The sequence below is a fragment of the Nilaparvata lugens genome, chromosome 6 (genome assembly GCF_014356525.2).
Source record: "Nilaparvata lugens isolate BPH chromosome 6, ASM1435652v1, whole genome shotgun sequence".
Classification (NCBI taxonomy): Eukaryota; Metazoa; Arthropoda; class Insecta; order Hemiptera; family Delphacidae; genus Nilaparvata; species Nilaparvata lugens.
The window spans coordinates 42,867,801-43,011,979 of NC_052509.1; the positions used below are offsets into that span (position 1 = coordinate 42,867,801).

At 33.3% G+C, this 144,179-nt stretch overlaps 5 protein-coding genes across 11 annotated transcripts in view; 2 read left to right on the plus strand and 3 right to left on the minus strand.

The window, feature by feature from the left end:
• The first annotated feature begins 17,949 nt into the window (after positions 1–17,949).
• On the plus strand, positions 17,950–42,855 carry LOC111056340 (senecionine N-oxygenase). 6 transcript variants are annotated; one of them, XM_039430830.1, is made up of 9 exons: positions 18,073–18,186; positions 21,468–21,518; positions 24,517–24,730; positions 26,794–26,932; positions 27,449–27,570; positions 28,123–28,300; positions 34,531–34,681; positions 35,767–35,930; positions 41,985–42,855. In XM_039430830.1, the coding sequence occupies exons 2-9, from the start codon at positions 21,500–21,502 to the stop codon at positions 42,375–42,377; spliced, it is 1,380 nt and encodes a 459-aa protein (XP_039286764.1). In that variant the 5' UTR covers positions 18,073–18,186; positions 21,468–21,499; the 3' UTR covers positions 42,378–42,855. The 6 variants fall into 6 exon arrangements, with proteins under 6 accessions (XP_039286770.1, XP_039286764.1, XP_039286767.1 ...); XM_039430833.1 differs by having other exon boundaries at positions 18,077–18,366; positions 41,985–42,658; XM_039430832.1 differs by having other exon boundaries at positions 18,077–18,186; positions 20,589–21,518; positions 41,985–42,658.
• Positions 42,856–50,571: 7,716 nt separating this feature from the next.
• On the plus strand, positions 50,572–94,047 carry LOC111054062 (neprilysin-like). Its single transcript, XM_039430829.1, has 19 exons — positions 50,572–50,777; positions 69,199–69,317; positions 73,844–73,894; positions 77,084–77,239; positions 78,747–78,830; positions 79,401–79,603; positions 80,596–80,811; positions 82,302–82,406; positions 84,120–84,267; positions 85,224–85,341; positions 85,766–85,862; positions 86,242–86,418; positions 86,706–86,818; positions 87,958–88,016; positions 88,450–88,498; positions 89,107–89,174; positions 91,560–91,684; positions 92,731–92,895; positions 93,694–94,047. Exons 1-19 carry the CDS (start codon positions 50,701–50,703, stop codon positions 93,865–93,867), a joined length of 2,304 nt encoding a protein of 767 aa, XP_039286763.1. The 5' UTR covers positions 50,572–50,700; the 3' UTR covers positions 93,868–94,047.
• Positions 51,668–65,023, minus strand: LOC120351927. Of its 2 annotated transcripts, XM_039430837.1 has the most exons (6): positions 64,943–65,023; positions 64,484–64,573; positions 61,555–63,482; positions 55,058–55,135; positions 54,154–54,240; positions 51,668–51,926 (listed from the first exon to the last, which is right to left on the minus strand). In XM_039430837.1, the coding sequence occupies exons 3-6, from the start codon at positions 62,548–62,550 to the stop codon at positions 51,810–51,812; spliced, it is 1,278 nt and encodes a 425-aa protein (XP_039286771.1). In that variant the 5' UTR covers positions 62,551–63,482; positions 64,484–64,573; positions 64,943–65,023; the 3' UTR covers positions 51,668–51,809. The 2 variants fall into 2 exon arrangements, with proteins under 2 accessions (XP_039286771.1, XP_039286772.1); XM_039430838.1 differs by lacking the exons at positions 61,555–63,482; positions 64,484–64,573; positions 64,943–65,023 and adding an exon at positions 56,153–56,545.
• A 92-nt stretch (positions 94,048–94,139) lies between the features above and the next one.
• On the minus strand, positions 94,140–108,565 carry LOC111054057. Its single transcript, XM_022341024.2, has 7 exons — positions 108,164–108,565; positions 103,668–103,814; positions 102,308–102,510; positions 99,858–99,993; positions 97,607–97,743; positions 96,477–96,651; positions 94,140–94,387 (listed from the first exon to the last, which is right to left on the minus strand). Exons 2-7 carry the CDS (start codon positions 103,735–103,737, stop codon positions 94,308–94,310), a joined length of 801 nt encoding a protein of 266 aa, XP_022196716.1. The 5' UTR covers positions 103,738–103,814; positions 108,164–108,565; the 3' UTR covers positions 94,140–94,307.
• Positions 108,566–122,137: 13,572 nt separating this feature from the next.
• The window catches only part of LOC111054063 (kelch domain-containing protein 4), a 22,875-nt gene continuing 833 nt past the window's right edge, over positions 122,138–144,179 (minus strand). The window contains exons 2-9 of the mRNA XM_022341030.2: positions 137,524–137,694; positions 136,370–136,605; positions 129,852–130,018; positions 129,169–129,318; positions 128,275–128,493; positions 125,644–125,759; positions 123,877–124,123; positions 122,138–122,412 (exon numbers count right to left, since the gene is read on the minus strand). Of these exons, the coding sequence (XP_022196722.2) occupies positions 122,228–122,412; positions 123,877–124,123; positions 125,644–125,759; positions 128,275–128,493; positions 129,169–129,318; positions 129,852–130,018; positions 136,370–136,605; positions 137,524–137,694 (1,491 nt within the window). The 3' untranslated portion in view covers positions 122,138–122,227. The remainder of the gene's footprint in view (positions 122,413–123,876; positions 124,124–125,643; positions 125,760–128,274; positions 128,494–129,168; positions 129,319–129,851; positions 130,019–136,369; positions 136,606–137,523; positions 137,695–144,179) is intronic.

The window sequence follows — 144,179 nt, forward strand, 5'->3', positions numbered from 1 at the left end:
GTTGAACGGCGCCCGCCACCAGAGCGCACCTCAGTCGAGGTGTGGCGGTGTCAGCATAATTACCCACCGCTAATTAGCGGCGTATTAATTAGATTTTGTCTCAACCGCAACGTTGGTTGAGGGCAGGGGGTGGGCAGAGGACGAGGGAAGGGCTTGTAGCTGCAGCTCAAGTTAACAAACGTAAAGTAATTAGAGAAACGTTGTTGCAGTTTAGTGTTGAGAGTGGGAAGCTAGACTTGAGCTTGACTCTATCATTTGCTCACTCCCTCTCTTCTACACTCATACTTCTATCTCCATCTGTTTATCTTCCTCACCCTTACCATCTCTTTTTCTACTGATCTCTCTCTCCCTCTCTCTCTCAATAAAAATAATGAATCTCCATCTTCGTCTATCCGCATAAAATTCGATATCCTGTACCCTGTAAATGCAGATTTATGAAGTCATACAGAGCAATAAGCATTCTAGTATCTCCCTCTAATATCATAAAACCTCATACTACTGTATTTCCAAATATTGCTTGAAACATTTTTCCTGTCAATCACCATTTTCAGTACACCTCAATCATGTTTGGAATCAGGTTAATAATTGATTACAATATATTGGAAATCAGGAGTAGAAAATTATGCTTCTTCTGTAATGTGCAACAGCGTGAATTCTGCAGAGGAATTTCATATTCATCGTAGGGATCATTTTTACGACTTCCCCTTCATTTTCACCCAGAAGACAGCTAGCTATTCACGCTCATTTTCATCACACTTGGAAAAAAAGGAAAAGGGTGTTGCTAGAATAAAGTAAAAATCAAGTAGAAATTAGTAAAAAATAATATATAGGCTATATTAATAGTCTTGAAAAGCATTAATTTCCACAAAAGCATGACAAGTTCGATAACATGTGGCATGATAAATGTCTAAATGATATAATGATGAAGCAATATTTATTTGGCCATCTTTCTCTCATCCAGTCATTATTACAGTCTCAGGCCTCAGTTTAACAGCCTCAATTACATTGCCAGAAGTATGAATTTCTTCATTTTCACCTCCATCCATTCGGTCTGTAGCACTATGATCAAACAACCGGAACATCTTCATCACTGAAGTCATTTTCTTCAACTGCTGCAGTTAATATTTTTATCAAGTAGAAACTGCTAAATAATTAACTAGTAGACCTACACAATGTTCAATATTATTGGAAAGGGTTTTATTTTTCCCATGTGATGTGATTAAATACTTTCCATACTCCCTTCGTATGATTAATTTGGAAAATCTATAAATTGTTGGAGTCTGTTTTATTGACCTCAGTTGTTAATATCATAGCTAATTGATACCTCTTTTTACTTTCCTTGCCCTATTACCATAGGTAAGAAAAGTATTGCTTTCCGAAAAAAATTAAGGAACCCCAATTTCTAAATTTCTACACGTTTCAAGGTCCCCTGAGTCCAAAAAAGTGGTGTGTGTGTGTGTGTGTGTGTGTGTGTATGAGTGTATGTGCGTCTGTGCGTCTATGTTCACGATATCTCATCTCCCAATCAGCAGAATGACTTGAAATTTGGAACTTAAGGTCCTTACAATATAAGGATCTGACACAAACAATTTCGATGAAATGCAATTGAAGATGGCGGTTTAAATGGAAAAATTTTTATCAAAAACAGGGTTTTTCGCGATTTTTTTGAAAACGGCTCCAACGATTTTGATTAAATTCATACCCAAAATAGTCATTGATAAGCTTTATCAACTGCCATAAGTCCCATATTTGTAAAAATTTCAGGAGCTCCGCCCCATCTATGCAAAGTTTGATTTTAGATTCCCAATTATCAGGCTTCATATACAATTTAAACGAAGAAATTCGAGTGGAAAAGATTGAGCATGAAAATCTCTACAATTGTAGAAATTGTACAATTGTACTGTAACATTTTCACCTAAAATTGAAAATAAGCTCGAAATTCGAGAAAATGTGATTATCCAATTGCAAATGTTGATTCTATTAAATGATTCACTATGAAGAGATAGCAGGTCTCTTATGTCTCCAGCGTTATTGTCCTGTCACCAGTTGGCTCTGATCTTTGTTTATAAGTAGACTTGAGATGCGCGTGAACACTAGCGTCAGGTGATCACGGCAAGGAAAGTTGTGTGAGTGCGCCACACCAGATTTTTAACCTTAGTACCTTATAACTTGAGATCAGCTGACTTGAAGCAGCTGCTGCCAAGTCTCCATGCTTGGGGCAAGTCCACGAGCTCTTATTCCTACGTTTCGAGAAGAGTCGACAGGGGAAGATGCTCTCCCCTGCTGCTGGGATTGGCGTTCGAGAATCAGCTGATGATTAGTTCATTGGAGAGCTTCCTGCCTGCCGACTCGTCTGAAAAACTTTCGTGTGTGTTGGCTCTTATTTTTACCAAAGACCTTGAAGATGCATAGACTCACATGCAGCGCTAGTGTCGTACTTGGAATTGAAATCGGCCATTGAGGGGGCAACATATAAGATTTTCACATACCATCAAACAAATTCCTTTGTAATCTATAATATTACAAATATATTATGTGTAATATCTCGTGCTAAAATACCCCAATGGCGGCCTTCAATTTCAAGTAAGAGCTATCAATGGGAAGGCATAGGCATTGTGGGTCTATATCTCTTTAAGGTCTTTGATTTTTACTATCCAGCATGCTATGCCATGGACTGAGGAATAGACGTAATATAATAATGTAGCAACCAACGTTAAGGCAGCCAGGAAACCAACGCAATAAAGGAAAACATTAGCTGCAACAATGCATCCTGCAAGGGAGCATAGGAGGCAGAAAACTTCCAGGACGATCTAGAAATATCTCAGAAATAGTATGTGGAAAAGTCAACTGTTGTTGTAATGCAGTTATCATGTACTACAGAGTCCTGTTGCAAAGGTCCCACGTCTTTTCCAATTTTGTTGAACAAGAGATAACATTTGCCAACGCTTTGTTGAAACTTTAATATTCGTTTTGCATAGTTCATGGGAGTGATGTCAAGCAAAACAATTTAATTTCTACAGCATTTGAAGAGTCGCGGAAAATTCCAGCTCTGACAACACTTTTTGTTATCGTTCTGCGAGACTTTTCATGTTGGGATTTAAGGGAATTGAAGGCATTTGTTTAAGGTGGAAGAGAGGGGGAAAAGGGTGCAGCGGAAGGGTAGAGATTTGTAGAAGTGATGTGATGGTACTGACGCGGGCCTCCAAAACCCTCTTGATAAATATCGTCGGTTGTGTTGTGATGTCAGTTGGAAGGGGGTTGGGGGATGGTTGAGGGCACTTAGGTATGCTTCAGTGTTTTGTTAATTAAGAGGAGGCGACCCAAAAGGGACGCAGGGAGGAAGGGGGATCTTCGGGAAAGGAGGGTGGTGACTTCGAAGGGGTAATTAAGCTTAACAAGTTATTTCATACAAAGTTCTAAAGGGAAAAGGGTGAGTGATGGCAAGAAAAGGGGGTTTAGGAAGTGCCTAGACAAAGCTTATAGGATGAAAGTCTCTGGCGAGTGAGAGAAGGGGGTGGAAGGGGTGGAAGAAGAACAACGCACTGAAAGGGTTGTGTGAGGATCTAATATGCAAAATAAAAAGTTGCTGCTGTTCCTTTAACAGAGAGAAAGTACGCCGACTTGTTTGGTTGCTTTTGCGGGTTGCCGGAAGAGAATCGGTCTCTCTCACTCACTCCTACATGGGAGGAGTTTGCCTCCGCCAGTAAATGTTGCACAGTTAAGAGAGCCGCCAAATAAACAGCAACTTGTTTAGTGCTGGCAATTATCTTACAACTGTTCTCATGTTCCCCTGCAGCTATTATGTTGCCAATTAGTTCTATGTCAATCAAGTCGCTAGTCGTTCGCCAAATTTTGTCAACCATATCCGCAACTGCACCAAAAAACTTGAATAGCTATGGACAAAATGAAGAGAGATGAAAAAATGAACTGGTCGTTCACTGAATTTATTCAAGTGTGTCTGAACGCTCCACCATGGAAAAAATAAAAATGGCAATACTGAGCAATAAAGAAATGAAAGAGAAAAACGTTCAGGCAGCATTTAAATTATGATTTTCTCAAATTCTACTCATAGAAGACTGAGGTAATCTAAATTGGTATAGCTCAATATTTTACTGGGAGAAATAGTTTATCTTCAATCACTAATAAAATATGCTTCTTAAAAAAAGTTGAATCAGTAGTCATTTCATGTCGTCAATGATAGTTATGATTGTGATCTAGACGTTGCTAAATATGAAAGACCACTCCACTCAGAAACTCTACTCTCTAGTCATTAGGTTTCAATGAATACGAGGAAAACGTTTTTGGAGGCATGAGAATAGTCGATTCCAGAGAGGGAAATGCTTATTTGGAACATCACTTGAAATAATGACAAAATAAAATCAATAAATGAATAATGTGGGTCAGTCAATCTCTCATGTAAATTCAAAATTAATTGGCAAGTTCCAGTTTATCCAACTCTTAACAAACAAAGTGGATACACACAAGAAATTATGTGGACATTGATTTAAATAATCGTTGAGAATCGTTGAAAACATTGTGAAATCAACAATGGTTGGAGAGCTTTCGTTGACAAATCCTCTCACTAATATCATGTAGTAACCTCACCAGTTGCAATCTATTCGAGTCCCTCTAACTCTAATAGGTACATTCAAAGAGAAAACACGCCTGTTACTTTCAATTATAGGGCCAGAAAACTCTGACGGACTAATCATGTCGGCGTATAGGTATAGCCTCTCTGACCTATATTTTTCATAACCTGATGAATGAGAGCCCGCGCATGATTCTGGGTACCACCACTAGCTCATCTACTGAGTTTACTTCTTTTTTCACATTATTTTTATCATTTCTTGCACTGCTTTTTCAATTCGTTTTTTCACTAAATTCACTTGATATTATTATTTCATAGCATGAGACACGTACTTATACCTATGACATTTTTATATGATATCAAACATAATCATCATAATATCTTGTAATTGTCATTATAATAATAATCATTATCATTCATGGTCATTATCAAATATTTTTAAAAGTATTAATCATCAATCGATAATCTCTTACAGTATTATCTATTTACTTCAAAAAAACATTGTAATTTTAATAATGAGAAGTTCTCGAAATTTCTCAAATAATTGACAAAACAAAGCTGAACTCATTTCCACACACAGACCTCAGGTTTATGTGGAGATCATTCCTGAATAAAAGAACTGTCGGTTCACGACTCTTCCCTCGATATTTCGATCCAGAAGAGTTGAAGAATTATGATTAGAATTTTTTTTATAATTTTTTTTCAATATATTATAGCTACTAATTTTGAATGTCAATGTGCAAATGAATTAAGAACTCATTTTTAATCTGATTATTCTAAGCTGTTCATACTCTTTTTTATTTCAAAAATATGTTTGATCCAGAGTATTGAACTGGCAAATTGTGAATTATATTGTTTTTTCATGAGGAATGAAGAACTATTTGAATTTGAATGATTATTGAGCATGACACAAGAGAGTAACAAATGAGTAAGAAGTAAATAATGCAGAATACTATTTGGTCTACAGAAGCCTCATCGAGAACTAACAACGTAATATATTCTATAATCTATTACGAGAGGAGTAAAAGCGAATGACATAACTCCAGAGTTGTTTTGAGTGAATGGCGATTGCTTCGATTGATGAACCTTGAATGCATCCTTCTACTGATCTAGTGTTCTAGTCATCCCGTTCAATATTGACGGAAACTTTGGTAAATATAGTTCCATGATTAGAATCAATAGAACGTAATAGAATTGCGTCTTTCCATTTTAATTATGATTGTCATGTGAACATTCACATAGATGTTTTGAAAAAATTCTTAGTTTATTATGGTTCTGTGTAGCTATCAACTCTTATCTCTGAATAGTCATTAATTGGCTTATAAATGTTTACAATAATTACATAATTATTTTGGAGCAAGTTATTGAATTTGGTCCAATAAACAGAGTAAACTGTGGAGCATGATTTTATCTAGCAGGCTACAAGAAATTCAGTTCAAACAAACTGATCATTTGTACTTTTTATTATCTCTCTTGATTAAGATTTATTGAATGTCATTGTTATAAAAGCGACAACATAAATTTAGTAGTTGTTAATCTATCTAGTTTGTAGATGTACTGTATTACTAATATTTCAGAAGAGGCTATTTTTATAACAATCAATCAGTTGGAGTGTTGGAATTTACTCTGAGATTGACTGTGAACATTTCAGCTCATTACCTCATCTATTCAGTTGTCATGTGGCTGAAAACGAATAATTATTATTAGATATTATTGGAAGATAATTATTATAAGATATTCCAGAAAACTGGAATCAAGATCATTCATTTTATAATCATGTCATTTATAAAGTGATATTTTGTATTTTAATTGTAATTTACTGGATTAATTTAATTAATTTACTTAATAATCCACTACATTTATTTCTATTTTCAAGTTTAATTTCGATTCCTGCAGACAAGAAGGATGTAAATGAAATTATCTCTCAGATCTTGAACAACTGAAGGAGTATTTTGTCAGAGATATGATTTTTCAATAATAATTTATGATTTATTATAATTCAATGAAGCAAAAGTACGCATACACTAATAAAATATTCCATATAAACAGTAGGTTGAATTTATAGTTACTTTCCACATAGGAATGTGTAGGCCTGATTGTTTTTTTACAACTTTGGTTTAAATTTTAAGTGGATATAATGCAGCCGATTATTTGTCATGATTTTCTCAATGCGAGAGAGCCCCATCGTAGAAGAAAAAATAGAAAAATATTGACGACGGAGGAAATTCATTCAAGTAAAATTGTACTTTGGTTCTGGCCGCGAGCCACATGTACTTCCAAGTGGTCGCCTGCGTACGTATATACCGCGAAGTACTACTCTTCAGCGGCATTGCAAACTCGGTATTCAAGTAGAGGAGTGTAGCCTGCATTGCAGAGGAGCCACCCACAGAAACACCTAGTCACCCAGACGTAGGCATTGCCGCAACCCCGGCGATACGTGGGCTGAACGTATCCTCCAACGCATGCCTAAAAGCATGGAAAAATAGCCATGGTCCCAAATTATGTGCGTTTCCATGGTAGGCGCTTGCACGTCCACCATGAAGGTGCCGGGTGCCCAGAAGAAGACGCAAGTCTTTTGGAAAGAGAGACCAATTAGAGGGGGGTTTCGACATACTATGATGCTACCTACTTCCAGAGACAGAAACTTACCCATGAATCCCACAGTCTCTCCTCTCACATGCCTGCTACTTCCAAAGACAGGGTCACCCTTGATTCCCATAGTCTGGATTCCCAGACAAAATTGGACTGAAAAGATGTGTGCTTCATGATGGCAACAATGTCGGAATCAGGAAGCATCTACTGCAGATAAAAACTACTGGACGGATTGCAACAAAACTTGAAATATAGCTTCCTTATAAGTCCTGGGTGCTCACTAAGGAATCTTTTGGAGATATTTTATCTCTCAGGGTGGTTTTTAAGGGTTTAAAGTTCGTCTTTTAGCATGTATATTCTTCTTATTCCAATCTCTTAATTATAATTGAAATGTCCATACCATATGTTAATATATAGAACTATAATCTAGGGAGAGTACCTCTTCGAAACAGTTGTTAACTGGTAACCAAATTAATAATTTTGTCAGGTTGGCATTAAGTTGAGTTGACTTTGTTAGGTTGGCACCAAGTTGAAGATTAAAATGCATTTATCGCGGAAAAATTGATTGGACACTGCTACTTCAATCAGAGCTATTCCTGAGTGAAAAAGATCATAATAGCTGTAGTTGAGTTACCAAATTTAGGGATCTTATTTTAAAACATTGCAGTATCCATGGAACATCTGGAAGAATAGGTACAGAAAGTGACCGGATGATAGCAAAATAAATTTAAAATCGATCTCTCAAAACATATGGTAGTTGAATTGATGTTTATTGTGAGGTGATAAAAATGCGACTAATTTATTCAGCTTCTGTTGTATTGGTTCCTCTGTTTCTCTATGTTCCTACGCAGCCATAGCCTTGAGAGAGCCAGTTGAGAGAGCCTTGAGAGAGCCAGTTGTCCTGTCTGTTAATTCCTGGCTCGGGCTAAATACCACAAGAACCAATCAGAGAAGCCTTCTATTAAAAAACCCTGCTCTGATTAGTTCTCATAAAATTTAATCATGATTGAAATTGAAAAGGCTTTTGAGCTACTGGACCTGATATTTTCATGTTTCAAAATCAGCTAAAAACTATATCGAAAAAAAAAACATAATAATCCATCAGCTGGTCCTATTTCCTTTCATCCTATACTATTAAACGAGCAATTTCTGTTTATATTTTTAGATGTTCATATGTTTGGATGTTTAGATAATAATATATTTATGTTTGTATTTCACCGGATCTCGAAAACGGCTCTAACGATTCTCACGAAATTCAGAGCATAGTAGGTTTATAATATGAAAATTCGATTACACTAGGTCTCATCCCTGGGAAAACTCGCTGAAGGACATTGAAAGGATAATTGTTATTCACCCTTGGAAAAACAGCTGATAATAATTATTTCGTCGTCTGTTGATGATGGAAGTGAGTGAGCGAGTTCATGTGTGTGGGACTGTGTCAAAATTATGACTCAGCTGTTGAACTTTTGTAATCATTCAATCAGGTACTTAGTGCCGGTTGCAAAAAAGCCGGATTATTTTCAATCCTGATAAATTCCAGTAGATCCATCTTTTTTAAATGGTCTTCTCTGATTTGGTTCACGTGAAATTATTCAGGATTAAAATTCAACCGGCTTTTGTGCAACCGGGCCTTTGTGAGGGAAATTTTTGCATTCCTCTGGGAATTGATCTCAATGTACTGTTCAATTTCTGTATGAACTATGAGTGATATTATAATTTCTTCTTTCATAATAAATTTTTTATGCTTTTGTACTCGGTCCCCGATATTGATGTCATTACATGACACAAGACAAACCTATTGATATTTATATCAATGAATCACAAGTAAATACTAAAGTTCTCAATTTAGATAGAAATTAAATTAAGTTACATGTTAATTTTTATTCAAATTTACATCCCTAAGCTTTTTGTTTCAAGCTAAGATTAAAGAAAGAAATCATAAATGGTATAGTCAATCATCAAAGTGATTGAATAAACTCTATTCAGAATTATTCAAATTAACATAAAAATGTCCACTTAAAAATTCCCACTTTAATATTTATGGTAGTAAAGTTTGGGACATGAGAAATCAGCCACATTAAATGTTAGACTAATTATTATGAATGGACTCTTAAGGTGCGTACAGATATACGCGCCGCGAACATGAGCAATTCACTTTTAATAAGCTGATTATATCTGTACTTTAACAGAAACGGTAAGATATAGATATAAAAAGCTTGGCATCAGCTGATTAAAAGTGAATTGCTCATGTTCGCGGCGCGTAAATCTGTACGCACTTTTATTATATAAATGGATTTCCATGGAAGAAAGAATCAGTGGATTAGCTGCTTTTACACTTTTGAATAAGTGAAACGAAGAGTAAAGCTGCCTTTGCACCAAAGTTATTAACAAAATGTAAACATTTGATGAACATATGTGTTATAGTCAAGTTCCGTTCAATCTAATAGAATCCATAAGGATTAAGTTATCAACATTTTGTCAATACTCTGCGTTTAGAGAAAGATTTATTTTCAGGTGTAGTGGATCTATGTATTTGCGCCTTCGGTGTAAACCAGCTTAAGCGATAAGCTATGCCAGAAATTCCAGAATAAGCAGTAGATCCATGGATACAAGAGTCAACCAATTCCAAATAAACTTGATTTGGAATTTTATTTTCAATTGCATCAAGCAAAAGCAAAAATAACATGATCACTGCTAATTTGATAACTGTCAACGAGAAAATTAATTGCCAATGGATAAAGTCGAGGTCGACTCTTAAGCCCCACCCAATATTCCGCAAAGTTCGCTGTAATTAGTCTACTATTCTACAGAGCACTTCCAACACATCAATTATTAATTCAAATGATTGGACTCAATAATTTTCATGCCAAGCTGTGGCCTAATTTCTTCATTTATTACCGATAGAGGGCAGATCATAAGATGCTCCTAGCGAATAGTGGGTCCGTGATACAAACATTTGAGCTGAGTCTTATCTCTGAGATAACTTGAGAGGAAAAATTGATAATACAAGTGGCAGCTTATTGAAACAGAAATTTTCATCGTTTGTTGGAAACTAAAGAGAGGAAGAGAGAAAATTAACAGCTGTGGTTTAACATAAATTGGAAAACATAAATTGAATCTTCATTTTATAACTATTATTTATAATATAAAGGATATCATTTCGTTATTATATCTAATTAAATAAATGTATGTATATTGGTTTAAGTGCAGTAGCATATACTTATATTTATTTTTGTAAAGCTTTTTTGTGTTTTGTTTATGGCAAATAAATTCATTCATTCATTCATTTCTATAATTGGAAACATTTTTCCTTGAAAAAATGAAACATACCTAAATAATTCAAAATAGCTGAAACTTTACACTATTTCCTCTTTTTATTTTGTGTTCAATTTTACAGTTTTTCGAAATTTAATTTAACGTGGTCTACGACTACGCCCCGTTTCGGAAAGCCAATTTCCTGACTCCAGCTGCTTTAAGTCTAGAGCTAGATCCCGAGTTCGTAAACCGGCCCTTGTGTTCGATATTTTTTTCAATTCTGGCAAGCCCAGCCAAATCCCTATTATAAATGTAGGCATATTATTCATAATACTCTTATAATAGTTTCTCGATCAACTCTAAAATAATACACTCCTTCACCACCCACCATCTTACAACAAAACTTCTCAATCCACTACATAATATAGGAGCTCACAACAGCATTATTTAAAGAGGGTTTATTGATGAAGTTCTCCGAGCTGCTTTGATAATTATTATAAACACACTATTTTGTAATTTCAACACTGACATGATGTTGGCAACGACTACATGGCAGTGGCTACATGAAAGAAAAGTGACTCTTCCATATACAGTTTTACGTCCCTACTTCAGCAGAGTATACGATACGATAAAAAATTGTTGATATTATTTGATAACATGACTATGATTTTGTGCAACTTTTGTGTGCAAAACCGGTCATTGTCAAACGAGGTCAAAGCTAAGTTTGGCCATAAATCGAGTTTGAAAAAACGTTTGCACATCACATGCACAAAATATTCTCTAATAAAACAATCAACCACTATCAACTTCATAATTTGATCATAGAAAGTAGTACTGACCTCGATGTAATCGATCAAAAGATGTCTTTTGCACACGGTATGCAGGAATCAGCTCTTTTGCGAACCAATCCCAGTTAAATAATGTCTAGTTTTGAGATGTCTAGTTTGTGGAGTGTTGTGAAAAATAACAGTTTCACTTAATATTGTACCACTTAACAGGCATTAATAGTATTCTTGGACAGAGTAAGAAGGTATAAGATGTAGGTATTTCCTCTATTATTACTTTACAAGCCTATAGGTATTGAATATTATTTATTATATCAATATTCAAATTCTTTCAGAAATAATTGCGTCATAGTTGTGATCTTTCACAATCAACATTGTGACTCACATCTTTTAACATTAACAGAAAAAAGTGATTAAACTCTTTCAACATTAAAATTTCCACATATAGTTGACGAACAAGGGAAACTAATAATTTGTGAAATTTTCCAAGTAATACGATGAAAATAGAATTTTGTTTAAAACGCGACAGCCAAGAGAGTTTGCTCCCATGAATTCATTTCAAATATTGATGATGCAAGATTCTTAGAACATTGCAATTCTTCAGACACTTTAGAGGAATTAGAGTACTATTGTTAATTGCCAATAAAATTTAAGATGTGGCAATAATTTCCCCGATTTATTTGTTGTCAACGACATCGCATTTATCGTAATAGACATTCTTCAAATTGAGTAAAAGGACTACGGTACTAATTCTCGTTTTGAAATGGAAATCCGCAATGCAGCTCATGAATAATCAAGTTAATGCTCTAATCTTTAATGAGAAACGGCTGAAATATAAATTAGATTAAGGGTGAGCGTTTGGACGGTTGGGATTTTCATAAATCCTATAAATCCGTTGCGGGGGAGAAGGTCCAATGGAGATTTTTTTGTGGGACTGTAATGATAGGTGCGGAGCAGAGGAAAAAAGGGAATGATTTAGTGATATCTGTGGTGGCAAATAGAAAACAAAGCTAAGTCGGTAGCAGCAGGTAGGTAACAAAGCATGAAGTACGGCCGAGGGACTTACAGACCGGCAATCCCAATTGATGGGCGGTATTAGAGACGTGCTTAGCGCTGGCAACTGAGCATACATCACTGCTTCTCCCTGATCCGACGGCAGGCAGCGGGCAGCGTTGCTCTTATCTGCAAACTGCACCGGCTGGAGGAGACCTGTTACCGTTTCTAGCATACTACCCTCTCCGCGATTGCTTCATCCCACGTTTACACAGTTTCCCCAGCTGGATAACAAACAATGTGTCAGTAAATTACATAACGTTTACTATCCGAATGAACAATTTAGAACATCTTGTTTTAACGAAAAATAGCTGTTCTATGATTTATAGAACAGACAGATCCAGCTGAAACTGATTGCAATTGATTATTGAATAAGCTGAAAGATACTATTCAATTTTAACGATTCTTTAGAATCACATGACTAAATAGACATTATTATAGTGAATATTGCTTATAGAGCTATACTGCGTTGAAATATGACCCTACTCGTAAATGTATTTTATGATTGAGTTATTTATAAAAAATTATCTTTTCCATGTTTAAATACTTGAACTTTGAGATCACAATCCATTAACATCACTCGCAAATAGACATCAGTCTTTTTAGTTTGAATTCAGACGTTGGAAATTATAATTATGTCTTTCTTGTATTCAAAATAAACCGAAAGAACAAATTTGAATTGCTTCAACAGGAAAACAGTTGGTTGATTGATTCGAGCAGGGTCAATCATACTCGATGTGACAATAAATTTAAGGATACTGGTGTGAATAAAATTCGTTACTGTGACTTATTTGATCAGTACCAAATATTATATATGACTAGAGTGAACATGAAATCGATTTCGTACACACGAGAATAACAGTGAGAGACATTTATTTTCAGATTTTACGAAACCGATGAAGAGCGAAACCATTTTTCAGTATAATAATTTTGCATCGCTTAGGTAGAACCTCTGGTTAGGAGGCATTGCAATGTTGGCGAAATGAGTGGTGTGCAGATGAGTGCAGTGTAGATGAGTGCAGATGAGTGGAGTGCACCTGGCCTGTGATGCGGTCACCGACTCGATTTAAAATTAAACTTTAAAATAATGAAAAGGATAGCGAAATCGACCGCCGAACCCATTAACAGCAGGCGACCGTTATTATAGTGTGGTGACCGTTTTTCGGACATGCGGCTAACATGCTCAGTTGCGGTCATCCGCCGCCCCTCAACCTCCAACTAACTTAAAATGCGTCCATTTGTGATAGAATTTCACAAAATCTGCGCCGAAAATCATATTTTGGACGAATGATGTATCTAGTTAGCAATGAGCTCAATTCAACTCTGCTGACCCTGATAATAAATTAGGGTTTTCGTTATAGTTCCACTGAGTAGTTTTGATGCTTAGTTGCACGAACTGATATTATTCTAATACAGAGGTTTCCGATCAATTTTTCCTACCACCACTCTTCATCTTGCATTTTTATGAAAAATGTTGTAGAATTTATAATGAAAAAATTGGATAGAGACCCTATAACATGAGCCCCACTTTGCAGTATTGAAAAAATATAAATAAGGACCGGTATTGTGAGTTGGCTTACCTACGAGTTTTTACCTTCTCACCTTGTATTTTACTAGTAGAGTGGAACTCCAATTATCCAAATCAATATTGGTACCGGAACCCATTTGGTTAATCAAAGATTTGGAATTTTCACAAGACACCGGGAAATTCTGAAAAAACTACATTTTTAATATATTATAATTTTATTCACTATAATTATAAACGGTTGAATAGGTACCTTGAATAGGTAGGTACTGTAGTCTATACTGTATATTAAACTTTGCTAAAAGCGTGATAATGCTTTTCAAACATAATAACATAACAACATAATTATATCCCGGAAATTTGGCTTACTTTCTTCTGAAAGCAATTCGGATAATCCCAGTTTGGATAGTTGGAGTTCTACTGTACCTGACTTGAAAATTTTAAAATTCGTCTGGTAATGGATTATGTAGTGGAGGGTAAGTTCTCAACTATTCATTATTCATCACAGTATCGATATATCGATATCCCACATGATCAATGAAAAGGCCTACCTTCATGGTTCATTTCTAGATCATTATTCTAAATAGTGATTGGAACAATATTCTATAAGCAATAATTACCTATCTAAAAGAAAAATGATATTCATGCAATTTTTTTTACTGTTAGTGAAACTTGATAAGAAAGAATAATAGAAATATGATTAAGTTTAATGGGATAATCCAACATAAAATCATTTTCTTTCTCTTTGGTTAAGATAAGACTGGATTTCATGATAGTACTCTATGAACGGATGAACCCAATCGCAGCAAAAACGAGACACCATTAGCAAATAATTCTCAAGCCTCTACATCAAACTAGAGACTGTGCAAAGAGATAAGTCCTGTTGAGTATATTGATCTATTTATCTTAATCGCATGTATTTTTCATTCAAATATCAATAAGTCTCTCATTCATACAACTCAAATGCAATCATTTTTCAAATCTTCTTAAACACCACATACTGTATAAATAAGTATTATATGTATTAGTATCTTCATATAAAAGCTTAGCCTAACAGTTGAAGTATATTTTGGTTTCTACTCTTACAATTTCAAACATTTAAATCCCCAGGTCATCATTAGAAAAAATTAATATTTTCCTACTCAACATGTAACGCACACGCTGCGTGGCGCAAAATTCGTTGCTATTATCAAAAGATGACAATGTCTATCGTTTTGACCTTTTTTTGATGATGCTCCGAAGGTGATCATAATTTATGGAGTATGCTGAAATGTCATTGATTATCATTGACAATTTGACTCAAAACAGCTACAGTATTTGCGAATAATTCCAATACTCACACTCACCAAACAGACCAAAAAACAAGCAATTAATCTTTAGCATGTGGAGAATTTTATTATTCGTGCTATTAATTATTTATTATAAAAACAACATAGCCATGATCATTCACTTGAAAAGTGTTCTTATGACTTATTCTCAACCAGATTATGATGACAACATAAACTCATTTTCATTGGAAATGACAAGGAATGAATCATTTGGAAGGAGTGAGATCATAACTTCACTGAATGAATAAGTTCAGAAAACTTATCCTCTAAATATAACTCATCATAATTTATAGATTCTAAAATTTTGATGAATACTGCACCTCTGTGAGAAGAATAGAGTATAGGGAGGCAGAGAAAGGATCCCGAGACCCTATTGTGACCCCAGTGCTGAGTGCAGGTTTGAGGTTTCAAGTTTTCTGATTGCTTGGAAATTTATAAAACAATATCAGTATTATAAGTAGACCTACATGGGACATTGAGCTTCCCCTGGAATGAGAATCAAGCATCTTGGTAATTGTCAGGTTCATATAAAACTTTAATTATTTGAAATTTACGGTATCTATTAGCAAAAAGAAACGAACAAACAGCATGAATATAATAACACAAATTGTATAAACGATGCAGCACACGAGCTGTACTGCAAGTAAAACCTTCTGCACTGCCGACACAAGAACACCTTTAGTGTTGCCAGAGAGTCACTTGAAGTCACTCGAATTATATTGAAATTCCAATAAGTGATATAATGTTGCAAACTTTTCACATAGGCTAATCGGAAACATTTTCTCACATATAGACATAACAAACGCTTTTATTTTCATAATATTTTGACTTATCAACTATATTTCATTGACTTATTTCTTCAATAACAAAGGCGACTTTCTAGAAGTATTTCAAGCCTAGGTGATGATGATGGGATGAATGATAATACAATGAAGGTTAGAGTTATGAACTACACGGTATGTGTTGTAATGTTGGTGATTGGACTTGATCATTATCGACTCAACCAGGAAAATATTCAAGAACTTATCGTAAATTAGAACATCGTAAGTAGGCCTACTTTTACTATTACTATTAACTAATGTTTATTTGCCAATTGCTAAGCTGCAAGACTGCGAGCAGCTCAATATGTGACGCCCTGCTATTTCCTTTGTGGTCTCGGAGGACTCAGGACAAATGTCACTTTTTTGCCCTTCCCCTCTCCTCGGCGGCGCTGGCCACATAAGTTAAATAAGAACTAGTGGCAAAATCATATTAAATCGCAAAAACTTATATTTTTGGTGAACACCTATCTGTAATTTACTATCACCCGCTAAATAGGTTATTTATTAATTTTTGTATTATTTTAATGTTTATACTTTTTACTTATGTTGTATTAAAATTGTTTAGAAGTAACAGAGATGCCGATTTAGGTACTACGCCTAAGTTTGCCCTCCAAAGTGAGATGGAGTCAATCAATCAAGTTTTGAAGATCAAACCATAACAATTGTATAGATATGCGACATTTATATCTCAATTTCAAGTTCAATACCAAGCATACAGAAAAATTTTGCAAATAATGAATGCTAATCAATCACAGATACTTACTGTCATCTCTTACGAAATTGATTGTCTATTTGAGTATATATTTATTTATTTATTTATTTTTCCTATTCATTCTAGAGATTACTAGAGATTGATAATCTGTTCATAAAAAATTACGGTACAGTGGGTAATTAGAATTAATGAGTAATTGATTGTAATCACGGTATTAGAGATTGATGACGGTGTAAAAACTAAAAGTTTACTGAGTTTGTTGATCTATAGTCAATCCATCAAATAAGACCAAGTCTTTCCATTCAATTGGCAATGGATATCATACCTCTGCCATTATACACAGGAGGGAATGGGTTTTGCCATTAGTGAAAAGGCGGTGGAACTGAAATATAATATAATTTTAAGCCCAATTCCATTTTTGTAAAAATACGTACCTTTGTCTAATTTTCCTTTCATAGCATTACCCTACTACCGTAGGTAAGGAAAGTAACCTACTATATTAATCTACTATAATAAGTACTTAACCTACTATAGTAACCTATTATAGCTTTCACAAAAACATCAATGTACCCAAATTCCATGACTTTATAACAAAAACCGTGAGGCACGCTCTAAATGTTTTTGAACTAGCAAATAATAATCAATGTTCACTGATACTAATATAATTTTCTTCATTTAATTATTCACTCAACTTCCAACGTACGGTACCTACAACACCAACAAGGAAAATAACAGTAGAAAACATATACAAGCACTATATTGTTTTCCATCTATATCCAGCAATATCAATTAGTTTATAATAATAGTCAAATGTGGGAGGTGGAATAGTGGAATAATTTGATTACTGCGTGCATAGTTATTGTTGCAGCTTCTTCTCAAGAAGAAGAAAGAAAAAAAACAGCAAAGAGTAGATATTTTATGTTTATTCCACTCATATCTAGTAATTATCACTGTTTACGAAAGATAGTTCACTGAATGAGGTGGGTTGTACAATTTATTAGGTACTTGTTTTGACCAAGAAAGAACGGTATTCAGATAAATTTGTTGAAAATAAAGCAAAAACTTTTTATGAAATTATGTCCAACTGAAGTGACAAATTCCATGCAGATTCCTTTAATAGCAAAACATCCAATTATGAATCAGGAATTCGAAGCCATTTAATTGATCCATCATTTTCTAGATTCCTGCCGTATCACTAACATTAATGTCATTCTATTTTCTCACTCTATTCAGTACAAGTTTGATAAGAATAAATTGATGATTCGCAATATATTCACCCTACATGGCTTTGGTATTGACCCCACTAGCCAATAACTTGCATCTTCTAGAATGAATTTTAGTGATTCAACATCTCAACAGATAAGAGAGAGAGAGGGGAGAGCCATTATATAACTTTCTTTTGATAATTGACCAGAAGTCAATTTGTTCAAACAACTCGTCTGTGAATTATCTTCAGTTACAGTTTTACAGAACGTGAATTTAAATCCACGGATCATTCATTGAGTTCTTCATCTTCTCAACTTACAAGTCAGTTCATTTTTCAATGTCATCACCTGCATGATTCTAAAATATTGGATCATTATTATATTTGCATCAAATTTCAACATTTAAAGTCATATTTAAGATTATGGAGTCACCCAATTCATAGGCACTAGCAATCTCTTCAACCTGCTCATCTCTTTTAAATTGAATTTGGTCCTTTTAGTGGTGTGTTATTTGTTGTTTTTATTACTGTGAAGTTTTTAATAGATGAAATGATTTATTTTATCCTATTTCAGATTGATCATTGAATTTGTCAATGTTACTTCCATTTATTTTTAAAACAGCTTTTCCTTTTATATTGTTTGTGTTTTTTTATTACTGTGAAGCTTCTAATGAATGAAATGATGCATTATTTTTTCCTATTTCTGATAAATTTTTATTTTATATTGATCATTGAACTTTCCAATGCTACTTCCATTTTTTTTTTAATAACTCTTCCTTTGATATTTTTTGTGTTTTTTATTACTATGAAGCTTCTAATGAATGAAATGATGCCTATTTTTTCCCTATTTTTGATAACTTTTTATTTTATATTGATCATTGGAATTTCCAATGCTACTTCCATTTATTTTTGAAATAAATTGTCCTATATTAATTTCAAATAAACTATGCCTATAGTTCTGACTAGTCAAGACTTTAATTATCCCCATCTCTGTTTTTTAGTACCGTAACTGAAAAGTGAAAAGTCTGTCTCTATAAGAAGGCTATTCTTGAAATATATATGAATGATAGTGACTTTCATTTCACTCCAGATTGATCAAACATTTCGAAATGGGTCAGTTTAAAAATAGTAATACAACAAAACTATTTCCTGAGACTTAGAGACTGCATTATTTTTTCAAGAATGAGGATTGATAAAAAAGTAGAAATGTTATTTCGATGAGAGACACATAATATCCGCGCATCCTCATCAACCTTGAATAATTTCTTTGATTTATTCAATGCTTTTTCCCTACTTTTTGTATTCTTATTATTCAAATTATTTTTTTACATATATCAGCTAATTAGAAAATCTGAAACTATAACAGAATAATTTATATATTTAGTACGTTCTGTCTCCTCGTATTCTTTGTACTTGGAATTTTATACCTCAGAGGTGATCCATAAGATACAATTTTCTTCAATTATTATTATCTATTACCGGTATCCTTCAGAATTTTCACATAGAATTCAGGACTTCGATTGATTATTTCGCATATGTAAGTACATGTTTCACTTTCAGACTCAGCCATTCTCCACTTCAGGGTTTATGACATAATTATATTTCTTACTAGCTGGCCCGGCGAACTTCGTACCGCCAAATAGTTTAATGCAAACTTTAGCTGGATGCACACCTGAGAAGGCGCGATGCGGCATTTTATTTATATAGATAATTTTCCAACTGCAAAATAAATAATTCACTAAAATCAATTAATTCTGAACACCAAAGACAGCACAATTATTCGAAACAAAGCAATGTCTTTAGAGCATGTAAGTCTTCAACCTGAGGCCGCACTGCTGGATTGTTACACACAGATCAGTCATTATTTGTTTTTAGTCGGGGCGTTTAGAATAAAATACATGGGAGCTTGGTTATGGAGCAGCACACACTCTTGTCTACTATCTACCGACGGCTATTGTATGACGCAATTATTATAACAGCCGATTTTTATTTCCGTGTGTGGCCAGCTCACAATTTGTTTCCCATAAGGATTACATGTAAACTTTGAAGGACCGTAGGAAAGAGTCCTGAAGTCGGATTATAATAATTTGATAGGCCATAAACTTGGTCCTGAACATAACGAACACAACTAAAATAAAATCATCAAATTCGGTGCACACATAAAAACGTTATTGAATGTCAAAATTTTAGGCTTGATTTTTATTTATATAGATTCTTTAAAGTTAATTTTACTTAGAATTGAGGACTTTCAGTATTAGCTCGAATGTGAATGAAAATTATTGTTAAAAGCACTGCTGTTGGACTCAAGATATTTTGAATCTGCTTGGATTGTATGCAACAGTTATTAATCTTGCAAAAGCTGATCGAGAAATTTTCCCTTTTTCTGTGAATTGAAAAAAAGAAGATAATTTCCTCCAGTTTTTACCTTGTTGAATGTGTTTCTCAATGTCTCGTCAGAGCAATGGTGTAATCACACAGGAAAACTCTACTTCAGAATGGATTTCCACAACAAAACAGTTTTAGCACTGTTATTATAATAAATGAATATTTTAACCCTCTTTGAAGTTTTAATCACCGTACACATCAGAATCATTTCACCAGAATTTGAATACTGTGAGCTCATAATATCAACATATGAATATGTTATGTGTTTAGAATATTATTTTTGTTCAAATATAGCCTATTGTTTTTCAAAGAATAATCTGTGTTTGCTTTTTTCTACCAGGATATGGCTGCTACCAAATTTTCCCTAAGGGAAAAATGGTGTGGCAGAAGGCATGAAAGAGGGGCGAGGGGGAAGGTTTCCAGACAACGGTCATCCAATCGCTTAAACGGATTTTGCAAACGTTCAGGCTTATAGGCCATATTTTATGGTCTTTAGTCTGGAGGCTCACTGTTCTTCAAATTTACTTTTCTTGCTTATTTTTCCATGAATAGATGCTATCAAATTAGGTTACCTATCTTTTTCTATAGAATTGTTTCTAAAAAAAATTTGATCATGCTTGAAAAAGTTGAATTTTCAGATTGGAGCTATCTAGCACCTACCTATCTTCAAAATATTTCAATGTCGTGGAGAGTAGCCTACATATAGATCATATAATATTTCAAATGGAAAATATATCTATGATAATTATTATTGATATAATTTGTATTTTAGAGCTCTATAGCTCTCCATATATGACATTATTGGGAGCTATAAACTTATTTTTAAAATGTCGTTTGTAAACTATATCAGAGGAACATTTCTTTTTTTTTAAGCTGATAGAAAAATTTTGATCAATATCTCAAGCTGATTATTGTCTGTCGCTATACAGTAGATCATTGAATTTGAATTTCATGTGAACAAAGCATGAAAAAGTTACTTGTAGACTTATTACCGTATTGTGATTTTCTGAACTTTAGAAAGTTTATGTGAATTTCACAAAACATTTTTGTAGTGAATCTTCTTGGAAAAAAAAGTAGTCTATCATTTGTAACTGCTTGGAAGTAGTGCTTGAAACATGTTTTCAGCTATGAATCTCCATTGAAAATAGTATAATGCTTATTTAATAACTATGGTATCATAAAATTCTAACCAATAAATGAATATTTTTCTTATACTCAGGTACTTTCATGAAACTCCGCTAGTGAGAGAATATGAACCAGTTACTAGTAGGTAATTATTTGAAAAATCTAGTAAAAGTTATACAGTTCATATATTTCTTCAAATCAAATCAAGCGTTATTTTTTACATCAGTGAAATGGAACAAAATACACTACATCAAAAAATCAGATATAAATCATTGCAATATAAGGATACTATTTCACTTTTGATTTGAATCGATATAATATAATGTGTCATAAATACATTAATAATGAAATTTTATATAGACTACGAAAAATAAATTATTATTATTATAACAAGTGGATCTTGAAATGGATATTCTAGAAAAGGACCACAATCTTATATGTATGTATCCTTTAGTTCCAAGTTAAAGTCGAGTATAGTCCTACTCAGCTCACCATTCTGAAGAAGTTTTCAATTTCCAACGGTGAATGGAGCCATAGCCAACTTTTCGTTTTGCGGATAAATTGTTTGAAAATATTCAGCCTCATTGCTTCCTCAGGAAGGATATTATAAAATGTGGGTCCCAGAAAAATGAAGCATCTTCAGAAGGTGCTAGTTAGGTTTGAGAAGTACCGTATGACAACCTATTTCGGACTATGTGTAATCTTATTTAAATTTGGGAGAGGAATAGCACAAGGTTACCTCATTTTTCTTCTTCGATGATGTACTTAATGAATGAACAACATATTTAGTTTGCCTTCCAACCAAACATTCTTATTCAGTATTTCCCTTTAAATATTTATCCCCACTCATTTTATAAAACTGGGATAAAACCTTCAACACATAACGTACATACGGTACCGTATATCTAAAATGAAGAATATTCTTGTGAAAGCTAAACAAGAATCAGTTTGAATTGAAATCAATAACATAAATAATATTTTCGAGTGTATAAAATGCATAATTTCAAAAGTTCTATATCATAAATATTTTTAATCATAAAAATATAATCATAAAAACTTCAGGTGTTTATATAAATCTCATCAATCGCTGATTTCCTTGAATTCTTCATTATTTTTGAGACTTTCAGTATGTAGCCTATTTATTTCAACTACTTATCTTATCACAACTACAATAATTGATCTCAATGGATAAGTATTTCGTATAGTAATAGTAAACTTTCCTCATATTATGAATGAAATCTTTTCCTGTATAGAGTTAAAAGATAAAACAACAATCTCATCAATCGCTGATTTCCTTGAATTCTTCATTATTTTTGAGACTTTCAGTATGTAGCCTATTTATTTCAACTACTTATCTTATCACAACTACAATAATTGATCTCAATGGATAAGTATTTCGTAGTAATAGTAAACTTTCCTCATATTATGAATGAAATCTTTTCCTGTATAGAGTTAAAAGATAAAACAACTGAATATTTTAGTTTGACCTATCTGTCTTTTGAATAGGTCTATAGGATCATCGAATAAGAATTAAACTATAAAATCACTATATTGTTTACTGGCGTTCTTATCAACAGTGAAACTTCATGAAAATGTCATGAATGTGAATCGAGTAATAATTATTGGGAATTTGTACCCATTATTTTAATATTTTATCGTTGTGTTTACAAAGTAAACGTTGGAGTCATTATAATTATTTTTCTTTGCTGATAACCTGATATTATTTTTCGACTTTGATGCCCAATGAAAAACTTAGATATTGGAATTCTAGTTAATCTTCAGTAGACCTATAAACCTTCGAAACAATAATAATAATCATGATATTTACAGTATTGCTATAAAACATCAAATCTGTAGTTAATAAAAGCGAGAACGATAATATTTCTAGTTCGGTTGTTGTATTTTTGGTGGAATTGAATGATTCCACACAACTGCACCACACAAACTGAAAATGAAACTAAAGTTGAGACTGATAATAATAAAGAACGAGTTTGGAGAAACTCACCTGTGGAATAAAATATATAAGGCATCTATTCAATACTCCAAAATTTATCAAGATTGAATGAAGTTATTCTAGAGCTAGTGATTGAAGATTGATTCACTAATCTTCAAATTAATTTCATTATTCAAGTAGGCTACTAACATTTATATCAGTTATACTTCTGCTACTGAAGTATTCAACATTCCAATCAGATATACATTCTGCTTATTAAAAATCAGGGTACATCCAAATACCTAGTGCGGAAAGGAGTGTTAGCCAATTTTAGCCAAGGTAGTCTCTCTATTTTTGTTTCAAATTTCATGCATGTTGTTAACATATTTAAATCTAAAATTCGTTCAGAGAAAATTATACTTGAATTGCTAATGATTCATACTATTTCTTCTAATATATATATTTCCAATTTTTCTATATTTTTCAATATATTTTCTATATTGGGCCCTTGACTCGTCTGTTAATATTTGAATATTACAGACAGCAACTGTTAGTTCTTTCAAAAAAGAAGTTCCTTCTGGTTAAATATTTCTCATTTCCAAGTGTTGTTTCGATAATGACTAATAATTTCCAATGCAGTATTTTCTATTCTAATGAGTTCTTAATACTCTATGATGGTATTTCCAGTTGACATTAGAATGCATCAGTAACTGTTAACTTGGTTCTATTGAAAAAGAAGTTTCCTCTGGATACCGTAAATATTTCTCATTTCAAAATTGTTTCAATTTTGACTGATAATTTTCAATACAATGTTTCCTATTCCAATGAGTTTTTAATATTCTATGATGATATTTTCCAGTTGACATTAGTAGTAGGTACTATTATTGGTATTCATATTGAAACTACTCGACGCTGTCACTAGCTATCACTATTGGCAATAATAATAAATTTATTATTCTTTATTAATTTATACAATAAGTACATTATCAAAATGATAGGGAGAGGAAAAATAAGGCAACCTTGTGCTATTCTCTTCCAAATTTAGATAACACATATTAACAATAGTTATCAACTTATGATTGTTTAAATTAAAAATGAAATTATCAATCTATGATTGTTTTACAATGTTAACAATAATTATCATAAATAATTTATATTTATTAAATTGCAATAATTATAAATTAATCAATAATAATAATTTGAACTTTAGACAGCAGAATGAAGACGGAGAAGCGCGTTGCAATCATCGGGTCGGGTGTGTCGGGACTGTGCGCTGCCAAGCACTGCTCGGCGGCCGGCAGTGGTGTGACGTGTGTCGTCTACGAGCAGGCGGCCGTCATCGGCGGCACCTGGGTCTACACTGATCAGACTGACGTCGACAACTATGGCCTCCCCGTCCATTCGTCCATGTACAAGAACCTCAGGTCAGTCGATGCTGCTATTCTATTGAATTTGATTTACTAATCGCCATTATTAAGGGCGCAATTGAGACACTATAAGGGTTATAACCATTTGATGGTTGAATTAATCAGTGAATATTCATTATTCAATTTGTAATAATCATTCAATCTTTATAAATGAACTATAGATGTTTGGAAAAACTATTTTGTGGAGTGGAGTTGGAAATTAGTAAAAGTGTGTTTTGTGGTAAGTGAAGACCGCAACCTATTTTAGAATTTTTTTCATATAGGCCTATAACTGAAAATATTTTAAACAGCATCTTCACTCTATATGGTACTGTGTATCTAGCTAGATTCGGGAGGAAAGTAGTATAAGGTTTTGCCTGTTTCCTCCTTCATTGTATTTATCTCCACATTGGGTTATTGTCGACGTATGAATGAATAAATAAATAAATATATGCGTGAAATAATAAAATGATATTCATTCTAAGCATCTTAACTCAATTTATTCACTGTATGACTTTTTTATTCGAAACAACAAATTATTATCATAGAGTCCCATGAAATAGAAGGATGATATATTTTTAAAATATTCTGATTGGAAAAATTTTCCACTCAAGAATGTACCGTACGGTAACTGAAGATATTCAAACGTAATATGAATCAATAAATTGGCGTGGAGTGATTAACTGACATTCATTCTATGCATCTTAACTCAATTTTCTTGTATGAGTACTGTAATCTTACTGTATAAGTTTTTATTCGTATGAGTTACTCATATAGTTAACCAACCTATTCAAAGGAGGAGTAGGCCTGCACTGTGCTTCTTCGAAAGAAATCACGTTTAAAATTGCATATCATACATCAGAGTCCATTTCATGATGTATCATACATCATACAAACTATATAGTTTAATGAAGCCTGAAGGTAATGATATAGGCCTACCTTATTATTTAATAAATATGCATTATCATTAATAATTTCTAATTATTTCGAACTCATAATCTAAATTTGATAGAGGAAGGGCTCCACTGTTTTTGCTCTCCCATTCATATCATTTTTATGATAAGTAATTTTGTACTAATGGATAAATAATTGATAATTCCAGCATATTTTCAGAATATGAATTATTATTATTTATGAAGTTTCATCAAATTTCATAAAATTGATTAATATTATATATTACAAGAATTATCAACTGAAATCTGTGAAGAGTAAGCTACGCAATTAAAATTTATTACGATTGCTCAGACAGTGAACAAGTCAATGTGTGATAGTAGAAGTATTAAGCAATAAGCAAGAGATGGAGCTATAAAGTACACGCGTTAGTAAAAACGATGATTATTTCTATTTATGTAATTTCAACCCACTCATCTACGTTAAAGAATTTCGGGTGATCTCAGCATGATCAATCAATTCAACCTTAATAAGCAATTTATTACAACTTTTGTCAGTTCATTCAATGTAATCTGGCAACAATACAAATGAAAAGCTATAAAAAATGATGAATGTCTAAAACAATAGATTTTTATCATTTTTGAAAATGTATTATTCAACATTATTTTAATAACATTGAGATGACTTTATATGGGCGTTGTTCTTCGTTATAATAAACAGTAAACAAGTTTTATTTATTTGACTTCTTGACGTTTATGTAAAATGAAAAATTGATCGATAGTTGATCATCCTCTAACAGTATTATAGATGTATATATGCCTACTTTGTAGCATGTGGTTGATTTGAAATTTCATTGTTGAAATTTATAAAAAAAAGACAAACCGGTACGAGTCGGTGTCTATTGGAAAGTGTTTATTGTCAACCTTTAGTTACTTGAACAAACATTGACTTACCGTAGAACTGAGATGAATGAATAATTTATGTTTAATTAAGTTTGTAGCGTGAATGTTGATGTTGTGGAACTTTTCCATAATTTATTGAATAGACTTAAAACGTTGACAACGTTTCAAGTCTATTCAATAATTCATGTAATAAGATAATGCAAATTAATTATATTGTGAAGAAAATAATTTCTTACTGAAATCCTTTGGCATATCTGAAGTGAAAATGCAATTTAATCTTTGTTGCAGAACAAACTTACCCAAGGAAGCGATGTCATTTCCTGATTTTCCTCATGCTGAAGGAGAGGTGTCATATTTGCCTGCTACAGGTGTCTTGCAATACCTAAATGATTATGCTGACAAATTTCATCTCAAGGAAATAATCAAGGTAAGACGTTCTCTATGAGAATAAAGTATGGTTATATCCTCAAGAATATTAAGAGAATATTTTTGTGAGAATAAAATCTTGATTCCTTTAGACAAATCAGGTAGAACTAAGATAGAAAAGGTCGAATATATTCAAAAGTTAAATACGGTATCACATATATTAAAAATTTCAAAAATAATGGTGTAATTAAAATCTTAAGTAAATCTAATTCCACCCTAGAAAGCGTTATCAAGTAGTAAATCTGGATGTAAGCAGTTTAGTACCATAGTTTTGATTCTAAGCATCAGTTTTTGAAATATTCAATTCAGATTGATAAATCTATTAATCATGATAATAATAGAAATATTGAAAAAACAGAACATAAATTACTCGACTTGAAAAATACCAGCATCCACCTAAAGAAATATAAATATTCCATAAAAAATAGATGGAATCGAGAGACCAGTTCTAAAAGTATTCTCAAGTTTAATTTTGATTAAAAATATTAACAAGTTGGTACCGGTATTGCTATTCCAGTTCCAGCATCATGTGAAACAAATCAAACCAATCGAAAATGAGCGTTGGGAGGTTTCAGTGGTCGATTTGAAGAATAACTCTGAGACGATACAGGAATTTGATGCTGTCATGTTATGCATAGGGTGAGTAACTGTCAATGTCTTCTTGATTTAGAGGGTACATAGCCTACTCTTGATCACCTCTTGGAAAAACATGAATATGCTGTAATTGTTGGTTCATTACTGATGAATAGAACCCATTGAATTGAACTTGTAGAAATATATTGGAATAATTCTATGAATTAAAAAAGGAATGATGAAACATTAAATTGAGAATTTATTCATTACATTTATGCATGACTACGGTACCTACTGTGTTATTATCAACTCATTTATTTGGTCTTTTGTATTAAGGCTAGGTACCGTACTTATTTCACAAAACTTAATATTGATGCTCACAAATAGAATTTGCATGAATTTATCAACAAATCATAGTCTTTGAACAAAATGATGAGCTAGAGGACACCAATAGAGTTAACCAAAAGTTTGTCCTTGGAAAGATATCCACTCCAAAATTTTAAAAGTGTGGAGAATAGGTAAATATTGAGTTAGGATAATCTTCAGTAGGAGGCATATAAACACACTCATAGACTTTGCTTTTGTTTATGATTCATCATGAGAATATCAAATTTGCAGGCACAACAGTAAACCAAGGTACCCAGAGATTCCAGGCAAAGATAAATTCAAAGGCGTTCAAACCCACAGTCATCATTACAGAGAGCCCTTACCTTTCCAGGGCAAAAGTGTACTGGTTATTGGAGCAGGTCCTTCTGGCTTGGATCTCACTTGTGAAGTGTCAAATGTTGCTAAAAAAGTGAGTAGCCTAACATTATTTCTTTTAAAAATTTGATATTCGATTTGTGATTCGAAATTACTCATTAACTGATCTTGTCATATTATGCATAAAAGTACAGCGAACTAAATTACATATCAGGAGCGTCTCAAATATCATCGAATCAATTAACTATGATATACGGTACGGTACATCTGAATATGGAAATTTGTCCCATCAAACATCAAATGTTGTAAGAATTAATGTCACTATCATATTATTGCACTACCCGTTTGTGTGACGACAAAGACTGTATAGTTTAGTTTAGTTTAGTTAGTTTAGTTCGTTTAGTTAGTTTAGTTTATAATAATTTTCTTTAGATTATTTGAATGAGAATGACTTGAAAACAAAATAATCTTGAAAATATAGGCTAATACGGTATTATTTCTATGAATAAAATTATGACAGACTTTGAAGTAACTTATGCATATTATTTGAGCCACGGTCTATTTTCTTCTTAACTCATCTGGATTTATATCATATTAAACAAATATCTTATACTTCAGACTTTTGACTCATAGGAAAATTATATTTAATTTATTTTCTGTTCTGTTTCTAACTGCTACAGATCAATTAAAAATAATTTTTTAGCCCGAAGATATTCTAGAATGGTTTTTGCACAATTTTTATATATGTAATTCCAGCAATGTCTTAATAATTTGTTTATTTATCATAATTTTATTCATATCGTTTTACATCGGAAAATCTTTAGTAAATTAAATTAAATTATTAGATTAAATTATTATACAGACAGTACCTAACTTATCAGATGGATAGTTTTATTTACTCCAATTTCATCCTAATGGGCCTACATCATTGTAACCATACACTAGTCTACTGATTTAATAGGCATTAATACTATCAACATATTTTATACAATATAATACTGTTGTAATACCTAGTGGATAGGCTTCTGATACCTTTTGTTTATAATGATAAGTATATTTCTGGTTCCACTCTTCAACTTATTGGTATCATAATAGACTTATAATGTTAATTAGTTGTAATTTCACAATTCTTTTTGGATGCAGGTTTGTTAAATTCTGCATTTTTTAAATATTCAAAATGAACTGTTATTTTTAATGTTACTTGAAGAGATATTCTTGAAAATCTCTTTCTCAGATACTCTATCAATTTTCATATGGTGTGACTTTCGTTCAGTCCTGAAACTATCAAACTATGAATAAATTTCATTGAGTCTTTTCAAATTGAATGTAAGTTAAGTAGATAGGAATAAAACGTCTCATTCAAACTCAGACAAAGAATAATTGTTTATTTAATCAACATCATAATCTTAGCTATCTCCATAGAGATAGTGAAAGACGTCAGCTGAGGCTTCCGTAACTACCCCCCTCCAGTCTTTACTATCTCTATTATAGAGATGTAAATAGAACTCATAAAAACAAAACATGGAAAACAACATAATAAAAACATTTTGGAAATCTTTCCTTACTCATCTTCATTATAGTTTCTTTTCGATCTTCTAATCTCATTCAAATGCACAATTTCATGTCTACCTCGTCCATTGTTGTGTTGCTTTTTTACCTCCACTCGGTTCCTATGTAGTAGATCAATCACTTCATATGGTCCAACAAATCTATGATCCGATTTCGTTCTCTTGTGATGATTTTTCTTGAAGATTATGTCACCTACTTTTGTTTTATTCATGTCTTCAGCCACCTCCAAATTATACTTTTTTGTCCTCCGAACTTTCTCGTTCATGATTTTTCTCTCCACTTCTCTATGCTCCTCTGGATGCTCAACTAACTCAAATGGTGAAAAATTTGTTGAAGAATGTATGCTACTATTATAATTATGCCAGAATAGCTCTTGCCATTGCTTCTTCCCCACAGATGTTTCTATCAACTTCTAATAAGTGCAAATGTTCAGTTAGCGTGCTATGTAAACGTTCCATCATTCCATGAGATTGCGGATGTCCTACCGTAGTGAAGTGGCTGTCTATACCAAGTTCCTCTAAAAGTTTTTTGATCCGATTGTTGTCGAATTCTTTTCCTTTATCCATTAACAACATGTTGGGGGTATTGAAGAGCCCAAAAAATGCTAGTAAATTTTGTTCCATGCACTTGGCTGTTTTATTCTTTAAAATCCATGCAGAAGCAAGCCTTGTAAAACAATCGATTGTAGTAAGATACTTCAGTTTATTGTAATAGAAAATGTCAACTTGAATTATTTCTGCTGGTCTTGCGGGAGTAGGTGTGACCATCTGAGGCGTCTTGTAAGGCTTTCTGTCATATTTTGCTATATTGCATGCTGCACACTTTCCCAGCACATTTCTTATTGTTTTGGCCATATTCAGCCAATAATACTGCCGTTTCAGGTGTTGCAACGTTTCCTTTTCCCCTCTATGGTTGGTCCTTCCAATGTGATATTGTTCTACAACTTCTTGTTGTTCTCTTCTATCTTCAACTGTTTTAACTTGTCTATCACAAATTATCAAGTGTATTTTTGAGTCCCAGCATTCATCTTTATGAAAGCTCTTAATTTTATCAATAAAATCTTTTTCCTTGGAAAATATAAAATAAACTTTCCCCCTTACCATCAACTGCTTTATTGTATGTTTCAGTTCATCATCTGTCGCCTGAGGGCCAATTGTAATTGTATAAGTATGAATTGGGCCATAACGATGGGAAGTTTTTGTTATACCTCCAAAGTTTTGTCTTTCAAGAATTATTTGATTACCGTACGTTTATCATTTATAATGCAATTCTCCATCACTTCCAAATTAATTTGCTTCACTTGTAGAGGATTTATATTCCGAGATAAACAATCAGCAACTACATTATCTACTCCTTTAATGTGTTGAATTTTGAATGAGTAACAGCCAATTTTTCTTTCCACTTGGTTATCCTGGCGGATGTTTCTTTCAGCTTATTCATTCATAAAAGTGGCATGTGATCTGTTCCTAGCACAAATTCATTTCCGTAAAGGTATGGTCTAAAATTCTCAACACACCATACAATAGCAAGAAATTCCCTTTCAATTGTACTATAACGCCTCTCGGCCGGAGTAAGTTTCCTGCTTGCAAAAGCAACCGGTTTCTCATTTTGGGATAGTACACCTCCTATTGCTTCCCCACTAGCATCTGTTGTTAATGTAAAGGGTTGTTGAAGATCTGGAAACTGAAGTATAGGCGTTGAACACATTGCTTCTTTACACTTTTCAACTGCTTGGATAACATCTGATGATATGTGGAACTTCACACCTCTTTTTAATAAGTTTTTTAATGGTTCAGTCATCTGTGCAAATTTGTGAATGAATTTTCTATAATAGCCGACCATGCCTAAAAATGTTTTTATCTCTTTCAAATTCTTTGGAATTGGAATGTCTTTTATTGCACTAATTTTCTGGCTGTCAGGACGAACTCCACTTTCCGAAATCACATGACCCATGAATTTCACTTCAGATTGACACAAGTTAGTTTTTTCCTTTGACAGCTTAAGGCCAAACTTCCTTATTCTTTCACATAACTGTGTGAGATGTGCTTTATGATCTTCGAGATTCTTGCTGAACACAATGATATCATCCATGTAGATTTGTATTGCTTCTTCATTTATGTCTTCTAAAAACTCATCCATCAGCCTTTGAAACGTTGGTACTGCGTTTTTCAACCCAAAAGGCATCCTTGTAAATTCATAATGTCCTCTCTCAAAGCTAAATGCTGTCTTCTCCATGTCCCTTGGATTCATTCTTATTTGATGGTATCCCGACTTTAGATCCAGAGTGCTAAAAACTTTAGCTCCGTGCATTCTGTCAATCATATCCTCTAGCCTTAGAAGGGGATATCTCTCCAACTCTGTTTGATCATTTAAAACTCTGAAATCTACAACCACCCTATGTTTTGGCGGTTCTCCAGGGGAAGACTTTTTTGGTACAACCCATAATGGATTACAAAATGGAGAGATAGACTTTTTCATAATGCCCTGTTCTAGCATATCCTTAATGTGTTCTCTAATGATTTTTTTCATTGCATGTGGATACCTTCTGGCTTTTATAAATATTGGTTTTGATGACTTTAATTGAATTGAGTGCTGAACTCTCCCTGTTGTTGTCAGACTCTCTCCTTCATTATATAAAGTGTCCTTATACTTTTCCAGCATATAGAATGCTAATTTTTCTTGTTCCTTGTCTATTAATTGTTCATTACAATTTCCTCTCACAATGGAACCCATTAGTAAATGTTTTTCTTTAGCAATTGAATTTCTCGATTTATAATTTCTATCCCCCAACTTGATTATCCATTGACCATTTATATTGATAGGAGCAGCTCCAAGATCTCTCATCATATCACAACCAATTATCACATCATACTTGTTGTTCATTATTTCTGTTGATACATGAACTCTCATAATTTTTTTAAAACCAATCAATCCAAACAGATTTAAATCTACTTCCCCTTTTAAAGCTTTTCTTCCTGTCAAAGTTAACATTTCACAAGAACACCCTTCTATTTTCAAACTATGATCAATTTTTATTACTGCTTCTTCCGAAATTATTGTACTGTCCGATCCTGTATCATACAAGCAATAAACATCCCAACTCTTCACATAAAATATAGGTAGCTCTCCTTTTTTGCAATCCACTTTTTGTTCCTTGCTACCTATATTCCTCATCCGAAATCCTCAATCTTTATTCCTACCTTTCTTTGTCGATAATTTGGTTGATTTATTTTCCTTCAATTCAGGCCAGTCTTTTTCATTTTTCTCTCGATATTGACTTTCATAACGGTAACAGCTATTTTCACTATCTGAGGAGTGAGTTCAACCTTTGACTATAGAAAGAAATATTCTTTCTATATTCTTTCTAAATTCTATATTTCTAAATTCTTTCTATAGTCAAAGGTTAAACTCTCTCCATCAGAACTACCTTCCAAATTTTTTTTGCGATTTTCCTTCCTCCTCAAAGCATTGACTTCTCTTCTTCCAAAATTCTTTTTTGGGGTAACTTCCTTTCTATAAATGTAAGGACATTCTCTGGCAAAATGCCCTTCTTCCCTACACTCCCAACACTCGTTTCGTGCTAATTTTCCTTCTCTTTCCTTTCTATTTCCTTTCCCATTAGTAACCAATCCCTTTAAATCAGTTCTCCATTTCTGGTTCGATCTGTTACCATAAACAGGAGAGGTTCTACTATTAAGTGAATATCTTCTCTTATTCTCAACCACTCTCCAATTTGAGTGTCTATGACTAGCTTCTTTCCAATAAGACTCCTCATCTTTGACAATTTTAATAGTCTCTTCTAAAGACTGAGGTTTTGCAATTTTCACACTCGTACATACTCGCTCCGAAGCTGCTCTTAACAAAACTTCCATTGATAACTCTTCATAGATTTTATTTCTCCATACCCCTTCCTCTTTAGTATTACACGAATCTAAAACTTTCGATTTCAATTCTTTAACCAATTGCGATAACCGATTGGCAAAACTACCAATTGACTTTCCCAAATCACGATTCAATTCCAACACTCTTATTGCCTTTGCAGAGACTGATTTCCTTGCACCTGCATAACGTTCTTTAAGGGCTTTTTTAACATCCTCCCAAGATGAACTGAACGATACTCCCAAATCAACCATAATTGATGTACTTATTCTAGACAAGAAAAACGAATGCAGGTTTGTAGTTGTTAATTCATCAAAATTGCTGTCAATAATTTAAGAATGGATGGCATCTATTCTCTCCAAGAATAGACTAAGTTCTTTTACCTCTCCTTGGAACTCCTGAATTGATCCGATCAAATTCATGAGACATTTCACGTCCATAAGTGGTGGTTCTTTCCCGGTAATTTCAATATTTGATGCAATTTCCTTTTTCCTCCTTGGCATTTTCAAAATCTATCCGAAAATTCCTATTAACTTCAACTAAAAATACTAGATAATATTTTGGTTTCGGCACCAGTTAAGTAGATAGGAATAAAACGTCTCATTCAAACTCAGACAAAGAATAATTGTTTATTTAATCAACATCATAATCTTAGCTATCTCCATAGAGATAGTGAAAGACGTCAGCTGAGGCTTCCGTAACTTGTATAGTAGGCAATATTTATTCTAAATCAACCATTCTAAAAATGGTAACTACAACTATTAAACCATTTTTAGAACTTTCATCATTTTCATATAATTTCTTCCTGATAATTTTAAATGAATTAATTGTTTTATCAATTCCATTTTTTTAACTGATTGAACTTTCGTTTTCCAGGTCTACTTGAGTCATCACACAGACTATGCAGGGAATTTAAAGTTCTCGGATAATGTTGAATTGAAGCCTGATGTGTCTTCTCTAACAGAGAACACAGTTATCTTCAATGATGCAACAGAAAGTGATATTGATATCATTTTGTACTGCACAGGTAAGAGAATAAAAAAATTAAAAAAATTATCCACAATTAATAAATAATCATTGAATCATGTTAAATGTATTCCTATTTGATGCCTTTGACTATTATTTTCTATCTTTCATAGTTGTAGATATGTATTGTAAGTTTTGCAGTTCTTCGTTGGGTTATAGATAGCTTTATTTATTTCTTATCCAACTTATTCTATTTCCGGTCTATTTCATATTTCATCCGATTAATGACTATTGTTTAAATTTTTCAATGAAATTGAAAATTTGAACTTTTATTGAGCCCTATCGGAAAAGTTATTTAATCAAACAAAATTAATTACTGAAAATATCAATAAATCAAACACCATACAAATTATAAAATATATAAGCAGGTATAGCCTATAAACTATATTGATAAAGAATTACATTTCAATACTTAATTTTCCTCAATAGAAACTCATGCTTGGAGGATGATAAATAGAATGATTATTCAAATAGCTAAAGGTTGACAGAATGTTAGAACTAATCATAATTTATTTTTCACTAATGATGGAAAACCGGTAATGAATGATTTCATAATTTTTTTCGATTTCGGATGATGCCCTCATGAGCTTTCAGCTTGTGCGTGGATAAAGGAATGTGCTTAAGTAATTTGATAAGATGTTCAAACTTTTATGCCGACCGGCAGGATTCGAACCCATGCACCTACAGCTAGCTGACTGAAGGATGCAACGCCTCGGCCAGGTTAATTGAATTAATCCTCCTTTTATTTCTGAAATTTGAAGACTTTATGATATTAGGATATCATTTCTAGGCTTACTAGATACTCGACTTTTGCATTAAGATAATCAGGTCATGAAAACCATGTTTCTAAATCAAGCCAGAGCAAAATAATAATTCAAATTATGTAGCTGATATCCCTATCTCAAAAAAATATGAACGAATTCTATGGCAAAATGATTCTAGATTTTCATCTAAATGGGGTTTGTGATAAAATTATAATTTGTTTTGTGATTCAGTAGAGTAGGGATTTTTCAAACATTGAATCTTTTTTTAAGTGTGATAATTTTAATCCTCAGACAATGTCATTAAACAAACTTTTCGCTGCAGGTTACGTCTCAAGCTATCCATTTTTGAGCAAGGAGTGCGGTATTGTAGTTGTAGACAACTTCGAGAAGCCTCTGTACAAGCACATGATCAACATTGAACATCCAACAATGGCAATAATTGGCATTCCAAGACATCTGCCAATCTTCCATCTTGTCGACATTCAGGTGAGTCTACATTCTGCTATAGGATAAATGGTATAAAATAATTTGAATTGATATTTTTCGCTAAAGAACAGACTCTATTTTGTCTATGCTAGCAATGCCATCAGATTTATCTGATAATTTTAAAAATTCATATTTTTTTCAGGCATTTTTTTTGTTTTTTGTTTGTAATTATAATTGTGTACCGTACTAACTAGTAGTTCTGTGAACAGTAGACCTCACGCAGTATTCTCATCCACAAGTACCTGATTGAAACTATAGACCTTGTGGAAATACAGCAATAGAACTAACTGGCTTCTCCACACATCTGTGTAATCACTTGTCAGCTGATTTATGATGAATAATATTCTATAGTCTGATTTTTACTCTAATATTGGCGTATGTAGGAGGCTTTTTTTCCTTTTATAATATCCTTTAAATGCAAAATTTCCAAAAACCTATACGTCGAGGCGCCATTAAAAAAGGAACATACCTGTCAAATTTCATGAAAATCTATTACCGCGTTTCGCCGTAAATGCGCAACATATAAACATATAAACATTTAAACATTTAAACATTTAAACATTTAAACATTTAAACATTTAAAAATTTAAACATTTAAACATTTAAACATTTAAACATTTAAAAATTTAAACATTCAAACATTTAAACATTTAAACATTTAAACATTTAAAAATTTAAACATTCAAACATTAAACATTTAAACATTTAAACATTCAAACATTTAAAAATTTAAACATTTAAACATTTAAACATTTAAACATTTAAACATTAAACATTTAAACATTTAACATTTAAACATTTAAACATTAACATTTAAACATTTAAACATTAAACATTTAAACATTTAAACTTTAAACATTTAACATTTAAACATTTAAACATTTAAACATTTAAACATTTAAACATTTAAACATTTAAACATTTAAACATTTAAACATTAAACATTTAAACATTTAACATTTAAACATTTGAACATTTAAACATTTAAACATTTAAACATTAAACATTTAAACATTTAAACATTTAAACATTTAAACATTTAAACATTAAACATTTAAACATTTAAACATTTAAACATTTAAACATTTAAACATTTAAACATTTAAACATTTAAACATTTAAACATTTAAACATTTAAACATTTAACATTTAAACATTTAAACATTTAACATTTAAACATTAAACATTTAAACATTTAACATTAAACATTTAAACATTTAAACATTTGAACATTTAAACATTAAGAGAAATGCCAAACCGTCGACTTGAATCTTAGACCTCACTTCGCTCGGTCAAAAAAGGATACAAAGGAAGGAAAAATGTGTTCAATTATAGCAATGAAAATTGAATAGTCATATCTCCATCATTATAAACTAGTAGTTCTGTGAACAGTAGACCTCGCGCAGTTATAACGACATCCCAAACCATAAGCACATCCACACTGATACACTAACTATTTATTTGATCAGATCATGCTTACACAAGATTTGATTATCATAAATATAACGCTTTCCGGAATTCAGCGCGAGAAAACCAGAAGACATCTATAGTCGCCCAGACGAGCTTTTATAAGTTCTTAGCATCCTATTTAATTATTAAATATGATAACAAACTATTATAGTGCATGAAAATGCATTCAATGAGGCATGCAATGAGGCATACAATGAGGCATGCAATTGATAGTCTAAACAGCTGCTAATTTTTTACTAAGTTACATTGAGATATTGAATTGCATGCGTCATGGCATGCAATTTATAGTCAACGACAGCTGATTTATCTATATATAAAAGCGAAATGGCACTCACTGACTGACTGACTGACTGACTCACCCACTCGCAGTCAGTCAGTCAGTCAGTCAGTCAGTCAGTGAGTGCCATTTCGCTTTTATATATAGATAAATCAGCTGTCGTTGATTATAAATTGCATGCCATGACGCATGTAATTCAATATCTCAATGTAACTTGGTAAAAAGTCAACAGCTGTGTAGACTATAAATTGCATGCCTCATTGAATGCAATTTTTATGCACTATTAAATAGGATGCAAAGAACTTATAACAGCTTGTCTGGGCGCCTAGATGTCTTCTGGTTTTCTCGCGCTAAATTTCAGAAAGCGTTTTATGATAATTAAATCTTGTGTAAGCATGATCTGATCAAATAAAATAGTTGGTGTATGTGGATGTGGTGCATCTGGGCGCCTAGATGTCTTCTGGTTTTCTCGCGCTAAATTTCAGAAAGCGTTTTATGATAATTAAATCTTGTGTAAGCATGATCTGATCAAATAAAATAGTTGGTGTATCTGGATGTATCTGTAATGGTTTGGGACGTCGTTCAGTTATAAATGTTATTTATTCTATTGATAAAATTTTGTTCATTATTTGTTATTATATTCTTCATTTTTTATAAATTTTGAACTCCCAATTTGTTTTATTTGTACTTTCTTCATAAGTATTTGAAGTCTTTGTATTTTTCATTTAGAATTAGGTGGTATTTTGTTGTTTGTATTATTTATTATTGCATAGCTCGTATTATTTTTCTTTTTCATTTCTATCTGTACAATTTTTTTGTTAAGGAGACATATTTGGGAAAACCGTTGTCTCCATTGTGAATAAAGAAAATAATGAACTATTGATTGCATGCAATTAATAACTAAAATAACATATAGTATTGTCTCTCGAACTTTCTCTGCTTTGAACTTGGGCTGTCCTGATGCCAGTATGATTGTCTTGAAGGAAATAAGCTTTTGATGTTAGTATTTTTGATACATCAACCCCAACATCCATTAGCCGTTTTCACAACGATATCTCGCCGACACGACATACAGACAGGATTTACTCTGATGGACAGTATAAGAGGAGGCTGCGGTTTATAACTGCGCGAGGTCTACTGTTCACAGAGCTACTAGTGATAGGTACCTAATGATTTTTTGTACTCATTGAAATGAGTACAAAAAATCATTAGGTACCTATCACTAGTAGCTCTGTGAACAGTAGACCTCGCGCAGTTATAAACCGCAGCCTCCTCTTATACTGTCCATCAGAGTAAATCCTGTCTGTATGTCGTGTCGGCGAGATATCGTTGTGAAAACGGCTAATGGATGTTGGGGTTGATGTATCAAAAATACTAACATCAAAAGCTTATTTCCTTCAAGACAATCATACTGGCATCAGGACAGCCCAAGTTCAAAGCAGAGAAAGTTCGAGAGACAATACTATATGTTATTTTAGTTATTAATTGCATGCAATCAATAGTTCATTTATTTATTTATTCACAATGGAGACAACGGTTTTCCCAAATATGTCTCCTTAACAAAAAAAATTGTACAGATAGAAATGAAAAAAGAAAAATAATACGAGCTATGCAATAATAAATAATACAAACAACAAAAATACCACCTAATTCTAAATGAAAAATACAAAGACTTCAAATACTTATGAAGAAAGTACAAATAAAACAAATTGGGAGTTCAAAATTTATAAAAAATGAAGGATATAATAACAAATAATGAACAAAATTTTATCAATAGAATAAATAACATTTATAACTGAACGACGTCCCAAACCATTAGCACATCCAGATACACCAACTATTTTATTTGATCAGATCATGCTTACACAAGATTTAATTATCATAAAACGCTTTCTGAAATTTAGCGCGAGAAAACCAGAAGACATCTAGGCGCCCAGATGCACCACATCCACATACACCAACTATTTTATTTGATCAGATCATGCTTACACAAGATTTAATTATCATAAAACGCTTTCTGAAATTTAGCGCGAGAAAACCAGAAGACATTAATAGTGCATAAAAATTGCATTCAATGAGGCATGCAATTTATAGTCTACACAGCTGTTGATTTTTTACCAAGTTACATTGAGATATTGAATTACATGCGTCATGGCATGCAATTTATAATCAACTCGACAGCTGATTTATCTATATATAAAAGCGAAATGGCACTCACTCACTGACTGACTGACTGACTCACCCACTCGCAGAACTAAAAATCTACCGGACCAAAAACGTTCAAATTTGGTAGGTATGTTCAGTTGGCCCTTTAGAGGCGCACTAAGAAATCTTTTGGCGATATTTTAACTCTAACGGTGGTTTTTAAGGGTTTAAAGTTCGTCTTTTAGCATGTATATTCTTCTTATTCCCATATCTTGAAATTATTATAATTGAAATGTCCATACCATATGTTAATATAGAACTATAATCAAGAGAGAGTACCTCTTCGAAACAGTTGTTCTGGTAACTAAATTAAAAATTTTGTCAGGTTGGCATTAAGTTGAGTTGACTTTGTTAGGTTGGCACCAAGTTGAAGATTGAAATGCATTTATCCAGGACCTCCTAAATACCAATTTATCCAGTACCTCCTAAATACCTTTTTAGGAGGTCCTGATTTATCGCGGAAAAATTGATTGGGTGTACTGCTACAGAGCTATTCCTGGGAATATTATATTACTAGCCGTCAGGCTCGCTTCGCTCGCCATATCCGTTTAGCCAGACGTTTAGTCTGGACCCCCGACTGGATCGTCCTAACATATATGATGAAAATATGACATAACATTTCAAATTTGGTAGGTGTGTTCAGTTGGCTCTTTAGAGCCGCAATAAGAACAGATTTGGAAAAATTTCCAAAGGTACGCCCAAAATCTGCGTTTTTTAGCGTTTTCTCAGCTTTATCGAGAACACATAAACAGAAAATGTTAAAATTCACTACAGAAGCTCAGCTGGGGTGCAATAATGTTGTGTTAGAAGGAATTTGAAATAGTAGCGCCAAAGATACACCCAAAATCTGCGTTTTCCAGCGTTTTTTGCGCTTTCGCAGCTTTATCGAGAACAAATGAACAGAAAATGTTCAAATTTACTATAGAAGCTCAGCTGGGGTGCAATTATGTTGTGTTAGAAGGAATTTGAAATAACGCCAAAGATACGCCCAAAATTAGCGTTTTCTCAACTTTTCTGCTTTTCCTCGCCTTTTTCAATAATTGATGGAAACATATTAAACAAAATTCAGTACACAGGTTTAGCTGAGGTGGAAGAATTTTGTTCGCCAAAGATACGCCGATATAGTAACTGAGTTACTATAGTAGCTGAGGTAAACATTTAATCATTTGAACATTTAAACATTCAAACATTTAAACATTTAAACATTTAAACATTTAAACATTTAAACATTTAAACATTTAAACATTTAAACATTTAAACATTTAAACATTCAAACATTTGAACATTTAAACATTTAGAGAAATGCCAAACCGTCGACTTGTATCTTAGACCTCACTTCGCTCGGTCAATTAGGCTCTATCTATAAGTTGCTTTTAAATTGTTACTATCGTACTATGAGGAAAACTTTAAAGTGTTTTTCTCACTTTAAATTCATATTAAAATAGGATAGTAATAATAATGAAAACGATATGGATAACCAACAACGAATTTTGTATGGTATTTTATGAGAGTATAATGAGTAGTAGGCTGGGCCTGCAAACGTTATTCAAATTAATTGAAAAATACCAGAAAGATATACCTATGATGATTCAATCAAATGAAAATTTGCCTTTCCAACTATATAATTTTATTGTAATAAATTTTATAGGCTAGTCTATTACAGCTATTACAGTGAGTTCCTTCATTTTACTTTCAATTATTTACTATGAATAACAAAGAATGGAGAATTCTTTTTTCTACTACCGTACCCCGGTACTGTATTTCAATAAATTGTTAAGAACTGTGAATTTTCATGCATCTCACTTCCAAATCAAACTTATGAATTCAATAATAATATTCTTGTGAACCTCAACTATTCTTCTTATACAGTACCTATTTTTGTGTTAGCATAAATTAACCTAGACATTGAGAATGTTGAATGAAATCGAATTCATTTAAGTTTTATAGAAAGTAATATTAAGAAAAATTCACTTTTCAAAAAGAGCAACTAAATTCCTTCCAAATAACAATCGGCTGCTTATTGTAGGTACTATGATATTTCATAGAATACCATTCTTACAATGTTTTATTAAATGTTATGATCTCTTGTTCTCTTGTTTCAGACTCAATTCTTCATCAAAACAGTAACTGGAGACATCAAGCTGCCTTCAAAAGATGAAATGCTTGATGAGCTGGAAACATATATTGCGAAAAAACTCAACGAAGGCTGTCGTCTGAGAGACTTGACTGCACTCGGCAAATCAATGCAAACCTACTACAATGACCTGGCTAATAAGGCTGGCGTAAAGAACATGTCCACACTTATTGTCAAGATGTACTTTGACGCTTATGAACGCATATTCAAAGATTTTTTGACTTTCAGGAACAACTGCTACAAAATTGTTGATAATGAAAATTTCAATGTTATTGATATGAGAGAGTTGAACCGAAAAAATTTCAAATGTAAATGTGGAAATGGCTGTAAACCGCCAACCGAGATCAAAGCTCAAATTTAGAAAACAACATGTCATGAAATATTTCATCTAAGTCATCTTCATCATAATTTTTAATTGTAAGATAAGTACGGTACTGATTCTAGTGATCTGATTGTATTATTATATTTAAATATTTCTTTGTAATGTTAGTAAATAGGTTAAATGCTGGATGTAAAATAGTGTAAAGAACAAGTGAGTTCATGAGATATACTTTCAATATTCCATAGTCTTTAAAATATGATTGTAGATATATTTGTAATAGCTAAGAGCTGTGTAGGATAAACATTGAAGAGGAAAATGAATTTGTAAGTGTTATTACTATATACATTCCTTATTCCACTATTACTTTACCGCTATAACTAATCAATAGAACTCATAAAACTGTCATAAATAGTACATGCTCATTGGATTAATTCGCAATTGGTTCACAGTACTCAATTGAAAAGTTTACTCAAACGTTTGCTTGGAAGTATTATAAGATTATAGATGTTTGACTCTAGTTTAAAGTGTTTTATCCTTTACATACGATGCCATATTTGATTAAAAATAGGAGACACAATATATGATTGATCTGAAATGAGAATTTGAAGCTCTATGAGCCAATCTTTATCTAAGCTGAATTTTCAAATTCACCTATGCCAAATTCACCTATAATAATATAATAAAGCGATGAAGTAAAGAATCGTCTTACGGCCTACGAGATAGGAAATTCACGAATGACGCATCATCATTAACTTGCAATTTTACACTAAGATTCTGAATTCAACGAGGATCGTCATATTCATATTTTCATTGTTACCAATAAACTAATCTAATTGACCGAACGCCGTAAGGTCTATGTTTTAACTCGGATTTTCTTTCGTCTCTGTCTGTATGTATGTAACGCATTTAAGGTCAAACGCGTTGATAGAATTCTATGAGATTTGGCAGGAATATTCCTTTTTCAACTGCGCGTCGATGTACACACAAGGTTTTTTGAAATTTTGCATTTTAAGGATAATATGAAAATAAAAGGAATCATTCTACCATACTCCGATATCACTAGCCTACATAAATCATCTACTCTGAAGATAGGATTAATCACACTATAGAATATTATTCATAATCAATCAGCTGACAAGTGGATTATTCATTTTGCATGCATTACAGATGTCCATAAGGTCTATGGTTTCAATATTATTTTGTTCTACAGTCATGGTATTATTATATGCATGGTCATCATTATCAATATTCTCACATATGAAAAAACAAATTCAATAGGTGATAAGAAATAGTTGAATGAGCTGAATGATGCTGAAGAAATTATAATATTTTTTTGAAAAAAAAAATAATTTTCATGATATGGAAGATTAGCACGGAACTGAATGAATTATTAGATTATCATTATATGGAATACAAATTCAAACGTGAACTGAGTTTGTTAACATTTCAGACAGGTGACATCAGTTACTTGTGGATAAGAAGACTATGTGAGGTCTACTGTTCACAGTTTTATACTAAACGCATATTTCTGATTCAAAGTTTACGCAACTATTATAAAGCCCAAACAAACAGGGCATACTCCAAAATTTACTCCGTAGATTAGTAGATTGAGTGAAATTTTTATTTTGTAACAATTGATCACTTGACAATGAAATTTGAGTCTGGAACTTCTGGTACACAATTTTTGACTTTGTAGCTTAATGAAGACTAGTTTGGAGGTAAACATTGACGTGCTACCAATTTATCCTAATAGGTTGGTTAGCCTTTACCTATATTCTAAGGAAGTCATCGGTTGGTTCCAAATAAGCTAATATCTTGATATATCATGAATGGATCTAATGCTTATAAATAAGAACTCCAGTACAAAGCAAATCAAATTATAATTTAAAAAAAAATGATTCAACAATTTCAGTTTACACCAAAACAAATAATAATAGACTACATGGATCGAACGTAGATTGAACATGATTGAGGTTACTAATATGTTTGTTCTGTTCATCAAAATAGATTCCAGCAGCTTTCACAAAAACTCAAAAATTATTGTTTCAAATCAAGATCAAAATATATAACTTATAGATTGAGAATATTTATCTATCGTTTACAGGTTTCAAAACAGGCTTATGGCTTATGGCTCAACATTGAACGAGAAATTCAACACGAAATGAAAAGAAAAATTGAAATCTACATTTCACATATGTTCAATAACATCAATAAACTTTACAAAAACATTTAGATCACAAATAACACATCTTAAATTTCAATTACTTAGGAAAATTTCAACAGAAGCCAACACTCCTAACATAAGCCAGCCATTAAAAAGTTTGAGAGAAACACCTGGCAGAAATATCTGGAATAAGTGCCTAGAGCTTCCAAGCATGAATACGTCATCAATTTCCAATTAGCAAAGAACACAAGTCTACAAACATTATATCTATTGTTTTCAATAAAACTTTATTTTTAAAGTTATTTTAAATTTAATTAACCTTTATATTGTTTAGAATTATCTGTTAATTCAGAAATAGAACTTTATTCTATGATAAATTCCCTGTGAAAAGTTTAGTCCATATATCGATTACACCAATATTTGCTATCAAGTTTTATTAATATTTTGAATATTGAATTGAAGATTCGATTTTAATCAAGAAAATGTAATATATTACAAATACCCCCCTCTTGACATAGAAAAATTACTGTTTGTGAAATAAAAAAAAAACATTACATTGTAATATTTGAAATTTAAGTTTTTTTTTTAGATTTGAGAACAGGAATTTTTTCTACAAAAACATTACATATCATCTATAATTGAAAATTCTTATAAAAATTCATCAATAGCATTTGTTATATATTTCCAAACCATATTTCAAAATGGAGAATATCAAAATTATTTTTGATTTAGCTTTATAATTCAAGGAAATTATCTCAACAGAAAATTTAATATATTTAAAGAATAGTTATTGAAATTTTACATAAGTTTAGTAGATAGAAAATTTAAATGTTATTGCATAAAAATTTAGTATGTTGAACAGAATTATTTAAATGAATTGTTACATTTAATTCTCACATAAAATTGCAATAAATTAAAAAATGTCCATTTCTTTCACTGTTGACGCGGTTGATTTTTTATCAATGCGAATTTTGAAAACAGTCCGTTAAGGCACTCAGTATGAATTTCAGTTGAGTGTAACTCCAGTGTTGGGCTGATCTTGATACTCGTAGACATCTATAGGCGATGTAAGTGATGACGTAAGCCGTTGCTACGCCGCCATTTTGGTTTCTAAACAAACCGTTGCTATGGAGAGAGAGCATGTTATTCAAATGGGACTAAAACATCACCTTACATTTACGAGTATATCAATGAAATAATAGATTTCTAAGAGTTGAGAATATTTTTTTCAAGTTCTACACACTCAAATCATCAACTCTCAGTATTTATTCAGATCAAATAATTTTTTTGGGACAGCCAAAGCAGAAAGTCTCACGAAGTAGAGCTTATAGTACCATGTCTGTAGTCTGCTATGGAAAACCTACCTGTAGAGAAAGTTGAAGTGCAATTTGAATTATTACCTAGAATTTCATTAGATTGTTATAAAGCTGTAATTTAAAAATTTAATGAATATATTCTGTTTTCCTATTGTTTAGTGTAACTGTTAGAGTATACTAAAGCTTAAATATATAGGTTAGGTGTTTTGGTTTAGCCTAGGTACTTACTTATAAGTTTGGTGTTGAGGTTTTCTGAAGTATATAATTGTTTTCAATTTACATGAAATAGTTAGATATTGAATGAACTCAACACAGTAAAAAGATGTAGATGCTGTGACCATTAATCATATTGTATACTTCCTACATTCTAACTAAACGGTGATGATGTTTACAAGAATTTAAAAGGGGTAAGTAAACATGTAGCCTAAAGTAAAGCCAATAATTATGTATTTTATGTGCTAAATTCACTGTAAACATAATTGTATTTGAATTATTGTATTAATAATTTCACTAATGTAGTTATTCTAGATAAATTTGATTTTTATTAACAATAACATAACCTAAAAATGTAGTACAGAACTTATAGAGGCGAGCTAGACATTGGGATTTTCAGGAAATCAAAAAAAAAAAAAATGGTATGTAGCCTACCTTCTCACTGTAATGTTTACAGTCAGGAACAATAAAGAAAATGTTTGTTTGCTTCAAACCATTTTCATTTGTCATCGAAATCAGACTGTATACATTCTCAAATAAACATTTCTAATGTGAAACAGCAGACTGTAAAACTTCCAGCATATGCTGTGAAAGTAAACTTATATTGAAAACAAAAATAATAATTGAAAATTTCATGTAAGAATTCATGTGGCACTTTAACTTTCTCTTCAACAAGGCTTACCATAGCAGCCTACATACATAGTACTATGCACTACTTCCTGAGACTTTCCGCTTTGGCTGTCCCAAAAAAATTTTATTCGATCTGAATAAATACTGGAAATTGATGATTTGAGTGTGTAGAACTTGAAAAAAATATTCTCAACTCTTAGAAATCTATTATTTCATTGATATACTCGTAAATGTAAGGTGATGTTTTAGTCCCATTTGAATAACATGCTCTCTCTCCATAGCAACGGTTTGTTTAGAGACTAAGATGGCGTCGTAGCAACGGCTTACGTCACACTTACATCGCCTATTAGCATGGCCTCATGCTTGTAGTCGACTGATGCATACCAAGCTCGATACATGTGACATCTGTTAGCATTGACTCATGCTTGTAGTAGACGGGTTCATGCCAAGCTCACTCAAAGTCACGTAAATTTTGTATCATACATACAGTGTAAATTTAGGCTTGAAATGACAATGTAGAATTTTTTTTGAGGAATGGGGACATAATTTGCTCTAAAAAACCTAGTTACCTAATATGATACCTGACAAAATAGACATAATTAAAATAAGTAATGCATGATGAAAAAATATACCGCAAGCACACACAAGAAATCATTCAAAACATCAATAATATTTCGCTTCAATGGGAATCAATATTGATAAGTAATTATTTGCATCTATGGCAATCAACACAATTAATCATCATTATTTTGCATCTATGGCAATCAACATAATCAACACAAAAAATATTATCTCATTATTGCCTCTCCAATGACCTTTTGGTCATTTCTTCTTTAGGCAATAATGGTTTTCCATTATCGCCTAAATTATAAAATTTAATCCATATTTAGCAAAAATATGCATCTCTAGCCCGTCTATTGAAGGCGTGGAACTGCCAAGTTTACACTTGTTGCAGAGTTGAAAATTTCACCCTCACATTGAATCTGCTATAAGAATAGAAGGAAAACATTAAGTAATGGAATAATGCATCAAACTAAAGAGAAAACAAAGCTCTACAAATCTACAGTGAACATTCGTTTTTATTATGCATTGTTGGAGAGTTGTAAGCCCTGAAACATGAAAAAATAGGATTAAAAGCTGTTATTCTAACAATTTTACACTTTTAAGAGCGTATATCACGAAAACTGTTTGAGATATCACAAATCACGAGAGGACAAATATTGAAGAGAATTTATCAAGCTTCATTTCTGAATAGTTGGTTAGTCATGTCGGTTGAACGCATTTTCCTCAAGATATGAGCGTGTAAGCAAAACATTGGAAAATGCAACTTTTAAACCACCCTCATCCCTTTAGCACAAGGGATAGGGATGGGGACTTTTGATATGTTCACCCCCTAATTGGCCCAACAAATCTGTTAAGTCAACAATTGTGTTCAAAACATTCTCTCCAATTTCCTTTGTCAATTGGTCTATTTTTGCATAACTGAAGATCTCACACTCAACACTGAAATTGCTGCAACAGTCGTGGGGATGTGCGTAAACTTGTGAAATTATACATCAAATCGAAGAGAATTTGATGCTCTATAAGCTTATGATCAGCAAGAATTTTTCCCATCGATATGCAAAAAGTTATAAGAGCAAAAATATCAAAAAATTGAGGGAAAATATGTTTTTTAAAAATGTCACATCTTTTAGAGCGGATATCTCGAAAAGTAAAAGAGATATAGAAAAAGTTGTTGGATCAATATTATAGGAAATTATGTAAGCTTTAATTTCTCATGAAATAGTCATGTCTGTAGAATGCATAGTTTTCGAGTTATATGCGAGAAACCCAAAAATGGTACCATTGAACCACCCCCACTCCCTTAGCACAGTGGGTAGGGGTGGGGACTTTTGATATGTTTACCTCCTCACTACCCTGAACAGAACTGCGAGGTCAAAAATTGTCTTCCAAACTTTTCACTCTTTAACACTTCGTTGACTGGGCTATTAGGCATAATATTCAAATGCCTTATTTTATGAAGGTATCTTGAAGTATTTGTTCTGATTGAATGTCTTTGGTATTTATACTAGGATACCATACAATTAAACAATTTAAAAACATGAAACATCTGACTAAATTTGGCGCCCCAAAAATTCTTTGCCTTGGGTAGTCGCCCACTGAGCCAATTTATAGGCCAGGCCCTGTTTGTTCTAAAGTGTTGACAGTCACAACAGCAGCTAACTTTGTTTATGTATTCTCATTAAATAATGCCATGGCTTACTTCTATCTATAGTAGGCTATGATAATGCGGAATTGACCCCCAATTAATTCAATTCAAACGCGGATTTCCACAAATTAGTTGAGTGGAAATATTATTCCTATAGATTTCTAATGGAACTATTCACACTCGCTCGGCCAGACTAATATATTGGGAATAGTCCCTTTGAAACTCATGGCAATAATATTTCCAATGTATCTTAATGTCTCTTATTGCGATACTTATTTATATGAAAATCCGCCTTTAATTTTGTTGAATCGTTCAACATCAGTACTTGATTTCACATATTTCAGCCAATTTCTTCTAAACGATAAAAACTTCACTGTCAATGTACCTTCCATCAGTTCCTCTTCAACAATTTTCCTCTCAACGCCCTTTACCCTGTTCGACAACACTTACAATAGTCTAATATTTCAACAAAAATCGCTCACAATCGACTCCCATTGCAACAATTTGATTGATTATTGGATAAACGCCAGCTTATATTGATTTTTCCTGCCTTTACATAACGCTTATAAAACCTCCAATGCGACTATCTTCTATTTAAGGAAGCTATTATCATCAGTTCAATAGTTTGTATGGATCAGACCTCTTAGAAAAGTTTAACTAGCATAATGGGAAGTATTAGAGCATTGTTAGGGGTCGGGGGTTTCAAATTATCAGCTTTTGTTGGTTTATCCCTATTTGAGACAGCTTTTTTCGTCACGGTTCTTATTTGCTCTATCTCTCTTCCACTCAGTCAGTCTTTCTCTCATCCACTCTTTCTTCTCTCTCACTTGATATCAGTAACTATATTTTTCTTTTTCCACCATCTCCTTCACAGATAGCTTTTCCATTCTGCTTCTTCAATCTCTAACTCACCCTCCCTTTTTTCTCGTTGCTCTCTCTTCCCCTATCCCTTGTAGGAATCTCTTTTTCTTCTACCCAACTTCTCAATTGCACTCACTCTCAATAATCTACTTTTCCCAAACACCCCCTCACCCTACCCTGACTTTTTTCTCTCCTTTCGCTTTCAGCAAACTCTCTTTCCACTCTGCTTCAATCGTTGATTCACTTACTTCCATCTTTATTCTAGCTTTCTTTTTTCTTCCCCTCATTCCAAAACTTTATGTAACTTTATCATTCTTCCTCACTCGCTCATTCTACTTTACCCCCTCACACTCCCTCTCTCTCTCTCACACACTTTCCCTCAAACCATTGCCTGCTGTAGCTAGTGAACTCCTTACGTACCGTAGTAATAGAACTCAGTGGTTGTAACTCTATTTCACTCTTTCTCTTTCTCTCTCTATCTCTCTCTCTCGCTGACTATCTTTCCCTCTGACACTCACTCTCTCTCTCTCTCTCTCTCTCTCTGACTCTCTCTCTCCCTCTATCATTCGCTCATCCCTCTCTCACTCTTATTCTCACTCCTACTCCCCCTCACTCACTCTCTCCAACTTAATTTCCACACCCGTTACTCGATTATGAGTTATGGCCTGCTGTACGTTGACCCCAGAAAGAAAAACGAGAAAAAGAGCGACTGTGATTGGTGCTTTCGGTAGCCTGGTTACCGATTTTGCACAACAAATGCCTTTGATCGGAATCACCAGACCTGACTCAGACTTGGGCCTACCACCACCACTTGTTGCCCAGCTGCCATCCAGACGATCAGTCGCCGCATGCGATCTGCGACCGTGCTTTCATCCCAGCGGTTCAACATGCCACTCTCCTAATAAATTATCTAATTTATTTATCCAGTTATTAACCCGGTAATTGGAAGAATTTGCTAATTTCTGAAAAATGAGCAATATAAACTCGGCAGCCACCATTACCGGCAGTCAACAACATCTTATTGCGATCTCTTCAAAAAAACGAAGGTAGGCCTACAGTATTTGAAAATTTGTATACAGTACTCAAAATGTTGAATGTTTGTTTTGTAATCTAAGGGTATGCTAATGAGATTCTTGGTCGATAGGTTACCAAGTGGAATTAAACTCTTGATAGAAGCACACCTGTAATGAAGTTCCACAAAATATTAACACCGGTATAAATTCAACAATATTAATGTTTCTCTTGTCATAATATTATGTTCTATATTCCTCACTAGTCTTTTGTCTTGAAATCCACTGATAGCAGACAACATCTGGCTGCAATCTCTTCGACAAAACAAGATAAGGAATTAGAATTATTACTTTTGTAACGAGTTTATCACTCATTTGGTAATGTCTAATATTTCTATTATTTCTATGGTCAGGTGTTCAGTAGACACCTGAAATCACATCCATCACCTCCATCATAGCTGTGCCAATTACATATTTTCGTTGTGATTTTGCTTGAATCCAATTAAAGCAGCAGAGGTGAGATTTGGTAGTGCTAAGTTACACAAGCATCGATTTTTGGACGTTCAATTTTTTGCTGTCCTTATAAAATGTACCACATAGAACGGAAATTGGTAAATACTTCATGAATCATGAACACATCATCTGTTTGGCGATCTAATAGAATTTATAAGGACGGAAAAATCGTACGTCCCAAAATCGATGTGGTGTAACTAGACTCAGGATACTCTTGTAATAAATCATATTTATTTTAAATTGCACTATTCAAGAAAACTGAATTGTTTCTCCACAGCTAGGAGAAAATCCAAACTGTTCAGTATTATTATTTTTAATTTTATTAGTTGAACTCGTACTGAAAATTGGAACATACCATTAAAATCCATATCAATATCATTTTTTTCTCACCAAACTTATATTATTCACTATTATACATCATTGGATCTCATTAAGATAATCATTTGACAGATTCTACACACAGGACAATCGCTATCAATCAACAGTATATTATCTATATTATAGGCTCTTATATTGCCTTCTTAGAATTTTTATATAATTCTTTTTTCAATATTCTCATTGCTTATTGAATAGATGGTCCCCGTAGTGACAGGTTGAATTGTAGGGAATTGTTGGAGTCGAGCTCTGGAACTGTTTCAACACGCTAGTGTAGTAGATCCATTGTAGTATTATCTGCAATGAAGCGAAAGTGACACATGAATATTTTTAATTCACTACAACTCCACTCTCAATAATCTGAACTCTCCAATAGCTCAATAGACATTTGAATAATATCATATATTATGATAAAATATATCATGAGCCTCATGAATGGGTCAGGAATCCTCCACTCATTGTCTTATAAATGCCATACTTTCACTGTACATATTTATCTCATAGATGCCCACAGGAGTTTTGATGCGGACGGCGTCATTGAAATTCTTGAGGGAGGGATCCAAAGAAATCCTGGGGTCGCGAAAAAAGGGAAATAAGGTCGGAAGTGTTCAACATTTAATATCAATATTACAACTGTAAACTTTTTTTCGGCCCTGATTTATGGTGGGAGGGGTGTAGGCCTACACCGAATTATGATTTTATCCATATGGCCGAGATCCCTCAACACTATTTCACATTTGCTCATCATGGAGGGCTCATCATCACGCTGGCTTTTCATTGACATTGTATTAGTAAATAAATTAAGAGTAGCTAAATATATTGGGTTCAATTTTCTACCAAAAATTTGTCATGAGTTATGTGAATAATCACAGTATTTGACGAAGCTTTGAAAATTAGTAATATTGGAAACAGTTTTCTATCATCATCATCATATTACATCATAGTTACAGACCAATCGCCCTTCTAAGTATAACATATAAGGTATTGGAGAGGTTGCTGTATAACAGAATTGAGCCAACAATCACTTCAGTTACCCCCCCAGAGCAAGCTGGTTTCAGACAAAAATGTAGCTGTGCAGATCAAGTCATGGCCCTAACCACAAACATAAAATGTGGTTTTCAGTAGAGTCTCAAAACATCTGCAGTTTTCATAGACCTATCATCTGCCTATGATACTGTCTGGAAGAAGGGACTCCTGTACAAATTAAATAAAACTACCCCATGCATGAAAATCTATAACTTGGTAAGCAGCATGTTAGCAGCAAGAGTATTCTCAGTGCATATGGGTGGCAAGGAGCGCAGAATGAGGCAGCTCCACAATGGTCTTCCTCAGGGATCGGTCCTTTCCCCATTATTTTTCAATCTGTGAATAAGTAAATTTATCTATTCAGATGATATTGCTTTTACTGTGCAGAGTAAGAGTATGAATGAGGCAGAAGATAAACTATCAGCTGACCTTACAGACCTGCAGGAGTACTTTCGAAAATGGAGATCGTGTCCAAACTTATCAAAGACAGAGGCCTCATGTTTCCACCTAAATAATAAGGAGGCAGGTACTGCTCTAAATATTATACTTGATGGGAGAGTACTGAGACACAATTTTACTCCTAAGTACTTGGGAATTACACTTGACAGGTCGCTCACACACAAATGCCACACTCAAAAGCTGAGAGCAAAATTGCAAAAAAGAAACAACGTATTGCAAAAACTTGTTGGCTCATCTTGGGGAGCCTTAGCAGACACGATGAGAATAGCTGGTTTGGCCCTGGTATATTCTGTTGCAGAATATTTTGCTCCAGTTTGGAAGAACAGTGCTCAACTATGAACTCGGCTGTGCTTTGAATTCAACTATGAGGATGATCTCAGGCACTGTCAAGTCAACTCCTAGAGAGTGGCTCTCTGTACTGAGCAATATTCCACCACTACAACTGAGACGTCATAAAGCTCTTAATAGCTTGTTTGCTGAAATAAATAAAAATCAGACCCTCAATCCATGAAGACCTTCAAAATATGCCAAAATAGCGGCTCAAATCCAGAAATGCTCCAAGCAATTCCGTGGACTCCAATTTTGACATATCCAATGTCTGGAGAGAACAGTGGCATGATTTTGCTGAGAATGGCAGTGCCTGGAATTTAGACCCAAACATAAGACCAGCTGGATTTGAACTGCCACGAAGAACATGGACTCGGTTGAACCGAATGTGCACTGGCCATGGAAGATGTGGAGGTCTGATGTATAAATGGGGCTTTGCTGACTCTGCTGTATGTGAATGTGGCGCTGGGACACAGACAATGAATCATTTAATATTGGAATGCCCAATTTTTACATTTAATTGAAACCTTGACGAGGTGAGAAAATGATGTGATGTGCTGTATCTCATACTATATATGTATCATATTTACCGTCAAGCAACACCAAATTTCATCCAATGGCTTGACGCACTGAATTTAACTGTTTGACTTTTACTCTGTAAAGAAAATGATGTGATGTGCTGTATCTCATACTATATATGTATCATATTTACCGTTATAAACAAAGAGTTGTTCACTTCAAATCCTGATAATCGTATAGATACTGGAGTATTTGATACTTTTGCCAAAAATTTCTTCACCTGTAAAAAATACACCACATTATTTGTAGATTTATATTTAATTTATACTTCGTGATGTATTCACCAACAGACCAGTTTCCCCAATCAATGACATAAGAATACAGTGAATAGAGTCATATTGAACTATTGAACTTTTTAATAGTATATTCCAGCTAATTCTACTCATATTAGATACATCGGACATGAAACAAAAATATTTGAAAATAGATGATTCTCAATTAAACAATCTTACGAATTAAATAATACTATTATCACTTTAGAGGACAGTAAATTCGATTATTTTTGTATTTCTATGGAGACACAATATGGATATACCTGTCGTCTCCATGATTAAATTTTAAAGATGAGTAGCTGTACGGTATATGGATGAATGTCATGTCTAACTTCGTTCAATAAAGCTATTTTTGAACAATAGTAAATCTTACAATCATTATTGATGACGATAATTGTTGAAATATTGTATTATACCTAAATATAATACCTAATACCTATAATACCTAATATAATATAATACCTATAATACCTAAGCATCAAGTCCTGATATTTCAATGAAACTGGGTATTGAGGTCTCACAAATGAGGTGAATACAAATACGAAAACAAATCAATATCAACCTATTCAAGCCGATTGAATGAATTGTTTGTGTACTATTTCATACTTGTGTGATTGAAAAGGAATGTCAGAATTATAAATAAATGTAGTCTCTGATCTATTCATTCCTCATCTGAGAGCATGAAAACTGAGTTGCTTATTACAGTACACTATAGTAATCTAGTTCATTCTCACGATAGATTTGATTATTGAGAGGAGAAAATACCTGCTGTTCTTTCCCAGGATTACTGATTTGAATTTCTGATATCAAATTTAATAATTTCCTTTTCGTGTTGTCTCTTACCTGAAACAAATCAATCAAAAATAGATTAGTACCTATATTTATGAAAATCGTTTTTAGGGATTCATTCGATAAATTCAATTTCAAATTTCAATGAAAAGTTTTTTTCCCAATTTCTAAAAGAATCAATTATCACTTATTCATTCTATTGTGAAAAGTGTCGAAGAGAAAATGTAGGAAAAATTCAAATCAGAACTCTTTGTCTCACTTTGCGTTACAATAAAGAGAGTTGATTGATTGTTAACACATGAATCTATATACTATCAATACCGTAATGATTTGATGAAATGAGCATCTATCTCTTCTTATGAGCTGAATTGACAATCAAAGTACATAGATATCTGTGGCGCTACATAGCTCTTCTTTATTCATTTCTAATTCAAAATTCAAAATTTAAAAAAATTTATATACTATCAATACCGTAATGATTTGATGAAATGAGCATCTATCTCTTCTAATGAGCTGAATTGACAATCAAAGGACATAGATATCTGTGGCGCTACATAGCTCTTCTTTATTCATTTCTAATAATATGCAATGATTATAATTCCACCTCATATTGTTGAGTTTTGAAATAGGAAATCAATCAGACAAAGAATAATAGAAATAGAGTTGTTCTACAAAAAAATCCAGCTTGTAGTTTGTAGTATTCAAAGCCACATCTTTGAATTGAGACTGTGAGTTAGAGTATATTAGTGCTGAGAAAAGGAACTCCTGGGGTCTCCATTTCCTCACGCAAACAAACATTCGCCCCAATTGCATTAACAATCTTTTTTATTACGATTCTCCTTTTCTAGAAGGCTTCTAGTGAATAAGAGCTGGTCATTGGTAAATTCTTGGTATTGTTGAAGACATGATCTCTGAATTGAGTAATTGAATAACAATAATTATTATCTTCGAAAAATTAGAATTGAACTTGGTCGTTTTCCTCCTGAATATTGTTGAAAATAATTATTGGAATATTAGAATTACTCACAGTAAGTTTTATAAGACACTCATTGAAGCTCCTAATCGACTCACCTGTTTCATAGCTCCATGACTGGAAGATGTAATTATATAGATGCGAGTTATGGAGAAAACAATAAAACATGTAAGACCTGCCAGAGTAACAATTTCCCAATCTTCGCGATCAGTTTTGAAATCATTTTTGTAAAGTACGTTGAGAAGTAAACTCTCAGCAAAGTCGTAGATAGAGTAAAGATTCAAAAAAAGTATATTCAAATCTGCTGCCAAATTTGAAGTATAGCACAAGTTCATAACTGACGAGAAGCCATTCATTAGCTGAGATAGCTTTCTCCATAATATCACATAGACGGTGAGGCTCTTCATGGAGTTTTCACAATTAATTTCTTCCTCGTAGTCTTTGATAAGTTTCTCTGCAGCGTTTGCTAGCCCGGTGTAATAAGTGAACCACATATCATCAGTTGTTGATTTGAGAAATAAAATATAAAAGTACAAAATGTATTGCAGCGACACATACCATCCTATATCAAATGCTCCAAAGTGATTTATAATTCGCATCGTTAGAATGTTGGCAATAAACATGAGTAATGTGTATACAGTAATCAATGGTATATTGGAACTTTTTATCGTTTTCAATCTGTTACCACAATGACTTCTATAAGTGGTTTCAAACATGAAACACTTTTCCAAACACACGCATATACTTTCAAATTTGATGCGTAGTACAACGTTCTGGAATGACATAAAGAAGTAGTAGAACCCCAAGCTCAAATGATATGTAATGAAGTTCATGGAGAACCATACTGTAGATGAGAGCATGTTATAACATATTACAAAATGATGACATCCATACGCAAAGAATGTCACTGTGAAGCACAAATTGATAAAAAAAGAATAGATATTGATTAGAATCTCTAGTAGATAATTTTTTGGGAGGTTTTTCTTCTTTGTCTGTTTCCGTCGAAAACCAAGCACAGTGAAGCAAATATAGTACCTTGTGAACACTCTCCTCATGAGCTCTGACATATCGTTAGGTTGAATAGAACTGTAGCTAATAGGCAATTAGGTTCATTCAGGGTTGGCCAAAACATCACATTGCAATACTCTGCCATCCCTCAAAGGTTGTTGATGACGTTTTGCATGCTTTCTGTGCATAATTCATCTTAAAAAGAGATAGCATGTGCTGATAAGACCTCCCTGTTCAATATAAAAGTCGAGTCTCATCCATTACTTAAGGTAATACCATGATTAGCTGTAAGCCCAATGAAATTCCTATCCTAGCTTGTTTATTATGGAGTTAATAATAGATAAAACAGAACATGTGACGCACAGTAAATATTCATTAGTGATGAATTATTAATCATTTCATGCCAAAATGTTTTGTTTTTTTTAATATCACTGGACTGTTCCTCTCTTTTCAAATTTTCTGAAATGGCATAAATATTAGTTAATCATTGTTGAGTGTTTCATTGTTGAGTGTTAATCATGTTTTGAAATGAAATGAAATGAAAAAATTCTTTATTAGGTGGATTCTTTATTTATCTATGTTTTCATAGATAAGATCCTGAGAGTCGTGTATAAAAATATTCTACAAATATATCATTTCAAACAAAAAAGGAACCATATCGATTGCACAAAATGTTTGTTTGTGGATTGAGAGAGAACCGGGAGAAAAACTGTAGCCTTCTCATAAGTGATACTCACCAATAACAATAGTTATTGAAACTTGGAGGGAACCAGTAATCACAGAAATGGGGCTTTTGCAACTTTGAAACAATATTATTGCGTGTACTTAATGATTTGTTGGTACATTATCCCATCAAAAATTGATGATTAAACATAATTATTATCATTTAATACCTACCTGCTTCATTGCTCTATTTGCTGAAGATGTCATTATGTAGAAGCGAATAACCGACAGCCCAATATAGCATGTAATCTCCACAAATAATGCTATTTCTTGTGATTCATAATCGAGAATCGGGTTTTTCTCTCGAGTCAATAATAAACCAAAAATAATATCGTAGATGAAGTAGAGATTAAGAAAAAGAATGTTCAAATCAGCCATTAAACTGCACACGTAAATCAGTTCCATAACATTCGAAAAACCATTTGTTAATAGGGATAGCTTCCTCCACAGAGGTTCATATATATTAAGGTATTCATGGATATTGGTCAAACACAGATTTGCTTCGAAATCTGTCATGAATTGTTCTCCAGCATTTGCTAAACCGGTATAATAAGTATACCACACATCATCGATTGTTGATTTCAAAAATATAATGTATGAATAGATAATATATCGCAAAGTTACCAGTACTCCAAAACTAATTTCATGTGTTGAAAATTGATTGATGGTATTCATCAAGACAATTTCAATAACATAAATAAGGAGCGTGTACATCGTGATAAGAGGAATATTCGAACGTTTCATCATAACCAGCTCAATACCAGTGTCACTTTTATAACAAGTCTCAAACTCATAACACTCTTCCAAACTAACATATAAGTTTTCAAACGTCCTTTGCAGAAGTATACTTTGGAACAGTATGAGGAAGTAGTATATTCCCAAACTCAAATTGTATGTAAGTAGATGCATAGCACACCAAAACACAGTTTCTGAATCTAAGAGCATGTTATAAACTGTCATGAAATGTTGACAACCATTTATAAATAATATCATTGTGAAAAACACAGTAATAAGATGACAATAAATATTCAACAAGCTACTGAAAATTGAGTTTGTTTTCGAAGATTTTCTTTTGTAACCGAGTATTATGAAGAAAATATTATACCTTCTGAATACTTTTTCAATAAACTCTGACATTTCGACAAAACCTTGCTACACTTTCCACTTTCAAACCAGGATTGCCTCTGACAAACTCTAGAACAGTAAAGAACTTTCCGTTATTTATTATAACAAGTTGATGGCTTTTTACTTGATTGAGGTATGAAAAAGAAAATTATGACAAGCTTCGAGAATTGTATTTCCACTTTTTGATTACCCTGGCCTAATGGTAAAGGCTTTGATCTTGATAGGATCCCAGAGAGATTCAATGTCATCCTATTATGCGAATTATGTGAAATGAAAGTGATGGATGATGAGAATGTTGTCCTACTGCTACTGTATACTTATAAGTTCATCAAGTTCACTATGTTGATTAATTGCACATTAATATTAGAATGTCACATCACTTGATTAGTGAATAGGGTATAAAGAAGACTGAGAAGAAATCCAGAGAATCGTATCATTAATCAGCTCTTTCACATAAAAATTTCTCATAGAATTTATTTTGTCACAAGGATGTGATGTAGGCCTATTGGAATTAATATTTTCAATTGAAAGCACGAATTAACGTGTATTCACTTTTAGTATTACAGTGTTCTCCTGTAGTATATTCAAAATCATATTAAGATTGTTTTTTTTTCAATAAATACAAAGAACAAAAATACATTCAAATATGTTACCTATATGAATTGTAATGATGTTATTTCTGAGCGTCACTTTTCATTATTCTAGTTGGCTACTCCCACGATAATCATTAACAAAATAAGGAGAACACCAAACAAACTGTATTAAATTCATAACTCCGATGAAAATTCTTTATAAGAATTGATATTTTAGAAATTTGTATTTTGTTAAAAAGAGAGTGATCCCTCATCGAACATATTTTATGTTTCATAAGTGGGGCTGAGGAAAATAGTGCCAGGCTACGTTTTCCTATTTTTTAATAAAATGGGAGTAGAGCACTGTCTCGACTCAACTCATCATGGCAACAGCATCCAATAGCTCAAGAGCCAGTTGCATCTCAGTCTACATTATTGGAATAGCATAGCCTACTAGAAACTTTTAAATTTGTACTCAACATCAATACTTATTTGATTATCCTTGATAACATTCTTCTTAACAAGCGATATTCTTGGATAACAATGATTCTTGTAGTTGGAACTCCTCTACATAATGGTGAAATTATGAACACATTGCTATTTCAAGTTATTTAATGTTATAAAGTTTGATTGAGACTAATAAATTCCTCTACTACTATTTGAGACGTAGTCTACCTTTTTCATTGCTCTGTTTGCCAAGGACGTTATAATGTAGAGGCGAATGACCGATAAGCCAGTAAAACATGAGAGTCCTACAAAATCTTCAATTTCTTCAGATTCATAGTCTGAAATCAATTTCCACTCCTGGATGAAGAATGAACTCTCAATGTACTCATAGAGTTTGAGTTGAGGAGGAGGATAATGCCCAAGTCAGCTGTCAAAGTGGATGTACGAGACAGAATAGTCTCGTAGGTAGTATAGTCATGGTCTGTGATTTTCTTCTTCTTCTTCTGAATGATGAATGGTCTCTCAGACATCAGACATAGTGCAGAGGTTGATGAAAATAATATCAGAGTTAAGTCATAACAAAGATCCATAACGTTGGAAACTACATTCATTAACTGGGATAACTTCCTCCATAGTACCTTTCAAATGGTGAGATCCTTTTGCGTAATTGTCGAACTCCGATTCACTTCAAAATTTCTCGTAAGTTGTTCTCCAGCGTTTGCTAAACCGGTGTGATAAGTGTACCAAATACCAGTTATTGATTCTGGGAGAAGGATGCAAATATAAATTAAATATTTGAAGACAATAAGATAGATGAAATATTAAATTAATTGAGGACACAATCCAATTGTGTACTCATTATTAAAATTTCAGAAACATAAATCAGAAACGTGTACACGATAATAAGAGGAATAAGCAAACATTCCAGCAAAACCATTTCAATGCCTTAATCATCCTGATAGGATCCCAGACAGTTTCAATACCATCCTATTATGTCAATTACGTTATATGGAAATTATGAATTCCTACTGTATTAATAAGATCATCAAGTTCACTATATTGATCAATTGATTATTTGCCTCGAAAAAAATCCACTTTTTAATAATAGAGGATGGTATCAGAGAGAAATACAGGAGTATTTTCTCTATAATTATGCTGTATTTTCTCTGTGGTGGTATCAAGGGTGTACAAGGTGTACGTAAGATTGGATCTATGGGGGGTGTACAAGGGCGGATTTAAGGAGACAATTTGGAAATATGAAGGGGAAACCAGGGGCTACGAGGGGCTCGAGGGCCCTCCTCCGGAGTATTTTTAGAAAATTGGGTCTCTAAAAAGAACACTTATATTTATTTTCAAGTAATAAGTCTGAAGTTTCTTGGAGCCTATCACTGGATTTCTAAAATAATACACTTTAAGGACAGAAATATGACACATGGAATTCATGTTTTATTCATTCACTACAATCGCTATAGAATTCTTCTCGGAAGCCGATATCCTTCAATAGCATTAATTATTATAGTTAGTGCTGCTTTAAATGTTGGGGCGATTATGAACCGATTTCTAATTCCGAGATATTTGTGATGGTGCTGAGTTTATTTTCAACTCAATCCTCAATCAAGACTTACCTGTTTCATTGCTCCATGTGCTGAAGACGTTATAATATAGAAGCGAATGACCGACAGGCCAATAAAACATGTGAGCCCCACAAAATCTACAATTTCTTCTGGTTCATAGTCTGCGATTTGCTCCTTCTCCTGGCTGAAGAATGAACTCTCAAAGACATCATATATAGTGTAGAGGTTAAGGAAAAGAATGTTCAAGTCAGCTGTCAGAGTTAGTGCATAGCACAGATCCATAACGTTGGAAAATCCATTCATCAACTGAGATAACTTCCTCCATAGAGTCTTATAAATAGTGAGATCTTTGTGAAAGTTTGTCAAACAGAGATCGCCTTCAAAATCTCTCATGAGTTGTTCTCCAGCATTTGCTAAACCGGTATAATATGTGTACCACATATCATCAGTTATTGATTTTAAGAATAGGATGTAAAAATAAATAAAATATTGCAAGGTTACACTCCAACCAAGTTTATGTGATCCAAAGTGATTAATGATATTCATTATGGCAATCTCAACAACATAAATAAGAAACGTGTACACAGTAATTAATGGTATGACCGAACGTTTCAACATAACCAGTTCAATTCCTGTATCAGTTTTGTAACATCTTTCAAACATGTAGCACTTTTCTAAGCAATCGCATATATTATCAAAAGTTCTGCGCATGATTATATTTTGAAAAATTGTCATAAAATAATAGATTCCCAAGCTGAAGTCGTATGTAAGCCAATGCATAGAAAACCATATAGCAGTTTCTGTGGATGTGAGCATGCTATAGCAAGCTATGAAATGATGACAGCCGAATATAAAGAACAGAACCGCGAAGCACACATTGATCGACAAACAATAAATATCCACTAAAATATCGAATAACGAATTGGATTTTGACGTTTTCCTTTTATAACCGAGTAGAATAAAACAAATATGATATCTTCTAAACACTTTTCTCATAAACTCTGACATGTCGTTGAATGTTCTACTTTCACTGAGTTCGGATAGCATCTGACTAAGTCCACAACAAATTTCTGTTGTTTCTCATAGCATGTTGATGGCTTTTTGCGTGATGAAGGTTCTGGAGAAGGTAATAATAACGTGTTTTAATCATTTGTTTCCCAACATGTTGATTACTTTCACCTTAAAAGGACGAGCTCTGATCTTGATAAGATTCTAGTCAGACAATTCCAATCTATCATGCGCATGAGAATTGGAAGTAGGCTATAATTATTGATGAGCATAACAACTACTTGTCTGATGAGATTACTGTTATTATCATGCTAATTTATTGCAATAATGAAGGATTCTTCAAAAGAAAAATTTAATAGGTAAAAAAACAGAGATATAACTTCTATAATTTGGAAGGAGCTACCAATTTTTTTCCAATTTCGGATACATCAACCTCTTGCGATTATCACACTATTACATCCAATCTTTTTCAATGAAAACAGCAAATGAATAATGATTTAATTTAATTATTTTGTAATTGGTGTGGAATTTTTCCTAAATATAGTAAATCTATCCATTTTTGTAAAGGAATTCTCATTTTGTATACGTGTTCTCAAAAAATAGGTCTAGAGTTATTATTATAATAATAAGGAATCTAGAAAATAAAATATTTTTCAACTTTATTCAATTTGATAAGAGAGCCCAAGTATTTAAGAAGACACGCATTTTGTAAAATACGTTTGAGCAAAGAATTATATATATTATGATAGCAATATAAGTCAGATAAAATTCGTAGAACAAGTTTAGAACTAATAGTTTATTCCTTCAAGCTTTTTAAGGGAAGAGAGTAGAGAAGAAATAAAATTTCATTGATTATATTTTTTCAAACATTGAAAATCATGTTAGAAGATCCCTGCTGTGTTCTGCGCGTTTGTGAGCATCTTCTTGAAATGAACGATAATGATTGTGTAGGTCAGTATTTGGAGAGCAATCTGTAAAAGAGAAAAAAGGAAATTGACCCAAACTTCAGAAAAACTTTCATCCATTTTCAGAATTATTTCAGTTACTATTCATTGTGAATACATTTTTAATGAAAAGACGTTCTACAGATCATCTACTTGCTCTGTCCGGATAGTAGGCCTAATGTCAATTATTTATTTTATTCATTTTTTTTTTTTTTTTTGACGTGACTACATCAAGAGTACTACCTCGGTGGGAGACCAGTGTTCTGGGAACAAAGTGGACTTCACGCCAGTGTCTCCGCCTCCACCCTGCCGGAGAGTTGTCACAGGCATTTCCGTGAGAGACGTTTTTATGACGCGTCAGAGTTCAAAATCGAGCGCTCCCTCGAGCAATACATGGTATAATAAGGACCCAAACTTCTCAGAAAATCTTGTAACTGGATGACTGAATGACTAGAATGTCACCAATGAGACTTGGGTGTTCCAGTACGACTCATTTTCATTTTCAACAGCATTGCCTGAGAATTCAGGGTCCTCGTCACACTGCGTCTCATTCTGGAGAATATAGAGTCACGTCAACTAAAACATTCACATTAAATTCACGACAGACCCTGTATTATGAATAGAACTTGAAATTGAAGCTTCTAAAAGATCAAAACAATGATTTTTGAAGTCAATTATTTTCAAAAAAGAATGATGGCTTTTGATTTGCAAAAATAGTGAGTACCCAGCTCTCTTGTAATGGATAGAAAATGTGGATCTTCCTTCTTCAATTTGTTGATTGAAGTGATTATAATTATATTATTATAATCATTATAATAATAATTAAAGTGTTTTGACTTTCTTGAGGCTGTTTACCAATAAATAAGTCTCCAACTCTTCAATGGAGCACACGATTCTAGTAACAAAAATGTGGACACCATCCAAGAATGGTATATAGACTATGTTATAGACTAATGCTAAACACTATCCTTGGACACCATCCGAATCAACATCCAACAAGTATCAACATTAAAGTATAAAAGTCTCACCTTCAAGAAAGAATAATTGTTCACTGTTGTTCTCCCATGCAAAAGTATTTCAGTCGGCCTCATTGAAACTCTCTTCAAAAAATGTTTTGCCTGGAAAAAATGTGCATTTCAATGATAAGATTGAAATTTTACTGTATAAGATTGAAATGGCATATGGCCATTTACATATAAAATGGCATCAATGTCCAAAACATGTTGTGATTAAATAATTCAAAAAGGGTACTGAGATTTTTATTTTTCTTTCTATTTCTAAGATTATTCTATATATATATATATATATATATATATATATATATTATATATATATATATATATATGAGATTATATTGTTCAGATAAAGTAGCTGAACAATAGCTCAGAGATCTATTCTTATATTTCATCTGAGTAGCCTAGGCTATAAATATTAACAATATTGATCATCTGCACATAATTGTGAATTGGATAGAAAAAAACACTCACATGAGTTTCGGATCCAGGATTGTCAATTATTCTGTCAGCAATGATATTTTGCAGCTGTCTTTTTGTTTCACACATAAAACTCAAAAACGATGTATTATAAGGACTTGACTGTTATATAACGAATTAAATCTCACATAATTTCCTACAATATTCATTTTAAAACTTTTTTATATCTCCTCTAGTTTTCGAGATATCCGCTCATATCTTGAGAGCAATGCATTCAACCGACATAACTAACAGATCAAAAATGAAGCTTGATAAATTCTCTAAACATTTTGTTCAGTGGAATTTTGTGATATTCCCAACAGTTCCCGAGATATTCGCCCTTGAAGGTGTGTAATTGATAAAATAACAGAATTTTATCCAATGTTTTGCTCTTTCAGGGCTTATAACTCTCCAACAATGCATCATAAGAACTGATGCTTATCGTAGGTTTGTAGAGCGTTGGATTTTCTTTGAAATGATGTATTACTTCATTATTCAAAGTTCCCTCTCATTGTTATAGCAGCTTCAATGAAGAGGGGTGAAATTTTAATTGCTGCAACAATATTAGATGAAAGCAAAACATTATAGATGAAAACCTGTTATTTTAACAATTACACACCTTCAAGGGCGAATATCTCGGGAACTGTTGGGAATATCACAAAATTCCACTGAACAAAATGTTTAGAGAATTTATCAAGCTTCATTTTTGATTTGTTAGTTATGTCGGTTGAATGCATTGTTCTCAAGATATGAGCGTGGAAGCAAAACGCAAAGAAATGCAACTTTTTGCAAGTTTTTGAGTTTTATGTGTGAAACGAAAACATTGTACCTTTAAACCACCCCCACCCCCTTAGCACGGGGGGTAGGTGTGGAGACTTTTGATATGTTTACCTCCTTACTACTCTAAAAAGAGCTACGCGGTCAAAAATTGTCTTCTCAACTTTTCCCTCTATAACCTTTCCTTGACTGGACTATTAACAAAACAACGAAAATGTGAGTTGATGTAAAAGTTGTAAATCATGGTCTATATCAATCAGCTGGAATCATGTGTCAGCGCATAATATGGCTGCCAAATATAGCTTTCAAATAGCTTCAGCTGTTATAAATTGATAGAAAAATTGTAGGAATTGCATGCAATTATTTATCCAGCTGACTAGATGATTAATCACAACCCATTTTACTTTCCTTGCCCTATTGCCATAGGTAAGGAAAGTATTGCTTTCCGAAAAAAATTAAGGTAACCCAATTTCCAATTTTTTTTCTTATGCACATTCAATGTTATTTTTTATATCCTGAAAAAGGACAAAGGAGTGAGTTAAATACATTTCCAACGAACTTGATCTTTAAAAAGGTTGGAAGAATGTGTTCAAAATTTGAAGCTGATTGATCAAATCGTTCAAAGGTTATTGTAGAACATACAGTCACACAGACGGACAACGATTTTGGCCTTGAGTCAAAAGTAAAAAACTCACTAGCGCTCGGTCAATCATTGCTTCCGTAGTCGACACATTGGCTAATATAATCTGTCCAGACGTTATTTAGTCCCACAAATTGAATGTATCACAAGATGACAAATACTGTGACCTTGGTGACCTTCAAAAAAAGTGCCTGTTCTGTGATTTCCAAGAGTTATCAAATGTATTGCAGCATAGACATTAACTGTAGCATAACTGTAGCCAATATATCCACACTTGGAATCTTCAAAAGAAAAGTCATTCGAAGAATTTTTGGACAAGTTTGGCAGGATGGAACATGGAGGATAAGGAGTAACATTGAGATGAACAACATTCTCCAAAACCAGGATATAGTTCGCTTATCAAATCACGGAGAATCAGCTGGCTGCTACACGTCTGGAGAATGAAACAGAACAGACTTCAGAGACAACTGCTTGAGGGTGAAATTTTCAACGTGAGAAGAAGAGGAAGACCAAGGGGAAGGTGGCTGCAGGATGTGGAAGGTGATCTGAATAGGATTGGGATAGGATAGTGGTTGGAGAAGGATGGTGCCGTAACGAGTGGAGGCGTGTGACGGAGGAAGCCAAGGCCCACACAGGGATGTAGTGCTAAGGAAGTAATAGTAGTATATAGTATCAAATGTATTGTATGTGTTTGCATAAATTTGACATGAATATGAAAATCGACTTGCCTGTTTTTGAGCCCCATGGCATACTCGGAATATCATCCACAGTCGAAAATAATACACTGCTAGCAATATGAGTAGGGTTGAGTGGAGCTGTTTAACATTGTACCAGTCGAAAATATAATGATCACTTTCAGTAATATTTCCTCCTTTCTCACGGAACTGCAAAAAATCCATATAATATTCACTATTACTGTAATGGTATATTGATAGATGGACAAACGAGAATGTAAATATGGCTCCTTCCAAGCAAACTGCCGTATAAAGTGGAGGAAAGTAGTCAACTGTATTCTTCAGCAATTGTGTTAATTTGAACCATATTGTTTCATAACTGTTCAATCTTTCTGAACTAACTTTTGTCATATCTATTTGTTTGTAGTGTCTTATGAGTTGATCTGATGTATTTTGAACAGCCTTCAAAGCCAAATAACACACCATGTCGACAGCGATCATCAGAAAATGTTTGAAAATCAAAACAATTGTCAGTAACAATGGGCTATCCCTCATTAGAATCACAATGAGAACATAGATAGATGTATGAAATGCTAATATGCCAATGGTAAACACGTTGCACTTTATCATGCTCAAAGGTATCACTCTAAACCCTATCAGATCTTCATACTCCTTTTCAAAAACATTCCACTTTTCCAAAATACTTTTCAATCCGTTCTTATTCTGAGTAAATATTTTGGATAAGTGTAGCAGCACTGTTCCCTGACAAAGAGCACTCAACATCACTGTTATCACTGTTGAATTGTAACGTCCACCATCCACATACTTCAGAATGCCTTCGAATGAATAGAAAAGAACCAGATAAAGTACAACTGAATAGAAGGCACGAGCATAATAACAGTATCCTTTGATCAGTTTACTTATTAATTTGCTGCATTTGCTCACATCGAAGAAAACTGGGAATCCAATCAATAGCATGAAGAACGATACACTTTTTAAACTATCTTTTAGCACACAGTTTAAATTTTCCTCTTCCATTGTTGATGAATATGATTTTGTTCAGTAGAGTATGTTTTATCACAAGTGACTAAGACTTTCTGAGGGGTGACTATGTATTATAATATTATAAAGGAGAATAATCAAATTAGGGCACTGTCGCTCATTCTATGCTGGTTATAAATCAACCGTGAAACACTCAGGCTTGCATGCTAGGCGATCCCTCATGACACTCAAACTTCACCAAACCACTATATGAATTAGTAACAACGTCTCTGTCCGTATACATGGAAAACGTTTTATGATTCTTTTTAAAACACTCCAAAGTTAATTAGAAAATTTATGAGTACCGAAGAATGTAGAATAAGCAAGACCTTGGAATATTCATAAACGCTTCTCATGTTTATTATCTCTATTCACCATAATCACTTTTCTTTTCAAATAATATGAAGCAAATGAAAAAAACGACTAAATAAAGAGTTTTTATGAATGTCTCTTCATCGTCAGAGACTTTGCTCTAGAGACGCGATTTTTAATTTTTACAAAAACAGATAGATTGAGAAAAGAGAGTAGGTTTAGCATGACCTGATAATGCAGCATTAATTCTAACGTTGCTTTGATTACAAATAAAAAAAAAATCAAAATCATTTATTTGCCATACAATAAATACATATTCAAATAAAAAAAAAACATAATTTTATAATCAAAATTATAAAATAATAAAATAAAAATTAAGCGTACATAATACCAAAATCATAATTAGAATCATTGAAAAGTATTTCAATGGTAATTTGGCATCACCAGCAAAAGGAATTAAGCCTTGCCCGCTGGTGAGAGTTGCAATCAGTTAGTTATGCTTGTTAAATTTATCCGAACTGGATACGAAAATACAATATCATCCAACAGATGGGAATGAATGAGATACTGCATTTTTTTTCTAAAATACTCATGAATATAGAAATTATTTAACGAAAAATAAAATCAAATACTGGCCCCGCCCGGATTTCTGTTTAATAATACGAGGGCCTCGTACTTACAGCCCTCTTATAGCCCTCGTAATTACAATGATCTTTGTTTTTCAACATCAATTTACATAAATGAATATTTTCTTGGGTTTGAGACTTTTTTTTGTGTACAGTATTTCAAGATGATTGTTTTTTCAACTAGTAAATTTTCTGTTTCAGAACAATGAAAGATATGTTTGGCGACAGGACACAACTGGAGAGATGGCTGCTACTTGGAATCGTAACACTAATAGTAGTGGCTGTTTCTCTTATTGCACTATCTATTTTTCTCTTTAACAGTGAGTTGAGTAATAATCATGTTAATGAAGATAATAATATTTTACAGAATTATCTTTTTATAAATCAAGGTATTTTACATATGAAAAGATAGGTTTAATAAGAATATGATGGGATTGAGAATTTGAATTAATATCCAGTTAGGATGAAAATGGATATGCTCTAGAAAACATCAAGACTCTAGACAATTCCAATTTTCTTTCGTTTGAACACAATTTGCTACTAAAATACTTCTCCCAAACAATTGAATTCACAAAGTAATGATTTTCTCTGTGGATCTTTGTAGAAGAAAAATAAATTATCCCATCTCAAACACAGTACAACAACTAACCATTGAATTGATTTTCCATAATAGTCCGGGCGCAAATGTAATTCCGAGGTCATTTTTGAGTAACTGCCGTGGAAGATGTCTCAATTTCTTCGTTAGGTCTAGAATAATAAGGATCGTGATGATGATAAGTCGAACACCTCGGAAACAAGATTGCCGCCAAAATTTTCAGGATTTTGCTATATCGCTTGTATTTCAATAACAGTTAGAGATATTCAACCGTTTTTTCAGACGAAAATATTATTTTAAAATTTTCCTCTACAATTTTCGTTTCATGAAATTTTTCTCCAAAACGCATATTTTTTTAGTTATAACCTTCAAAAGCCCGAAAAAACTTTTTTTCTAAATTTGTTAAAATTTCATTCCATTATAACCTTTTTTGTGCAAGAGATACAGAGAAATTTTAAATCTATGAAATTTGGAACGTTTTTTCAACTTTGGAACGATATTATATCTTCATGCGCTGTACGTCAAAAAATGAGTTCTCCAGCGCCCTCTAAAGAAAGCCCTGCATGATTTCTGGTGCGTTTTTTCCATACGCATAAGGCAACAAGCTAGAAATATAAAATCGATATGTGTATAAACATACATTTTTCGGGGACAATATTTTACTTTCCACCCTGTATATGTATTCGCAGTGAACAAACACTAGTATTAATGGCACAGTGTTGTAGAATATTTCCAAAGCTTCAAAATGACATCTGGTTGGAGGCTGTAAGTCCATATTTTACGGCTGGAGCGTCATCGGAAAAAGAGTAAACAGTAATGTTTGCAGCGGAAAACACGCTTTTTCCACCAAATGCCAATCCCAACAATTGGAAAACGGGTGTAACTCATGACTCCTTGAATGTACAGACTTGGGAATGGTATCAATCTCTTTATAATGATGTGTAGAAAGAGATTATTCATCAATCTCAAAAATGTTTGTCATCATGAAAAAACAAAATGGCGGCAAAAATGTGTCGATTTTCAAGAGTTCGTCTGTAATTCTATCAATGTCATGAAAAAATCGATTTTATAGTTCTAGCTTGTTACCTCATGCATATGGAAGAACGCACCAGAAATCATGCAGGGTTTTCTTTGGAGGGCCCTGGAGAACTCATTTTTTGACGTACAACGCATGAAGATATATCGTTCCAAAGTTGAAAAAACGCTCCAAATTTCATAGATTTAAAATTTCTCTGTATCTCTTGCACGAAAAAGGTTATAATGGAATAAAATTTAACAAATTTAGAAAAAAAGTTTTTTTGGGCTTTTGAGGGTTATAACTAAAAATATCTGGTGTGGCGCACTCACACAACTTTCCTTGCTTATTGAACTGTGAGCCCCATTCTTAAAGGAGAATAATTTAGTGGAATAACATAATGACGATTGGCAGCAACATATTCATTTGAAACTACGATCAGACTACTGTATATGTGTATATATAATTGTTTTCAGAGTACTTTTTCCTTTGTGTAAATTGTGAAATTCGATTATATTTTTCAAAAGTCGTCAAAACAGCTGTTCTACAGATGAAATATCTCGACTATGTGTTCTTTTTATGAACTGCTCTACCAACCTACCTCATGCACGAGAAGGAGGTTACAAAGTCCATTTCTCAAGGATGATCAGTTTCCCAGAAAGGAGACTCATGCCAGTTAATAGAGCTGATAAATAACTATACAGAGTATGAATTTGAAAAAGATCGGTCAAGTCATTTTTGAGAAAATCGTGAAAAACATGTTTTTTTAGTAATTATCCGCCATTTTTCTTAAGAATATTATGGAGCTCCTGCAATTTTCTCAGAAATAAGACTCATGTCAGTCGATAGGGCTCATGAATAGCTATCCATGGTATAAATTTGAAGAAAATCGTTAGAGCCGTTTTCGAGAAAATCGTGAAAAACATGGTTTTTTAGTGATTATCCGCCATTTTTCTCAAGAATATTACGGAGCTCCTGCAATTTTCCCAGAAATGAGACTCATGTCTGTTGATAGGGCTCATGAATAGCTATCTATGGTATAAATTTGAAGAAAATCGTTAAAGCCGTTTTCGAGAAAACCGTGAAAAACATGGTTTTTTAGTAATTATCCGCCATTTTTTCCGCCATCTTGAATTGAATTTTATTGAATTTCTTATTGTCGGATCCTTATGGTATGAGGACCTTAATTTTATAATTTCAAGTCAAACGGTTAATTAAGAATAGAGTTATCGTGTTCACAGACATACACACTGTGGGGGGTTATACCTGTCTCCTGTCGGTGACGGCACTTATCTGAGGGTTAATTCCTGTTTTGGGAAGTACCCTTGTTACACGAAATAGGGAAAAATGTCTAGAGTATACTAGATTATTTTCCTGACAATTAATCAAAGGATTAATTGTACTATTTTTTCTCAAGATCAAGTAACTCGATGATGAGTTACTATTAGCCACTGAAATGAATATGATATTAGCAAATAAATAAGCTATAAGCAAGGTCGAACACAGGGTCACTAAGGAACAACATGTGATGACAAGTTGCATTTATTAAATTTACTAAATCATATAAGAATATTGTTTGTTCAATAATAAATAATAAATGAATTTGATAATGAAGGGTTAAGCCCATAAACAATATAATTTGAATTTTAAAGAGTTCTTTCAAGTTAATAAATTTATTAAGGATGAGCATGTAGTGCTTTCACCCAAGGGTTGCCCGACTCAAGTTTGGACAGTGTAACGTCAGAATTTTTACAAACGATATACCAGTTTGTCCATGGAAAATTGAGTCGAAGAGATTTTGAAGTAATAATAATATTATAAATCACTCACATTTATATGGGCCCATAATATACGCGCACTCACTCATGAAGATTTGTTCACTGCATGGCTGGCATCTTTTGTCAGGCTGCATGGCATCATATTAGGCTTCATTATTTGGCTCGCGATTTTAATAATAATTGATAACTCCTTTTTAACTGAGACTTGGTAATCAAATTAAATTCTAACGTTACGGGAACTCTACATTAATTGAAATTTAGCACTCTTACATAAATTTAACAATGAAACATTTAAAATGACAAAAAAATAACAATAGGAGTTACAAACGACTCTCCATTAGCGTGCTCAGTTAATCTCTCTCTTTTCACCTTAGAAGAATTCTTCTCCGAAATTGAGAAGCTAGGTTTGGGGAAGAAAAGGTCACATGACCAGTTAATGACCAATCACTGGTCAGAAAAACAAATCTACCAATAGGATGGCTACAAATGAAGAAATGCGCTCAGGTGTGCCATATAGAAAAAATAAATAATTTTACAAATAAAAACGAAAACAAGCGAAACAAATATAGGGGAACAATGAGCAGATTTTTCAGCAGGTCAGAGTATACAAAAAACAATATAATAAAATTAAAAATCAAAGCAAGCAGTCAACAACCAGAAACAGACATGCCGGTTATCAGCTGACTGATAAGGTAGCTGGCTCAGTTTGCATCGAGAAACTAACCCTTATTGTAAACAAACATTCATTATGCTGTTATAGGTTATTCGAAAACCATTTACAACTGTTTGCGAATCTGGATCTTAATAAATGAATATATCATAGATTTTGTTATTATTTCAACAGCCAATAAAGGTGGGTAGTCGTAATTTTTAGCTTATTAGTATAGAAAGTTGCTTATCAAAGCTGTTTAGCGAATCTCACCGTGACAACACATACACACATACACACATACACACACACAGACCAACACCCAAAAATCATGTTTTTGGACTCAGGGGACCTTGAAACGTATAGAAAACTTGAAATTAGGGTACCTTAATTATTTTTACTTTCCTTACTTATGGTAATAAGGCAAGGAAAGTAAAAATATGCGTTTTAGAGAAAAATTGTATGAAACAAAAATTGTAGAGGAATATTTTAAAAATATTTTCGTCAAAAAAAACGGTTGAATATCTCTAACGGTTATTGAAATACAAGCGATATAGCAAGACCCTGAAAATGTTGGCGGCCATCTTGTTTCCGAGGTGTTTGCCTGTGATTTCGACTTATCATCATCACGATCCTTATTATGCTAGACCTAACGAAGAAATTGAGACATCTTCCACGGCTGTTACTCAAAAATGACCACGGAGTGCCTTATTCATGACAATTGCGCCCGGACTATGATGAATAATCTTGATTTTTCAATTTTATTTTTCTAAAATAACTCAAACGTTAATTACAATGTTGTTTTCCAGGTGATAGAAAATTGCAACATGTATGCGAGAGTAAGGACTGCATTCAAACTGGTAAGTAGAACATTCAAAGAAATTATTCATTGTGAAGTAATGAAAGTATGATGATTCTTGAATTTTTTGGTTTGATCAGTTTAATAGCAGCATTTATCTATTTATTCTATGCATTTATTTACAAGACATTTATTTTATCAAAAATTCATTGAATTGTTTTACTTATAACAATAAAAAAAATATTTATAACAATAAAATATTTTTAATATCACTTTTCAAGATATTGGCGTCTAATGTAGAAATGTTTGGAACAGTTCATTTCAAGTTTGGTAACAGATAAATTATTCATGAATAAAGGATATTATTCATTCATGATATATTTTTCTTGATAATGTTGATTAAATAAAAAAAATTCTCTGAAAATATCAAACATGAGGATGTTATTTAATTCGATCATTTTTTTTTTTTGAAATGGAATAACTTTCTTCAAAATTGATATCTTCAGATACAATTTTCTGTTTTCTCAGAGCCCTGTCGCCTCAAACGAAAATGTCGTTACGCGGTACGGTATCATAAAAGATTGAAGGGGCAAATGCCTCAACACAGTACTACACTACTCAGTGGCAATTATAGTTTTCGCTCCTTAGTTTGTGTAAAACAAGTTGAGACTTGGCCCTCCATCCGAAGAAATTACAGGGTTGCCAAATCGTGTAAAATTGCAACTTTCTCAAATTTCCAATTCAACGTCAGAATTGGATGTATAATATCATCCCCGATATCCTAGTAGTGCTAAAAAAGTTTCAGGGTTGAAGGAATCTCATTTTTATGATAAAATTGGAAACATCGCGAAGATTTGTTTTTCTTTTGAATACCACTTCTCTCAGAATCATGTAGCGTCGTAATGAGTAATAATTTTATATCATATGAACGGGGAGACTGACTATTGGTGTCTGGATAATTTTTATCCGACCCATAGATATTTTTCAATTAATAATATTATGTTCGTCAATTTCGAGACATTTCGAGCAGAAAACATGAAATTTTTGACATGCTAGAAACTTTTTTGTTTCAAAAGATAAGTAGGTGGTGAACCGAGAAAGTTTCTCAGAAATAATTGAAATTATTTTTCCAATTGTCAAACGTACTCGGAAGAACGTATTTTGGCCTCTCAGGAGTTTCAAAGTCAAGGATAGCGGCTAAATGGTGTGCCGCCATATGCTATCAATAGCTGGGATCAACAAATTCAAAATACAGAACGATTGAAAAATTCAGCAACTGCAAGCCAGATGATCATAATAATAGTGAAAATGACAACCCCGCCTTGAATAATCCAAGCGGTGTTTCATTACAGACTTTCTAGAGGCAATCAGCTGCTTGCGTTTGAAATAATTCAGTCAATAATCTTGTAAATTGCCAGCCTTTAGCATACAATTTGGTACACAATGCATACCATGCAGCCACTCTTCTAACTTTGAAATTCCTTTGAGACCAAAATACGATCTTCCGACTACTATTGACAATTGAAAAACAATTTCAATTATTTCTGAGAAACTTTCTCGCTTTCACCACCAACTTATCTTTCGGAACAAAAAAGTTTCCAGCATGTCGTAAATTTCATGTTTTCTGCTCGAAATGTCTCGACATTGACGAACATAATTATTAATTAAAAATATCTATGGGTCGGATAAAAATTATCCAGACACCAATAGAAAGGAGACAGTCTCCCCGTTGATTTGATATAAAATTATAACGCATTACGACGCTACATGATTCTGAGAGAAGTGATTTTCAAAAGAAAAACAAATCTTCGCGATGTTTCCAATCTATCTTTTATCTATCTATCTATATAAAAGCGAAATGGCACTCACTCACTGACTGACTGACTGACTCACTCACTCGCAGAACTAAAAATCTACCTGACCAAAAACGTTCAAATTTGGTAGGTATGTTCAGTTGGCCCTTTAGAGGCGCACTAAGAAATCCTTTGGCGATATTTCAACTCTAAAGGTGGTTTTTGAGGGTTTAAAGTTCGTCTTTTAGCATGTATATTCTTCTTAATCTCTTAATTATAATTGAAAAATGTCCATACCATATGTTAATATAGAACTATAATCTAGAGAGAGTACCTCTTCGAAACAGTTGTTGTTAACTGGTAACTAAATTAATAATTTTGTCGGGTTGGCATTAAGTTAAGTTGTCTTTGTTAGGTTGGCATTAAGTTAAGTTGACTTTTTTAGGCTGGCACCAAGTTGAAGATTGAAATGCATTTATCGCTGATCTCATTCTTGGACGGTCCAGTCGGGGGTCCAGGGGGCGGAGCCCCCTTGCTAGACGGATATGGCGAGCGAAGCGAGCCTGACGGCTAGTTTAATCATAAAAGTTAAATTTCCTTTTCATCTTTCAACCCTGAAACTTTTTTAGCACTACTAGGATATCGGGGATGATATTAAACATCCAATTCTGACGTTGAATTGGAAATTTGAGAAAGTTGCAATTTTACACGATTTGGCAACCCTGTAATTTCTTCGGATGGAGGGCCAAGTCTCAACTTGTGTTACACAAACTATATTTAGGCTGTGCAAAGGCTAAAAATAAACTTTCTACTGGTGATATTTTTCAATGTTTTTGATTTGTATGCTATCAAGCTATCAAAATGAAAACGTTTTCTCAGGAAAAAAAATTTTTTCCGATCATTACTTTTTGAGATATGAATGCTCAAAGTCTAAATTTTTGGGATAGAACATTTCATATTCGGTAAAAGATCTATGAAATTTAGAGGAAAACTTGTATTGTCGTTCGAATAAGATAAATATTACCTGAAAATATATATATATATTTTTTTAAAGTTATCCAATTTACTAAAAATGACCAAAAAAATCTTTTGTTAACTTTTTTTAGCCATTTTTCAAATTCTAACATTCTTAAAAATTCCTATTTTCAAGAAATGTTTGTTTCATTCAATCAACAATACCATGAAGAATTTATCATCTAAATCTCATGGATTTATCTCGTACCGAATATGAAATTTTCTGTCCCAAAAATTAAACTTTGGGCGTTCATATCTCAAAAAGTGATGATATGTGTGTACACACACACACACACACACACACACACCAATACCCAAAAACCACTTTTTTGGACTCAGGGGACCTTGTAACGTATAGAAATTTAGAAATTGAGGTACCCTAATTTTTTTCGGAAAGCAATACTTTCCTTACCTATGGTAATGGGGCAATGACTTGTTGGCAGCGGCCATGCTTTTGCAGAGTATGGACGTGAGTGTGGATCCGTGCGATGACTTCTACACGTATGCATGTGGCAATTGGGGCAGCAGTCACGTGTCTCTGGAGGGGCCCCTCTCTTGGTTCACTGAACGTACTAAACATCTACAGAGCAGAGTATATGGTGATTTATTACAATTTTTTTGTAGATTCACAGCTTGATATTTGAATATTTATACAGGCTGTCACAAGAAAGGTGTAACAGCCGAAGACCATAGATTCTACATGGAATTTGCAACAAAAAATGTCAAGTAAAATGTTTTTAACTGGAAAACTATTAGACGAAATCTAAAAGCTGCGTTTACACCAAAGTTAATAACATAATCCTTAGGGATTCTATTAGTTTGAACATAACTTATCATACACATGATGAACATATGTGTTTGTCAAGTTCCGTTCAAACTAATAGAATCTATACTGTGTTTGAGTTACAGTATTAACATTCTGTTAATCACTTTGGTGTAAACCCAGCTTAAGGATATGGATGGAAAGAGGCAGAAATTCCCAATAAAAGTAGCCTAATCATAATTTCTTACTTTTTTGAATTTTTTACAAGCGCTCAGGGTTGAAAAAAGTACATTTGTTGAGTAAAAAAGCCAAATTTCAAACAGTTTGAATGCTCATAAAAAGTTAAAAAACGTCAAAAAAGAATCAAATCATATGAATCTTATTAAAAATGTATTCCTCTTTCCAACCATATCCCTGCAGTTGGATTTTGACTGATACCTTCTAGTTATTGACGCTTATCAAAAATATCGAATAATCTATATATTTCGGAAACCAAGGTCAATATAAGAAAATTTTACTGGACATTTTTTGTTGCAAATTCCATGTATTATTTATGGTCTTTGGCTGTTACACGTTCAGTGGGACACCTTGTCTATTTATATAGCTATAGCTTGATATTCGTATTGATATTACCGCTAATCAAATTATAATGAATTAGTTATTTGTGCAACAAGTGCGCAAAGTGACACTGCAACGAAAGAAATATTTGCGCACGAGCTGTAGGCAAGTGCGGAATGGTTTCTTGAGTGCAGCAAATAAAGGAATTTTGCGCACGTATTTCACATTAAATTTTTCCTACAGTTACCATTGAATATGAAAAGTGAGTAATTATGGGTAGAATGTACTGAAATCCATCAAATGTATGATTTTTTAATTAATATTGGAATTGGTAATTCAATACAAAATTGTTCTATTTATTATTTTTTAAAGTATTAATTAATAATAATTTAATCAATTATATATAAATTTTTAAACTTTAAAAATTTTAGTTTCAAATTTTTAAATGTTTAATGTTTAAATTTTTACATGTTTTAATTTTAATTTTTATAATTCATCAATTCGTTTTAAATATCCATTTTGTCACTGGTCCTCTATATAACCTAATAACTATTTTGCATTTTCTTGCTGCAAATCTGGAGAAAGCAAAGTACTCACTTTGCACTATAGTGCGGAAAAGTGATTCTTTGCGGCCTGCGATCAGTGCAGAAATGGTCACTTTTTAATGTATCTGTAGGAGAAGTCTATTAGAGTACTGTTAATAGTGTGTTAGAGCACCATGTCTAATAATATCAATTAATCATTATTGAAATAATATGAGATTATATACAATATTCTATTTTCAGACATACTGAGGGATAATGACAGCACATCAGATCCGATGCCTTTAAAGTATGCTCGTCAACTATACAGATCATGCCTTGATACAGGTATGTTTTTAAATATATAGGCTATTGTATAATGTGTCAAATACTACTATAGAATAATATGGTTCACAAAAAAGAATCTACTCATTAATAAAAACAATATAAAAACTTGTAGTACTTTTTATTATTATTGCACAAAAGTAGCCCATATAAGTGAAGTGTTTTTAAGAATCTACTCGTATACAGTACCTACACCTACATGATTGAATTCAACTTCAGTTGCAAAAGTAATATGATTATATTTTTTCTTGTAGGCTACGATCAAGGATAGTATAATTTAGCTATCCAGCTGTGTACTTGTGTACTATTCTTGGGCTATATACTATTGCTGATATAGCTATATACTATTCTATATATTATTCTTGGCTACGATAACACTCATACTTGCCTTTTGCTAGATGATTCAAGGGATTCATCAAATTTATGATATTTATATGATGCCTTATTCCATGATATTTATCTAGAATAAATTATATCTAACTTCGATTCACTTGATCTAAATTCAAATCTTCCGTAAGATCCATTGATTCCACAGATTCACATTGTAGTAAATTGATGAAATATTTCTTGCAGCTCAACTTGATAAACTGGGAATTGAACCAATGATGCAAGTGTTGGACAGAGTGAGATTGCCAAGAGCGATCCCCTCTGAAGAGACGACCGCCAACTTCAGTCTAGCTCGAACTCTGGCTCTAGCACAGCGAGTTCTCAGCATGGATATTCTAGTCACTTTGTCGCTAGATGTTGACAACTCAACAAACCTCACTACAATAAATGTAAGTATTTCCAAATAATGCTTTTCTGAATAGTCATGATTGTTGATAAATCAAGAACACAAGAGTTCATACAGCGATAGGAATACAACGGTGGCGATGTCGCCGTTCTGAACCGGCCAGCGTTCTCTAATTTCTAGTGAGTATTCAAGCGCTCATGTTAAACTTATGAAGTTCCCTCTCTACAAGACACTACTGATTCTGATTGACAGATTGGCAACTGCGCTCCCACCTATTACTCTATAGGTGCGTACAGATATACGCGCCGCGAATAACAGCAATTCAATTCTAATCAGCTGATAATATCTATATTTTTACAGAAACGGTAAGATATAGATATAAAAAGCTTGGCATCAGCTGATTAAAAGTGAAAAGAGATCCTCCTTTCGAATGTTCTCCGCCGTAATACCAAATGTACCATTCCATTCATGAAATGTAAAGAACCTTTCATTCAAAGGTTTTAAAGAACTGAACTTTAATCTGATTACTTTAAATTTCCACCTCCTAATTTTGAAAATTAGTTCTCTATAATATATTAGAGTAGTAGTAACTTGATTCAAATAAATTATTGACGAACCAAATCTGAACTCTATTCTAATTACTTGATATTTCCACCTCCTGATTTTGAGAATTAGTTCTCTATACAGTAGTAATTTGATTCAAATGAATTATTGATGAAACTAATCTGAACTCCAATCTGATTACTTGATATTTCCACCTCCTTATTTTGAGAAGCAGTTCTCTATACAGTGATAACTTGATTCATATAAACTTTTAACGAACCAAATCAGATAAGCTGAACTATTAAGAAGAATTCTCCATAATCTTCCTAATCAAGTCTCAATTCCTATGATTATCCCACTCTTAGATGGCATCATGGTCTAGATAGGAAACGTGGACGTATCAATATTTCCCCAATAAATTTGAAAAGCTGTGGCCCCTGCTGGGGCAATTGCAGTTGTAGCAGTCTCGAAGATGTCAGGTCTCGCCTACAGGTCTCACCAGCACTGGGCTTCTCGCCGCTGCCAGAGCTGCACCTGGTCACTAAGCCAGTCGAGCACAGCCAGGCGCAACTCGACCCTCGGGACATCCTGCTGCTCAAGGTCACCTACATTGCCAGTGTCCTTGCTGAGCTCTATCCTGTCGTCAACACCAGCAACTACAACACAATCGCCTTCAAAATTCTGCTCATGGAGTCTCATATCAAAGCTGTGAGTATCATATGTGACTTCAATTTCGAATTTTTTAGTTTCTAAGTAACTTTTGACCTTCGCTCTCACAGAAGTTCTATGTTTTCAAGATAGACCAACCTTTTGACAATAGTCACAAATATTTCAAATGGAATAAAATTTCACTTCGATTACTTTTTTCATTATTATATTAAAATAGTTTTTTGTATATCTAGAGTGAAAAGTACTGTTTTTTCTCCCTGAGAGAAAAGTTCGAATCCCGAGGCGAAACCGAGGGCAACAATTTTCCTGAGGGAGAAAAAACATTTTTCACTTGTGATATAAACAACATTTTTCCTTAACCTACATATTTATGAAAACTGCAAATAAAATAATTTTTAAAAACGTACGTGACCAAACAATCTGTTACAGTTCTCTGCCGAAAGCGCCATCTGTCGGCAAAAGTTGTAACAACAATGGTCGCAACAACTACAGCTATGATGAAGTTCCCGTTTCAAATTTCATTAGTTAATGAGGAATATTCGTTGACTGGTATTTTGAATAACATGGAAAAATAAATAAAATTTATACATTCTTTTAGTATAGTGATGTGAAGTTTGTAATAATTTTAGCAAACAAACATAAATTTCATATATTGATCAAATGTCTGGTTGAGGTATTGAATTTATTTGGTTTAATGACTATTCTACATGCTTCCTCATCTGAGCTTAGACCTTTTAACCTATTGCAAATGTACGTTTTTAAAATAGAGATGCTTCCCATGTTATTTAAATGGTGTTACTTTTACGCTCTAGGGAGTTTTTCTGTTTTTAGTACCGAGAGCGAAAAAGTGACACTTAAGTATTATGTTCCAGGGAGTAAAGTAAGCACCTTAGGCAGGAGGTGGAGGAAAATATCATTATCCACCTATAATATTAGTATCGAGTGACCTGCCTGGCTCAGGTCCGGTCCCAGGGTTTTCAAGATCAATTTTCAGGACCTCTGACAAGACCCAAAGACTGTTATTGGGCAGCCGGGACCGATGGCCTAGAGTGTCCATTTTCTCATTTTAAGAAGCAATAATTGCGTTTTTAACTTTAAATTAATGTTGATAAATTTCTGGCTGTGTCGTAAATTTCCCTCCTTTCAATTTCAACCATTTTCTCCTTTATATTTGTCTGGAAATTTGTGAGATTGTTTATTACATTTTTGTATCGTAATCTTTTATCAATATTGATAAACGTTTACAAAAAAACTGAATGGAAGGTAGGCTACGTAAGATATCGATGTTACTCTTTATTGTTTATTAAACATAATAATAATAATAATAATAATATAATCCACATTATTATTGTTTGTCATTAAAAAAATTAAAATACACAACTAGCATTGGTAGATCCATTAAGCCCCGATTGATTTCCACTACCTTAGAATGATACCTCTTAATAAAAGTTGGCATAAACGTATATTGACTACAATACAGTCATTTGCTCTTCAATGAAATGATAATTTCAATTTTATTCAAACTTAAGGATGCCGATCAATTGAATATTGAAGATGAGCCAGAGAGGATGACTTTTGGAGACCTCCAGAAACTCATGGACGAGGCAAACAGCACTGGAGAGCCAAATACAAGGGTACTCACATTAATATTCTTTTTTAATTGAGTCTTTGCAGAAGTAGTTGGATTCATGAACAATTATAACTCTATTGTAACTTCATTTTCGATAAAAAATATTGAGGGAAAAACACATACTTTCTCATTTGATCAGTTAAAAGAGTTCAATGACCTGATGTGTCGGTATTTAATTGCTATAAGACGATATATGGTGATGACAATTTAATAACAGCTATCCTACTCTTGATTGTATCATAAACTTTCCATGATATTGACTAATAATTTTCAGAAAAACGTAGAATGTGGAATGGATCTCAGATGATGACTGTAATAATATCTTAACGAATAATGGACATCGAATCGCTTCATTGTCAATTCAAAGCATGAAGCCAATTATTGACATGTAATACTCCCATATTGGCAACAATACACTTATCATGCCGTGTACTGATAATGTAAAGCAGCTTCTGCAGTTGCAGGTTTCTCTTTCATGTAAAAGAGAGATATAATCGACGTTGCATGTTCGAGCTGAGTCTGATGTCACTGATGCCCCTATTAAACATGCAGAATTAGCGGATATTAGCTTTATCTTTAACTCCAAAATTTGCTCGGCTCAAATAGCTGAACGCATAATGAATGTAACACGAAGCTGAAAGGATAGCATGAAATGTTCTATAATATCATAACTATATCTACTGTAGCTTTCCTTTTCAATGCTCATAATGGAATCATTGAACCTTTTGAAAATCACCTCGACATTTGAAGAACCGGGAACAAATTAACAATGATTAGAATGATTGATGGGAGATTAGAAGATACATTTTGTTTAGTGTAATTTAAAATATTTAAGGAATTTATAGATTTAAAAGGATAAACAAAACTGTTTATGATAAGGCTACTTCGTTTCAGGCACAGTAGGCCAATACTCTTCATTATAGGCTACATTATTATTAGCACATAATTATAATAGGAGGTTTATGGAATTTAGAAGCAAAGGCTATTTTCATCAGTAAGCGGCATGTCCTTTCCTCAAATAGTTTCAAGTTACAAATTAGAAAAAGAATTTCGGGGACCGAGCTTCGCTCTGGAGTACAAAAGCATAAAAAATGTATTACGAAAGAAGAAATTATAATAACATTCATTCAGAAATGTTCTATCTAATCACAGCAAATTGAGATTAATTTCAAGAGGAATGCCGAAATTCCCCTCACAAAGGCCCAGTTGCACAAAAGCCGGTTAAATTTTAATCCTGATTAACTTCATGTGAACCAAATCAAAGAAGACAAAAAGATGGATCTACTGGAATTAATCAGGATTGAAAATAACCCGGCTTTTTTGCAACCGGCACTAAGTACCTGATTGAATTATTACTATAACTCACAGGTATTACCTATACTTGTATCCTCAATGGTGTCTCGGAAAATGAATCTTCTCAAAACGTTCTGTAATCTGGAAGCAGTTCGTACATTTTCCATGCATGCATATTATACACCATATCAAGTATAATAAGTTTAAAGATTAGAATTTACTCATTTCTTGATACAAGCTCTTGTTTTGAATCATTCTACACTACTTGCAACAATTGGATTTGAAATTTCTATGAAATATCCTCCAAATAATGAAATAACATTATTTTTGTATCATGTACACTTTGTACAGGTGTGTTATCAAGTAGGTAGTGTATTCTTCAATGCATTATCATTGTATCCAATCATCAATCTATAAATTCCAGTTCGATTGGGCTGAATATTTGGAAGTTTTATTGGAAAACCTCAACCTGAACATGACTGTTGGTTTATCGTCAATAGTGTATGTGCATGGGACGAGCTACTTCGCTGCCATGGGTCAGAGATTGCACAAAGTCAAGACAGAATCAATACGTAAGCATCTTATAATGTTATTTCACATACTGTATTATGTTATTACAGTATCATGTTTGATCAGGTCACTCCCGTGTTATTGGATGGGCACGTTAAACTGTCGGTCCCGGCTGAAGTATGACAGTTGTAAGGCTCACTGATGGCTTAAATTACACATTAAGGCGAGGTGGAACCATCCCGTAAAGGATTCCCCACCATCAAAAGCCTTAACAAGAATTTACTGTAAGAATTTACTTTGCTTTATTCAGATTGTGATTTGGTGTAGAAATTGAAAAGGGCATAACTAACCTATGTATAATATTTGGACAATTTGAAACTAAAATTAGGAAATTGAAGTAGTTTTGGGCAATAGCCTGTTTTTTCTTTTCCGATCGTTGTATTGCTTTTGCTAACCTAATAAACAATTATCATTTCAATTTGTTGCTTCAATTTATTATAATTCACAAATCGAATTACATCATAATACGAGTAATCATTATTGATAATCTCTGATTTATTTCGCCGTAATTAATCCCCTTCAATCAAACTGTGTTTACGAATAAACCTATTTTTGTAATTTGTATAATAGGTACTTGAGGAGAGTTACAGTCGATGGTGATCACATGAACTTTGACTGACTCCAGTTGCTTACCAACTACAGCTCTCTTGCAGTCGAAAAGTGTATTGCTCATGTGATATATATTTCTATTAATTAATAAATGTTGGAAATCATGACATTAGCATGTTACACTCTTCTATTAGAAATATCTAGTTGGTGAACATTACTAATTCACATAAAATATATTACTAAAATTACCTTATGAAATTGGATAAATTATTACTGTTTGATATTACTGTTTGTTATTGTTTTGCATGTATTCATTTGTATTTGTATTAGGTATTGTGTGTGTTGATGATTGAATAAATTAAATAATTGACTGATGGAACTTCAACTGAAGAATCGATTTTGTTTGCAGAGCGATTGATATGGTGGAAAATTATTGATGCACTTCTACCACATACTACAACCACATTGAGAATGCTCAAAGATGATTTATTCCGATCAGTTTTTAGAACCAGCGGGAAGCCATCCAGGTAGAAAATAGATAATCGAATCATGTCATAAGTAGCATTGAAACATAATTTTCATAGATTTTTCAAGTAGAAAAAATATTATCTTATTAGAAATTTGAATTATTTTGTGTTATGGAGGAATTCTACAACATCTCTGATAACAGTACTAATTTTAATGAATAATACTATACATTTATCAAATTAAAAAATAAACTCTTCAACCAAAAATATGCTACTCAAGAAGAAAGCGGGAGAACACAGTAAGTGGATTTAAATAGGAGGTTACCTACTGTACCGTATGTTTTGTTTGTTGATGCGTTTTTAATAGAGACTGAACTAGAAGAATATAATTGCTTCAAATAATCATTGATAAATTCGAATTTACAATAGAATAATAAATGCATTATCTTCTTAAAATACAAAAGAAAACTCTGTCTCTTTGCAGGCAGGCAAAATGTACAAGAATTGTTAAGACATTTTTGAATATGGCATTGAGCTATAAAATAGCAGTAGAGGATCCATTACATGAAGTTATACATAGGGTGAGTTTATTGCTTGTTCTAATCTTTTAAAATAAGACTGTTAAGTTTGAAAAGTAATTATATCTGTAATAATTGTGGAAAAATTAATTTATCATGCCCATCCACAATCAGATACCTACTGCTATTACAAAAATTATTAAGGTGTTGAATTTTTATATCAAAAGACAATATAATATTTTACTAATAGTTTGTTCATTCATTTATACTTGTCATCAACTATATAAACTTATGCTCTCCAATCAATACTCTAGACACTGGATACAATGACTGTGGAGCAAACAACTACATTGTTCAAATTATTCAATTATTGGATCGATATTTCAGAATTTCATATCACCTCAACGAATGTCTGTTGATGCTTTCCTCAATGCTATTTCAGGTAAGAGGGATGCTCAAAGACATAATTAGTGCTTTCAAAAGCCTTGTAAGCGAATTGAAATGGATGGACGCCTTCACTAAAGTAGCTACTTTGAAAAAAGTTGATGCAATAAAAAGCTACATTGGCTACCCTGAATGGCTTCTGGATCAAGGAGAACTTGAAAAATTCTATGATGGTGTAAGTTCATATGGTAAATATCTTGAATAAAAATAAATAAATGGAAATAATTTTATTGCCAAGAAACAAATACCATGACATAAGCAACGTCAAACCATTTATCACAAGTTGTACCATACATTACTGTAGCGATAACGTATATTATTGTTACGTGCTGATTTTTAGTCATTTTCCATAGTTAGTTCAACAAACAATAACTATGGTACAGTACCTATCATGTAATTCAATGAGAGTTGACAAATAGGAATGGAAATCAAGGAGTATGATTTTTGCAAATAACATTTCAGGTTGAAGTTGTGAAGGGGGAATTCCTGCAAAGTATGATAAATATGAAAGCAGTGGAGGTGGCAGCATTATTAAAAACAATTGGGAGTCTTCCAGATAATAATCCAAAATACAGGTAAGCTACAAAGAAATTTGACATTAATTATAGATTCAATAATTAATTTAACAAAATCGAAGCCAATATTTCATGGTTTATTACTTTTTCTAACACTTCACGATAGAGCTGAATCTATACAAATTTTGTTAGATGCTCCAATTTTTATTGTAGAAATTCAATCATAACACTTGATAAAAATAACGGTAGATCACTATCGTTGAATAACATCGAAGGAATATGGAATCCATTACCATATTCAGACCTTTTTCATGTGAAGAAGTGGCTCGATCAAAATAAACTCACACTCAATGTTGTTAAGACCAAATATTTGCCAATATATTTTATGAAAAATAGTATGCCAGTTCAAGAGTGTCTCAAGCTTAACTCATGCAATGACCACCTGTCACTTACCTGTAATTGTGAGGCGCTTGAACAGATGGAGAAATACAAATATCTTGAAGTCTTCATAGATTGCAGGCTTTGTTGGACTCCTCATATGGAATACCTCAAATGCCGTATTTGTAGACTAATATATGCCTTTCGGCAGTTGAGGAAGGTTCTTTCAGTCTATCAATTAAGAAGGATATAGGTAATTCGCCTATGTTCAATCAATTATAAATTATGGAATCCTGGCCTATTACGTAATACCGTAATAGTTATATTGTATTACTTCAATATTCAAACATAGGTACCGTATATACTTTCTTCACTAAATTTAATTAACTTTTTATTTTTTAAGTTATATTGTAAATATTTATTATTTTCTTTTAAGTACCAAGTTATTTTTCATTAGAACTCTTTCCCCACACACAGACTTGTCTATGTGGGGAAAATTCACAAGAGTTTTATATTATTTATATTGTATTTGTAATGATTTTGTGAATAAAACTCGATTTGAATTTGAATTTTAATTAAATAACAAACATCCATTATAATATAAAATTAGGATGGACCACAAATTATTATAGCTCAATCACGGAAAAAAAGAATAATTATTAAGTGTTCAACTTCAAAACTCATACAGTGTTTTTTTCCTCAGTAGTCTAATTCATAATTATTGTTAAAATTTCTAAAAAGCGATCATTTCTGTAATTTTTATTCTTATTTTATTTTATTATAGTTTATTCTGAATCTGATTGTTTTATTTATTTTTCTAGTTGGGTCAGTGATCCTATCGAGGTGAATGCTTACTATAGCAGGAACTTGAATGCTATTTGTAAGTATTGAAAATATATAGGTCTAATGAGTCAATGAATTCTTTTCATATAATGAAAGTTTTTCAAAACTATTAAACTCGTACTCCTTTGTTGACAATGTCTGTTTTTGAATCAATCATTAAAAAAGCTTGCATGTTAGCCTGCCTATCTGCTTAAATTGAAAGAGTTTGTAAATTTACATTTATTTGTCCTTTTGTGTATTCACACAATTTTTGGAAATTAATTATTAAAAAATAATTCATATTAATATCTCATATCATCTCATCGATTCACCAACACACTTTCCATTACCCAAGCACAAGCAAAAATCCTATGTAGGCATCACCCGTAATTAGAAGAAAAACACTAATCTTCATAGTTGAATTTAATTATTTCAATGTCAAATTTACTTTTGCGTTGAATAATTCAAATCATATTACATTTTTCATGCAGCAATACCAGCAGGAATATTACAAATACCATTCTACTTTTTGGGTTTGGAGTGAGTATGAAACAACCTATAATAAATTACCCCATTCTAATAGACTAGAATTTTATTACAAGAAAAAATACAATATACAGACGTATACAATAATAAACAATAACATTAATGTTCTGATTTTATTCCCATTATACTATTGGAATACCCTCATATATCACAAATAAGGAATTATTGTAATGGACTGAAGTCTGAAGTATTGATCATAGGACTGCAAACCTTTAAGGATTCTTCAATAACTACAATAAAAAATAATAAATTATAAGAATATTACTATTATTAATTGTTTCTGCTGTCTGTGTGTCTTTGTGAAAAAATGAGGTATATTCATTTATACACCACTTCTAATATTTTTCATGGTTGAAACCTTCATAAGCCTCGAATCTGACAGAATCAATTTTAGACTTTTTTGTGATAGGCCTATATTTTCTTGCTATCATACACGATACAGTAGTAAGTTACTTGAGATTAATTTTCTTGTAAATAATGTACCTTTTCAACAGACGAGCTTATCTTAGAATAAACTGTTTCGTCAATAATAATTAATTATAATAACTTAATTTTTTTAGCACATTCTCACAGTCTCACATGAACATATTTATTATTTTCAGAGCTTTGAACTATGGTGCTATTGGAAGTATTTTAGGACACGAGGTTACTCATGGCTTTGATGTTGAAGGTAAATAATAATAGGAGGAGGATTAAATACATAAATTTTAAAAAGACACATGTGATAATGAAAATTCAGAAGTAACAGTATTGCAGAATTTTCCTTTTATCAAAATTAACAGGTCATGCTGCACGTTCTCTTCATAATTTTTTTCTAATTTAGTTGGTTATCTTTATTATATGTCATTTTTTATAAAGTTGGCAGTCTATATGATTTTACGCAGTCTCTGTAATGAAACATCTGGTGTGGCGCACTCACACAACTTTCCTTGCCGTTATGAAAAATAATTCATATTAATATCTCATATCATCTCATCGATTCACCAACACACTTTCCATTACCCAAGCACAAGCAAAAATCCTATGTAGGCATCACCCGTAATTAGAAGAAAAACACTAATCTTCATAGTTGAATTTAATTATTTCAATGTCAAATTTACTTTTGCGTTGAATAATTCAAATCATATTACATTTTTCATGCAGCAATACCAGCAGGAATATTACAAATACCATTCTACTTTTTGGGTTTGGAGTGAGTATGAAACAACCTATAATAAATTACCCCATTCTAATAGACTAGAATTTTATTACAAGAAAAAATACAATATACAGACGTATACAATAATAAACAATAACATTAATGTTCTGATTTTATTCCCATTATACTATTGGAATACCCTCATATATCACAAATAAGGAATTATTGTAATGGACTGAAGTCTGAAGTATTGATCATAGGACTGCAAACCTTTAAGGATTCTTCAATAACTACAATAAAAAATAATAAATTATAAGAATATTACTATTATTAATTGTTTCTGCTGTCTGTGTGTCTTTGTGAAAAAATGAGGTATATTCATTTATACACCACTTCTAATATTTTTCATGGTTGAAACCTTCATAAGCCTCGAATCTGACAGAATCAATTTTAGACTTTTTTGTGATAGGCCTATATTTTCTTGCTATCATACACGATACAGTAGTAAGTTACTTGAGATTAATTTTCTTGTAAATAATGTACCTTTTCAACAGACGAGCTTATCTTAGAATAAACTGTTTCGTCAATAATAATTAATTATAATAACTTAATTTTTTTAGCACATTCTCACAGTCTCACATGAACATATTTATTATTTTCAGAGCTTTGAACTATGGTGCTATTGGAAGTATTTTAGGACACGAGGTTACTCATGGCTTTGATGTTGAAGGTAAATAATAATAGGAGGAGGATTAAATACATAAATTTTAAAAAGACACATGTGATAATGAAAATTCAGAAGTAACAGTATTGCAGAATTTTCCTTTTATCAAAATTAACAGGTCATGCTGCACGTTCTCTTCATAATTTTTTTCTAATTTAGTTGGTTATCTTTATTATATGTCATTTTTTATAAAGTTGGCAGTCTATATGATTTTACGCAGTCTCTGTAATGAAACATCTGGTGTGGCGCACTCACACAACTTTCCTTGCCGTTATGAAAAATGAACACCTGACGCTAGTGTTCCCGCGCATCTCAAGTCTACTATTCAAAGATTTGAGCCAGCTGGTGACAGGGCAGTAACGCTGAAGACACACGAGGTCTGCTATCTCTTCATAGTGAATGATTTAATAGAATCAACAATAATTTGCAATTGAATAATCACATTTTCTCGAATTTAGAGTTTATTTTCAATTTTAGGAGAAATTGTTACTGAACATTAATCGTAGAGATTTTCATGCTCAATCTATTCCACTTGAATTTCTTGTTTAAATTGTATTTGAAGCCTGATAATTGGGAATCTAAAATCGAACTTTGCATTGATGGGGTTAAGCTCCTGAAATTTTTACAGATATGGGACTTGTGGCAGTTGATATAGCTTATCAATGACTATTTTAGGTATGAATTTGATCAAAATCGTTGGAGCCGTTTCCGAGAAAATCACGAAAAACCCTGTTTTTGACAACATTTTCGCCATTTTAGCCGCCATCTTGAATTGCATTTGAACGAAATTGTTCGTGTCGGATCCTTAAAGTGAAAGGACCTTACGTTTCAAATTTCAAGTCATTCCGTTAATTAGGAGACGAGATATCGTGTACACAGACGCACACACACACACACACACACACACACACACACACACACACACACACACACACACACACAAACCACTTTTTTGGACTCAGGGGACCTTGAAACATATAGAAATTTAGAAATTGGGGTACCTTAATTTTTTTCGGAAAGCAATACTTTCCTTACCTATGGTAATAGGACAAGGAAAGTAAAAATAGGTAGCTTACTCAACCTTACACATTGACTAGGTAGCCGTTTTATGCTGGGTTTTTTCGTTTAGCTACTTATATTGAGCTACGAGAGACCATATTGTCATTTAAATCAAGGATAATTTTTTCCCATAGGAAAGGACTTTGATGCGAATGGAAAGAAGGTGACTTGGTGGAGTGATCACATGCTTGTTGAATACAATAAGAGGACAGAGTGCTTCATCAATCAATACAACAACTACACACTTGGAGGAAATAATGTAAGATAGGCTATTGACTTTTTTCATTATTCCAATAATGGATTTTCTAATATCTATACAAAAAAATCTGGTGTGGTACACTCACACAACTTTCCTTGCTCATATTTGAAACTACGATCAGACTTCTGTATATGTGTATACTAGCCGTCAGGCTCGCTTCGCTCGCCATATCCGTCTAGCCAGGGGGCTCCGCCCCCTGGACCCCCGACTGGATCGTCCAAGAATGAGATAAGCAGGCTCTCTTCGCTCGCCTGCATTTTCCATTTGAGCATTTTTATCATATGTTAGGACAATCCAGTCGGGGGTCCAGACTAAACGTCTGGCTAAACGGATATGGCGAGCGAAGCGAGCCTGACGGCTAGTAATATAATATTCCCAGGATTGAAGTAGCAGTGCCCAATCAATTTTTCCGCGATAAATGCATTTAAATCTTCAACTTGGTGCCAACCTAACAAAGTCAACTCAACTTAATGCCAACCTGATAAAATTATTAATTTAGTTGCCAGTTAACAATTGTTTCGAAGAGGTACTCTATCTAGATTATAGTTCTATAGTAACATATGATATAAAAATTTCAATTATAATTAAAAGATTTGGAGAAGAAGAATATACATGCTAAAAGACGAACTTTAAACCCTTAAAAACAACCCTTAGAGTTAAAATATTGCCAAAAGATTTCTTAGTGCGCCTCTAAAGGGCCAACTGAACATACCTACCAAATTTGAACGTTTTTGGTCTGGTAGATTTTTAGTTATGCGAGTGAGTGAGTGAGTGAGTGAGTGAGTCAGTCAGTCAGTCAGTCAGTCAGTGAGTGAGTGCCATTTCGCTTTTATATATATAGATATAATTGTTTTCAGAGTACTTTCTCCTTTGTGTAAATTGTGAAATTCGATAATTTTTTTCAGTCTTCACTTTTTTAAAGTCGTCAAAACAGCTGTTCAACAGATGAAATATTATTAGTACAGCATGATATTTCAGGCGGGTTAAATCGAATTAGAATCGTATTTTTTTCTTGAATGAACATTTTCATATTATTGTAATTTCAGGTTAATGGGACTCATACTCTAGCCGAAAACATAGCTGACAATGGTGGAGTGAGGGAAGCACTACGCGCTTATAGGATATTCATGAATCGACGAGGTCCAGAAAAAAGTATTCCAGGTTTTCAAAACTTCACTCATGAACAGTTGCTCTTCCTATCGTTTGCTCATGTAAGTGCAGCCTTGCAAAATTCAAATTAACTTTCAAGAAGCTCTTCTCCCATAAATTGAAATTGTTCCAATTTTAACAAAACATTGCTATCAGATGGGCTTAGAATTACTTCAATTTAATAAATTCTTGTAACAAGTAAGTTTTCTTATCATACCAGCCTACATATTAGCATGTAATTTTACAAAAGTAGCTTAATAACTTTTGTGCATATGAGATAGTTTTTATATTGTGAAGAGGTTTATATTAACAATATCACTGAATTGGAATTATTCTACAAATAAATGGTATTTGTTCAACGATCTTTATCGTGAAATTTTCGTCGAGCGTCATACCTGTCCTTGTAGAAAACTATCATCATGGACTCTCGTGAAAGGCGAAGTCAAATAGCAGCACCTCTATTGGTCCAATTCATAATTAGCTGGTTTGATGTTGAAAAACTGGAGTGTTTGATAGCAGTCATTTAAACTTCATTGAATAAAAAACAATTTATTATAGAAGAATAAAATTCTAAGAGATAATTCTTCAGAAAGACTTTTTTACAAAGTACTTTTTTATTTCCAATACTTCTTCACAGAAAAGTATTTTTATTATAACTTATCTTCGTCAGTGAAAAACAATAATAGATAATAGACAGCAGACTTTGTACTCTGTATCTTAGATTTTTTACAATAAAGCTTTTTTAGTGCAATCAAAACTTTTAAAATATTTGTCCATTTCTGTACATTTACTATCACATCTATATTCCTGATATGTGATCATTTTTGCTGTGTTGTTGATTAATCGATTTTCCATTTCAGGTTTGGTGTCAAACAACAACTCCAGAGAGTGACATACTGACACTCACTGACGTCCACAGTCCTAGCAAGTACAGAGTGTTGGGCAGTCTTGTCAACTTACCAGAATTTTCAGAGGTATGGGGTTGTAAACCCAAGTCCCCCATGAATCCTGTATCAAAATGTATATTGTGGTGATTTTTATCAATGAGGAACAGTATTATTCTCTTCTGTGATTTATTTTTAGTGGAATAAATATGATTTCTTTCTAAAAAGTTTAGTCTCATCAACTTTATCTTGAATTCCACTTTTCATCCGAATAGCATTATTTGTTACCTCTGTTTTGGCTATTTTTTAATTATAGAATTGAGTTTCACGTTACGTACAGGCTGAGTAGGAAGGTATTACAGTATTGAAGAATGAATGATATTTCAATGAAGGAATATGTAGCCTAGGTGCTGTAGAAACAGGTTGTAAAAATATAATTTATTATTTGGATCATCATACAATATAAAATAAAATCAAATACATCTAATCAGGTACATAGCTTACGTCATACATTATTAAAGACTATAAAATAATAATATTGATATCAGTATGTATATACACTCCGATTACCGTGATTTTCATTTTTGTCTTTATGGAACACTGAACAATCTTATTAGTAACTGAAGGAGAACGCAATAGGAAGTCAAATGGCTCACGAGGTGTCCACCACCTGAAATAAGAAGTTATCAATACAATAAAGCATTGATAAATATTTTTATCACAATGACTGTACTACCCACCAGAAAGATCAATCTACAATTCTGAATTTCAGATTGCTTTAGAGTTAATAGTGTATAAATAACATAGACTACCGGTATGAACTATTTCTTTATAGATTGGAAATTTTAGAGTTTGAGTAAGAAGTCATTACTATAATAAATATTATCATGAGTGGTGTATCCAGGGGGGGATATGGGGGTGAATCCCCCCCCTAAATGGAAATTAAATTTTTTGTGGCTGGATCAATCACAAAAATTAGCATCTAATGCCATATTTTCGTTATATTGTACTATGTAAGTCGAAAAATATATAAGGGATGAGATAATAGCACTGCAATAGCAATAATAATAATTATTATTATTAATAATAATGAGTTATTTTCTCATAGCCAGTGAGTAGTCTAGTGCGTAGGGACTAGATAGCAGGGGATAGAGAAACAACAGATAGCACTTTAGTTAGTTCACTTCCATCTATTGTTATGAAGAAATTCAATGTAGCTTATATTGCTCTAGTTGATTATAGTTTATTCAGTTTCATGCATATCCTTGAACAAAGCTCCAGCAGCTTATTCTAGAGAGTATTCCCAAAATATCACAGTTATGATGAACGGGCGTAGTTTCTACCGAGGACAGGGGGGACACATCCCTCTAATATTTGAAAAAAGGTTTCATCCCCCCCCCCAAATGTGAGTTTGAGTACTCAAGTAAAAATCATGAATATTTGAAACATTTTTTAATCAAGTTAAAACTAATAAGCCTTCAAAGTTGGTTGAAATAGTGCTTTACTAGTTATCAGAATAATAACGAGTAGGCCTTCTACAAAATCACTATTCTTAAAAACAATTGAATGACTAATAACATTCCACTCCATTTCATTCTACAATTTAACTACACTGATATCCATCATGGCTGAAGAATCGGTACAATTACCGACTTTTTAGGTTAAGACCTGACCGAGAGTGGTTTGTCTTTTGGCGAGCTGCTTATCATCAGCTGATTAGCGAGCGTAAAGAAACTCTTCTGCGCATGCGCGAATGATTTGCGAGCGTAAAGAAAATCTACTGCGCATGCGCAGATGGTTAGCGAGCGAAAAAATAGATTCTCCTCAGAAATAAGCTGTTTTACAAGGAGAATTGAGTATGTAAATTCTTTCTTTACGCGCAGTTGTAGAAAAATGGAATTTTTGTTTTCAAGTGGAAATTGCGTAGAATCGCACCAAATTGAAGGGATATTTTCAAAATTTTCCGGGGGGGGGCCGCCGGACCCCCTTTTAGTGGAGGGTGCAGTATTCCATACCCCCCACACCCCCCAGCGACTCCCCCAGAGTTTAGGTGCTTCCTACTTCAATGTTATGATCCCCTTCCGTAAATTTTTTTCAGGATACGCCACTGATTATCAATCATTCAAAATCATCCAAATATCAAGTAAATAATGACCAATAAATAGTCAGGAAACATCAACTCCTCATCCTCCATCCACACATTATAAATTAAGATGTGAAGACAACAATTATATTCCCAGAGATGCGTTGAGGCCGTCAATAAAATATGTACATTTAATAAGACGTATTAGCCTAGAAGCAGACTAGAGCATTTTTCTCTTTGTGAAAATTCCAGTCTCACTCTTGGGGAACACTAGGAAAATTAGTCTTGAGAGTGTGGCTATTTATTATTTTTATTTTCACAAAAAACACAGATAGGGAGAGAAAAGCTAAGCAGGGGATCATTCATCAATATTGAATACGACATGGGCTTCAACAATCAACATACCTGGAACCTGGAATTGGCTGTGGATCGTTATTCATCAATATAATAATAATAATAATAATAATAATAATAATATCGTGTGACGGGTGACCTGGCTGGCTCAGGTCTGGTGTCAGAGTTTTCAGGTCGCAACTGATCAATTTCAGGGCCTCTGACATGACCTAACGACTGCTTTTTAGGCAGCCGGGACCGACAGATTAACGTGTTCATCCAAACCACGGATATTAATATTAATCAATATTGAATACGACATGGGCTTCAACAATCAACATACCTGAAGTCGGCTGTGGATCGTATTTGACAGAAACAGCATTGCTGCTGATGAAGTAGACGCCAGCCACGGTCGCCTCACACCTGATGGACCTGGTCTGGTTGTGGGGCCAAGGAGGTGATTGGATCTCCAATCCCGCCAATCCTGGGCCAAAGTCTCGTGTATATTCGCTGTTCACCTAAGAACCATGCCTTGTGTTAGAAATTGATGTTGTTTTCCATGACGAAACACTTTATAATAAATCTGTTGAATCAAAAGCAAAGTGTCTCAACTTCAACATAGTTTTAAAAGAGTTATCTTTTTTTATAATGGTAAAGATTCGAAATTAGTATAAATCATTTTAATTATCGATTATTTCAAGTTTTTACTAGTTTTTGATTAGTAGGCCTAAATTTTCTTCATCAAGCAGCAGGCTTAGACTACTCCCTACTTTCTTCTCAATTTTTATCTATGCTCAATTTTGTTTTGTGTCAGCCTATATTTCCTTCAGACTGTTTGCTTCAGACCATCATTTTTCTCCCCATTTTCAAATTGTGCTTACTCAGGTATTCCTACTAGGCTTATAGCATTCCTTCTGTTTTCAATGAAGTTTTGTTTTGGCAAGAAGCTGTAAGCTTTAAGAATGTAGGGGAGGGGATGTATTAAATACATAAAGTCATACTAGACCAACTCACGATGAGTTGATGGAATTTTAACATGAATTGATAAAAATGTTATACATATGAGCTGAATTATAACTAAAATATTTTGATGGCAAAAAGCTTCCTGGACATCTCTTGATCAATCAAGGAATCAAGCTATTCAATGATCTATAAAAATAGAAATCATGATTTGAAAAAGAAAGCTATGCTTAGCTTAATGCAATGTTCATTGGTATAATGGCAATGAAGTCCAAAAAATTATGTATATGTCACGCACTTCACATTTCTAATCCAAGAATAAAAAATGAAATGTGAAATAAAATCTGATGGACCAGCTTGTGCACATACATTCCAATACTATCGAATCCAGGGCGAATAACTTCATGCTGAGCTTACCTTTTTCTCATAAATTTTAAAATATGAGACTGGAAGATTGAACAAAGTTCGATATTATCTGAATGCATGACATATCTATGCCATGACCTTCCTTACCTTCTTCTCATCAATGTAGAATGTGAGATTGGGTGGAGGAACAGTTTGCTGAGCGCTGCAATTGACTCTTAACGGGTTCACTCGTGACCTGTGCACGCTCGATGAGACTTGGACAGATGGCTTGCGTATTCCAAGTTCTGTATAAAAACAAATGAATATTCAATAGAAAATAGAATATTTGATAAAAGTGAAAATTTCCTTACTGAACCAGGGGCATGTTTCATAAAAGTTACAAGTCATGTAATACAGGAAAAGTTCCTGTATTACAGGTAAAATTTGGAAGTTTGTGTTTCATAAACAATTTTCCCTGTAAAACAATTTACAGGACATTTGCCTGTATTACAAGTAAATAATACAGGACTTTATCATAGTTGTGTTTTATGTAAAGAAACTTCCTGTATTACTGGACCTGTAAGATGTTGAATATTTTATTATTGTTTGGACCATCCTAAAACTGTTACAAGTGTACGGTACCTAGGTAGAATCTTGAAAAGCGACATTTTGTTGAAAAGGCAACGTGTTAAAATGGATGAAGGTAGTAGTTCTAGCTCTGTTAAAGATGACTATGTTATTATTCGTAGGCCAAGAATTTTCCAGGACAGAATTTCTTACAATATGATGCATGAAACATATCAATATTATGAACGGCTTAGATTAAGCTTTCCTCAATAGAGCGTTATTGAAAATATTCAGAAAATGTACGTCCATAATGTTTCATGTTTTTTTATTAAACAAATTCAATTAATGTCGTTAATTTAATTATTAACATTTGATAATTAACTTTTATTGAAACATTACTACTTACATAACTGTTATAATAAGTTATGTAAGTTGAGTAGTTATTATAATTTCTCAACTAGTTATCATTAACAAAGTTATTTTCCAGCATGAATGCAATCTGTCCATCGTCAGAAATTTGATAATGTAGATTTTCCACCAAAACATCTTAAGTAGCACTTATTTGTTCAAATATTATATCAGGCTCGCTGGCCAATGAAAACATTAATTCAAAATAAAGGAACTGTAATACAGGCGAATATTACAGGTGATTTTACAAGTGTAGAATTATTTTTATGAAACATAATTTTACAGGATTGTAAATTTTAATTATAAGTCCTTTAATACAGGCCCTTTATTACAAGGGTTTTATGAAACAGGCCCCAGTATATTTTATAAAGACACCAAGAGTCAAATTTGCAGAACTGTGGCCAAACACAAAATAGGAGTCACATACTGTAACCAAGGAGTCACGATTCCTACCAGGGATACTACGCCTCAGAGTTGCATGAAGCCTCTTATTGAGCTATAGCTTGGTGAAAGCAGCTCAGAATATTATTTTAGCTCTCGAGAAATTACTGTGCAGTATAGAAGATTCAATCGAATCTTGTAATGTGTAATCAAATCTTATAATGTGTAACTATACACTTGAATTGCATAAGAAATGCAAAGCAACTAAGAAAAATTGAAACTTACAAAGCAAAAAATATTTTTTTTCTTCCTATTTTCTTGTTTCAATTAGCTCCAATGTTTTGTGAATGAAGGTGGTACAGCGAAGTATAGATAGGCTCATGGAAACCGTGTATAGCGAAGTAGCATCTAAGGATATTTTATAGAAAGCCTCCTATATTGGTCCTCATAAAAATAGCATATTTCATGTTTCAAAGACGAGGGTCTGTACCTGATTCTCAGAAAAGTAATGTAGGCTGGTGTAAGCATCACATGAAAACTATACGATTAAATGAATTCAATGTGTAGTCAATAAATAATAAAAACACTTCACTTATATGAACACTACTTTTGTACAAATTAATAAAAGCAATATAAAAACTTGTAGTACCCTTTATTATTAAGAACTTTAAAATATTTTAACTACTAGTTTCGACCATAGGTTATTCTTAAAGTTTTTAATAATAAAGGGTACTACAAGTTTTTATATTGTTTTTATTAATATATAATGTACACAATTTTTAACTCTCAATGACAATGATTGAATTATTGTCTAAGTATATCAACATAATCTCTATTTCTCACAGAAATGTCCAAAGTTCATCTTCTGTTTCCAAAGTATGTTGTGATGAATGCTATTCTTGTGTTTGTGAAAAAACTGTTAGAGCAATAGTGCTCTCACATAAAAGTGATGGGAGTAGGCTATGAATAGAGCAAGAGCAATCAATTTAGAACTATAACACGACATTTTTAAAAGGTCTCACATAAAAGTGATAATAGTAATGAAACTATGACAGTAACTTACCTATTATTGTGAGATTGGACGAAGCTTGCAAAGTACTGAAGAAAGGAGCATCAGCAGTAACCTCACACTTGAAAAGTCCAGACAATTCGAGAGGTACATTACGCAGAGTGACCTGGTGTGCCCCTGATCCACTCATCTGATACAAAAAGCCAATTGAAAATTAATTTCTATTCTTACAACCCTAATATTATATTCACAAACGGTTTCTTCAAATTTACCCGGATGGAAAATATTGATCAATTAGATTCCTGACAGATAACACAGGGACAGAGCTTCTCATGAATTCTCATAGGAGTAGCAGTAGCCTAAACTGATAATTAATCATTCTACATTGGATATTCAATTCTAAGTCAACTGGAATAAATATTGTGATTGATTACTTTTGAATAATTCAACTTAAATTACAGTTGGCATTCAATTTTGAGGTCTTCCAAGTAAGAGTATATATTCGTCGCGATAATTTACATTTTACGGTATCTGTGAGAGTTTCATATTCATATTAAAATAGATCACTGATCCGCTCCATCCATTTTTTTTTGTATGAGTAAATAAATATAAGTAGGCCTATTATTGAGAACAATAAATCTGTTCTATTCGGAATAATAGAATGTAAGAATCAATTGATTCAAAAATACAGTATATTGGAAAGTCAACCTATTAATAGACTATTACCTATTAATATAACTTCTCTATACTATGTAGTTGTAGAGAAATTTCAAGATAGAAGAATTTGAAAAATGATAAAGAAAACAATGTTTGAAACATCATTAGACCTGGAAATACTATGGAGGCAATAAAATTAATGAATATTGAGTTCAGATTCACAAATGAATGAATGAGCTTGTGTGGTGTCATTGGCATTGGAAAAGGCATTAAGTATGCTATGCCCTATTCTTTATCGAAGATTTCTGTTTTTGATCTCTGAACAAGTCAATTGACTCCCAAGAAGCATTAAAGACTGCTTCCCTTTTAAGTGGGATGGGCAGTTAGGTGATTAAGACGTTTCTCGCTTCATTAAGTCTGAAAATTAACTAAAAAGTAGAAAAACTATTTGTGACTGAAGGAGGGAGTTGTATGAGGACCATTCAACTTAAATTCAATGAAGTTGACCTTATCCGTTCTTTGAACATGTAAGAGAATTCTAAGTTTTAGAGAGAGAAAAAAGAGAAATAGAAAGAGATGAAATCCTTTCAAAAGAGCCAAACTTCAGACACAAATCTCTCAATCATCCATTCATTCTTTTCAGCCTCTCACTCTTATCGTATCCATAGATTTGTTCTATTCATTATTTCAAAGCGTTTCATTGAACAGTTTTCTCTTTCATTTATGTTGATATTCTGATTTTTAGAGCTATGTTACATTTAAAGTCTAGACTGCTCAAGGAATAGGCCCTCACACTGACATTCCATTGCATCGATTTTCTAAAAATGAAATCTCACTTCTCCTTCTACACAAACTACTGCTCCTCATAGCTCAATGAACTTAATAGTATTTTTGAAATAGTAAATACTCAAATAATGAATGCATTATTTGTGAAAGAAAGCATTTGAAAGGGATGCGTGTATTCAAAAGTTGATGGACAGCTCTATATCGCACTAATGGCTCTGCTTCTTTGATGAAATGATTAGAGCACTTCAAACGAATTCTCTACAAACGCACAGTTTGAAAACATGCCAACCTAGTTTGAACTCTCACTTCATTAACAAATAATTGTGTATTAATGGATCAATTAGTTAACAGCACAACAAACAACAGATGATCAAACGCTCCCCAGACGTTTTGAAAATACTAAAAGGGATTGGTTTTTACTTTCCCCATATATATTTTTTTTTGCAAATTAGGGCATCATCATATAGACTATACTACTGTATTATTTTTTATCTTTCGCACAGATCGTGATAATAACATTTCAAACATTATATTGATATGACAAAAGTAAGATTTCAGAGCTCTGCCTTTAACACTTAGAAGGTTACGGTACTTGATTTTAAAGAAGCATACATTTCAAATCAATCGACCTCATCTGATTCAATCTTCATCTTGAACTCTTTACCTCCAAGCTGACTTCGACTAGTGCCGATATATCAAATAATAAGACCTAGGTACGCAAGAGTCAACAACAGTTATCATAGGAATAAGATAGTCATGTACTACAAACTATATAACAAAAAAATACAAGTCAATATATTATTAAAATTGAAATCAAACCTTTTTTAAGACATCAATTCCTCAAGATGACTTATGGTACAGATTCCCTAAACTTGTGGTTGAAGTAACTCACATATGAGTTATGGAAGTTATGTAATTATTATCTTTGTATGTTTTCTTTGTGTATCTTTGTATATTATTATTATCTTAGTATGTTTTCATATCTCTTTTGAAATGAATGGATGTACAACTTTAATTCCAATTTTTCAAATGCTCATCTATATAGAAATCATGTTACTTACATCTATGTCGATGCCGGGTATGGGAAAAGCGATGTAGGGAGGCCTTCCCGTTGGCATGTACCTGAAGAACTCATAGTTGCCACGGTACCATTTGACAGCATACAGCGGCGTCTCTTGCAAGTCGAACTGGCACACCAGTGTCACAGTTGAGCCGACTCTAACCACGGCTGGCATTTTCAACCAAACTCCCTGGATTCGGCTGCCTAAAGTACAAAAATAATTATCGTCAGACGTTCATTTGTTCTGTTTTCTCAAATTAGAACTTGAATTAAGAAAAGGATGAAAGAATCAGAGTCAATAGGCAACTTTTATTATTAATTTCATGGAATAAGATGAATGTAGCCTATTCAGAACAATAGGATTGAATAATTGAGTTGATAAATTGAATTGATAATTTTAAAATGACCTCTGAATAAAAATGATAGAGATTCTGAATATTCAGATACATCTACGGTGAATCTGAAGGCAATTAACATGATTCAGCTTGTGGTTGGAGGAGGCCAGTGAAATCATAGGAAACACTCGAAGCGATTTGTAAATATGTCAAATTCCTAAAACTAACTGATTAATTAATGACACAATGACAAATAAGTAAAGGATAGAGAAAATTGTTTCAGTCATGAATTTCCAGTATTTTTCTCTCTTTGATTCAGTTATTCAAACGATGACTTACACTAGACTGTTTAGGTATGAATAAAACTAGGGCAAAGAGAACTAATTCATCACAAGATTTTGATTTTGAATAATTTTTCAGAAAAAAAGAGAAGATATTTCAAATAAAATTATCAAGTAGATAGTACTATTGATAATTCTCCGATAAAATTTTTCTACACACTACCCAAATTAAAAAACAGCAAAACTATATAGTTACACTGTGTCTAACATTCACAACCTCCGTAAACAGAGGTAGTTTTTACAGAGGTAGTGATTCATTTCACCTTGATCTTATAAAATACCGAGATGATTTGAGTTATGATCACATGTAACACGTTCATAATTTTGATTACTCTTATCGTGTGAAAAATTTAACTACTCTCTTCCTTTAATTTTGTTACGATATTACATCATATTTTGGAGCATGATGTTTGGAGCCATGAAATTCTTTGTTCAGACCGGTGCTAATTTCTTCGACGGTGACGGGATCGAGACAATTCCCAACCACGGACGGCTTTTGAAGAATTTTGGAACATGGCTTGAAAATTCTTCCACTTCCGTCGACGTCATGCGATTCGTATCGGTGTGCGCTAGTAAAATAATGTTAAACCTTAGACCAGATAGACCTCTATATAGAGGCCCTCGCATCAATATAAGTGTTAAACTAACATCATGAAAATTCTTGAAATGAAAAATCTCTTGTCACCTGAAACCAAACAGCTGATGATGGCCAGATAGAGCAGTGCAGATGCAGAAAGCCTGGACATCCCCAGCATGCTTCTAAATTGTAGTCCATAAGATTAAAAGTGTTTGAAGAAGTTGATGAGGCTCAATGGATACAGTTTTCCCTCGCCTAAAAATAGAATATAAGCATCTTATGGGGTTTTCAGTCAGATTCTATTTATAGTGTACATGTGAACAGTTCAAAAACAGTTCCCATTCATTCATTTCTTCCAAATTTATTAGGTTTTTTGGAATTTTGAAATTTATTTTTCCTAAAAAGTATTACAAACAAAACAACAACGATAACTTGCAAGTATTTATATTACACGTTGATGCTAGAATCGTTGGAAACGGAGTGTAGATGTAAATACGTCAAATGTTTTTGAAGTGATTATCAGGCCTTCGTGTAAAAATCTGGTGTGGCACACTCACACAACTTTCCTTGCCGTTATGAAAATTGATCACCTGACGCTAGAGTTTCCGCGCATCTCAAGTCTACTATTCAAAGATCCAAGCCAGCTGGTGGACAGAACAATAACGCTGGAGACACACGAAGTCTCTTCATAGTGAATGATTTAATAGAACCAACAGTTGCCAACAGTTTGCAATTGAAATAACACTTTCTCGAATTTTGAGCTTATTTCTAATTTTAGGTGAAAATGTTACTGAACATTAATTGTAGAGAGTTTTATGCTGAATCTTTTCCACTTGGAATTTTTTGTTTAAATTGTATTTGAAGCCTGATAATTGGTAATCTAAAATCAAACTTTGCATAGATGGGGCGGTGCTCCTGGAATTTTTACAGATATGGGACTTGTGGCATTTTATATAGCTTATCAATGATTATTTAAGGTAAAAATTTGATCAAAATGGTTGGAGCCGTTTTCGAGAAATCGCGCCCTGTTTTCGACAACATTTTCGCCATTTTAGCCGCCATCTTGAATTGCATTTGATCGAAATTGTTCGAGTCGGATCCTTATATTGTAAGTACCTTAAGTTCCAAATTTCAAGTCATTCCATTAATTGGGAGATGAGATATCATGTACACAGACGCACACACACACACACACACACACACACACACACACACACACACACACCACACACAAACAACTTTTTTGGACTTAGAGGACCTTGAAACGTATAGCAATAATTTAGAAATTGGGGTACCTTAATTTTTTTTTGCCTAACAGGGCAAGGAAAGTAAAAATTGAGTACAAAGGATGAGACCCATCTTAAAATCTGTTTCATGAACTTTTTCCTGTTTCGAAGAAGCTCTTCAGAATACAATATTATTTACGTAGATAAATCGAACTTTACGAGAATGCCCGTCTCCTCGATTCTTCATGGTGAACTTCCATTCCAACGTCAGTTGAAAAAGCTACTACAGTGAAGTCCACGTTATAATAGGCCTACGTAGTATTTGATGTTTCTATCATTGTCCTATTGCTCGACAAAGCAGATGATGTTGCTATCATTTGCTATCATTTCCTAGCAACGAAACGCAAAGAAAATTCACTTTCTTGGTATATAAAGTACAATTTGATTATTTTTTGAAAAGGATGAACAGTTCATATCACATCAGATATACCGGTATCAGCTCTCTTTTATAGAAGGCAGTAGCAAGGCAGAGAATCGGCAACGCTGTTCTCCCATATTCTTCACTGCCATTATAACGTGGACCTCACTATATGTCAAACAAATTCGACAAATAACCTGCGTGTAGATTAATATACGTAGTAAGTTACCATACAGAGAAAAGATGGCAGCATAATAAGATATCTCATGGATATCATTCATGTTCCGAATTCCACTATCAACACAAGCCAATAGTCCTAGTAGTAGGCCTAATTATTCTTCTCCTTAAAGCATTGTGATTTGTAACGCTGGTAGTCTCTCATACAGTGCCATACTCTCACCCGGCCGAAACAGTAATAATAGACAGGAGTGGACAGTAATCGGCTTGAAATTTGGAAACGACCCATACCATAAGATATCTTTTCATGCTATCTTTTTTCTATGGTAGTTCGTACTTCAGGTGCTTAGCTTAGACTCTGCTCCAAACACACTGTCAATCAATCGCTTTCGACATCGCTTCATTACATTACATAGATTGAACTTTGTTGAAAAAAACAACATTCAAACTAGATTAAAGATTCACATTTGTAGAGGGATTAGCAAAATGTAACTATTATTATCAGTCTTCTCTATAAACTTTTAATTTGAAATTTGATTTCTAAAATAAAGATTAAAATCAATTACGAGTTCTTGATATCAATAATATAATAGTTCATGATAATCAATAATTAGCAAGTACTCTCCCACGAATCATTATAGAATAGTTAAATGGATAATTTCTTTGATATAGGCTATAAACTCTCTGTGTAAAGTTTCATTTGGAAGTGCTGTTCATACAAGTGTATAGTTTTTCTTGGTAGCTTCCGTGAACCCCCCAGAATAGCCGCACGGACCCCACTTTGAGAAACCTCATATAAGGTAGTATTTCTCCATCAACTCATCATGCAGTTGAGTTAATAGCGTAAAATATTGAGTCCATTGTTCGATTAGTTCGTATGCAAGGCGAAAACTTGGGATAAATCTTGTCACGTTCAGAAGCTCTTTCAAGTCACCGGTGTATATGGAGATATAGCACAATGGAACTGAATATTTCGTGACTTGCAAAATTATTTTAAATGCCTTTTTGGTTGGCTCTGAGTTTGACACCGGCAGCTCATCAAAATTCACTGAGCATCACGCATTCAAAGACCGGGAGCAGGTTTTCAAAAATATGGAGATTTGAGCGAATATATCATAAATTTATTACAATCGTGCCTTATTACTACACAGCTTAATCTTTCTTTTGAACGTTTCACACATGAATGACTTCAACACTGATGAATCAATCAGTTAAACTGCAAATTGAGATGACCGATTGATTTATCTTCTCAATATTGTAATTTCAAAGACAAGATCGAGTCCAGATCCACGCTATACAAGTAATGCCTGTAAACCTAACTACTGTATGTGAATTGTGGATGAGTGGAGAGATAACAGGTAACTTGTCTTATTTGATTTGTCATTTTGATATTACAATAAACGCCACCAGTACATAGAATAAAGGACAACCCATGACCGAAGCCAAATCAGATTTTCAGCTAGATCACTTGCTCTTTGCTCTCTCGTACAGTATGTGGTCCATATAATACTGTAGAAGATATGCTATTCCAAATGATAAAAAACACCTTTTGATTTTTTAGGAATTGTTCATATGAGAAATATTTGTGTTCAATCCTGTGATATATAGTTTCCTAAATAAAATTTTAGAACCTGATTGAACCTCAAACTGCTAACATTATTTAACCGTTCAGATCGATCAATATCCAGTCAATGGGAGAAGAGAACAAGGCGTTCCTTAAGGAATAGGAAACAGAGGAAACCTTGGTTAAATGCCCCAAGAACCAAAAAGAGAAACCTATTTTTCAAAAAGTTTCCATGATTAAAATTTAACAGGATTTTGTGCAAGCGGGCAATAATATTCTGTGTAAAAGTGCAGTAATTTTATAGTCATCACCAACAATCCATGTGGTTATACATTACTTCTACAATGATCTTCAACTTTGATAATTATTAGGCTATATGATTTATTATTACTACCCGTATGCGGAATGTAAAAAAGTAAAACGAATTTTAACTTCGTAATAAGATCAAATTCTTTCATAGAGATACGAGAGCATTCATTCCTATGATAGCATTGGATTGAGGCACATAGAAAAAAACATTAAATATATTGAGAGGAAGTAGCGCAACATTGGAAGAGCGGCTTTTGAAAAAAAAAAACATTCACATCTTCTCTTCCTTCAAATAAAGATAGTAAATATATCAAACAAAACTAATAAAAATATTAAAAGTTTCTGTTTGTACTTGTTCGAATCATTTTAGTTTGGATATGAAAGTGACTTCAATTTCATTTTTCACAGTCAAAGATCTATTACATTTTTCTCAAGATGATGAAAATAATAGTGTTCATTTTTCAATAATAATATTTCATCCAAAAAACTCTTTTCCACAATTCTACAAATAAACGAACATGCATACAATGATTTTTCAGAAAATTTTACTTTACCAATATGATAATAATATTATAGATTTATAACATAGAATCACAAGTGTCCTTTAATTTCCTTTGATGACATTACCGGTTTCTAATATTAATCCTATTATCAAAAATGTCAAAATCAATTTTGAACACTTGATAATGGGATGAACAATACACGACCCGAAACCTGTCGTGTCATCAAACGAAATAAACGGTTACTAATATGTAATAATGTAATACATTTATCAATCAGCCCTATAGAAATAAATAAATAATATTGATATGATTGATCTTTTTATGATATTCTCCAACTAGATAATGATAGGAAGGTGGCATAAACAATATAAAATTCAATGTATACAACATAATACAATATAACTTACATATTTTTCTAACTCAGTCCGCAACATTTTGAAGAAGATTGTATTCAGCAATATGATGTTAGTGGTTGTGGAGGTCGACTACGACTGGAAAATGCTGAACTATAACTCACTTACTATAACTCACGGCTACTCCTCCACGGCAGAAACAAGTCTCACACCTTATCGAATAACATAACATGTGGATCGGCATCAAATCGCTACACACTTGACAGGTTCAAGCTTCGATACGCTTCACAACTACAACAATCCATGAATTTATCGAAAAACGCTCGTTTCGAGTTTTTAATAAATGTGCATACACGCAACGTCGAAATTAAAATTCCAAAAATAAAAAAGTGTCGAGTTGCTGCGTTCTAACCAGAAGCGCGGTCACAAGTGTTGTGTGGATCTCATTGTTAATCCTCCAAACAGCTCTTTTTCCCTCCCAACTTACACATTTCAACTCTTTCCCTTTACTCTGTTCCTCCATCTTCCACCGCATTCTCTCTTTCCTCCCCTTCTGACAAGTCTTCTACTCCCACCTATCCGCTTGTCTTCGATTCTTGGCAGCGAAACGGAAAAATATATTCTATTGCTCACTTCTCCATCTCCAGTTGTTCTGCCGCGTTCGTTTCCATTTTAATGTTTTTGTAATACTTTCTGCGGTCCGATCTAGAAGGCTCAAGGCTTTCTCTATTTCTTTCCGCCTTCACCTATCATAATAAATATTGTTTTTTTGTACGGTCCGAAAACCCCGCTGTGTGCCGAAAAACCTGAAGGCTCGGACAAACAAATTGAGTCGTTAAACAAGGTTGAGAGCTCATCTAGAAGCGGACTTTAATGCCTGTCCAGTTTGGCTTTTGTAAAGACTTGCGGAAAATATTCAAGTACTTTGATCATTGACAACTCAATACAACATAATGTATAATATGAGTATTGGTACTGCAGAATCAATGTACAGTAATACATCTATACATCAGATTCAATATTATGTTTTGATAGAAAATATTGTTTTTCCAATTAGTATGAAGTTTACTCCAATCTCTGAAAATATAGGCTGGGTCTACTTGAAATGTATGTATTCAGTGTTACTCATTTTTTATTTATAAAATAGCGTCATAGTATCCTTTTTTTACTTTCCTTGCCCTATTACCATAGGTAAGGAAAGTATTGCTTTCAAAAGAAATTTAGGAACCCTAATTCCAAGTTTTCTATACGTTTCAAGGTCCCCTGAGTCCAAAAACATAATTTTTGGGTATTGGTCTGTGTGTGTGTGTGTTGTGTGTGTGTGTGTGTGTGTGTGTGTGTGTGTGTGTGTGTGTGTGTGTGTGTCTGTGAACACGATAGCCTAACTCCATTCCTAATAAACCGATTGACTTGAAATTTTAAACTTAAGGTCCTTATACCAGGATCCGACAATAAGAAAATCAATAAAATTCAATTCAAGATGGCGGAAAAAATAACGGATAATTACTAAAAAACCATGTTTATCACGTTTTTCTCGAAAACGGCTCTAACGATTTTCTTCAAATTTATACCATAAGTAGCTATTCATAAGCCCTATCAACTGATATGAGTCTCATTCTTGGGAAAATTGCATGAACTCCGTAATATTTTTGAGAAAAATGGAGGATAATTACTAAAAAACCATGTTTTCACGGTTTTCTCGAAAACGGCTCTTACGATTCTCTTCAAATTTATACCATGGATTCATAAGCCCTATGAACTGACATGAGTCTCATTCCTGGGAAAATTGCAGGAGCTCCGTAATATTCTTGAGAAAAATGCTAAAAAATGCGGATAGTTACTAAAAAACCATGTTTTTCACGGTTTTCTCGTAAATGGCTCTAGCGATTTTCTTCAAATTCACACCATGGATATCTATTCATAAGCCCTATCAACTGGCATGAGTCTCCTTCCTGGAAAACTAATGGTGGGTCCACCCCATCCTAGAGAAATGGACTTTGTAACCTCCTTCTCATGCATGAGGTAGGTAGGTAGGTAGAGCAGTTTATGAAAAAAACACAGTCGAGATAGTTCATCTGTAGAACAGCTGTTTTGACGACTTTAAAAAAATCATCGAATTTCACAATTTACCCAAAGGAAAAAGTACTCTTAAAACAATAATAGGCTATACAAATATACAGTAGTTTGATCGTAGTTCAAATATGTTGCCGCCAATCGTCATATGTTATCCCCCTAAATTCTCGTTTAAGAATGAGACTCACAGTTCAATGAGCAAGGAAAGTTGTGTGAGAGTACCACACCAGATTTTTTAAGTTTTTAATATAAAATAACATATTAAAAACACAAATTAAAACAACTAGTTTTAATGTTTCACATCATCTTCAGGTTTTAAAAATAAATTTCAAATAAACTAAGAGTAGGCTGGGTCCACTTTGTCTTACAAAAATGGGAAACATTAACAAACTAGATTTCACATGCTGTGTTATATACAAGTCAGTGGTATTGCTGAGAAGATAGTTTGAATTTACTAATTTTGAATAATAGTATGTAACTGAGACTCAGAGTTTATTCTAGTAAGCTGGGAATGATTTCATCACCTCTTTATGCGCTTTATCCTCATCGAAATGTATTCTCAAAGAACTGTTATAAGAAATTGAATTTCATCAGGCCTACTGCCTAAAGAAGGAAATGGATGTTTCAAGAGAAGGTAGAGAATGCATGAATTGCATGATATAGAGTATGCAGAAGCGAATTCTGGAATGCGAGAAAAGGTGTAGAAAAGGTGAATTTTCCTGAAATTTCAATGAACTCATGAATTTATTTGAGTGGATTAAACTGCACCTTGTTACTTGGGAAATGAATACCAACTCTAATGGTTACTGAAGTTTCTGGCTATCTTCCACGAATTACCCTTCCAGTCATTGGCCTCTCCACTAATTCAACTGCATAGCATATATGTTTGATAACAGAAGTTGACATTTCTTTCCGAGCGTAGAGGAGATTTATTTCGGAAAGTAACTAGAATTATGATCATACAGATAAAATGGAGAAATGGTTCATTCAATGAATTTAATTCTACCACCAAGTTTCTAGAACAAATATAATAAATTCAATAAATCAATTATCACCGTATCACAGATAAATAATGGAGAATAGGATCATAAATTCAAGCAGTTATCTTCGTAGGAGTATTCCATTCACGAAGACATCGACTTAACACTGTTCAACTCCTCTACAGTTTCTTTCTTCTCAAAGATAACATTCCAAGTCTTTGAATGACTAAGAGAGGGAGAGATAGAGAAATCAGTGAAAAGAAAGAAGAGTGAATATGATTTTGGACTAACAGACAGTTGAGGGAGAGATTTCCGGATGATGTCCACATAAGCTTTTGCTTGTGCTTGGGTATATTTGAGGATATTTGAGATGATGTAACTTCCATGCTCCTGGCTGGATTCAAACCTACGACCAGGTGCAGCGATAGCAGACTAAAGTTGCGACTCCTCTCAGACCACTTGAATACTCTAGCTGACTTTGTGGTTGGAAAACACATAAGACTCAATGATAGTTTTTTTAATCTTGTGAAAGTAGATTAAACAGTTTATGGAATGTGTAGTCTCTTATATATCTGATAAATTTCTCAATTCTAGGATAAGTAAGGAAAATAATTTTTCTAAAGTTATTATTTGAGATTTGAGATCAAACTCCCAAAATAATAACTTTCAAAATTATGGAACCTCTCACTATTATAAGAACAAAGGTGATTCCCTTTACAATAATAACAATAATAATATGAACACTTTTCATTCTTATTTTCAGACCTACATAATTCGACTAATGAAAAAAATGTGTGACACCTCTCATTGCATTCCTAGTTGCGTGATAGTGACAAATACAATGAATCTTCACGGCTCTTAGGACAAACCTCTTTCTTATTCATTCAACAAGCCATCCGCCCTGTGATTAATTGTCTTTTATAATCCTTCTCACTTGTCTTGTCTTCTTGATTGGAGCGGGTTAAAATTAACCTCCGACCGAACAACCTATTTTTAACTTCTCATTTTTTCTACATGTGACTTGGGACAAGAAAGAATCTTAAATTAGTTTAACGTGATGAACTAACTTATTCTAATTTATTTGAAACAAAGACTTATTCACGAGGGCTCATTCAGTTTAATTCAAGCGATTCGAAGCGTTTTAATCTAGTTCTCTAATTGGGGTTCTGAGTTGATTGTAGTAAGTTACGAGCTTCTTCAAAACGATTCTGATTCTAGATCCTTTTACTTCTTTAATTAATCAAGAATCACAATCATACTAGTGAAGCTGGTAACTTACTTCAATCAACGCGAGGAAATTACGGTTAATATTCCAATTGTTACAGCTAAATGCTATTCCAAATGAAGTTTAATCATCAAAATAGAATGAATCAAATAAGGTCCCTATTGAATCACAAAAATAACATCACTGTAAATGAAAAATGATCGATATTATAGTTTAAATATGAAATTTTTTCTCGTTTTCTTGTAAGTTCAAAATTTGCACCTAGAACGTTTAATCAGTCACTGTTTGAATTTCAAATTAAATTGCATGATTAATTTATGAATATTCATAATGGTGGTGTTGAAAATTAAATCATGTTGGTCTCATCACTTATTGATGTTTAGGCCGATATATTAGTGTGATGATGAAATGATGTTGCTTTCATCTTTCAGAGAAGCTCAAATAAACATAGTAAACGTATAAACAATTATTATTTCAAAACTCTCTCACTCCGATTAATACTCATTGAAAAGAGTCATGTTGGATTCATCTCTTATTGAGGTTCAAAATAAACGTCTATGAAGAAGCATCATCTTTTTTATAGACTAGACGGCTCCGGCGGATATAATCCATTTAGTGGCACAGTATGGTACCTTTCACAACGTGTATTCTATTTCTATTTTTATATCATTTCTGAATGGTATGAGAATTCCAAATGTTCGACTGTTCCTGTGCTACAAATCGTCTCAACTGATACATAACTGTTGAGATTAACCGACGTTAATGTGTTTGGTCCATGTCAAGTAGCCTAGTAGTCGTGCAAAACTATCATCATTGTAAATAGCACAATATTTCTTCACAACTAAAATTTAAACATCAATCAATCAAAGAATGTTTGAGAGTAAGCATTATATTTCGCCAACTGTAAATTAGTTCGTATAGTCTGATTATTAATAGACGCATATGCAATATTTCGAAAATCTTTCAAACTTATCTTTCTTTAAAAAGAATGGTTTGTTTAATCCCTTCAACAGTAGTAATTCAGGCTGTCGAAAGAGGCTTGTCAGACGGTGGGTGTTCACGAAATTGGCTAAATTATCAATAAATTATACTGAACTAAGTTTAGAATAGAACAGTTTAAATCTCTGTGTAGACACCGGTTTTAGCTGTGTGATAAATTCAACAAAAAGTTCCTAGATTCACCCAGTAGCTGTCCAGGTTATGGACAGTTACCCCCTTCCATAAGAGGTGAGAACTTATACTTTGGATATACTTTACTGTCCAGGTTATGGACAGTTACCCCCTTCCATAAGAGGTGAGAACTTATACTTTGGATATACTTTACTGTCCAGGTTATGGACAGTTACCCCCTTCCATAAGAGGTGAGAACTTATACTTTGGATATACTTTACCTATACTTTAACCAGTTATTAATAGTAATCACCATGATAAATCATCATTTCCTTACAACACAATACACTAAACTTCTATAAGCTGTAGAATTTGAGTTGAGCTGTATAGTATTGTGTTTTACAGTTTTATTCAAGTTTAGTGGGTTGTAGAATTGAATTTGTTGATATCTATTGTTCATATCTTGAGTTTGAATTGTTTTATGGATCGCGTAAGCCTATGATGTGCCTGTGCCAATATGCCTATAAGTAGTTCAAGTTAATCAGTTGTGTTTCTTGAGTTGAAGTGTATTGTAATCAACCTGTGAAAAGTAACATTTGAAAATGAAAAACTCATAGCCTATTCAATAGCCTAGATTGAGAAAATGTCTGATAATACTGAAGACTGCATCATAGCTCCGCCTAAAAGAGGATATTTTCATTCAATTTTACCATTCAATAAACACGATTTGTATTTAAAAACAAGTTCTTGTAACAAGAATTGAAGGTATGTTGTTATTTCAAAATTTAATACAGAAAACGTCTTTTTTCTGAAGAAGTTGTCCTTCAATAACATCCAAGCGGATAGCCTTTTCTAATATTGAATACTTATCAAGTCAAAGTCAAGTCAATTTGTATATTGTGTGATACTAATTGAGTGCTATTTCCTTTATTTTGTGCTTGGCCGAGTGATAATAGGGCAAATTTATCACGAAAGATCGGAGATTGAATTAATCAGATTACACAAGGTGCGAACAAGTACGTTGAGTATAGAATTCAATACTCACTGATCAAGTACCATAATCATGAAGAGCTAAGGTTATTTAGGCCTACTCTAACTCAAGAGTACAACCCATTATTTTTATCAAGAATCTTCAATCAAGACGAACTTTGAAACCTGCAATAATAGTTCCAAAGTAACTCAACAAGTTCTGGAACCAGTTGGATCTGCAAGAATGGACTGTTTAGAGACAGATATGGAATGAAATGGGATCTATAAAAACACACTTAATACAAAAATCGGCTACATTCTAACATGTTTAAATAGGATCATTGTAGCTTTGAAAAATTAGTATAAGAGACAAACGTTAGGAAAAGATCCATTGAAGTCGTAAAAATTAAAACAATAATTTGTATCAATTCAAAGGAACAAGATTGGAAGATGGGACAATAGAGCAAAACACACAGACGACTTTCGTAGAGAGTTCAAATATTTATTAAACAAGACTCAAAATAAAAATTAATCAAGTAAGTCTGGATAGATATAACGAATGTAATATTTGGGAGGTTTTGTTCATTTTTGAATAGATAGTACAACTAATCAATTTTAGCTGACGTAATACCGAACTACTGCAATAGATTAGAGTTGGAATTATTTTTATGATCAAATATTGGAACTACTCACAAATTAACTGTAACTACTAGTGCTCAGCATTGAAATTCACATGAGAAGTAAAATTTCTGGCCCAAATAATTTAGATTTTGGGAAGACAAAAAAAGAATACAGGAAAACAGGACAGCAGCAGAAGAATGAGGAATGAGAACGAATAGGATTTGGCTGCCAAGCTCTGATGGCTGTAACCCAACATTCGTTTATTATCTGCTATTTATATGTTTCAAGAGAATCCATTCATTTGTGCCAGGAGTGAGATAGATAGTAAAATTAAAATCCACGAGAGAATAGTGAGTTAATTTACCTAAAAACAAGAAATAATATTAAGAAATGCTTTTTCACGGTGTGTGAGGAAAATTTTTATATTATTTTTCGGTTTCATAGTAGTTGAATGAAAACAATGTTGTCATAACATAATATGTCATTACAGTTATTCATATGTCATTCATATGAGTGCTTAACAATTTTAATGTCAAACTGTGTTCAGTTTTAAGGCACGATAAACTTACTGTACTTTGCTGTGTTTCTGATAAGTTTCTATAGAAACATTAGGCTATAGTGGAAAGTATAAAAAAATAGTTTGCAGGAGTAACATTGAGGAATTAAATGAAATTCTATCAATTACGATCAATTAGGGTGAGCTTACATGGTTGAAATATCATGCGTTCTTTAAAAAGACGACGAAAGACATCTAGATGTGAGAAGAGAGAAACGATTTTTCTAAAAAAATAAAATGAATGATCTTGATTAGTCTTAATAACCAATAATTCAAAAGTTATTGAATTAAAAATTAAATAAATTCACTAAGAGTGCACAAATTCTTGTAAAAGTGGATTCCTTTTTTATAGTTGGGAACATCGGCAGGAAACATTTAATGTAAACTCGTATGTTGTAGTCTACTACATTAATAACATTGTCATACACAAGTATGATTTTCTTAATGTATTGAAATTGCTTTAATTTGAACTTTGAAGGCATAACAAACAAAAATCAGGGAGACCTTCTGATAATAAAACGAATTTGTTTTATTAAAAAAATAAACGTCATTATTAATGGACGTTCATGTCAATATAGTTTATTCAAACCCCCAGACATGAAAATTACACCAACAAATATTCAGAGAAGAAGGGGAAGAATACCGCAATGATGAAGATTCAGACGTTTTTCTCAACATAGTAATAAAGATGAACGGCATCACAATCAACCGGCAAAACTAGCACATAACGTACTCAATCTGTAGTAGCTTCAAAACAATGGCTTTGTTCCAAATAACAAAGAAGACCCTTCTGAATGAAATCAAATAAGAAAAGAGTCAATGAACGTTTACCATCTCTTTCTACATTTGTTCCTTTCTAGTCAGCCCACCCAACTGCATTGTTTTATTTTTTATAATGTTTTCAGTCAGCAGAACACATCTCACTATTCGTTTTCAACTCTTCCAGCAATTTCCATACAGTGCCCTACTGATTAGTATTAGGCTTGAGTAGCCGGTACTTGGGTTTTTTCCTTTACTTAGGATTGACTACCAAGTAAATAAATAACTGGAAATAAAATAAAAACATTGAAATTTTGTACTCAAATTTATAAATTGGCTTTTAGGAATAATTTATTATAAAATGAAATACCTATCTTACTTTATGTTTACAATACCGTCACCTATAATAATTAATACTGTACCAGCAAACAGCAGTGCAAGAATAGATTGAATTGAACAATGCTGGGAGAAGCTTGTGAAGATTATTGAAAACGTTGACAATGACTTTCATCTCCAAAACTTCTCGAATGGTGAATTCTGTCTTGGGTGAGTATCAGCATAGAGAAAGGATAAGCGTAAGTTGTTTGTCTCTGTTTGTCTCTGGTATCAGTCTCTTTTATAAAACGCGCACCCCCTCCCCTTAAATTTAGAAAATTCAGCTCCCCCCCCTAAATTAGGCACCCTGAAAAAAGTCGTCAGTAGTCATTTTAAACAACGCTTACATTTTTTGGACCCCCAAGATTTGTGATTTTGAGGCGAACAAGGAATTTTGAGGGCGCAGTGTGTTTAAACCCTCCCTTCCTGTGGGCACCCCTGTTGAAATTTACATGATGATGGATCAGTAAATGAATGAATAAATAAAATACCCACCTATTAGTTTTCAATTTTTAATACTTCAAAAATATTGAAAGCACAATAAATTTTATATTTCATGGAACTATTTATTTTTAAAATAACATTTCATATTCTTGATGGGAGTAGGCCTATACAGTATGTTATTTCTCAGAGATTTTTAGCAATAATTACAAGAATTATTCTTGTAATGGTTATACACATGATAAAGGATCATTAAATAAAATAATAAAATAGAGCCTATAATTTGTTTCCAATGTTAAACAAATAGTATGAGCAATGTTAAGTACAAAATTGTAATTTTTACCAAATTCATTGATTTTCAATATAGCATTTCATATTAGAGACGCTTATACTTCATCATGATATTTTTGAGAGAATTTCTACTTTCCTTGCCCTATTACCATAGGTAAGGAAAGTATTGCTTTCCAAAAAAATTTAAGGTACCCTAATTTCAAGTTTTCTATACGTTTCAAGGCCCCCAGAGTCCAAAAACATGATTTTTTGGGTGTTGGTCTGTGTGTGTGTGTGTGTGTGTGTGTGTGTGTGTGTGTGTGTGTGTGTGTGTGTGTGTGTGTGTGTGTGTGTGTGTGTGTGTGTGTGTGTGTGTGTGTGTGTGTATGTGTATGTGTGTGTGTGTGTGTGTGTATGTGTGTGTGTATGAGTGTATGTCTGTGAACACGATAACTCCATTCCAAATTAACCGATTGACTTGAAATTTTGTACTTAAGGTCCTTATACCATGAGGATCCGACAATAAGAAATTCAATAAAATTCAATTCAAGATGGCGGAAAAAATGGCGGATAATTACTAAAAAACCATGTTTTTCACGTTTTTCTCGAAAACGGCTTTAACGATTTTCTTCAAATTTATACCATGGATAGCTATTTATAAGCCCTATCAACTGGCATTAGTCTCATTTCTGGGAAAATTTCAGGAGCTCCGTAATATTCTTGAGAAAAATGGAGGATAATGACTAAAAAACCATGTTTTTCACGGTTTTCTCGAAAACGGCTCTAACGTTTTTCTTCAAATTCATACCATGGACAGCTATCTATAAGCCCTATCAACTGGCATGAGTCTTATTTCTGGGAAAATCTCAGGAGCTCCGTAATATTCTTGAGCAAAATGGCGGATAATGACTAAAAAATGGTGAAAGTGATAATTTCGAGCTCAAAATTAAAGTGATTTTATTCTATATTTTGTGAATATTTGAAGTTTGGTTTTTGTTTTAACGGAAGTTTCATTATCAATTTATCTAAATTTGAAATTCTTTGTTTTATTCTGATTCATAGTTTCAGATTGAAGATTTGGTGTGAAATTGAAGTGAACATAACCTATACATAATATTTGGACGATTTGTGACAAAATCAGGAAATTGAAGAAGTTTTGGGCAATAGCCTGTTTTTTCTTTTCCGACTATTGTATTGTTCGCTCTATCTAATAAATAAATAAATAAATAAAAAGCCATGTTTTTCACGGTTTTCTCGAAAACGGCTCTAACGATTTTCTTCAAATTTATACCATGGATAGCTATTTATAAGCCCTATCAACTGACATAAGTCTCATTTCTGAGAAAATTGCAGGAGCTCCGTAATATTCTTGAGAAAAAGGACAGTTACTAAAAAATCATGTTTTTCACGATTTTCTTAAAAACGGCTCTAACGGTTTTTTCAAATCCATACCCTGTATAGTTATTTATTAGCTCTATCAACTGACATGAGTCTTTTTCCTGGGGTACTAATAAAGGGTCCACCCAATCCTTGAGAGATGGACTTTGTAACCTCCTTCTCGTGCATGAGGTAGTTAGGTAGAGCAGTTTATAAAAAGAACACAGTCATAGTCAAGATATTTCATCTGTAGAACAGTTGTTTTGACGACTTCTATAAAAATCATCGAATTTCACAATGTACACAAAAGAAAAAGTATTCTGAAAACAATTATATATACACATATATAGTAGTCTGATCGTAGTTTCAAATATGTTGCCGCCAATCGTCATTATGTTATTCCCCTAAATTATTCTCGTTTGAGAATGAGGCTTACAGTTCAATGAGCAAGGAAAGTTATGTGAGTGTACCACACCAGATTTTTTACCATGAAAAGGCTAAAATTTGAAAAATATATAGAATGAAGATGATAGTTTCATAGTTTCACAACTAAAATTCTTTCAGTAGTTGTTTTAGCAAAGATAATAACGTTGAGAGACATAGTATTTATTTATAGACGTCTAACAAAAATAGGATTTCATTTTCGCTCGACATTATTCCAACTCAACAACTCAAAAAGACAATATTTCTAATTGACACAGCTGCTTTCGCAGACTGAGCGCACACTCTAAAAGAGTCGGAGAAAGAGAGACATAAAAAGTAGCGCAGCTAAAAGCTCTGCCAACAATAAAATAGGTTGCTCAAAGATTAATGTTTCACATAGTAAGGCGGATGATACTCTTGGATGGAATAGTATTATTGCGATAATCATAATCGACTGAAGAAACAAGTAATATAGAAACGGAGGATGTGATAGAGAAAGGAAGAAATACATGAAAGAGGAGAGAAAAATATTTTAACCAGCTGTTCAGCTACGATTTCACTCATCCTTTTAAAATTAATAACACCAGTTGAAATCCCAAAGACTCTACAAAACTTCTAATCCACTTTTGCGTCTTAACAAAAACGTAGAACAAGAGACAGATATATTCACTAGTAAAAGTGTGTTTTTTGTTGCAAAAATCTTATTTCATAGAAGAGTGACCTCAACTGACAAATTTGCAAGAAAATTCATTAGCTTGGTTAACTAAATTGACTTGTGCAATTCTTTGAAAAAAATGTTACATGATTTCTTTGGTTGCTGCTATTTATTTATGAAGTTGATTCCTAAATTAGTTTGAAAAAAGTTTATCAATAATAATAATAGGCTACTTGTTATTTTAATAGCAATGAGAATTAGGAGTAATTTGAATCCCTGTTGTTAGTGTTTAAGAATTAGACAGAAAACGAATATAAAAAATTAGGGCTCACAAAGTTATAATTTGTTTTTTGATTCAACTAATTAAAATTAACTGGATTATTGTCAATTGAATATAACAAATCTTATTCAAAGGACCATGGTTTTTAGATCAATTCTTTACACCATATTTATTTCAACTGTACTTTGCGGAACAGCGAAGTTCACTATTCTTTTAAGATTGAATAGATTTCACAATGTCAAGGCAAATTCCACAGTTTATTACAGCCAAATTATAAATCATATATTTTTTAAGCTGAAAATGTAACATTATTTTTTTTAATATGCACCTATTCCATTCACTTATAAGATGTTGAGTAAAGTAGTTTTAAATCCTCCTATATAAAATCATGGAGAAGTAAAATATCTCAGCTTTTCATTACATTTATTCCACTAATAACTCACAAATGATGTCCATGACTAAAATTGAGAATGGAAGATAATCAAATCGAACTAGATTCAATCAAATATTGACTTTAAAGTGGATAGATGCAAAAGTAGCAATTGCTGATTCAACTGATATGCTTTTTGATATGATGCAATTATTCGTATATTTTTGAAATCATTTCTGAATAATTTAGTAAGGCTAAATAGGATAAAATCGTCTATATTATGAAGGAGTATACTTTTACTTTCAATTAGATTCAGTCATTTGAAAATGATTCACAAATCCTATTAATAATTTCTTGCTAAAGCAGAAAAAAATCAATTTCTTCAAGTCAATTCAATATTGCTTTTGAATTAGACGGGTGTAATAAGAGACAGAAGATGATTCACACTCGGAACTGTTTTTTAAAATACTCTTCAAGTCGCTGGAAACCATTGAATATTGTTGATGGAAGCGCTTCTAATTTTGTGAGGGAGTAAAGTGAAAATGTGACAAAGGCCGGGCTGGATATAATGACGAGATGCTGGATGCCAGCCAGGACCCCGGACTTGTTTTGTGTTTTCGAGCCGAGAAACGAATGAAAAGAAAATATCGAAATTCATACAGAAGCTGAAGAGGGATTGTAGTTGAGTATGCGGCTCCGGGCCATGCCATGCTGTCTAGTCTAATGCTAGCACAGCTAATTGTCTGTTTTGGCAGCAGATTCTGTTTTGTGGCAACTCTAAACAAACTGAACGTGGAATTTCATCCGCACCTGCACCCGTTTATAAAGATGATAACTCACTGTTGTAACGCGATTATGACTATTTCTGTACAAGCGGGCAGATGTTTTGCACATCATAGAACGTAGCACAATAATACTAACGATTCGACAAACTGCAGTTTCGGGTCTATTTCTTATTATCAAACGATTTGATTTTTACTATCACAAATAATCTTGAAATCCTGAGATAGAATAATAAAAATAAGAATCTAACAATCTAACTGAAATAGGATCCTGTCATGTAGGAGCAATCAATTCCGGAGCGAGACAGTTATAGAACATATCTCTACAATCTCAATCAACCCTTTTTAGCAAGCAAATGCATTCTGAATCAAGAAACATTCGTCGACATAAGGTATGAGCACGCGTTCAAAGTAGTAATATTTCATAGTTCAAGGATAAACCTAGCTTCGAACTAATTTGAGATTGAGAATATAGATGATCATTTATAAATAGGTGTTACAGTGAATTATTCTACAGGTAGAGCAGGTTAAACTTTTCGTTTTTGATTCGTTGTCAAATGATTTAAAGAACTCACACAATATGAGCATTAAACATTGTGGCAGTGAATAAAAAATTACGTTTCTAAAAATACTTATAACCCATTTCTATTAACTTGGTTTTCCAAGCAAATGTTTCTACTCTTAGTAAATTTTTTGAACTATTGCAGAGTAACAATTCTACTTATGTATCATGGATGGAGCAAAGTATGAATAAAACGCAAGTTTGTATAAAGTCTTATTTATTTACAATTAAAAGAGCAATGATAAAAAGCAAATGCATACGATACCTAACAAAATATGAAGTTTTCATTTTCAATTCGTATCCATCTTTTCTTCATTACCACTGTCATCTTCCTCATCTTCTTCTTCTTCTTCTCCTTCCTCCTCGTCTTCCTCTTCGGAATCATCATCGTCTGATTCACTTTCCTCGGATCCCAGCCATTCGTGCTCTTTACTGGGTGCAATTATTATCCTCCATTCATCCAGTTTACGCAGATCTGGAAACAACAACATAAATTAAAATTAAATCAACATATATATGTATCCTTTTTGAATAATAATTGAATAGGTAAATAATATTAATTAAAAATTATTGTATTGCATTTGAAAGAAATGTTAACTACTATATTTAGCTCAGCACACCTCATTGTTATTTGTACCACCAAGATCAACGCAGATAAGGAGAAATCTTACCAATGTGTGAGGGGGTTTCGTTAACAAGTATGTATACTTGGAATATTTTTTATAAATATTCAATTTGTATATTAATAAGGTTTTTATAAATACTTAGAAATAATTGTTATTCATCCCCATGTAATTATTAGTAAGACAGTATTGCTGTATTTTTAGAACTTTAAATTATGACATCAAACAATTAACTGTGTATAGTGAGGTCCACGTTATAATGACAGTATTTTATTAACATTGGAGTTTCTATCCTTGTCTACCATTCAATACAGTAGATAGCGCTATCTTTATCTAGCTCCGCAAAGTTTCCACACCGTTTGTTCAACAAATCTAATTATTTACAAAATATTTGAAGTTAATTGTGAAAATTTATCATTTAATTATTGTAAAAATTATTATTTCTTCACGAATAAAATATAATTGATTATTTTTAATAAGAATGAACAGTTGATATGACATCAGATATGCCCGAATCAGCTATCTTCTATAGAAGGCAGAGGCAAGGCAGATAACCGGCAACGCTTCTCTTCTATCTTTCTTCACTGTCATTATAACGTGGACCATTAAAGTAAATGGATTTCTATCGGAGAAGGTATCATTTAAACCTAAGAAATCAATTCAAATCAAGTTTTAAATAGTTTTTTTATTATAGTATTGGTTCATTATTAAAATGTAATGTGTACTTTATAATTGTAGAGAATTTATTACTGTGAAATATATACATTTATGGACTGAAACTTTCATGATTGGGAAGAAAACAGCCTTATTTTGGACAATATTATTTTATCAAAATGTGAGAGAAATAGTAGTGACCCCTTCTTCCTTTCACAATCACATTTATTTATTTATAAATATTATACTCTAGCATATACTATTCAGGTAAAAACAACAGGCATTCGTCTAAAACGGCTTCAAACCTTATTAAGAATACACAACACAGTCTAGATGTTATATTTTAAAAATGATGGCTTGATTCACACACAATGTTCAGTTCAAAAAATGTAACTACTAACATTTTGAATTCATCACATTAATTGATTTTCAAATACGAGTCTAAACGAAAAACCATCAAAATTGCAAAAATATTTAAAATTTCACTTGAATCCACAGTTTTGCCCTACTTGTGCTACTACAATACTGATGATTGTCAATGATATGTTAATATTAGTTGATCCAATACTTCAAATTTGTTCCTTGCACAAATTCATACATACAATTACAAGATATCAACAAGAATGAAAGTAACTGTACAAAATAGCTTGAAACCAACTTACCCAACGAGTAGAAATCGGAGAAGGTGAACTGTTTATCTCCTTGTTCGAACATGCCGCCAAACAAATAGAGAACGCCGTGCTTCACAGCCATGCCGCAGTTTATTCTGGGGGAAGGCACAAAGTAAGAGGGACGCCCTGCAGCCGATGTCGAACACTCTTTGTCTGTCTGTGAATCGGCCGTTGCAGACGTCGGGCCTACGGTCACTGTGAATATGCCGTCATCGGCCACTACTACTGGCGTTTTCACCTGAAAGTAATACATGTCAATGATCGTCCAATATTATGATATTGAATTTGTGATAATTATAATATCGTGTGGCCTAGCTGGATAAGGTCTGGATTTGCAAAACATTTAAAGAAGTCATAGCAAATCAAGCCATCCTAAAAAAATCAAGGTTCTCCTGAGGTTTATACTTTTGACACTCCCATATTTTTGTTTTAGTCAAAAGACTGCCTCTTCGCTCCTCTTCGCCTCCGTTTTAGGTGTTCTCGCGGTCTCCTCCTGCCTGGTGCCTACAACGGTCCCCATGAGGAGGATTTTGGAATCCTCACCCAAACCCTCAATTTCCAGCAACTAAAACTCGTCTATGCTGGCAGTCGATTCAGGAGTGGCTGGTGGAAGTAATCTATTTTCCCTTTCGATGAGGTCATCAAGCTCAAAGGGTTTAGTTTCCCATGCCGCAATTCCAGGATCATCATCTGAAGAGAGGCGTATGTATCAATTTCTATGACTGAGAGTGGCACCCCTTGTGCAATGGCAGCCCCAAAGTTTGGTTTAGTTTAATTTTCGCTATATAACACTACAGAATCAAGCAAAGCTTGGTAGTATATGACACGTCAAAAGTATTGAATTATCGACATTAAATAACCATGGAAGACATTTAATAGTGTTTTTGTTACAACTACATCCAACCAAATACGCAATGATAAATACAGCAGTCTCTTGAGCCAACCTGTTGTGGAGTATTGCGGTCCTCCACATACACTCTGGCAGCCCTTTAATAACACACAGGTCATGCAGGTACCGCGTAAGGGCACTCAAAGCCTGTGAATAATTTCGGCCTCTTATTGAGTCTTACGCAAAGATAGTATTGTCCATAAAGTTGGCAACTAGGAGGAACCAATGATTATTAGGGGAGACTACCTCCTGTACGGGCACCATGAATGTATTGGAGGTTCAGTTGATCAATAAGGTTGTTGCTGAGGGGGGGGGGAAGTCCGATGGTAGCAAGCATTCAAAAGGCACATCAGTCTTGAATTTCTTCATCCGTTCCTGCACACTTGCATTCAGGTCTTGGAATCCCTCCCTACTTATTCCCAAGGAAGTGCACTTGGAGTTTGGATAGTTCAACATAGCTGGTGTGAATCTTCGAATACCCTTACAATAGACTCGACCCTTCCCAACCGTAGGCAGGGGGCTCTTAGAGCAGTGCTACTTTTTCGGCCTTTTCCCAACTTAAACGTGAAACGTTGCGTCCGAGGAAAGGCAAGTCACCCGCGGGCAACGAAACAACTCTCGCTTCCTCGCCCCGACCCTACTCCTTCTGAGTCTAGCCGGTTGGGAGCGATGACCAGTGACTCACGGCAGGAGTTAGTAAAGCCTTCAGTGATAATATTGATTTATTAATGTATGAAGTTATATTCATGATTGACAATACAATAATGCATGCATTGTTCGGAATGGTTCAAATTAGAAATTTACAGACTATCAGGATGTAAGGGAAATGAAAAGCTTGAATGTTTATATACAAATTCATCATTACTTACTTCTTCTTCAGGTGTTACATCAGCATCCTCTTCCATGAGTTCTTCCTCATCACCATCATTAGCATCTTTCTCCTTCCTCTTCTTTTTCTTATCTTGCTTTTTACCGCTCAGAGACACTAAAATAGATTAAATAAAATCAAAGTTGAGGATATGTTCATTCTCCTTTGAAATACTGCAAACAATCACAAATAATATTAAATGCAAATAAATAAAATGAATAACAGATACAAATTACGATTGATTCAAAGGTTCAACAGTGAAAGGCGTCAAGTCGAATTTTGTAATCGGGGTTTCTTCATGAAAGTATATGCAAGTTAACATTTTGATTGAACAAATAGTTTTTTCATTAATTTATTTGATAACCACATGTTACAATAATTTTATATCTTGCGACAAAGAACCGTTTGCTATGTGGCTAGCTAGATAGTTGCCTTCCACTACACTTATGCTGCATCAACAATAATACGAGAATGAGGAGTGCTGATTGAATAATGAATAATGAATTTATTGCCAAATACAAGAAATATTTTTACAAAGAAAATAATCATTAAATTACAATAGTTTTTGGCGTGACTGGAAAAAGAAGCCTTGAGCTCCAGCCACGAGTTCTAAAAATAAATAAATAAATAAGCTTTATTTGTCATAAGGGCCATGCCCCATACAAAGAGTTGCACACTAACAATACATAAATTATACAACATCAACACAATTGATCAACTCCTCTTCGAATTCTGGATAACACTATTGAAATGAAATAGTTTGATGTAGACTCCTTAAAAATAACAAGAACACACATTTAAAGCTACTAAAATATCATTGATTGTATATGGGGGAGTAATTTTACATGTCACCGTGACTAGTAAAACAATACACGATCTTTCAGATATTGAATATTGACTAGACATTACAACAAAAGATAAAAACAATAGCCTGCTCCTCAAAAGCACTTCTAAAAATAAGAAATACATTTTTTAATCTAATAACAGTAGTAAAAATTATACAATTCTGTCGATGGATGATGATCCATGGATGTAGAATTTTATCAATAGTCAAGTACTTAATAAACAAAATATAGATACACAGAAAAATAATATAAAAATTGTCAAGTTTTAATAATTTTTACACAATTAATATTGCCAAAAATTGTTGATTTAGCCAACTCAATTCTCAATTTTAAAATAATAGTTCTGTTTTACCCACGATCTTATTAATCTCAATTTGGTTTTTGTTATTTTATCCTTAATAAAGTCTTCCGGAACTTTATTTATTAGTTTAGTACTCTGATATTCAAATTGGTGTTTACTAGAAGTTAATGAAGTAAAATTAATATTGAAAACATTTACTACAGTTGGCCGTATAGTATAAGGATTGTGCGACGGGTAAATTGATGTATATTTTTATTAATAGAAAGAATTAAATTTGTCACATAAGTTTGACGTAACGTTGGTAGATCCATCTCTTCAAATAAGTAATTCATTATAGTCATATGTATGGGAACCCTTCAATAAATTGGAGACTGTTGTAGATATAATACTGTATTTTCAGGATAAGTTATTGGTCGAATACTCTACCTTTTGACATACAACTGAATTTCAACCCCTCACAAGGGTGTGACTTAGGGGTTGTAACTAGAATATTTTAAAAGTAAACACCCATTGTGTGGTACATCATTTTAAAAAAAAGAAAGATAACATAAATTAAAATATTCTATGATACTTTTATCCAACATGGCGGCTGATTGAACTTTTAGTTTTTAATGAATTGAGGGGTTGTAACTCAAATATTTTAAATGTTAACACCCATTGTGTGGTACATCATTCTAAAACAACGCCTTTCTAAAACAAAAAGATGACTTCAATAAATGGCCATCATTTATCCAAAATGGCGGCTGAATGAAGTTTTAGTTTTTAAAGAAATAATTGATAAAGTTTAATCAGCCGCCATTTTGGATAAAAGTATAATAGAAAATTTTTATTGAAAGGCCTTTGAAATGATGTATCACACAATGGGCTTCTACATTCAAAATATTAGAGTTACAACCTCTCATTTCTTTAAAAACTAAAACTTCAATCAGCCGCCATTTTGGATACAATTATCATAGAACTTTTTAATTCATGATATCTTTCTTGTTTTAAAAATGTCTTTAAAATGATCTACCACACAATGGGTGTTAACATTTAAAATATTCTAGTTACAACCCCTAAGTCACACCCTTTTGAGGGGTTGAAATTCAGTTGTATGTCAAAAGGTATTCGATCAATATTTATCCAAAGTATTCGACCAATAACTTATCCTGAAAATACAGTATTATATCTACAACAGTCGCCAATTTATTGAAGGGTTCCCATACATATGACTCACTATGTATAGCTTGCATACACTAATCTCGACGGAAAATATATAACTTATTTAATATTATAGACTGAATATATTTCTGTTTCTCTCAGATAATAAAAATTAATCTAGGTGTAATGGGCCCCCCTAAGAGATGATAGAGGATTTCTCAATCTGCACAATTGATAAATAGTTATTAAGCATTTGATTTACCAACATGTTACATGTACCTAGTCTTTATATAACTTTTCATATCAGCACTCAAGATTCAGGGTGACGTTTAAACAAAGAACTTACCATTTCTCCAAGCTGTGCGATCAACCTCTAGAAGTAGGAGATCGTTGAAAAACTCGCTGACAAGATCTTCTTCTTCGTCTTCTTGGTCCATGACTCCACCAAAGGCGAAAATGCGATTGGGGGGAGCGATGGCAGCTGATAACCCAGACCTGGGGCTTGGTTTCGCGCCGCCCGCTTTCACTGATGTCCACTTCCATTTCAGCCCAGTAGTGTCACCCTCTGCAAATTCAACCAAATAATAATTCAATTGAGATTAGAAATACATTCAAGCAATTGCCAATGGATTATTAAAAGCTCGAAGCAGAAAACGCTTTTGAACAAGAGTAAAGTACACGGATGTACCCTCTACTGAATGCCTATTATTCTGCTTCCCGTTAAATTATTCTAGCATTCTTCATTTCCTTTCAATTTTTGATCAAGGACTGTTGAAAGATAAAATCCAATAATTCCATCATTCGTGGTTAACTGCAATGAAGAAATAGATGAAACTTGAAGTTATTGATAGCCTACTGCTCCGATAGCTTCCAATCTCTGTTTGTTGATATTTAAGCAAACTCTGAATTATTATGTTTATGAAATGACGAATGTTGAAATAAAACTTATCAAATTAAATGGCTTCTTTATTTGTGATTGAAATCATATAAATAGAGGAGACTTTTACCAGTCAACTCTATTGAGAATACATTGTGTCTCACAACTTAGAGAGAATTTACTTTTTCTTTGAAAGCGTCCAATCTACTTCAATTGTTGATCAATAAAATTCAATGTAGAGTCAAATTTTCAGTTTTCCACAGTGCTAACTTTAATGGTTGTTATAGTACCTAAATAAAATGAGAATACTCCAATGAAGAATCGTATCTTACCTTATTAGAAATAGGTAAAAATGGAACTTACTGTCAGGAGAAAGAAGAAACATGTCAGTGTGTACTACTCCTTTGTCAACATCCTTCTTCACCTTTACTTTGCTGTAGCCTCCGTAAACTAAGATCTTTCCATCATTGAGAGCGAACATCTGGAAACCAGACCTTGGTGATGGAGGTGTGCCTATGAACATACGAAACAATTACTTACCCATCAAATTCACACGCAGGGTAATTATTGAAAACTGAGTTATTTTTGAGAACATGCAATGAAAGGTATCTCAAGCACAATAACTTCAATAGATTTCAGTTCTCCAAGGCCATTCATTAATGACGTACTGATTTTATGAAAACAAAAAGTAATCTTTTAAAAGTAATCATTAAATTATAATAGATTTTGGCGTGACTGGAAAAAGAAGCCTTGAGCTCCAGCCACGATCAATCGAAGTAATTTAAAATTATTGTGATACAAACTACAATCATGCAAAAAATAATTTTCCAATAGGTTTTTATGATAAATGTTTCTATAATTTCTTTATTATCCAAAAAATCGAATATATGATCAGAAAAAAATAAACTTCATTAATCAGAATCAATTCAATAATATTAAAGTAAGTATCTTTAAAGCAAGTCATCTCAGTTAAAATACAAAAATTATAATGAGGATTTCAACAGACTGCTTTACAGGAGAATGAGGTATATTTAATATAAACTTACCAGCTGGGACTAACTTTTTCCAAGTTCTTTCCTCAAGACTGAATGCATAGAGATCGTTGAAATACTTGAATTCGTTATTACTTTCATGGAAGCCTCCAAAAACAATCAACTGTTTCTTGGCACAGACCATTCGATGCCCACTGCGAGATGAAGGACCTCCCTCGGCACTGAAATCACATCCAATAATCTATTTAAATGTGCTCTCTTTTCGAGAAAAAATATATTTTAAAGTTCTACCGCGCTTTGATTATGTTCAATCTTCAAGTAAATTTGAACTCAATATTCAAAAAGAGAATATGGCATGCACCCACAATAGTATTCCGGTATTCGATGCACTGGTTCAAAGCACGCGTTTCAATTATGAAAATGTTATAAAACATTGGACTTAACAGTTCAAGAATCAACAACAGTTCTATTCTTGGAAGGCATTAAATATTCAATATGAGATTTCATATGTTCAAAGTGTGATTTCATTATGTTCAAAGTGTTAACCTATCTTGAGTATTGATTTCAGGCATTCGAAAGTATTGTTCGTGCAGTCGAACGAGACGGACTTATCTATGAGTTGCTGATAGCTGTTTTCGTTTACCTGCCAGCTCAAGCCAGAGCAGTATAGTTTTGAAACGGGATTTCAAGTGAAGTTTCTTTATTTTGTTTTCTTTTAATATTGATTGAAATGAGTGCATGTGGTAAATGTAATAAAGTAGTCTCATCATCGACAAAATGTAAATTGCAGTGTTCAATTTGCCATGTGTTCTTCCATGGAAACTGTGCTAACAGCAGAGAGTCGGATATGGATATTTTCAATAAAAAACCTTACAAGTGTGATGAATGTGTAAATGAAATAAGGTTACAGAGGAGTGCTTCGGACTCAACTCCAGTCAAAACAGATAAACAGAGTGAGGATTCAATATTAATTGCTTCAGATGCGTGCAGCGTTAAAACGTTCAAGGAAATGTTAAAACAGTTGGAAAATAAAATATTGAATGGTCAACGCAAACTGGAGGACGATCTTGGTAAGTCCCTCGAAACTTGTCATGAAAAATTAGATGAGTATAGAGACATTTTGAATAGGCAGATGGAGTTAACAAAGAAACAAAATGATAGCATAGAATCTCTACAAACTGAAAACAAGTTTTTGAAAGCCAAAGTAAACGATCTAACAATCAAATTAGAGGACTTGCAACAATATTCTAGGGCCAACACTGTTGAAATTCATGGCGTCCCTGTATCCGAAAATGAAGACACTTTACAAAAAACAATAGAAGTGGGTAGGGCTCTGAATATGGATATAAAAGAAGACATGATAGACATTTGCCATCGTTTGCCAATTCCTAGGTATACTAATATTAATGAGCGTGTTCCCGGCATAATAGTACGATTTGTTAGGAGATATGATAAGGAAGAACTACTTAAAATGCGTAAAATCAAAAGAAATCTAACATGTGCTAATTTAGGTCTTCAATCGAATTCGCCAATTTACGTCAATCAATCCCTGGCGCCAGGAAGGAGAACGCTTTTCAACATTGCGAAGAAATTTCAAAGGGACTTTGGCTATAAATATATATGAATTGATCGAGCTAGCAATATTAAGTTGCGAATGCGGGATAAATCGGCGGTTCACATCATAGCTTGTGAGGATGATCTCAAAAAACTTGTAAAATGTGCGACTACCGATGATAATCGAATAAAAGAGACTGACCCGGTACCTCAGAACAATCCCTCACTTCAGTAGGATTTTCCTTTGTTTCACACAAAAACTACACGGATAATATGGAGTTAAAAATATGAAAGGAAAGTGTGATGAAAAGTTATTAGAAACTTTTGCTTTGTATGAATTGTTTGCTGTTACATAATCTTACTCGCATTCACATTGGTTTTTACAAAGTACTAATTTGATTATTATTTGTAGTTTTCTTGACCATTTTGAAGCAAGCGTTATTTTAAATATATCTAAAATTATTTGATCTAGAAACTTTAGAACTTGTTTTTGATTCACTATAGCCATCACTAAGCTTGGAAGTAGGTTGATGATTGGATTTATGATTGTCAAATTATTTTAATTTCAATATTATCTAGCTTATATTTTCTTTCGATTACAGTGTGAAGTGCGAAAGGTGTGTTTAAAGTTTACCAAAATTTTTGTTTCCAAGTCTATTTTATTAATTCAAGTTTACTTCAGTAATTCAATTCGGTCGAATATGTTTCAAAATTGATTTATACTGATGAATTAGTAATCACTGAGAGGATAAGTGGATGAGTGGTTAAGTGAGTGAACACTGAGAATTAGTTTTATTAATTCAATTAGGATATAATGAGGATTTCCTCCAACTATGAGTGTTTTGTCTACATTGATACAGAAAGTTTTTTTTCTTATTATTTTTTCTTCTCTAGAGTCTTGAAGTGTGTTGCAATTACAGGGTGGATGAAATCCGAGATATCATTTGACAACCTTTCAGTTTTAAGAGGAGAGTGATGTTTATTCGTCAGCTTTTCAGTTTTCTTGATGAGTTAATTGTAGTAGTTTTTTTGTATTTCTGTTTATAAATTATTTATTTCACCCTAGTAGGTTGAATTTTGGCATACTCTTTCACTTCTCTTCTTGGAAAGTGCAGCAGACTATAAATTTTTAGCGATTAGATATCTAGCTATTTCCTATCGGATCTTATCAATGCATGAACGTTTCGAGTAATTTCTATCTTTTATTTTATTATCTGGCGGGCTGGTGGGGGCGTTTAGTTCTCACCTTCTACTTCAAAATATTTTCTGATCAAATTTTCTTATCCTTCTACTTCTCTTTTCTTAATAAGTTTTTATTATTTTCTTCAACGTCTTTTCGTAAATAGGTTTTCACGGTTTTTTTTCTCATCGCAACTGTTTTCTCAGCTTAATGTCAATTCATATTCCAGATTTACATGATGATGAACTTGTGGGTTATTATAATACTATTGAAGTTGATGATTTTTCTACCTCTGAGCCTCAAGAGCGGAGTCAATATGATGGGGGGTTGAACATTTTCCACCCGAATATAAGAAGCATAAACAAGAATTTTGACGAATTGGTGCATTATATTGGTAATGTGAATATCAAATTCCATGTTATTGCACTGTCTGAGACATGGATTACAGAAGACACACAGTTTAACTACAATTTACAGGGCTATAAAGCAATACAAAGAAAAAGTAAATACTCAAAATGCGATGGGCTATGTTTATTTATTGATGAAAATGTTAAAACTGAATCAATAAACATCGTTATCGAAAAAGCAAGCTATATCTGCATTTCATGCTTAATAAACAACGTTGAATACATAATAATATCTATTTATCGATCTCCAGCTCTGAATCTTAACGAATTTATTACGAGCTTAGATGCCTGTCTATATCAAATGAAAGACATGTCTAATATAATTGTATTAGGTGATATAAATCTTAATATTCTCGCAAATAACCATTTATCAAACGAATACTTGAGTACTTTACATATTAATGGCTTTAAATCTTATATAAATAAACCAACCAGAATCTTCAAATGGTGTAGTATCCTGTTTAGACCACATATTCTTCAAGGAAAATAAAAACAAAAATAATGTTGTAATGAGTAATTTCAAAAACCAATATAACAGACCATTATAGTATTTCTTTAAATTTAAATGAGGCTAGTGATAGGGAAACGAACCATAGGGAAGATGAAGTATGGACTAAGACCAAAATCGACTTTGGTGGACTTATGTGCGATTTACAAGGAGAAAACTGGTACGATATATATAGTGCCGATAATATAGACATTATGGTGGATCTTTTAGTTGAAAAATTGAATTACTTGACACATAAAAGAACAAAAAAATTCAATTAAGTAAGAATAAAAGGCCTCTTAAAAATGGATTTCGCCCAGCTTAGTAAATTCTATTCGTGTAAGAGATAAGCTGCATAAGAAGCTGATAAAGCAGCCAAATAATATTCAATTAAACAACCAGTACAAAACATATAGGAACATTCTGAATAGTTTAATAAAACAATCCAAAACTGATTACTTCAATAAAAAAATTGATGAACACAAAAATAATTCCAAAAAAACTTGGCAATATATCAACGAGCTCTTAGATACTAAAAAAAAAACCAAATCAATCAATATAGAGGCCAAAGTACTTAACAAATACTTTGCCGAGGTAGGAGGGACTTTTGCCAGGAAAATTTCTGATGACATAAATAATATACCCATTCCTCAATCTCAAACTAACCCATGTGATAAAAGTATCTTCCTCAGTCCTACTAACGCCACCGAAATACAAAAAAATTATTGATCAATTAAAAAATAAAGCAACATAAAACAAGCATTTATAAAACAAATATCACACTTTATTACAGCACCTTTGGAATTTATATTTAATAAATGTCTGAGCAGTGGATATTTTCCCAAGAAATTTAAAGAAGCAAAAATCATACCTATACCTAAATCCGGAAATCTCAGCAAACCTGAAAATTACAGACCAATAAGCCTTTTAAGCAATTTATCCAAAATACTAGAAAAGATTTTAAAATTGAGATTGATGAGCTTTTTAGAAAAAGATAATATAATCAGTGATAACCAATATGGGTTTCAAGCTAAAAAGTCAACCAACGACGCGGTCATTCATTTGAATAAAATTGTATATGACAATTTTAATAAAAACAAAAAATCTCTAGCCGTCTTCATGGATTTATCAAAGGCTTTCAATACAATCCCACATAATATACTTTTAAATAAGCTGGATGAATCTGGAATTAGAGGCTCAGTAAACAAACTTTTTTCAAGCTACTTGTCGGATAGGAAACAATATTTAACTTTAAATGGTCAAACGGATATCCAATCTACTTCACATTTTGGTTTGCCTCAAGGTTCGGTTTTATCCCCAATATTGTTCCTAATCTATGTTAACGATCTGTTGAAGCTAAATCTCAGAAATTGTACTACATTGTCATTTGCAGATGATACAACGCTCGTTTTCAGTGGAAATAGCTGGGAGGAGCTCTTTAATAATGCAAACAACAGTTTAAAAACAGTGCAAAAATGGCTTCAGGATCACATTCTCACCTTAAATACCGATAAAACCAAATATATCACTTTCTCACCCAACATAACCGGGAAACCACCAGTATCTCTGGATTTAAAAATGAATACCAATAAAACCAATACTATGAATGAAGAGCAAGAGATAAAATCACTGGAAAGAGTGAAAACTATGAAATACCTAGGAATATTAGTAGACCAACACCTCAAGTGGAACTAACATATGGAATATTTATGTTCAAAACTAAAGTACTTGATACACATCTTCTACAAAATACATAAAATAAAAAATTTGGATATAATTAGGAAAGTATATTATGCATACGCCCACTCATTACTTCAATATGTAATAGAGGTCTAGGGCGCCGCCTTTGACACACATTTAAAAAAAGTTTTTATTTTGCAAAAACACATTATAAGAGCAGCTCTTGGAAGACCACGACTTTATTCAAGTGGAGAGATTTTCATCGAACTAAATGTCCCGACTCTGAGGCAGACCTACATTAAAAGAGTAATTCGTTACATAAGCAAACATAGAAATCAGTTTAAAATTCATACAACTCCCTATAACATACGGGCAAACAGTACAAATACATTTAACATACATCTCATAAAGCTTACTATATGCAGACATCAACTTCAATACTATTGCAATTATTTAATCAATAAAATACCACTAGATTTTGTTAACAGGAATATAACTGGGAATTTATATAGAATTATACAGGAATGGATTGACAGGAACATCTACTTTAATTTAATCTAATGAATAAGAGTTTGAGATACGGTACATTCGTGTATGTCTAAATTTTAGGATGTTGAGGATATGATTTAATATTTTTGCTTTTGTTTTGTATTCTTTCTTTTCTTTATTACCTATTATTGTGATTTTATTAATTGTATCATGTAATTACAATTGATTCACACCTTCACTCAGGATCTCCTTTGCAGGTTGTTATTAAACTTTATTGTCGATAATAATATAGGTAGTGTATGTAAATTATGTATCTATTTTGAAGAGACAATAAAGCAATTACATTTCATTTCAATTTCATTTGAGAATGAACACATACGAAGAGCAAAGTTTATTTAATTCATTTCAGCTCATCTCCAATTTTTATCCGTCTTATTATCCACGCAACTCATGTGGACATCACACACCCTCACAAAAAACGTGTATTTAAAATATACAAGATTAGAGATGATTTTGAAATAAAATTTTGTTAAATATGAGATTAATTTTGTAATTAAAATGCGATGACGATGCGAGTTACTGATGACAAATAATTTTAAAGACTGTATTGCATTCCAAAGCATGGATATATGACAAGTAAGTAAATATGACAATTGAATCTTGTTTTTTGAACAAATTCTTGCTGCGTCTTGGTGAAGACGCAAGAACAATAATTGACAATTAAATTGCTTAAAAAATGTTTCACTCAATCACTGATAATTGAACGTCTACTTACTTGATTTTCTCCCAATGCTTCTGTGCGAAATGGTAGACCCACAGATCTCGATAATGGTAGAACTGGGTCTGTGAGGGACTGATGAATTCGCCGCCAAACATCCACAGCTGGCCTTTCTCGGTGGAGACGGTCACCGCCTGATGGGAGCACCTAGGTGGCGGCCCTTTCGGTGCTTTCACCTGGGTCCACTCGTTGCGGCTTATGTGGTAGAAGTACAGGTCATTGTAAACAATCGTCTGAAAGCAATAACATATTAGTTCTCATTAGTTCAACACAATAGATAAGCATTACGGTAGTATTGTCAATCAATGATCCGCAAATAATTAGTAGCAAATTTGTTAAATAAATTGTTTAATAAGTATGAAATAAGTCTACATAGGCTATAAGGCTAATTTTCTGAAATGTATGAATTCAGGGCTACTTTCTTGTATTTATTAAATAGAATTTTATAGTACCCTTTAAAATTAATAAAATATTAATTATACATATTTTATTAATTTTAAAGGGTATTATAATTCTATTTTACTAATTTTCTAAATTCACATGTTTAGCTCTCTGTGAATAAGAATACTGTACTTTGAATTGTTACATCTTATTAATTACAATTACAGTAAAGTAATAATTAGTAGCCTACATATTTAGTGTTGATCTAGAGAATATTGTAAACCTTAAAAACCTCCCATTTCATCCATTACCAAAACTTGTGAGATTGACATTAAAATCTCTAGGGCTTACCAGCATTTTACAACTCCTTAGTAAAATAGCCTACTGAATCTTGTTATTTTAAGTGATTTCTAGTAAATCATGAATTTAAAAAGGTTGATTGTCTTTTTTCTTTAGGGCTACTTTTAGTAGTAAAGTACTAATTGAAAATGGCATTAATGTTACAACTACAAAAATGTATTATTCTCTTGTAATCACAGCTTTATTACCTAACCTAAAAATCAATTAACATAACTTATTGATTAAATGAACCAGAGTGAACGATAAATAAAAAGTTGAATACTATCCATGCAGTCGTAGACGAAATGCATCATCAAAAATCAAACAGAAAATGAAGCCTACTGCATTGCAAATTATTTTAGAACTATTTACAATGTTGAGTAGAGAGGTAAAAGAACTATATTTACTTCGAGAATTGATTATCAACTTACTTTTTGTCCATTGTAAAATTCTCCACCAAACATGATAAGTTCATCTTTTTCAGGATGTGGTGTGAGGGAGAAGTTGACTCGATTTTTAGGTGGCAAGACAACTTTTTCTGTAACAGCTAGCCTTCTTCTTTCCTCTGCCTCAATTTCTGCAACTATTTTTTCTATATCATCCTGTAAGACAGAAAATAGCATAATTTCAAATAGGCCTAAATAAACAAAATAAATTGTATTAATGATTTTAATTTGAATAGAAAACCTTTTTGACCGTTTATTGTAAAATGTAAAATGTTAAAACACAATTATTTTCTCCCCATTAGCATTATGTTTTTAAGTCTAACATTACTACATCTAGTCCAGGCAATGAATGCTCAAAAAAGGCTATAGAGGGAAATGTTTGGAAGACAATTTTTGACCCCACAGGTCTGTTGAGGGTAGTAAGAAGGTAACTTGAACATATTAAAAGTCCCCACCCCTTCCCCCTGTGCTAAGGGGGTGGGGGTGGGTTGAAGGTACCATTATTTGGTTTCTCGCATAAAACTCTAAAACTATGTATCTTAAGGATTTGACTGCGGGGTCAAAAATTGTCTTCTCAACTTTTCCCTCTATAACCTTTCCTTAACTGGAAATGATATCAATTTTCTTTTTTTTAATTTGTGTATATGAATGTTGTTTTCATGAACCTCTAATGACTTGCAAGATGTATCTTTATTGACATTTTTTATTTTTGGCATGAAATCTAAGACAATAGCAAACTTAGTGGCATCCCGACACATATTCATATAGGTATAGTGGGGGCCCCATTTTCTTACATCAGCAAATAATCATCCAATTGTATTAATACTTTGTAAATAATTCGTTATAATGACATACTATATAATATTTTTTTAAAAAATAAATAAAATGGTCTGTTATATCTAACCCATAGAGGCATCTCTCTACTGAGTATTGTATATAATCTATTTACAAATATCCTTCTTCAAAGGTTCATCCCTTTTGCTGAGGCAATACTGGGGGATTACCAGGGTGGATTCAGAAAAGGCAGAAGCACAGTTAACCAGATCTTTACAATGAGGCAGGCGATAGAGAAATGCATTGAGCACGACATAGCTCTTCACATCATCATTCATCATTATGTGGCACTACAACCCGATACTTACTTGATACTTGATACTTGTTGTCGTCGTCCTTGACCGGGTTTTACCAGACAGACTGTGTCATTAAAATAAAGGCTCGTTAGCTAATTCTGCCAACGAGTAAATTGCTCTATCAATCAACTTTTGCCTGACGAGAGCGCTGAATCTTGCACGTGATGCACTTTTTACTTCAGTTGGGAGTCCATTGTAGAAGCCCAAGGCAGCTGATGGGAAGCCTCTCTGAGTAGCAGCCAACCGACATCGGGGAACATCCAGGTCAGTTGCATGGCGTGTATTGTAGCTGTGTATCTGATTTCTTGTTGACAGCTGCTGCAGGTTGTCTCTGACATACATCAAGGAGGACAGGATGTATTGGCTGTGGATGGTGAGTATCTTCAGCTCCTTGAAGAGTGGCCTGCAGTGCTCCCTGTAGTCCGCAAAAGTAATGGCCCTGATTGCTTTCTTCTGCAGGAGCAGCACATCATGGCAATAAGGCGCGTGTCCCCACAGGAGGATTCCATACAAGATGTGACTATGAAAAAGGGAGTGATAAGCTGAGACCAGGTAATCCCTGGAGACAATGTGTCTCAGTTTTCTTATAAGGAATATAACCCTGGAAAGTCTTTTGCAGACCTCAGCCACATGTTGACTCCACCTCAACTTGTTGTCAACCCAAAAACCCAGCAGCTTCACAGGATCAGACTTCACTGCAGTCCTCTTGAGGGAACATACCAGAAGGTTAGTTTTCTCCTCATTTAACTTCATCCTGTTTGTAGTAAACCAGGACTTTGCTGCATTTAGTTGTTCCACTGACCTTTCTGCTGCCTCCTCTGTTGTTCGTCCTCTAGCTATCAGTGTGGTGTCGTCCGCAAAGAGGATGGACCCCTGGCTGTCTGGGAAGTCATTCATGAGGAGTATGAAGAGCAGGGGGCCCAATACAGAGCCTTGTGGCACACCATGCTTCATATTTCTAATACTTGATGATGCTCCTTCCAGTGAGACCACTTGTCTTCTGTTTTCCAAGTAGCACTTGATTGTGCTTAGAACTGTACCCTGAACACCATACTTGTTGAGCTTCCTAATCAGTATGCCATGAGGCACACAATCGAAAGCTTTGCTCAGGTCGCATAAAGTAAGCGCAAGTGAATCACCACTCTCAAAAGCATCCTGTATCTTTTTAGATAATGACAGTAGAGCGCTTGCTGTTGAGCGACCATTTCTGAAGCCATGCTGAGACTGGGACAGAAGGTTGTTCTTCACAAAAAAGTTGGTAAGTTGCAGCTTCATCTCAGTTTCAATCACTTTTGACATTATTGGCACTATTGAAATAGGCCTGAAATTGGATGGAATCTCTGTATTTCCCTTCTTGTGAATTGGTAGTGTTCTTGCCAGCTTCAGTGTGTCTGGGAATACTCCCAACCTCAAACAGTGGTTAACTGCTGTAGCCATTGGTTCTGCTACATGTTCAATGGTCTCTTTCAAGACAGAAGTGGATAGGCCAAATATATCCTGTGTTTTGGAGTTTTTCAAGCCACTGACAATGTTTCTGACTCTATCCGCATTGATACTTCTCCATACATCCATCTTATGAACTGTATTTGTAACATTCTCCACAGGGTCCATGTCAGCTTCATCTAGATTCTTCAAAACATCCTCAATAGCATTCACAAAGTAATCATTGAAATTGTCTGGACTGATGTTTGATTTAACTTTGGGCTTTTTGGGGCGATGTTTGTTTATGGCCTCCCACGCTGCTTTACAGCTATTTGGAGCCGATTCAATGGTATTAGCAGTGTATACTTTCTTTGCCTGCCTAACCATTTCTCTGAAGATTTTGTTTTGTCCCACATAGAGCCTATGCTTTACCATTTTCTCCTCTGGGGACACTGCTGATTTGTACAAGTGATGTAGGAGTATCACCAAGTTCTTCTGTCTGGCAAGATCTTCAGTGAACCAAGATCTATCCTTTGAGTGTGATGGAACCCTGCTTGTACACCTTGGCACCTTTCTTATCACCTTTGGAAAAACCAAGTCAAAAATGCTCATGTACCCAGCAATAAGCATATCAAATGCATATTCAGGCTTGACCAGTCTGATAACCTCATTCCAATTTATCTCGCTCAACCTGCTGCAGAAACAAGGTATAAGTTCATCTCTAACACTTCTGCTGCTGAAACTGTAATTTGAGTGCCAGGTTTGTGGGGGCTCATCTCCAGTATCTTGTTTCATAGTCAAAACAACTGCACAGTGATCGGATACCATGGGGTCAATGACTTCAACTCTATACTCCCATGATTCCAAGTCTGTGGCTACTGTGTCCAAGCATGCAGTTTCTCTTGTTGGAAGGTGGTTAGCAACAAAAAGTCCATGTCCTCGTAGCAGGTTAGAGAAATCATTTCTCTCTCTAGATGGAACCTCCAGATGAATGTTAAAATCTCCCCCAATCATCACTCTTGAACCATGCTGCCCTGTCAAAACATTCAGCAGATCATCCAGACGCCCTATGAACTGCTCAAAATCGCCATCTGGAGACCGATAAATGGAGACCACAATGATGGAATTTTTTGACAGTCTAACTGCTACAAGCTCCATTGTGAGTTCCTCACAGTAATCTTGAACATCTATCTGCTCAAACTTGACGGATTTCTTTAAGAAAATGCTGCACCACCATTTCTATGAAAGCACCTTGAGTAGATGCATGCCAAATCAAGTTCCCCCACATTGCTATAGTACTCAGCTTCCTCTTTTCTCAGCCAGTGCTCAGACACACACAGGATGCTAGGTTCAATGTCCTCTATGAAAAATTCAAGGACATCCATTTTTGTTCTGAGGCACTGAACATTCAGAAATATTATTTTTTGCTCCATGTCCAGTTTACCCCGAACTTCCCCCTGATTTTTGGATCTACTTTAGGGCTCCCCCCTGGAAGCGTTTGAATAAAAAACGCCTCAGGGTGACAAATCTTGGCCATTTTGAACTATCCATGATTTCTTCCATTTTTTCAAATTCAACTCCCACCTTGAAACTACAGTAAATATCACTTTTACTCTCCAAGCCTTCAACAATGAAATTCAGACCTGGAAAAGATGAGGACATGAAATTTCTGACATTTACCTCTGTTGTTCCTTTTTTAATCTTCCCTAAATGGAACCATGCCTTTTTTTCTCCTACAAGCATAGCTGTGGGCCCTGTATTTTCATTCAGGTCCTTTGATCCTACTATAACTTTTTTATATGAATGTGTATTTGTCTTGATTTTGTTTGATTTTGCAGCCTGGGCATAATTTAATTTGTGTCTTTCATTTCTTTCTACTGGGGTATGTGAATTTTTCTGGGTGCTTAATGAATTATTTTTCCCGGTTTTCTTTTTCATTTTAGTCACTTGCTTCCAATTTGAATCTTCAAAAATTTCACTCTCACCTATTTGGTCACATAAGTCCATCCTACTAGAAAAAACCTCAGAATTTTTTTGCTCAGCCAATAAAGCTGTATTTGTCAATAAAGCATCAAATTCATTTCTTGATTTGTCCTGAGTTGCATTTATATTTGGATCAAATGCATGTTGATCACAATCTACTTTTGTGTTGTCATTGCATGTCGTAGTCTGTATAGTAGGCCTAGTAATTTCACTAGAAATTATTAGATCTTTGTCATGATGTAAAATTTCTGGGTTTTTTACATAGAAATTTGAAATAATAGTGCTTTCCATTTTTGAAATTTGGTCCTGAACACTATTTACTTTGGTCATTTTGTCACAAGCAAGTTTGCACTTAACCTCACTTTGAGATGATTCAATTTGTGTAACTCGCTTATTTAACTGGGCAAAATTTACATTAATCTTATTCATTTCGTCAATAAGTTCACTTAAAATAAAGTTTTCGTCACTTTTGGAGTTCATATGGGAATTTCCATCATTCACAGTCACCGGGTTTGCATGCTTAGATATGATATTTCTTACCTTGTCTTTGCACTCTACACAATACCACACAGTCTTTTCACCGAGATCACTTATTTTACGATATTCAGCTACCACTATATTAACGCACTTTATGTGATACCAATTTGAGCAAAAACCCTCACAATTCAATGCATTTTCATTTTCTTTTACAGTTTTAAAACAGACACCACAATTCGATTCAACACTCTCGTCAGCCATCTTTTCTAGATCTCGATAGTCGAGTTTTGGCCTGCTCTACAATCAGTCTCCACCTCTCTCTATCCAGTGCAGTCGTCTTCCATCGTCGTATTCCCAGCTCTCTCAAGTCCTTCTCCAGTTCATCCAGCCATCTGAGTTTTGGGCGTCCCACTTTCCTTTTTCCTTGTACTGTGCATTGTGTATAAGCTATTAACAAATATCCTTCTTCAAAGGTTCATCCCTATTGCTGAGGCAATACTGGGGGATTACCAGGGTGGATTCAGAAAAGGCAGAGCACAGTTGATCAGATTTACACATTGAGGCGATAGAGAAGTGCATTCAGCACGATATAGTTCTTCACATGCTATTTGTGGATTATAAAAGGGCATTTGATAGTTTATGCAGGAGGAAGCTACTTGAAGCCCTGAACAATAATGGACTGCCATCCCAATTAATTAAGCTCGTGGCAGCTATCCTGGATGAGAAATATTCTAGGGTGAGGATAGGCAAGACTGTTGGAAGACGTTTCTATATCAAGTATGTGGTAAGTTAGGAAGACGCTCTGTCGGCATTATTGTTCAATTTTACTCTACACGATGCTTTCAAGAATATTGCATATGATGAAGTACTATCGTGAATAGATTGTGGCAGGTCTGTGGATACGCAGATGATCTCGTCATAATAGCAAGAACTTTGCCAGAACTGAGAGAAGCCTTCACGTTATTGGTAAATAATGGTGAGCCAATGACGCTGAAGATAAATGAAGCCAAAACAAAGTATTTACGTGTGTCACCAGCAGTGGTAAGAGGGTGTGCTAGGAACATGAAAAATTGGGCACTACAATTTCAGCAGGTGGACAAATTTGTATAATTAGGAACGCTTGTAGCGAGTAGTGGGAGAGTCACAGCCGAGATAAGTAATCGAATCATGGCAGGTAACAAGTCGTTCTATGCTAGTTTGAAATTATTCATGTCTCGACTAGTGTCCAGAGCAATAAAAATGAAATTAGATAAGGCATTAGTCAGGCCCGTAGTATGTTATGGCTCTGAGACTTGGGTACTCACAGCTGGGGACATAAAAAGGCTTTGAATCTTTAAAAGAAAGCTTATTAGGAGAATAGTGCTCCCTGTTTACAAAAATGGAATTTGGAGGGAAAAATCGCAAAATCGAGCGCTTCCTGGGGAGTGAAGACATCATCCGATTTATTAAAGCTGGCAGGATTAGGTGGATGGGGCACTTGGTAAGAATTGGTGATGAAAGGATTGCCTAATGTATATGGAGGCATTGAGGAAGTAAATATTACTTATTTTGTCTATAATGGAGGTAAAGAATATATAATAAAAGAAGAAAAGGAAAGGCAAGGAATAGATGGACAGATGATGTAAAGCA

Excerpts from the sequence above, each read along its gene's own strand:
- LOC120351927 (XM_039430837.1), bottom strand. The coding sequence starts at position 62,550 with ATGCTATCCGAACTCAGTGAAAGTAGAACATTCAACGACATGTCAGAG. Across the intron at positions 54,241-55,057 it reads ATCCTGGGAAAGAACAGCAG|GTGAAGAAATTTTTGGCAAA; the intron begins GTATTTTCTCCT and ends TATTTTTTACAG. Across the intron at positions 51,927-54,153 it reads ACAACTCTTTGTTTATAACG|ATAATACTACAATGGATCTA; the intron begins GTAAATATGATA and ends GCTTCATTGCAG.
- LOC111056340 (XM_039430830.1), top strand. Across the intron at positions 26,933-27,448 it reads ATCTCAAGGAAATAATCAAG|TTCCAGCATCATGTGAAACA; the intron begins GTAAGACGTTCT and ends TTGCTATTCCAG. Across the intron at positions 27,571-28,122 it reads GCTGTCATGTTATGCATAGG|GCACAACAGTAAACCAAGGT; the intron begins GTGAGTAACTGT and ends TCAAATTTGCAG.
- LOC111054062 (XM_039430829.1), top strand. The coding sequence starts at position 50,701 with ATGAGCAATATAAACTCGGCAGCCACCATTACCGGCAGTCAACAACAT. Across the intron at positions 82,407-84,119 it reads CTGGAGAGCCAAATACAAGG|TTCGATTGGGCTGAATATTT; the intron begins GTACTCACATTA and ends TATAAATTCCAG. Across the intron at positions 84,268-85,223 it reads AGTCAAGACAGAATCAATAC|AGCGATTGATATGGTGGAAA; the intron begins GTAAGCATCTTA and ends TTTTGTTTGCAG.
- LOC111054057 (XM_022341024.2), bottom strand. The coding sequence starts at position 103,737 with ATGCTGGGGATGTCCAGGCTTTCTGCATCTGCACTGCTCTATCTGGCC. Across the intron at positions 102,511-103,667 it reads CATCAGCTGTTTGGTTTCAG|GCAGCCGAATCCAGGGAGTT; the intron begins GTGACAAGAGAT and ends TTTGTACTTTAG. Across the intron at positions 99,994-102,307 it reads TACCCGGCATCGACATAGAT|ATGAGTGGATCAGGGGCACA; the intron begins GTAAGTAACATG and ends TTTTTGTATCAG.